The sequence below is a fragment of the Perissodus microlepis genome, chromosome 5 (genome assembly GCF_051167445.1).
Source record: "Perissodus microlepis isolate ML-2025 ecotype Zambia chromosome 5, ASM5116744v1, whole genome shotgun sequence".
Taxonomy (NCBI): domain Eukaryota; kingdom Metazoa; phylum Chordata; class Actinopteri; order Cichliformes; family Cichlidae; genus Perissodus; species Perissodus microlepis.
In genome coordinates, this window is record NC_140465.1 from 7959107 (window position 1) to 8103285 (window position 144179).

A 144179-nucleotide genomic window follows, 5' to 3' on the forward strand; every position below is an offset into this window, starting at 1 on the left:
AGCAGATTTGAACCAAAAAATTTTAAAAAATAAAAAATTGAAATTTTTTATTTAAAAAAAAAACAACATTTTCTGCATCACAATCTGAATGTGAATAAATGCAAATTCCAGTGACAAAGTGAAACACAGTTTATGCTGCAGTAGTAGTTTTTAGTTTTGTAGTTTTTAACCTCAACAGGTTGCACCTATAATACATTTCTTCAACAGAGAATCTACATTGCTCTATATTAATAAACCTGTCACTTCCAGCTGATTTAAACTCTGAGCATAGCCTGCTTAAGATCAGGTAATATCTGCAGTATGGGTTACTTTGGTGCTGAACACAGAAAAAGAGAGCTACCTTTTCGTAGTGGCCAACGCTCACAGTTAGCATTTAGCTTACATCATCATTCCACTTAAGAACAGCTTTGCAGACATCGGCATGGCTCGAGAGAGGCGTGCAGTCATTCGGCACTTTAAGTTTTAACATCAAATTCAATTTTACCAGCAAATATTTGCCGAGAATCATATAACCTAGCTTCTTTTTTATTCAAGGAAACAAGGCTAGTTTGCAACTGTTTTTTTCACTTGCTGTGATAATGACACACCATTAAAAAATATTCACTGCTGAGTATTGGATTCATTCTCTGCTTTGAGTGGTGCAAGCTGACATCTCACAGACAGCCCATTTCATGCCCGTGTGCATGCAAAGACAGCATGCATATGACTTTCAGAAATATGGAGCCCGTTTGGCGGCATAATAGTTACTGATGAAGGACTGAACATCAGCAGTGAACAGTGAGCGCACCCACTGTTTTATACTCCGACAGTTACAATTTACAAGGCAGAAGCTGAAGAAACGCAACATGTGCATAGACACGAGCTAATGTGAAATCTGTGCCATGGTATTGGTCTAATGATTTCTTTGAACTTAACACTGACACGTTCTAATTCCATGGACGTGAAGTGAACGGCTACATTTAAGGGAACATGCTTTTAGACCCTTATTAATGTAGGTACCTACCTAAACTTTTGACCTGTCTGTCAAAGAAGGCTAAATGCAAACAAATCGTCTTCAGGGAGAAATTCTTTCTTTTCTCTCCAGAGTGGAAGAGGTCCTGCTGAGAAAGTGTCCACTGGTTATTACACCCATTTAAAACACAGGGACTGACCCCGTAGCAGGCTAAGTGGAAATTGACAAAGGGTATCGATTTGATTTAGAAGAATGGAACCTCTTGAGAGATTCAGCATCTTTACAGGGATCCTGCTTGGCTGACTTCATTTGTGAAAGCTGCGCATTGATTGCAGTTCTCTTATTCCCATTTTTGCTCTGTAAAACACCGAAACACTTTTGCTACTGCGTGTTATTCTTGAGAGTGACAGGAATTTAATTATAGTAACTAAATGTGACTACAATACAGATCTGAGTTCATTATAATCATACATAAAAGTCAGATTTCACTCTTTTACCATCTTAGCAATGTATTATTTTTCCATTTCTTTTTCTGGCGTAATTATTGTTATTATTGCCTCCTGTTACCTTTGTAATCATATCTTACGTGATACTTTTGCTGGTCTGCTCAAACCAACATTGCACAGGATTCGAAAATGAAGAAGAATCATAAAGAAGTAAAATTTAAAAAAATTAATGTCAATATACTGATACAGACTGGTGCAAAAGTCTTGAGTCAACCCTTGTTTCTTTGTAGTTCCCTATCTGAAAGTCTTAAAGCTATTCTTTGGCTGCTTTTTCACTCATTTTTAGTCCAATCTTTGTACCTGAGCCAAAGTCATCTAACACTGACCTATTAATCATTCAATTATAAAAAAAAAAAAAAGACACCTTATTCAAAATTATTCAAGAAGTGTAGGATCATCTTGAAATCTCAAATGCTCTTCATGAAACCCGGGAAACTATTCTTGAAGACTACCTATAGAAACGACAAGAAAGTCCAGGCTGTGATGATGAATAAAGGCGGTCATACCAAATATTCACTCTTAAGCTGTATAAGTTATAATTCTAAAAACTCTGTTTTACCCTATTTATTTTATTTCCACGTATGTTTGCATGTTTCAATAATTCACGGCATCGGTTTCTAATCGTTCTAACAAAGTATAAAGAAATGAGGGTTGGCATGAGATTTTAGGACATTACTTTTTCACTTTTTCATTACTTTACTAGGCCGACACATCTGGGATCACTTTGACTTTTATGTGGCTTATGAACTAAAACGAGTTTGACACCACTGCCTCATTATTCAAGTATTCAGTATTTAACTTACACCAAGATTTTCTCTTATTTAATGCTGACAGTATTGAGGGTTTTAGTAAAGGCCAATTTTATTTACTTATTAACTAGTTTTAATCATTTTGGCCTGCGACATTCTTAATATAGCAGGTCTTGACTGTAATTTAGGGTGACAGGAGCATCTTGTTTGTGGGTCTTTCAGGTGCCTGCAAAAACAAAAAAGTTTTAATCAAAATCTGGAGCTCTGTCTAACTTATTGTCTTCTTGTAAACTTCTCGCTAACTTTATTCATTCTTCAAACTCGGAGTGAAGAGCTAAATATGAAGCTTGCCTCAGGAGGCTGATGAACCCCTCTGACTCCTTGCTTAATTGGTTTTGCAAAATCTTGCCATTTGAGTGAAACACATTGTAACTGCTGTTGCCTGGCAGCAGAGGAAGGCACATCGAAGTCTCGTGGGATTACAGCTAAAAGGTGCGTGAATGCGACCCGAAGTTACCTGTTTTCAACCACCCAAATCCGAAAACACAAACATGACTCTCCCAACTGCCTCTGCGACTGATCCAAACACGCCGCTTTCCCTGTTTGCTTTACTGCCTTTGATGGCCTCTGAGTAACTTGGAGGAGCAGTTGGAAGAAGCCCCTTTGAAACCTCTCGGGTCAGCTTGTCATAATCACGCCTTCTCGCGCTGACACAGACAGATGAGGAAAACCTTTGAAAATTTCTTTGTTCTCCACTGTCAGAGTCGACAACAGGGCATCCAGCAGGCCAGGCCACGGCACAGCTTTCCTCGCAATCTGGAAGAAGGATCGCGGCCAATTTGAGGCCAAGTCAATCAGCACAGTATCAGAGGGAGTGCCTCACCGTGGTTGATAATCTCTCCGGAGAACATGCTCTTTTCAAGCCTTTGGTTCATTAACTCTCGAACCAGTTGCGGTCCAGCCTCGGCTCCTTTGTGTTGGGACGCGTGTGTGTTCTCATTAAAATCAAAGGATCCCAAACAATGGCGCCCACCACGGACCCCCATCAACCTGCCTCATCTGGAACAAGTGAAGCTGTTTCACTCCTTTATAAACCAGCACAAGTACAACCACAATGCCAAGTCATATTATGTCCTCCTCTGGATGTGAGAGAGAAAAAATACCACATTCATATTTAATTATTTAAAAGCAACATTTTTTCAAATGTAAGCTTGGAGATATACAGCTTGTTGTTTAATTAGGGCGTCAGACTATGTGCCCTATATACACTGCTCAAAAAAAAATTAAAAGGGACATTTTGAGAACACAAGAAAAAAAAATCATGCTGATATCTGTACCTAACGCACTGGGTAGTGCGTTAGGAATGAATGAATGCCACAGTGTGTAAACAGAGTTGAAAACTATCAGCCTACAAAGTGAAAAAAAAAAACAAAAGTGATCACATAATTCGACCATCATTGATGCTGACAGCAGCCAAATGAAAAACTGGTGGAATACAGTCAAAAAGTTCCTCAGAGGACGAATTATGACTTTGTAATTCCCTGATTTTCACATTTAGTCAAACGTTTTTTCTTGGCCTTTGCATTATTTAAACAGCAACAAGCTAACAGTTGTGCCACTTATAATTAATTGTAAGAGCGTTTTCATCACAACCTTGAGCTTTTATTTAGAACATTGGATTAATACTGTCTGACTTTTATTATAAATCTTACTGTTGTGATTATTTTATTTTATTTTATTTTATTTTATTTTATTTTATTTTATTTTATTTTATTTTATTTTATTTAGTCTGAGTGAACTGTACAAGAATTCTAATATATGACTGTGCCTGTGCAAATGGTACCTAAGTCTCCTCAATCCCTAAATCAAAGTACCTGTAAAACTTTAACCCACCTTATACTGGCCACATCCCCTCTAACCTCCCAGCACTGCTCTGATCCACTGCACTGTGGCCTGTTCAGCATCTCTTTTAGTGTCAAACACAAAGGTGTTTGTAGCAAATCCTATAAGTCCTGTAAGTTGCGAAGTGGGGTCTTTGTGGATCAAACTTGCTTTTCTAGCATATCCAAGCAGTGGGGAATATGGAGGATAATAAACACTCTTAGAGCTCTTAGTCATGTTCTTCAGACTATCCCAGAACAGCATCTGCAGTGCAGCCTAGCAGATTATCCTGCAGCAAGACACCCCTTCCATAAGACAGTAGCATTGACATGAGAGGCATTCATGGTCTGTAAAAATGTTTATGTCAGTAGGTATCAAGGTAATATACAAAATCTCCCAGCAGAATATTGCACTGAGCCTTATTCTTGAAATACACCCTGTTGTCACTGCTTTCATGTACTCCTGTTCTGTGGGCCTTTAACAATGGAAAGAGGTCAGTGTGGACACTTGACTAGTATTTGTCTGCAGTCCCAAATGCTTCAAGCTGCTCTGTTTTTACAACCTTTCCACAGTCTTGGCTTTCCTTGGACCACATTTGGTACATCATACCAAAATAAGTGTTATATTACAGCATCTATCAGTGAGGTTTTTTTTAACCACAACCATTCATTTATACTCCACAATGTATGCTTGCCCACCACTGAAAATGCAAAAGGGCCTCTTTGGTTTGGTTTGTCTGTTCTTGGGTACTTGAGAAACACGGCAGTGCAACACAGTCAACTAAAAGAAGAGAACCTGTTCCCTCCTTAGAAAGAAAGGACTCGTTCTGAGGTAAGAGTAACACAGTGATTCTCATTCTCAGGTGATTACAAACTAATAAAAATTTAACTGAATATTAAATTAATTTTCTGCCAATATATTCTTCTAAATTCTGCACACTGGACCAAAATAGCACTTGCCATTGCATGACCTCATAGAGATCAAATGGATGAAAACTCATATATTTTGGATAATTAAGGGGACTTCTAAATCTGTTCAATAGAACTGATCAAATTGACAGATTTTACAATTTGCACAAATAAACAGATAAAAGAGATCTCGTGGTACATGTTTCAAAAGCTTTTATATTTGTCAGTCCCTCATGTTGTCCACTTAGTCACTTTGTCAATTAGTTTATTGTCAAAAGCTTGCATTTCACTTCAGTTGATTGAATATGCAGTCCCAACTCTTGATGCAGGCTTACTGACAGCACTAATTTCGCCCAAGGACAAAGATGAAGGCTGGTTCTCAAAGGAAAATCCTCGGTCACTTGTGTGCACCATGGAAATGCCAGCTGACAATGTGACCTCCCTCCATCTGCTTCTGATAACCACCACAGAATAAAGCACTGCATATCAATTACACATGCCAGTGTAACACCACAGAAAGGTTAAACATGGAATCTCTGCATGGTTGAAGAGATGGAAGATGAGGATGCAGATGAAAAGTCCCATCGCAGAAAACAGAAGGTATAGCACATTAAGCACATAAAGTTGTTCAGCACTTTAAATGCACTTTAAAATGTTTGGCTTCTGTTAAAACAAGTGCTTTCCTCTCTTGCAAATGTGTTGGAGATGAGGACTCAAAAGAGTCATACTAGTGCTTTCCTAATGAAATACTGCCATCTGCAGGCAATACTGGAAGCAACTGTAGGATGAGGTGCAAAGGAAGTTTTTTTTCTTCTTCTCAGTAATAAGATTTAAAAAAAAATAATGTCATAAAACTGATTGATTTTGTTTTTGAACTCATCATTTTCACGTGGAAAAATAAGTGTCCTTGTCCAGCTGGTCAATAATGGCCATCAGGCTTTAATTGCTGTGGTGTAATGCCACCACTAGAGGGCGAAAGTTGCTGATGAAGCCACCGGAAGTTGGTTTGTTGACATCTGTAGCAGATTCGCTGTTTCAGGCAGCTACAGGAATGAATGTGACTGACGCGCACGGCGGTGATCTGAGTCGAGGTCTGGAGGATGTTCCCGTTTTATTTCAAGAACTGGCATTTCATACTTTTCAGGTAACGATACTTTAACTCGCTTTTCTCTCTATTTGAACACGTTTGAGCATTTCAAAACACTGCACCGATATTTTAGCCGCTATGTTTAGCTAGCTTAGTGTAAGGGTGGTTAAAATAGAAGTAGTTCTTGCCTTTTTATTAATGTGGTGGCACTAAAACTTTAATTAAACGTGTTGTAAGTTAAAACTTACAAACAGCAACGATACAGGCCAATTCCTATTTTTCCTAGTGGTGTTTAGATTAATCATGGTACATCGGAATTTTTAATTAAACTTGGTGGGAACACAAAAAACATAACATAAAAAGCTTTTTAAAACATCTCTGATTAACTGTACTGTGGATATGTAACTATAAATAAGTAGTACGTAGCTGTACAATATATGGACAAAACTACTGGGCCAAAACCACCTGGGCAACTTTTATACACTATGTGCCTCAGCACTTAGTGACGTGGGCTGTCACTTAATGGCTGAGTTAGTAAGTGCCTAAACACTTGCACTTTGCAGCATCAACACTACTTACAGTTGGTCATGGAATATCTTTAAAAGAAGAAATTTCAAGAACTGACGTGTTGCAACGATGGTATCCTGTTGCAATACCACACCGGAATTTATTGAGGTCTTTACAAAGACCCATTCATTCACAAATGTTTTTACAGCAGACAGCATGGCTAGAAGCATGATTTTTATACACCTGTGGTCATGAGATTCAGATATTAAGAGGTATTGTCCAATACTTTGGTCCGTATAATGTATTTTGGATGAGACACACACAAAAATATGCAAATATAATCAAAATGTGAGCACTAATATTCCCTCCATCCCTCCATTTCTCAGAAACTCATCCTTTTAGTTTTACGTCAATGCTCGAGCCTGTGCCAGCTGTCATAAAGGCACAGGTACAACATAAACGCATAAAATAGTGTTTTTAGTTGTGCTGTGACAGGTAGCCACACACCATTATCCAAAACTAGTCATTAGCAATTTTAATCGCTAATGCTGCCATCAGCTGTTTACTGGGTGGTTAATATTTTAACACCTTGCAATTATAACACTTCATTTCAGTCTTGACACAAATGAAAAACTAATGTTACTGTCAGTGTGCCTTGTTTAAACCGAAACTGCTGGAACTACATATTTTTTAATAATAAATAAAGGGCCAGTAATTACCAGGAGTGGAAAGAAAGTGTTTTGGTCAAAATGTAATGATTAAGCCATCATTAACATTAGCTTTCAAAGTTGAGTTCAAGCTTCATATTCACCACGCATCATACAAACAGTTGTATTCAGCCAACATGAGTGTTTTTATTATGTTCTAATCATCAGAAAGTTCACAAGATGCCCGAGTGAAGTGCCAATCACCGTACGTGTAGGTTGTTACATTACATATTTATATAGTGTACATGCTTATTAGATGGAATTTGAATACATTTGTATTACACTGGAATTACTTCTACATTCTCCCCTAATATTGACTTTGTGGCCGTGGCCTCGATGACAGCACAAATTAAAACTGACGTGCAGAGAGAGTGGACTTTGAATCACAGCTCCTCTCTCTACCTTCTGTTCATGCCCTGTGCAAACATGGACATAAAGTAGATGCATGCCAAAGAGGTGTATGGTGGTGCTGCTGCAGGTCACCATTTATATGATTTTGAGCGTTGATACCAATGTTATGTTATTTTAGAGTTTCAAAAAAAGACTAATGCTGTGTAAACGGATCAACCAAACAAACAGAAACAATGCTGTAATTCATTTATGCCATTTAAAAGATGAGTATAAAAGTAACCGAGTGATCTAGAAAACCCTCAGTGTCAAAAACCTCCTAAAATCCTGGTGGTTTTTAACACTTTTAAATGCAACACATAGTTTTACCAACAGATGGCAGCAAATCATCACAGCCACATTACCAACACGCAGTACAAGAAATAACTGCCTCCTAAACTTCAACTCCTTACTCGTGATGCTCCAGAGGACATATTATGATTGTATGTGTGGATGTGGTTGTTAATGGAGGTTGACAGTTTTCAAATACTTAAAAGTCTTGTATGCTTTAACAAACTGTCCAAAAAAACAAAAGAATCTGATTACTATCTGTGGATTGTCTTCTTCATCTGTATTGTTTTACACAATTTCCACAAGTTGTTGGTTTTTTTTTTTTTTTTTTTCTTTTTAAATTGCAACGCTCATTGTATCTTTATGTTGTCGTTCAGTACTCTCCAGATAACGTTCAGGGGCCAGGATCCACTGTAGACCCCAGTGAAGTTACCCTTCCTGGATGCTCCTGCCTTTCCCACTCGTGCTGCATTGACAGCTGTTCCTGCCTGCAGACCCATGGCCAGACGTGTGACAGCACAGGCACGCTGCTCAACCTCAACAGAACAGACTCGGGTTTCTGCTCACCTGTATTTGAGTGTAATGCCCTTTGCACCTGCAGTGACGATTGCTCTAACCGGGTGGTGCAGAGAGGGCTGCAGTTTAGGTTGCAAGTGTACAAAACCCGGGACAGGGGCTGGGGAGTCCGGACACTAGAGAAAATCTCACACGGGGCATTTGTATGTGAGTATGCAGGGGAGGTGATCAGTTTTGAGGAGGCCAGGCGCCGACAGCTTGCCCAGAGGTCTGAAGAAAATAATTACATTATCGCTGTAAGGGAGCACGCGGGCACGGGCTCCGTCACTGAGACGTTTGTGGACCCAGCCCAGGTGGGAAACGTGGGGCGCTTTCTCAACCACTCCTGCATGCCTAATCTGGTCATGGTGCCAGTGCGTGTGCACTCTGTAATTCCCAGATTGGCGCTGTTTGCTGGACGGGACATTGAAGCTCAGGAGGAGCTGACGTTCGACTACTCAGGAGGATACAGTAACCAGCGTCCTGCAGAGCTGCTGCCCATGCAAAGCGATGGCGCCGCACAGGCCAGGAGGACAGATGGACTCCAGAAGAAAGTGTGTCGCTGTGGTTCCAACAACTGCACACAATTCCTCCCTCTGGATTTATCCATTCTCAGCTGAAATTATCATGAACATTGGGGAAAGATTACTGTAAAACAATAGACCTTCAGCTTTTCTTTTCTTTTGTTCTGATGCTTATTTATTCATGTCTTTGTGTTCTTAAAATCTTCATTAATTCAGCTGCTTGTTCGCACAAGACAACGCAGCATGTTGGTGGCTCCATGAACACAATGAGCTGGATGAGTCATGTCTGTGCCCATCTCTGCTTCCTTCCTGTTTGGTCCCCTGAGTGTCTGCTGACCTGCCACTGTCTTAATGCCGTCTCCCACTAACTGCGAGATGATGCAATGAAAAGAAGAACAATTAGATTCTTGCTGACATTCTTATCTGTTCTTTCACTTGTATAATCTATTTCATGTATTAGGACAGGCTTGTTCCCAGGTGATTTACAGTCTTATAGTTATTGTCCTGTCCTGGCCCATTTCTCACACCATGCATGATTCTGGAAGAAGTAGTGAAGTCATTTGCACTGGCAGGTGTGAAAGAATGATGTTTAATAGGTTTCCTTTTATAGTCACATAGGATCAAGATTGGAACCTCTGGTAGAGCTCAGTGCAAGTAAAGACGTGGGATGTTTTATTCCAAAAAGAAAAACTCACATAAAAGGTGATAATTGTCATATGTCTCCATCTGCTTGACATGTCTCTGTTGTTCATAGATATCCTCAGCTTCTCATCGCGCTCAAACCTCAAGAGAAGTGGGACCAATTAAAAAGAGCCACGGGGTATCGTTTATATAGAAACAGACCTTATTCCCCTGTCGGAGGGGGGGGCAAGGTGTCCCACTTAAGTGTGACCATTCTGAAATCAGAACCTTCTCTCAATCTGCCCCATTTCTAGTCTAGACCTGCTTTCATCTTATTAATATCCACATCTGGGTTAATTAGGATGGAGACCATGTTTCATCCCGAAATGGGACCAGTACTCCAGCCACAGTGGGGCTGAGAAAGACTAGCGGCAGTGGTGGTGGTGGTGGAGGGAGTGGCAGCCTTCTGTTAATTGGAGACCGCTGTCAAGTCGATTGGTTTTCGTGTCACCCAGTGGAGAAGCAAAGTACCGTATCAACCTATATTCCTTCCTCTCTTAGGGTTACCTGGAATTCTTTCTGTTCGTTGAGCCTAATCTGATCCACGTTCAAACTTAAAGGAGTCATTTGGATTTCTAATATTTTTCTTCCAAAGAGTTGGATGAGAAGATCCCTTGCATCGGTCTGGACATTTAAAAAACACCCCAGCTTTAAAGCATTTTTAAAATGTGCTAAATTAAACTTTGGGTATTATAAAAAAAAAAAAATACACAACATGTCTGATACCTCCCCTGTCTGACTCCAGTAACACAGTACAAATGTGCAGTGTTATACAGCAGATGCTAACATGTAGCATGTAGTCAGAAATAGCCAGGCCAAGTGTCTGGATGCTGCTGAGCCTGTGGCCTTGGACTCAACACTAACAGAGAAATGCAGAAAAGGAGTAATTGTGCATATGTAACATAAAAGAGAAGAGTGTACAAAGTTATACATCATATTATATATCATTTGTATAACTCGTGTGTGCAGCATCTGCTATGTCTTTAGTTTAAGGTCAAGTCCTTAGAATTCTTCTGGTCTTTTCTTTGTTTTGCCTTTGTGAAAAATTAGATTCCACTGTCAGTGCAAAAAAAAAAAAAAAAAAAAAAAGAACCGAGTGTAAGAAGAAAAACAGTCGGTCTTCAAAATCATGACTCATGTCTTTTTTTTTGAGTCAGATGTCCCTGGAATCCCCATGGCAACCGGCTGTGTGTACAGGCGGTGGTTTGGACAGCAGCGGTTGGTTCGGAGGTGCACGATGGATGAGCTCAAATCCTGGCTGCTACATGTATGGCTCCTTTCCAGGGTTGTCACCTAGCAACCAGCAGTTAATCACATGAGGTGAACTTCCCTACCAGACACCCTCCCAGCTCCCTCCACCAGTCGGGGGGAAAAAATAAGCCAAACATGCTTTACAATGCCATGTCACTGTGGGACTGGATTTTGACCGTAGACTGCGGTCATTGTTTCTGCATGTGTGTGGTAGCGGCTTGAATCAGTGTTCAGGACAAATCAAGAAACTGGAATGTCCAAAAAATTCCACAATAGGATGATGTGCTGTTTCATACCAGTGTGACTAAAATGTACTCTTTTGGATCTTTTCGAGAATGTTTGGTATTTATTTTATGAAATGGTACTTGGATATCTGCATAAAGAACTTCTGCTAACATAACTTCAAAGTGAGACTGTGCAACATTTGACAGTACACATTCTTTTTTGTAGGAGGTCATTCATAAATTAAATAGCTCTGAATACTAAAAACATGCACTACAGCTCTATATTGGGTTTCTGTGTGGTGTCAGAATCCTAAATTGGGAAATTTAAGAACATGTCAAAATACAGCATTCAAGTTATTGCTGTGTAACTGAAATTAGTTATCCGACTCCAAGAATTTATTGCTGCGTTAGCATGGTGCAGATAAACATGTCATGGGTTATCGCTGAAGTAAAACAAAAAGCAAACACTGTAGCTGGGTAGATGGCATGTTTGTACCTTCCTGTTTATGATCTTTGTTATCTCAGAGTGCCTCATGATGATGGATTTAGTAACGGTTAATTCATCATAGAAATAAGTTTCATGTCTTTTCTATAGAAAGTTCAGTGACAATTTTAACACTGTCTCTTTTGCAAAGGGTAAACAAGCAGTTAGTCACCATACTTATTACTTATATTTGTGTATGTTTATGTTCCGTGTCCTGTGTACTGTTTGTTTGTATATGTGTCTTTTTGGCTGCTGTTACAACCAAATTTCCCCTTGTGGGACAATTAAAGGATTATTCTATTCTATTCTATTCTATTCTATGTTATTCTATTCTACTTAGCATTAGGACAGAAAATGGCTTCCCGTAATGCACTATTTCTTCTTTACTCATCTCTTTGTCACTCTGTGCTTATACAAAACTCTGCACTTAATCAGATTCAGAAAGGGTTTTATTGCCAAATGTTGAGCAGGTTTACAACATTAGGAAATTGCTGCGGTACTTAGTGCAAACATACTGTCATATAATGCTTAAATAGACATAAAAATAAGAATTAAAAGTGCTAAGTAGATAGATATATACATGAGTGCAGGTGGTGATCAGTGCCAAACATGGAATGATGCAGTGAACACAGCGTAGGGTCATGTGTTAGTGGTGGGAACAGTCATATGGTTATTGTTCATGAGTCCAACATGGCGAGAGGTTCTGGTGCGAATGGACCGGAGCCTCCTGCCTGAGGGGAGCAGGTCAAACAGACTGTGTCCAGGGTGAGAAGGGTCAGCTGTGATCCGAGCTGCACGTCCCAGTGTCCTGGAGGTGTACAGGTCCTGCAGAGATGGGAGTCTGCAGCCAATCACCTTCTCAGCAGAGCGCACAACACGCTGCAGTCTCTGTTTGTCCCTGATAGTGGCTCCAGTGTACCACACGGTGATGGAGGAGGTGAGGATGGACTCGATGATTGCAGTGTAGAATTGCATCATCGTCCGTGTTGGCAGGTTGAATTTCTTCAGCTGCCTTCGAAGTACATCCTCTGCTGGGCTTTCTTAATGACGGAGGTGATGGTGGGCTCCCACTTCAGGTCCTGTGTGATGGTGGTACCCAGGAAGCGGAATGAGTCCAAAGTGGTGATGAGGTTGTCAGTCAGGATGATGGGGGGGAGTGGGGATGTGTGCTTCCTGAAGTCCACAATAATCTCCACTGTCTTCTGGGCATTCAGCACCAGGTTGTTGTGGCTGCACCAGGACACCAGACGTTCAACCTCCCTCCTGTAGGCAGACTCACCCCGTCCGAGATGAGTCCAATAACAGTGGTGTCATCTGCAAACTTGATTAGCTTGACAGACTGGTGGGTGGAGGTGCAGCAGTTGGTGTACAGGGAGAAGGGAGAATCCTTAGTTATGTTTAATTCTTCGCTCCCTTCTTCCACGAGTCTTTTGTCCTGTCTCTCTCCCCTCACCCCCAACCATTCCCAGCTGATGCCCCTCCCTGAGCCTGGTTCTGCTGGAGGTTTCTTCCTGTTAAAAGTGAGTTTTTCCTTCTCACTGCTGCCAAGTGCTTGCCCATAAGTTGGGGTTTTCTCTCTGTTATTGTAGGGTCTCTACCTTACAGTATAAAGCAGCTTGAGGTGACTCATGTTGCGATTTGGCGCTATATAAATAGACTAGAATTGAACTCAGAGATGAATAGAAGAGTACAGTGCTGTCAGAGCACTCAGTCTTCCTTTAAGAACAATTCTTCATTCTTCTATATAATATGTTTGTTTTCATCATGACACCACTGCTTCACTGCCCCACTTTGATTTGGCCTGATAGGCTTTACCTAAATGTTGTGCCTGGTGTAGCTCGAAAGGACAAAAGATAAGGTACACCTTGATCCTTATGTGAGCAATGCATCACATTGATAAAGGAGCGAGACACTATTTAAGGGTGAATGAACAGTGGAGAAATTACAACTGGCAGTCCATTTGTTCAGAAGTGGGGCACCTCTCTGATGAGGGAGCAGATGTCCTTGTCGTGAATCCCGCAGCCAAATCAAGGGGAAAAGAAAAAATGACAGATATCTGCGGGGCCTCATATGGCAAAGGCATTTCAAATTCCAGTTTGGGACACATTTTAAAACTCTTGACTTTGTTGTTTCAGTGTTAAGAGAAGACATATTTTAATCTGCAGTCTCTTTCAACAACACGTCATTAATTCTAATGTGTTTTAAAGAACTTGACAACACCTGACTAGCTGTGCTCTCTCAGGTTGTAGCAGAACACATAAAACATTGGCCTTTGTGCTGACATAATTGTCGAATGTGTGAAATAAGTTGTTTTTTGTTCTCATTGTAGCCATCAGAGCAAAGTATCTCAACGTTCAATAGAACTGCTGGCTGCTCTTCTAAGGAGTCACAGTAGTTTTTTTCCTTTCCTCCCCCTGTCGTGCTCTGATCTAGCGGAGTAAATTGCAATTTGCAGTTTCACTTCAGTGTTAAAGGAAGGTAGCGTTAAATAGGGTTTTCAACGTGGCTCCTCCCTTCACAGATGTGAAGTTAAATTTGGCCCAGGGCACCTGCAGCAAGCTCAGCAGGAAGTTCTGGAGCCCAAGAAGCACCCGCCTCCACAGCTGCACTCAGTACTGATCAGAACACCACATATGTGCATTTTTTCTACTCTTACATACAACAAATTGTTAACCAGACCTGTCCTTTGGAGTGTATTATTACTTTAGGAAATGCTTCAGTGAAACGTCACACCATTATTAGTGTGACTTAAATTGAAGGGAGACTCTTGAAAGGATGGATATCAGTTTTAGAGAACCTGAAAATAACAGGTTTAATCACAACCTCACTTGTGCCAAGGATTTCCACTGATATAATCACTGTCATTATTTCCCACTGCAATCACAAGCTTTGCTTAATGACCCGCTGTTTCACAGGTTTAAACGCTTGGTTGAGCAAGAGTGCATGTCGGCATAAGACGACTCATGTGCAGGCTATTACACTTAAGGATATTTAAATCATGTGCAGCAGCTCACTGAAAAATATAAGCCCCAGTTCCATTATCGGTCTTGTCACATCTTTCCACCATATAACACAGACTAAGTTTAGTAAGCTGCTACTTTATAGCATGCAGTGAAAGTGAAGCTGGAGTCCTCCCATCCTCCTGATCCTAATGGATTACCCGTCTTTAAAACAGCTTATGGAACATGCTCTCCAGGTTAAATAAGTGACTTCAGACCACTGTCTCCTCCAGATATTGTTTCCCTCAGTGGGACTGGGTCACACAGGAAACTCTGCTAACGTCCACCTGTGCACATCAGACGCCTGGGAGACATATGGATACGGTGTGTCATATTGATTATGCCGTAACCAAGGTGACGTGGTGAAGTGATCCTCTGGTCTGTGCACATTGCTTTTGAAGAGGAGACTCATCGGCCGTGAAATATCCAAAGCACACTTCTATCAGACTATCTATCAGACTCACTGTTACATTTTTTTTAGAGTGAGTGGGTTACATTTGCTATAAATTGAATATAGATCCAGCACAAAATGATTTTTCTTATATGAAAAAAAAATCACAAGGCCTAATTAGAAAATCTCTGCAGCTGGTCTAATCAGACTATTTCCATTGGGGATATGCAGGCCATTATACCAGCATAATTATCTGGTATTTTTAGTGAGGTAGATCTCTACTTTATGCCCCAGTGTCTTACTAATACATGTTGTCTTACAGGCTATAAAATAGCTAGGATCTGTATTTCTTTACAGCTTTGAGATGAAAAAAAAAACTCTTATCTTATCTCCTTCTGGTTAATTATGTTCTCCTATTTCACGTCTTTTGCTGTCATTGGTCAACCACTAAGCACGTACAGGAAGCTTCCTCCGAGCAGCTGGCTTTCATGCATCGTTGGGGCTGCCAACTACCCTGCTTACCACTTGTCTGCATGTGGTTCTGTGTGTGCAATCTGACTAAAACTGAAGTACCATGTGTGGACTCGACTCCACGGGGGTGTGATGTCATTCACAGCCTGCATACGTCACGTACTGAAAAAGGCTGGGAGACCAGGAGAGGAAAGCAGATTGTTGTCTCTTTTCAGACTTTGCAAGAAGATCCTGTGCTCAGTTAGTGTGTTTTTACACCACATTTGTTTACGGCACATTTGTTTACGCCATCTGCCGCACAGTTGTGCATGTTGCATGCTGATATTGACTAAGCTATTGGTTTAGGAAGTCCAATAATAATAATTTCCGTCGGGATTCAGAAGTAGTATTAAAAAAACACCAGGAGTCCGCCAACCTAAAACAGAAATGAGCCTTTATAAGCTGATGCAACAAACTGAGAAACACAAAGCAAGAACCTGGTACAGGAACACTAGAGAGGCTATACAAAACAGGGTAAAGAAGGGACTAGTACATGCACACACATACACACTGGGTGACTGGTGATTAGGCATAGGTGGGAAATAAATACGTGAAGCTAAGACAGTGGGACAGGCAGTCATGGAGGATGGAAAGGAAGAAATAATATCACAACAGGACACATAATAAAACATGCCATCAAAGTAAAAACAGGAAATAACTAACTTCACTTCTTAGTGTTAGAAAGTACCACTGCAAGAGAATCTCGAAACAAAACCAAACAAAGAAGTATAACAGGAACCATGACAGTGAAGTTCTACCAGTATTCTACATTTAGCTTGAAATTGCTAATAAGTCATTATCTGTGGTTCTTGCTCCCAGTGGCTTCATGCCTTGAGTGGTTTCCTGTCCCAGATCCACAACACCAATAAGAGAGTGATAGGGTTACAGAGCCCTCCTTTCCTCCTTTTTTCAACACTGTAGAGCTTATGTGGACTTGGGAACTTAACGTTATAACAGTGAACACTCTGTCACCAAGAAATAATCTAAACTGAGCTGTTGCCTTTTAATATATCTTTTCCTCAATTTCCCCTATTTTGCTTGTATACCATCATTTCTGATGAATGCGGGGCTTGGTTTCGCAAGCGTGGCCCACACAGGGCCTATCAGAGGCTCAGAAGAGAATACTACCAGCCATTGTGCCTACACATTGCTGCAAAGGGAAGGCCTGGAATCTGCATGAGAATACTCGCTGTAACACATGCACAATGATGAGTCTCACAATCTGTGCTCCCACACAGATGGTCGCTGCATTTTGTCATCCCACTGTCTCCTTTGCACTCCCAGCATGCAGATGTTGTATTTGCTAATTTGATAGTCATTTGTAAATTTAGTGCATCTCCATCAGCTACGAGATGAATCACCCGTCCTTCCAACCAATCTTGGGCTCTTGTCCACGACCCTTAAATTACACGAGAGATCAAGCTGTCTCCACACCTATCCTGCCTCATATCTATCTATACCGCTGAGTCTGTTGTGTTCATGCATCGTATGTGTGAGTGTGTGTGTGTCTTCCTGGAGCACGTGACTTCTTCACGTTAAAGGAGGCTACTAGAATTAAAACGCTGACCAAAGGAACCCAGAGAATAAAGAGGGCACTGTGTTCACCAAGCTACAAATCAAGCCATTTCTGACATCGTTTTCTGCAATTCACAAAACACAGCAGCAGTTGTGTCCAGTTTTATATTTATAAACTTCCTCCCTAGCCAGTCGTCTGTACAGTGTATCCATGACAACTGAGTACTCAGTGATTTGTGTTCAACTTCACTTAATGTCAAATTCAACCAAAGCTTCTAAATATTTTAGAGTAAAGAAAGGTTAGTGTCTGATGTCGTGAAGTCCTGACAGCGATGCTGAGAGACAAGTCACCCACCTCCCATCTGTCCCCCAATGATTAGGGCAGTCTGTTTTTACATTGTGGTTTTTAATGCTCTTTTGATCGAGATTGTTTCATAGTTGGGTAACGATGATGGATTGGACAGCCGTTAAGCTGGAAGAGCAATTCACTGTACAGAAAGTGACGTAACACGCGCAGTAATAATAAGTGGTTTTGTACAAGTAGACTGCGAGATGTGGTCAACACAAAGAATACAGAGCATCAGAGCATGAATATCAGAGGGGTTTTGGCCTTAGATAGCTCTACTACATAACAACATGCAGCCATTTACATCTGAAAGACCCCACTGTGTGTGTAAAAAGCAAATGTGGAATGTAGAAAGTGAAAAGAAGCACTTTTATGGTAATGGACACTTATCCAACCCCATTTAGTCCTCTTACAATCTCTCCACATCCGGTAGCTAAGAAACCAAATCAAGAGCTAATTGATGGGCTTGGTTAATACCACTGGGCCCATTTTTGGGATGAAAGTGCTCTTTCTCCTCGTACATCTCTTGCTTCCTCGTTGAAATTGCAATTATGACTCATTATGAGTTAATCAAGCTTTTAAGGATTTTCAGATATTCGAGTTTTGGAAGAATTGCTAGGATCACTTTAAGGACTTTCTCCTTCCTATTTTTTTTATTAATCTTTGTAAATTTGGCATCTGGCAGTGCTTACAACTATTTCAGTGCACAGAAGAGTCTGTTCCAGTTCAGTAGCCTAAAATGACACACTGTGGTTTTACTGGGTCGCTGCAAAAAAAAAAAAATAGATCACTCAAAATTGACTGAGAGAGACTGAGGTTGTGAGGTTGCCAAAGCTTACATTACAAATTTAAAAACTTGTTGGCAAGTAGGCAGGTCCATCTCTGTTTCTAGGATGCGTAGTCCATTTAATTCAATGGAAGTAAAGCAAATAAATACATTACAAACCCAGGAATCTGACTGCTTGCGACTGAATCAGTGTTCCTGACAGGAGGCTGCCCACACAATGGATGTCTTTATCTCGTGTCCTTTCACTTTGGCATGCACAGCATGACCCCCTCTTTACAAGGCAGTGTGGTTGCCTCTGTTTTTGACATCATATACGTAAAATAATGTAGACACTAAAAAAAACAAACAAAAAAACAAGTCACATGCATGTGACCCCCCCGAGATATGTTTACTAGTCCAGAACACGTGTCTATGGGTTTTATTTGTATTCAAAAGGCTGTGATATTACAGACGTTTTATCAGTGTTAGCTATGGGGTGGCTGTAGCTCAGGCGGTAGAGCAGGTCATTTGCTTATCGGAAGGTTGTAAGTTCGATGTCCTGACTGTTCAAGTCTGCATGCCAAATGAGCAAGATACTAACCCTGAGTTGCTCTCTCATGCATCTCTTGGAATATCAATGTTAAATAGAAAGAGTGCTTGTGTTAGGCAAGTTATGTAATGTACTTTGAGTGCTCAGATAGAGTACCATTTATCTACAGAGTATTTAAAAGACACCATAGTTTCTTCATTCTTATGGCTAATTATACATTTAAAAAATATATACATATTTTACTTTTTTATTACTATGCCACTGGGCATGAATACATTGTATTTATTTACAATAATTAAGGTCACGTATTTCCGCTCCAGGTTGAAAATTGTTTCTGTTTGTGAGTTAAATGCCTAAAGAACTACATTTCCCAAGAAGCACTGCCGTATTATAAATAGTAACGAAAGGGGCGTTCCTGCGGTGACATGTGGAGGAGGTAAGAAGAGGATTGTTGCCGAGGACGCATTCAGCTGTCAGAGATAACGTGGGCTCAGGCTGCTCTTACCTGGAGTTTCACTGCCATGGACTTAACCGAGGATAGGACTGTGGAAATTATCCCGTGCTGACCCACTTCTTCCCGCGGTTCTCTCTGCCTCTATCCTTTGACGCCTTCATTTTAGTTCTGTCAGGTAAAGTCCTTGCCTGTGCGCGCTAGTTGTTTTTTTCCAGGCTCGGGCTTTGTTCATTTTGTCACTGAGATGCAAGCATCCCTGTCAAGGAAGTAGCCCACGCGCTCGTTTGTTTCTGTTGTCTTGCTGCAGCTCGTGCGACCTGACATGTAATGTAGCTAGAATGCTCGTGCAACTCGGTTCAAATGTGCCACGAGACGTTTAAATTAATTTACGTGCTTTGACACAGGGCTGTAGAGAAGGGAATAGAAAGTTTATATGTGTAGCGTGGATTGAGACTTCTGATTTCATTTTTTAATTTTAATATTTTATTATTTTTGTTAAATGTCTCTGTTCCTTCACAATCACATCCAGGACTATAAATATGTTTGCCCCTTAGTGATGTTTGATGCTACAGTGTTATAGACAATGAGCTTCTCAGTCTGAAATGATGGTGACATAGGTTTTGGATGGTTCTTAGTAACTGCAAAAATCACAGATTATATAGACCACAGAAGGTATAGCTGGTGGTCTTTCATTCGAGCTGAGGTCTCCTAGCCTGAAAATAAAAAAGGTGACCTAAATGCCAGACCTATTGCTTTCACCCAGCTATAACAGCACAATGCACATGCACGCTTTTTACTGTTTCATTTCTAACAAATCTATGAACTAATATTGCATAAATATGTCAAAGCTGTACTGTTAGGCAGAACTGGCAACAAAATAAAGCCATACAAGGGGAATGGATGGCTTTGTAGATCAGTTATTTGTGGTTAATGTTTATAATAGTAGTTTTTGTTATAGCCATTGGTGATTTTGCAGTAGGTGGTGCTCTGAGAATGGCCTAAAAAATCAAGTAGACAAACTATGGGTAGCAAAATCATAAAGGTAATAATAGTTTAAATAGGTGATCATAACCACTGCAGCTTACAGTATAGGTACACCTGAATTGTATTACTGCATGAAATGATTTAATTGTCTTAAATAAGTATGGCTTGGTTGTATTTGCTGTCTGTCATGATTCTTTAAATTCTCATGTTGTCAACTTTTTGCAGGTGTTATCACCACAGAGAAACCATGTCAGACAAAATGTCAAGTTTCCTCCATATCGGGGACATTTGTTCCCTGTATGCAGAAGGCTCCACCAGTGGATTTATCAGCACTTTAGGGTAAGCCTACCTGTGTTTATCTTAATTTTCATGACTCCTCCACCATCTCCCTATTCCAACACACTGCAAAACGAACAAACTAACCCATGTAATGAATGAGTTGTTTCGAGCCAAGGCCAAAAGACCAAGTGTTGTTTTTCTTTAAGTATCCCACCCAATTTTCTTTCATAAGCTTCACTTATAATGTACAACATGAATGGCGATACCAATGTATATATTGGCCTCTAACAAATATCAGATTGGCCAGTTTTTAGTCGACATAAAAAAGGTTATAGTGAATAACTGATTTAACCAAAATTAATGAAAAAGAAAGATGAGGTTTTTTCAGGTGTTTCCAGTTCAGTTGAGGTATTGCAGAGACTGGGATAGAAAAATATTTGGACTAGGCAGGAAAACGTAACAGGATTTGGTCCTTTGGAGGCTTTATTTTGTACACTGTTTAGCCTGTCTTGCAGATGGCCAGGCATCAATTTTTTAGCTCAAATATTAGTACAGTAATGGGTAGAACTTGTTTGCTATGCTGCAGTTTTGTTGCTTGGTTTTACCAACAGTGGCTGGTAAATGCTGTCTCTTAGTAAATTATTTAAAATAGAACACAGTATCTACCAGCTCTAGCAGCTTTTACAGAAGACGCTGGTACACCTTGCTTGTAATCTTCAAATTTAAGGACATCTATGCTGTGTGTACCTGATGTGTTGCAACTTATTTCAGTCAAATGTGTAGCTTTTCTTATCTATGAAAACACAGCAACATACCATGTCACTCTGGATAACTGTGTCAGTCCAGTGTTCTATCTGAGAAGTGCTAGGTCCTGTAGTTGTAGCTTTATTTATTTATTTTGTGTTTGCTTGCTGTTCTGTGCCTGAAATTACTCTCCCGGTACATGCTGAGTACCATGTTTTCAACTAGTTGACATCTCCACTCCTTCCTAATTGTAGGCAGTGAGTTAAAAGTGCATCTCATTATGTGGAAATTGAGAAAGTCTTGACACACAACTGGCACACAGAGGAAAAACAGAAGGCTAAAAGAGGAACAGCGGGCGATCATTGATGTGAATGTTCCTGTCCAGCGTCTGGCATCTTAGGCTTCAGCACCCAGAATTAGCCTGTTTCTCTCCCTCCTGCTTCTTTCTGTTTGCTGTCCTGGGGAGTTTGTTTTTCTTCTCCTGAGGTGAAAATGGGCACAGCATCTGTATTGTCCTGTCCTCCCTCTCCCTTTTAAGAGCTGCAGTTTTTCTGCTCTTGCCTTGTCACCATTTCAGTTTGCCGTTTACCAGAGGATGAGTCGAGCCCTTCTCCTTGCCTTCAGACGCTATGCTCTTAAACAATTTTAGTGTTATGCGTCACCTACCATAGCAACAAATGTGAGCACAGCTTTGAAGGCTACCACCATGACGGAGCTTGTCAATTTTCCTATCTTGTGTTGTTATGCCAAGTAATCCCCTCTCCCAGCCCATCCGCTTCTGTGAGCGCTCTCTGTTAAAGGGAATAGCTTAGAGGACGTACCTATAAATAGATTTATTGTATTAAGTGTTGCACTCCTGAGAGACAGGTGCATTTACCTGGATCACGACTGGTGCGGGAAGGCTGACAATCAATGATAGTGTAGCCCTGAAGGCCACTTTCTGCCCTTGGATTTCACTGACTCCTGAGTTTCATGTTTCTTTTGGAGCTCGGCCCATCGGTGCATCAGTGTGATCGAGGTGATCAGCTCTTCATTTCTGCAGAGAAGTTTGTCACGATATGTGACTTCTGCATCTTCACAGGGCTCCTGCAGTGTGCAAGTGTGTACAGAATGACCTATAAAAAGATGCACCTGAATCAACCTGCTCGTGCATCCTACACAAGTGTCCTCTTTGTGCCGATATGCTGTCTTATAGTTTTCCCAGGGGCTTCCCCTGAATTGTAATTATCGTACTACTGACTTTAAATTTGTGCTTTCACTGGAGGTTGATGATTTAGAAAACTATGATTCAAAGAGGAATAATGTTCCCAAAATAGAGGCCCTGAAAGACAAGAGAATTGCTTACAGCTTATAATTTTAAGCTACAGGAATGATTTCAGCAACTTCTCAAACCCCTTTGAAATGTGGTGGTTTACACTGTTTGGATTCTAAAAAAGGCTTTCAGACACCTAATATCTGTCCAGTTCTTTGAACTCAGGTGTCACATCTGAACTTGGACAGATTTCTCTTTTGCAGCAAAGGGAGTGCTGACAGTAAGGCTGAAACTGTCAATGTACTGGTCAGTCTGTGTTCCCACCTTCACCTATGGTGATAAATTGTGGATGGTACCCCAAATGATACGATAAATAGATACAAAGCAGCAAAAATATCTGCAAAGATTACCTGGGCTCAGCCTTAGGTTGAGGAGCTTAGTTATTTGTGAGTGGGTAAGAATAGATTTGCTTCTCCTCTGCATCAGAAGAAATTTAAGGTAGCTAGGATGCCTCCAGGGACATCTTCTAGGTCATTAAGGTGAGTCCCACTGGAAGGAGACTCTGGGGCAGACCCAAGACATGCTGGAGAGATTGTGTGCCTTTGCTTGCTTGGGAACATTTTAGGGACATCATAAAAAAGATTTGTCATGACAATGAAACTTGTATTTCCTCTGACTGACAGAGCTGTGACAGAGCAGAATTAATATTGCATATACTGTTGTGTCAGATTAATTCATCTATGATTGTAGAAGCATGTAAAATACGGAGGAAAGTAGCAGTTAGTAATTAGTTTCAAGCAACCAATTTATTTATATAGCACTTTCAGACAACTCCCAGCTGAAAACAAAGTGATGTACGCTTTACACGCCAAAAAACAATACCTTGAATAAGTTAAAAAATTTGTATTAGTTACAAGCTACTAATGCTGGGATGGGGCTCCTCTGTTATATTTGAGCTGGCAAGACTGCAACCATCCACGGATGGTTGCATTAAGTGTTTACACCTTGGACGTCTGCTAGAGGTAACCTTGCTTCTCTATTCTGAACTGAGCAGTTGCTTTCACATTTCAGGTCTGCTTTCAGAACAGAATGATTGGGTGTGCATCAAAAGTCATAGTGAGAGCAACCTCTGCCTATATACACATTATTGCCAAAATTATTCTCCCCCCCCATCCAAATCATTGAATTCAGGTGTTCCAATCACATCCGTGGTCACAGGTGCATTACATCAACCTAGTACCTAGGCATCAGCTCAGTGAATTCCAGCGTGGTACCGTGATAGGACGTCACCTGCGCAACATGTCCATTCATGACATTTCCATGCTACTAAATATTCCACAGTCAGCTGTTAGTGGTAGTGGAAGTGATTGGGAACAACAACAACCCAGCCACTAACTTGTAGACCACGTAAAATCACAGACTAGGATCAGCAGATGTTGAGGAACATCATGTGTAGAGGTCACCAATTTTCTGCAGGGTGAGTTGCTATAGACCTGCAAACTTCATGTGGCCTTCAGATTACTTCAAGAACAGTGTGTAGAGAACTTTATGGAATTGGTTTCCATGGCTGAGCAGCTGCATCCAAGCCTTACATCACCATTGCAATGCAAAGTGTTGAATGCAGTGGTGTAAAGCATGTTGCCACTGGACTCTAGAGCAGCGGAGAGATGTTCTCTGGAGTAACGAATCACAATTCTTCAACTGGCAATCTGATGGCCGAGTCTGGGTTTGCTGGTACGAGAATTGGTATAAGAATATTTTCAGACTGCATTGTGCCAAGTATAAAGTTTGGTGGAGGGTGGGTTTTTCAGGAGTTAGCCTCAGCCCCTTCTGTGAAAGAAACTCTTAATCCTTTGTCATTTAGAGACATTTTGGACAATTTCATGCTCCCAACTTTGTGGGATCAGTTTGGGGATGGCCCCTTCTTTTTACCACAACACTATTCACTAGTGCACAAAGCAAGGTCCATAAAGACATGGATGGGTGAGATCGGTGTAAATAAACTTCACTGGCCTGCACAGAGTCCTGACCTCAACCTTAGAATACATTTGGGATGAATTAGAGCGGAGTCAGGCCTTCTTGTCCAACATCAGTGTCTAACCTCACAAATGTATTTCTGGAAGAGTGGTCAAGAATTCCCAGCAACCCACTCCTGAACCTTGTGGAACAGCTAAGGCTGATATAGCTGCAAAGGGTGGACTGACAACATATTAAGCCCTATGGATTAAGAATGGGATGTCACTCAAGTTCATATGGCTGTGAAGGCAGATGAGCGAATATTTTTGGCAATATAGTGTAGCTTACTGGAGCTACCATCTGGAATCTATTCTAATGGTCATCAAATAATCTTTATTGATAAATACTGAAGTGTTAAAACTCATCATTAAGGGTACAGTGGAGGTTGGCAAAACAGTCTACGGTGAACTTTGACCGGTCAGTGCAGTACCCCTAAGTTAAGTCAATTTCAGGGTTTTGTTTGTGTGTTTATTTTTCTTTTTTCTTTTTTTTCTTTTTGATGTTCTGCGCATTCGCACTGAGGTGATTAAAGTTGGTCAGCACATGCTTAAGTGTCCCACAAATCCAGGCCAGTGAGTCAACATTCATAATACCAGAACAGCACTCATAGATTCTGGATATTTGGTCAAGGGATGTACACTAGTAGTTAAGTCCATGTTTAAAAGTTGCTACCTTTGGAAGTTGGCACCAGAAATACTACAAATATAAACAAATTATTCTATAAATGCATAAATGCATAAAAGCATTAGAGCATTGGTTTTAAGATTTTATGATGCCACTGTCTCTATAAGGGGATGCAGCCCTGACTGAAGGCTATGCCCCCTACCCTTTGTGTGATGGGTTTAAACAAGCTAGGTGAAGAGTAAGTGCATGACACTTGTGTAAACCAGCACAGTTCTGCAGTACTTTAAATGAAGAAAATGAGAGCATCTATATAGGCTGTGTCAGGGTAAAGCAGCAATATGACCAGTCAACTAAAGCAATTCGTAACCACCTTTGATACAGTTATGTTGATGCTAGCATGCAAGAAAAGCGGGATACTGCTGCTAGCATTCCATACATTTGCACACTTGGGGTGTTTATTCCTGTGTGTGTGTTTGTGTGTGTGTGCGTGCCTGCACAATTCTGTGATGGCATAAACAGAAACATGTCAAAAGTGGCCTATATTCCATACATTTAAAGCATTAAATTTGATTATTAAAGTATGTCTCTTGAATACTCATGCACTGTTTGCATGGTCAGTATTTAACCTTTTCCAGTAGATTATGCTTTTCAGTATTTTGAGTGTTTTGCTGTTAGACTTCTTCTCCATTTCTGGCTTGTTTAAACGATTTTTGAATTGTTAAGACATCAGAAAGCCTTTAATTGTCATTGTACTTGGCATTACAGTGAAGTTAGGTGTTCTGCTCTAATGTGGTGCTTTAAAATAAACACGTACATAAAATATATTTAAAATACATAAAATGACATATGTTTAAGTGCACAGTATAAAACCGTTATGGAGCTATCTTTATTTGTTGGGAGCGATTACTGGATTTGGAAGCTGTGAGTGAATCTGGTACCTCTGGATTTCATGGATCAGTAACGCCTACAGAAGGCAGCAGTTCAAACAGATGGTGACCTGGGTGAGACGGTCTTTGATAATGTTTTGGGCTCTGCAGAGAATGTGGCTGTTCAAAATGTCTGTCCCAAGCAGCATCCCTAATTTTGACTATAAACTGTTAAGATACAGCCACAAGATTTGCATACCTCATTCCCATGAAACACCAACTTGTGGCCAGAAGTTATTGAGTTTGTAGCTATATGTTACTAGTTCAAGGCCACACAATAACCATTTTTGTCTCTACAGGGCTCCATAGAATATGCTACAGTGAACAAATAAAGTAAAAAGTGTTGGAAACACAATACTTTGCTTATTTAAAAAGAGGGGTTTTTTGTTTGTTTTTGTATTCAGTCATATTTTGGGTTCATAAGCTGCATGAATTAGAATAATCCAGATAGTGATGGGTTTTACCTGAATTATCGCCCTAATTTAATATGACTCTCTCATAATATCGTAATATCATTAGGAATGCTGTTATTCAAAAAGTTATTAAACCTTTCTGAGGATTAAAGCAAATTTCATTTGCATATGTCCTTATTGACTCACTCATAATGATGGCTGTCTGTGCAGGCTTGTGGATGATCGCTGTGTGGTACAACCAGATACAGGTGACCTCAACAACCCCCCTAAGAAATTCAGAGGTAAGGTCTAAAAATCACTTGCTTCTCTCTTGATGAACATTTCATGAAATGAGTCTGTGTTGCTGCCATTTTATGCTCACTGCTGCCTTACATTCAAACTCTACTGAAAGATGCCGTAGAAACGTGCAGGAGAACGCATCAGTCTCACCTGTTACTCATGAGCAAATTGTTTTGTGCTCATTTGTGCCCATGCTCAGGATGGATTATATGCATACATTTTCTGCTTGGATCTTTTATTTAAAAAACTATTTAGAAAATGCAGAGTATAATACAACCCCAATAAGTTATATAAGCCCTGTTTGTTTTCAGAACAACTAACAATATATTTTAAATGGTTTGAAATGGTCTTTACTCTTTTTTTGGATATTAACCCTCACAACTAAAGGTGACTAACTTGGAAGCTGTGTGCACAACTCTTAAAGTTTTTTTGTGCTTGTGAAATAATTTCGAGATGGAAAGGGCAATGGTTATACTAGGATGTCGAGTAGGGAACACCTAGAAGGACTGTGTTGCCATAATTACCTGAAGCAGTTGAGTACTGTTCAGATATGCTCTCTTGGCAGCAAAGGGAGTAAGAATACATTTGACATATCATTGTACAGCAAACCCTTTTTAGCTGTAATGGATTCATGAATTTTGCTGTTCATATTACAAATTCTGACCCTATTTTGAGTTGTTTTGCAACAGGTAATTCAAAGTGAAATGGCACAGTTGCCAAGGACACATCCACTGACTTGTAGCAGTGCTCCTTCCAAACAGATTAAATTGGTCTCATTAGACATGAGAAGCCTAGCAGGACTTCAAGTGTCCCTGTCATGTCTCAATTGATGATCTCTTATGTCAGGTCATCCCTGAGTGATGATATCCAGGAGGAGAATAGTGTGTGCCCAGAGCCAAAAAGCCAAAGATAAACCTGCACATTATTTGACCAAAAGAAAAATCAAGAATGAATAAAAAGAAGTGTCATTTTGATGGTTGTCTTCATATAGTGTCAGTACCAGGCAGCCAGAAATGGCTGATCCTTTATATCTACTGGCCTCGGGTAAGCAGTTTCCCGACTAGTACGCTGATGGTTTCAGATTCAAGTCTTCTAGTCTAGCAAGTGTTGTTGTGTGGACATAATAGCTTTGTCTCTATCACGTGTGGTTGTGTTATTGTTCTTATATGTAGTTTCTTTCAGGCAGAATGCCAGGCAGCTGTAAACAAAAAGCTTGTCACAGGAACTTGCCGTCCCTGCTTAATAGCAGGGTCTAAACTGACAGCGTGAACACATGCACAGATTAACTAGGAGGCATGTGTCTAAAAATACAATAAGACTGTGTTTTGCTTTTGAACACCAAGTATAGTTCTGCTTTTGATTGTATGCCAACGCTATCAAAGAGGATTTATACATCACCTTCCTCATTCATTGAGATCAGACTGGCTTTGTTAAGAGCTGCGTGAGCTCCAACAGTGTTTACAAAATATAACCAAAGCCTTTATGATGTGCATTCACGGGCCAACCTATTGTTAGGTACAACAAAAGACTTTCAGTCTTATCATATTTCTTTTTTTTTTATGCAGATGGTGTTCAGTGTACCTCTCGGATGTAGATAATTTGTGTCACATGCTCTGAATCACTGAGTTTAGCTTCTTCTAGCTTCTCTTTCAGTTTTCATACACATTCTTTAATCGCTGACTTTATTTCCGTGTCTCCTGAAATTAGTCTTAATTCATAACTAAGATTTTTTTTAAAAAGCACAGAATATTTTCACTTTAGTGCTTAGAACTCGTCCTGGTCTTCCTTCTAAAACCTGTGAATACCTGATTCAAACTAATTTAGTTCTTTAAATCATGGTATTCTTTTGAAAATGCATTATGCTTTTCATCAGTGTAGCTGTATTGTCTGTTTGGCACTGTGTAGGAAAACACCACACACCACATGCGTGAACCATTTCTTTGTTCAGTTATATTCATAGTTTAGCTATAATTGCTTTCCACATAGCATGCTAACCATAGACTGACCTGATTTACTGAAGCATCAGATTCAAAGTAGAACATTTGCAGCTGTGTGTGATGACATGGGGATCTGACTGAGTCACTGTTGGGGGAGTGGAGCATTTTAGGTTTAATAAAATGGTATAATTTTCATAACCACTTAGTGGGAGCAGTCAACCAGGAACTGCTCCAGCCACAATATAAAGTAAATTGTCCTTAGCGGGTCCTATTCATATTTTTAACACACAGGAAAACATCACATCAGAGCATGAACCTTATCTTCAGGAATCATGCAGATCTTTTGATTTCTTTACGACAACATTGCCCTCAGGCTACTGCAGTAAAAGTGGCCACAGTTCTGTAGTGGAAATGACAGCTTAGGTTTGGGAACACATTTTGTTGCTGTAAAGTTGGAAGTTAAAACTAGTACACAGAAAAAAATATCCAGAGATACTGTCTTCTTCTCACAGTCTGAATTACTTTTGTCGTCAGCACACAGTTCAGACACACTACCCTTATGAGTCTTGCACATTTAAAGCCTTACATGCTGCTTTTCTGTACCAGGGAAAATTTGGATGAATAGCAGATAGGCAGCAGTCTTTTATGAGTTTAAACAAGGCTTGCTTTTCCAGCTGAGGATGCAAAGAAATGTGTTCATGTCTGACTGACCTATTCAAATCATATTCAGAGATGTGGTTAATGAATACACTGCAGTAACTGCACAGGGGAACTGTATAAATGTACTTCTGGTATCATGCTAGGGTTCCTTTTATGACATAAACTTACATATATTATCCTAAATAAAATGGTATATTTAGATTACAGATCATTTTTATGAGTCAAGGAAGCAATAAAAAGTTTTTTTTTTTTGGGGGGGGGGGGTGGTATCGTGAAGTAATACATAATCCAGCCACAGACAGTAGTATCACCTCTTCTATTAAGGCGAGTGTTCAATAGAAACAGAGTGAAACCAGAGCTAAATCCTGACGTCTTGGTTTGGTAATAATAGAACTTGTAAGCTGTTTAAAAAGTCTTTATCTCAAGGATGTATGTAGGGAACCAGTTTTATTTTAAATCTACGTGGCTATGATTTGTGTATGTCAGTCTATGTTCACATACAGGTTAACTCCATGATTGCATGTCATTTTACCTGTGCATATAAAACTTTGTGGGTACAGGAAAGCTTGGCGCTCAGCTCTGCTCAGTCGTCCTCTCGTGCACAATATTATGACTGTTTTTGTTGTTAGAAACACAAAATCCAGAAAATTGATAAATATTATATAATTTGAGATGCCATCCAAGCTGCACTTTGCATATAATTAGTAAAAGCTGGAATGTGTTGTTGGACTCATTTGTTATTTACCTGAGAAAGAACAGGTAGCAAGATGCTCTAAGGGGAAAAAGGCAAGAACAAAAAGCCATGGTTAGCAGGGGAAACGTTTGGTTTTGGCATTTATGTGAATTCTATGCTTCAGACCGCATACTGCATGGGATGTTTTAAAAATGTAAATATACCTGCCCTGCCACACTGTAAGAAACTGTTCATGACTGCTTTGGGAATTGATGTGATGTAGCATCAGCTGTCTGTGGCATGTGCTGGACAAGCAAGTCAAATCCCTGGAGGCCTCATCTTCTTCTTAACCACCGGACACCTTCAGAGCTCGTTGAGAAGTCAACAATGCAGTGGATCAGAGCTGTTTTGGTGCCCAAAATGTACGTCATGCACCAAATGTGCAAGTAAAATATTTGAAATAAATGTCCCCATTTCTGTTCTACCTGCTGTTTTAAATACAGCCAAACATTAACTAATGTGTAAGAAAACCCACAAAGAGGTTTTGGCCTTTTAGAATTTCATTTATTACCCTGACTTCTTTCACTTTACTGCTATTTTTTTTTTTTTTTAAATTAATTTACGATCAAGTCAATTAACTTTTGAGATATTTAACGGTACAGTTAAGTAGGAGAGGGTGTTTTAATCAGTTTCAGCTGCTTTGGTGTTAATGAAATTAACAGGTGCACTAGAGGGGCAACACTGAGACAACACCCAAAATGGTTTTAGAGCTGACATTTTTCCTCCTCATCTTCTTTGACTGTTTTTGCTAGTTTGCATTTGGCTAGGGTCGCTGTCGCTGCTACATGTCTATCAAAAAATGTGGTATCTTTTAATTCCTAACACATCACTCAGTCCCTATCAGGATACGGGAGTTTTTTTCCCCCCAATGAGATGTTTTGAAAATTTTCCCTTTAATTTTTTTCAAGAATGTATTTATACCAATCTTACGTATGTTTTTTTTTTCCAGGCTCAGAGTAAACATATTATTTCTTCACAAGTATTTTCAGTAGGCCTATTAAATGTTATTGCATGTACCTCACAGTTAGCCAGCTGAATCTGCCCATATTCCTAACGCTCACATTCTTTAGGAAGTAGGTGTCCATAAAATTCAAAGCTTTTTATACCCAAAGCTTTAAACATGTTTAATGTTGTAACATTACGTCTGTAGGGATTAACTCTGTTATGGAGCCAAACTGTTTTGGCAATCGGACCAATCAGCTGACCAGCATTCATTGTGACAGTGGGGGAAATTTATGTTCATACTTGTATCTTACATCAGTTGGGTGAATGCTGTAGGAATTCAACCTATTGAGCTCCTGTTTCTTTATTCTTTGCTCCCTTTTAACCACTCAAATTTTAAACTGTTCTGTTATTTCTGCTAATGCCAGGTACATCTTTTGTTGCTCATAACTTTTAAGCTTTTTAACATTTCAACTCGTCATATCTCTTAAACTCCAGAGACATGAGCCATGTGCCAGTATATCTTCAGACACTACTGACACTGAAAGAATTTTTTTGATACAGTTTACCGTTTTTCCATGAATTACGTTTGTTTCAGGATAGGAAATCTGTCCTTCTCTCAGATTTCAAACTCTGGATTTGAAGAAGTTTTTTCTCTCGTCATATCTCTCTCTGGGATGAGTGCGGGTTTGCCTCATTGGGACGAGCAGGCACCCAGAGAGCGGGCGGTGCAGGTTCGAATCCTACCTGCATGTTTTCCCTGCTCTTGCTCTCTCTGCTTTCTTGACACTCTTCAGTGTACCCTTTCAAATAAAGCCATCTTCAGCAGGCAGTTCAGCTTCTTCAGCTGTTTTCGGGACATGATTTCTGCTACACGGCATTTTACCAGGAAATGCAACTTTTTCTAGTATCATATTGTATTAAGGTTATATCTTGTAAAACGAATGCAGGGTAAAGTACTATATAGTATTGAATATCTTGCACAAACTCTGGAGAGGAGTGTCCTGTGCCATTTGTGTTGACAAAATAACTTATATTTTTTTTTTTTTCAAACTTAAACTCAGGAGCGTACAGTGTTTGGTGCGACTCAGTAAGACTTCTCTAGTCTTTCAACATTTAAAACTATCAAACTAAATTGCACACAGGTCATCATTTTCAGTTCCACAGTGTGCCAAAACCTTGCTTTGTTCTACTGACACATTCCTCTGTTTGCTGAGGTCAAGCAGACCACTGCTGATATGAAAAGATGAAGTGTAACTTTTCACCGTCCTCTTCTTATTTCCCCCCTAGATTGCCTTTTCAAACTGTGTCCTATGAACAGATACTCGGCACAGAAACAGTTCTGGAAGGCAGCAAAACCTGGAGGCAACAGCACTACTGACACAGTCCTCCTCAATAAACTTCATGTAAGTCTGACATCACCATTCCAACATCTTGCAGTGCTGTGTAACTTTGTGCTGTTGTGTAGAAAATGTGCACAGACAAAAATGCTGCATGTTTCCATCTCTGTCCCTCTGTTCTGTGCATTAGCATGCTGCTGATCTTGAGAAGAAGCAGAATGAGTCTGAAAACCGAAAGCTGCTGGGGACAGTTATCCAGTATGGAAATGTCATTCAGGTGCGTTTAAGGCCCAGTGAGATAAGGTTCTTTGCTTAACAGAAAAGCTGCAGTATTTAAGATTGAAGATAACTCTATTTAATGAAAGAGGCGTTTTAAATAACTGCTACAGCACAAAGATGTGCTGTAAAGTTATCTGTTGCAGGCTCTCTTATCTTTACACATTACAAAGGAATGTTTTGCACTCGAGTATGAGATCATCGGTAACCAGAAATGTAGTCTATGACACCCACAAGCACTACAGTATATACAGTAGGTCATGGATAAATAGCTATACAGTGTATATGTTAGTATATCAGTGACTTGTGGGTTAACTGGTTTCAGGGGAGATCATTTTAAAAACATTAATAAATAAAAGGCTTTTGTATCAGTCAGCTTATATGATCCATGCTCTGTAATTCTTTCCACTGTCTTCATTATGATAGTAGCTGTGGGGCTTGTGACCATGTGATTCTGTTTTTTGATTTTGCCAACAGTTGCTGCACTTGAAAAGCAATAAATACCTGACAGTGAACAAGCGCTTACCTGCACTGTTGGAGAAGAATGCCATGAGAGTGACGCTGGACTCTGCAGGAAACGAGGGATCCTGGTTCTACATCCAGCCTTTCTACAAGCTCAGATCCCTGGGAGACAGTGTGGGTAGAGCAGGGTGTGGGAGTCAAGTTAATTATGCTCAGCAAGAGAAATCAAGGATATATTTTTAGACTTTTAAAGAGGTTTGAAAACAGGAGTTACGTAGACTGATGTGTAGCGCAGAAAATTGGAACACCAGAATAGGTTTACATTTAGCAATTGTACACTCACCTGCTGACTACTAAACTACTGATAAACTTTTTCAGGTCCTCCCAGTTTGTTTCTGGGTTCTTGCAGCTGTTTTCGCAGTATCCAAAAAAACAAACAAACAAACAAACATTCAGCAACCTGCTTTAGACGGCTCGGGTTTATTTATTTACTTATTTATTTATTTGTAATGCATAGCCCCAAATTATGTCAGTACTGTAAACATTTGCTTCAGTTTTACTAGTTTACAATGATACTGTTAAATACTAGAGGAATTCAGGGGAAAGCCATGTATTTATATGAAAGCCAGTTCTTATTTAATATATAACTACATAGTAATAAATTATTATATCCACTCACTGGACATTTTATTAGGTATCAGGCTGAACCCTGTTCCCCTTTGACCTACCGTAATTAATTGTGGCAGATATTCAGCCTGGTGAGGGACATTTCTTAGAGATTTTGGTCCTTATTGACATGATGGCATCACAAAGTTGCTGCAGATTTGTCTCCTTCCGCCACATCAGGTGCTTTAATGATTTAAGCCAAGATTGGTGCACTGTGCTCCTAAAGCTCATGGTCAGCAGCAATACTCAGGTTAGATGTGACAATGTTTATGCCAAATTCTGACCCCACTGTGCAAATGTTGCAGCAGATATTAAGACTCAGATCAAGCAACATTTTTCCAATATTCTGCAGTCCAATCCTGATGAGCGCGTGTTAAATGTAGCATCAGTTTCCTGTTCTAGGCTGACTAGAATGGCACCCGGAGTGGTCTTTTACTGCTGTAGCCCATCTGCGTGCTGCGTATTCAGCGATGTCCTGTTGTCTTCCTGTCAGCTCGAAGTTGAATGGTTTGAACATCAGCAGGCTGTGCTGTCCATGTCCATTGACTTGAGTTGCTAACATTTGATTGGCTGGTTAGCATTGTATTAGTGTATTACAGTTAAAGCGGTATACCTAATAAAGTGACCAGTGAGTGCATATCAGTTAATGTCTTTAAGTGGATTTAATGGAAAACTATAGATTTTATTGTTTTTGTATTTGTGTTTGGGAGTTTTAGGTGCGAGAAATCTGAAATATTAAAATAAAAAATATTCATGTAACTGCACTCAACCTCTTAAGAAGTCTGCAAGTTTAGGTGTGTGCAGTTAAATAGAAGTGGATTTACCTTACCTGGCCTTACCTGTGGTACACTTGCCTCTAGCAGCTACATTGGAGGCTACTGGTTTAACACACTTTAACTATTAGTAGTGTAGTTATGTTGTGGATATTGTTTGTGCCAGGTTTTGACCTGGAAAGTAAGATGCGGTGATATGGAAAGAGCACACACTACACTGACATAACCTCTAATCCTCGGGCTCCTTTTTCTACTCCTGGTGGATGGAAGCTAATAGAGTTAAGACGACTGATCAGCTAATTAAGTTGCATTTTATTAATCCTCTTGGACCAGTTTTTCTTCTGCATATGATTCATCCTCCCTACACAGGAACAGGGGCTGCTCCAGAGCAGAACTTATACATTCCACCAGCGCCACCAGTGGAAATGACAGGAGAGGCTAAAGGCTTTAACTATTCTGTTTGAATATGAAGGTTTTTCTTTGAGGGACGAATGTCTCATACTTGTCAGCTGGACTGGTTGCAGAAAGTAGAAGTTTGTCTATTAAAGTTGAGCTGGTTCCTTGCCTGAAAGGCAGAGATTTGAAACTTGTTGAGACTGTTTTTAAAATACTTCACCTTATTCAAATTTCTTTTAATGTTCAGATTGTGTGGAGCAAAAACGAATCAGCTGTTGATCAAAAGATGTTTGTTAGACTGAAGTTTCTTTTTATTATTTGCTAATACCTGCTCTTATTCATATGTGGTGAATATGTAATGTTAGAGACAAGAGCTACAATTTCATTATTTTCCTCAGGCTCTTTCCCACACAGTATGGTCTACAGCACCACCTAGTGGTTGACTGGAAGCTGGCCTCCTCCACTTGTTTCAGTATTGCAAAATAATATACAGTAGTTATCCCAACCATCCTCCATTTAATGCACCATTTTTCTTTGTTTCTCTTGTTGCTCCTGCAGGTGGTGATTGGAGATAAAGTAGTCCTTAACCCCGTCAATGCTGGACAACCTCTGCATGCAAGCAGCCACCAGCTAGTTGACAACCCAGGGTGCAATGAGGTACAAAAACACACAGTTTTATTAAACTTCATTTCTGTCCATCCAATTCTGGGTGAATGCACATACACTATATATGAAGTAAAATAAAATACTCCTATCTTTCAGGTTAATTCTGTGAATTGCAACACAAGTTGGAAAGTTGTTCTCTTCATGAAATGGAGCGACAACAAGGAAACGATACTCAAGGGGGTCAGTGAGCTCAGATTTCTGCATGTGGTTGTTTTTTTGTGTGGGTTTTTTTTTTTTTTTTTTTACATTAAGCAGTTTTTCCCAAATGTACATATAACATCCTTACTGGCTACAAAGCAGGCGTATTAGAACTCACGAAACACAGTTTAATACGAACAACAATAACCTAAAAACACAATTTAGGTTTGAAAATAAAACAGGCGAAAGAGAGTAAAAACCATGGTAACTGCCCACGTGTGTTTATCAATGTAACTGCAGGGCGATGTAGTCCGGTTGTTCCATGCGGAGCAGGAGAAGTTTCTCACTTGTGACGACTATAGGAAGAAGCAATATGTTTTTCTTAGGACAACCGGCCGGCAGTCTGCGACCTCTGCCACAAGCAGCAAAGCACTGTGGGAAGTTGAGGTCAGTAATTATGTAAATGCACAATGCCTTTGAAGCTCAGTTTTCTGATAATTGAGTACTTAAAACTTAATGTTCACCACTATCTTTGAGCACAATAAAAGTGATGTTGCTCAAATAAATAATGTGGGTTTATTGTAATTTGTGTTTGCGTGTTTTGCCGTTGCCAGGTGGTTCACCATGACCCATGCAGGGGAGGTGCAGGCTACTGGAACAGCCTTTTCAGGTTTAAACATTTGGCCACAGGGTGCTATTTGGCTGCTGAGATGGGTGAGGTGTGTGTCAGCATGTTTACTTTCGTATTTTTGATTTGCAGTTATCACTTTGTACCCATGCTACTTTGTCATGGGCTTCCAGAACAATACTCTGAAATGTTTGGTTCAAAGCTTTGTTACTGTATATACACATGCTGGGATGTTGAAAGCACAGCAAAGGGACAGCAATATGAAAAGTAATGATGCTGAGGAGGCTGTTTTAATGTATGTTTGCCAGGTTAATCCCGACTTTGAGGAGGAGAATGCCGAGCAGCGGCCCTCTGTAAGTAAGCCTGATCGCTTCCCCCTGAGTGCTCTGCAATGCCCTGCTGGTTGCCTCGCCGTTATTAATCTTGCTTGTTAAAATCTCTGCTGGGTCTGTGCTTCCTGCTCTAGGTGGTGGACTTTACACCCTTTAATTTCCAGGTACTGTCACACAGTCTTTACATAGTTGCAGCAACGTATCTCAAACATTTCTTGTTGTCTCAATGTTGATCATGCATGCTTGTTGTCTTTTTGTTCGCTGCAGTTTTTGTGGCACCCTGTTCATTTGTTTGTGTGTGTGTGTGTGTGTGTGTGTGTGTGTGTGTGTGTGTGTGTGTGTGTGTGTCCTCATTTTTAGTTGCACTTGATAACCACATGGTGTCACCATTCTAGCATCCTACCTGATGCATGTCTTAAGTGAAATTGCCATTAGGTGTCAGTGTTGTTATCTATGGTTTGTTCATGCTGTTGGTCCAGCAAAGTCCAGCTGTATGATCAATTGTTTGTTTGGTTTTTTTCAACTTCCATCAGATATTAAATCTAATTTGTAAAATCAGATTAGCTGGTGATTAGTAGGTTGACGTAAGAAGACAACCTGGATATGCCTTTGCCTCAGTATAGTTGAATAGTGTAGCCATATTTTTTCCATAAGCTGCAATCATTTTGTGTTTTAGTGGTTTGCACCTCCTCACTGCATGCTTTCTTCCTTTAGCTGGATGGAGATAATGAAGCTTTACGTGGTCGCCTGCGGGGTCCACAGGAGAAAATCATGTACACTTTGGTGCCTGTTCCTGATGGTATGGATATTTCCTCCATCTTTGAGCTGGACCCTACCACTCTGAGAGGCGGGGACTCCATGGTGCCCAGGTTTGGCATTTAACACAAACTTTTTTATTCACATACACATGCCACAAATACTGCTTCTGAAGCCACTGAATTTATGCAAGTTCACAGTATGCAGAAATCAAAAGTAAAATGTTCCTAGTGTACAATCATAAAAGATGTTAAGATTAGTGTTCAGACAAGTCCAATCAGACCAATAAGTGGTTTCATAGATGCCTCAATAGTGGTTTTTTTTTGTTTTGTTTTTTTTCAGTGGGGGAAAAAAAGCATCAGGAATGTTGTAAAATATGGGGGAAATATGCAGATGACAAATATCTCAACAACACCTTGGCTAATCAAAAAGACCACAATGATGTCAAGACTTCAGCAGTTCAAACAGTGACAATAGTAAACTTTTGACTCATGTGCATTGTGAGGGGGAATTTGGAACGGCAGTGGAAAGGGAGTTTCTGAGGTGATGACTGCGTTTTGCAAGGCTGGACAAGGGCCAGTTTTGTTATGAGTGGTCTGACACATCTTTCAAACCAGAGACAGACAAAGACGTAGTTGTGTTGTTTGGGTAAATTTTAGTTGGGTTTTTTTTTTTGTTTTATTTACTTTCAGAAATCATGGAGTCTGTGCATGTGTGTGTGTGTGTGTGTATGTGTTACACTGGTAATCTTGAGATTGTGTGAAACTTACCAAGGAGAGTTAGGAAAGTCCCAGTATGGCATGAAACAGGAAACCGCTGAGGTTTGGATAGTGTTCACAATAAGGGAAAAACTTTCAGTTCTCTAAGATGACATGCACTATCACTTAAAAACACACTTTAAAAAAAACCAAAAACATCTGGCAGAAATGTTTTTTGGATTTATTTTCTTAGATTAAAATTTGATGATGCAAAAGCAGTCGCACGATGCAATATATCATGTAGTCTCTGTCCTAAGGTTGGTGATAAGCCTCTGGCTTATTCGTAATGAGCCTCAGTTTGGTTTCTCAATTCCAGCTGACATCATTGTGTTACAGAGAGAATGTGACGTTCTAACATTACAATTGTGTAATCGTCATTGTCACTGCACATAAGGTGAGCTTAGATTCTCCCCACCTTCTATCAAAGCCTCTATTGTGTGGCATAGTCAGGTGTGTGTCTGCATGATGCAGGCTACTACTACGCCTCCCACTCCAACCTAAAATAACCTTGTCCCTCAAACTTCAGCCAGGGGACTAACTAATGCCTGGCAGAACTGGTACACAAAGGTAAGCCTGTTAGCCTCAGTAGGCGGTTATGTAATGCCTGCCAAGAATATGGCTGCTGTCTGCTGCCTGTGCTGAAGACCTCTCTCTCTGTCTCTCACACTCACACACACACACGCACGCACGCACGCACGCACGCACGCTTACTCACTCACACACGTGGAGCTGGCTGGATGCTTTGAGAATGAAGGACGTAGTTGGCTCAAACTTTACTATGTGTAAAGGTTGAGTGCTTAATGTAAGAGAGATAATACTGTACAGGTCACTGCTGGCTAATCTGTACAAACAACACACACTTTCCTGAGGAAGCCACTGTAAGCAGCCTTTTCCAGAACCAGGAAGCTTGTTTACAATTGTCAGCTGCACATTTGTCACATAACAGCGTACAATAATAAATCTAATCAGAGTGCTTATGGTCTTCTGTGTTTTTTCAGAGAGGAGTTGATTTATGGTCTTTTGTAGGTCTTAATTGTGAGCCATGTTGTGAGCTGAAAATGGAGGTCTTGGCCTGAGAGTGGAATAAAAGCTTGTTGAATGGAGCTGTCTGTCTTAATGAACGCTCAAAGCCTCCTTAAATCTGTCTAATATTCATAAAACACAACGGGATTTAAAACAGAAGATTTAGAAAGTTATTAAAGAAAGAAAATACAATGTGCGTTCGTATCTATTCTTGATCACAGAATGCCCACAACATTAAAACAAGGTTGCGTTTGTAGCTGTTGATAGCATCAAAGGCTTATACATGGGCTAACAATGATTTTACTCCATGATTAGTCTGATTATTGAAGCGCTATGCTAACTTGTCCCCATCACACTCCACTGTGCTCTGTAGCTGATTCGCAGCTTCTGTTTGTCTTTTGTTTTATTTCATCACATCAGCTTACTCTCTTATTTACAGGAGCTCCTATGTGAGGCTACGACATCTGTGCACCAACACATGGGTTCATAGCACCAACCTCCCCATTGACAAAGAGGAGGAGAAGCCTGTTATGCTACGGGTGAGTAGCTGCTGTGGATCAACATGCGAATGAGTCTTTATTAACAATTACAGTGATTGATTTGATGTTTTTTCCAGATTGGAACATCAGCAGTAAAGGAAGACAAAGAAGCGTTTGCCATTGTCCCAGTGCCACCAGCAGAAGTGCGTGATTTAGACTTTGCTAACGATGCAAGTAAAGTGTTGGCGTCCATTGCTGGAAAGCTGGAAAAGGGTACCATTACACAAAATGAAAGGAGGTATGTATGACACCAGACTGCTAACTTTCTTATTGGGTTTTATATTTTATTTGTAAGTTGTTTATTTGGATAGTATAAGTATAGAAGGAAATTTTTCACTGAAATTAAGACTAAACTGTTGAGTTGGAACTTGTACCCTCTCCAGGTTTGTGACAAAGCTCCTGGAAGATTTAGTTTTTTTCGTGGTAGACATCCCCAACAGTGGGCAGGATGTCTTGGAGATCATGGTCAACAAACCTAACAGGGAAAGACAGAAACTCATGAGAGAGCAGAATATTCTTAAACAGGTAGGCCTTAAACCTATGAGACCGTTTATGTATTGGTTTAAAATGTTCACTTTAGGCACTAAAACAAATCCCTGTTGCCTTTTACAGATTTTCAAACTTCTTCAAGCCCCTTTCACTGACAGCGGTGATGGTCCCATGCTGCGACTGGAAGAGCTGGGAGACCAGCGCCACGCACCGTTTAGACATATTTGCAGGCTTTGCTACAGAGTGCTCCGCCATTCCCAGCAGGATTACAGGAAGAACCAAGTAGGTTCAACACCACAGCTTCACTCAGAGCTTGGGTAATGTGACATTTTCTCTGCATTGATTACCCCCTCCTTTGTCTGATTTGCAGGAATATATAGCCAAACAGTTTCGCTTCATGCAGAAACAGATAGGATATGATGTGTTGGCAGAAGACACAATAACAGCTTTACTTCACAACAACCGGAAGCTGCTGGAAAAACACATAACTGCTGCTGAGATAGACACATTCGTCACACTAGTGAGGAAGAACCGGGAACCAAGGTAAGGCTAACAGAAAGACACGGGCCCTGGCTGCTCTCTTCAAATTGTAAAAGAAGGAGCCCCTGTGGCTAGACTGGGTCAGATTTGCTTATTTAGCAGCTCTGAAGGAATGCAAATCTATGTAAACGTATTCAAATGAGTGAAGTACGAATATGAGTGGAATTGCTTGTGCAGGACCTCGGTACTAGAGGGAATATGCTGACAGCTAGTGCGTAACTGTATTTTGTTTATGTCATGTAAATTGCTGTTAATGATGTGTGAATGAGGTGGATCCAGTGGTTCAAACAGAGAGGACTGTTTGAACTGTTAGAGTACTGAGGCAGGGGGAACGGCCAAGAACATTTTAATATGCAGTAGTTTATTTATTCTTCCTCACATAGGATAGTATGTACAGTGGAACCCCGGCTTACGAAGACCCCATTTAACGAAAAATTCAAGTTACGAAGGCACTTAACGGCAATATTTTTGTCCGTGGTACGACAAAATGCCCGTGTAACGAAATTTTGCGAAATGCGTTTTGCTGTTCCACGTGAAAGACGTATTGTTGTTTGCAGTGCGCTATTTCGTGTGCTTTTCATTTGCAATTAGCCTATCGTTCATTCATAATGGGGGCGGCATAAGGCATAAATATGAGCGAGTTTAAAAAAATGTAAAAAATTACGAAAATTTTGACTTACAAAAGACCCTCTGGAACGAATTCATTTCGTAAGTCGGGGTTCCACTGTAGTCTGAAATTTGTTTCTTTATTTTTTAATTTAATATATTGTCATCTGTCACCAGGTTTCTGGACTACCTGTCAGATCTCTGTGTGTCCATGAACAAATCCATCCCTGTGACACAGGAGCTCATCTGCAATGCTGTGCTGGACTCTAGCAATGCTGACATCCTCATTGAAACCAAGTGAGATGCTCATTTTCATCAGGTGTTTTAATGTGGTAAACTGAAATGAGAGCTTAGAAAAAATGTTGGTGTTGTGTACCAGATTGGTTCTGTCGAGGTTTGAGATTGAGGTGGCGACAAACGAGGACAATCCAGTGGAGGCGGAAGATGAAGAGGAGGTGTGGCTCTTCTGGAAAGATAACTCTAAGGAGATCCGGAGTAAGAGCATCCGGGAGTTGGCCCAGGATGCAAAGGAAGGCCAGAAAGAGGATCAGGAGGTGGTCAGCTACTACAGGTGTCGTGTCTTTATGATGATAATTTTAATAAAAAGATTACAGCTCAGATTTAGAAAAGACTAAGAATACATTTTTCTTCCCAGGTGCCAGCTGAACCTTTTTGCCCGAATGTGTCTGGACCGTCAATATCTCGCCATCAACAAGATCTCCGGTCAGCTGGACGTGGATTTGATCCTGCGCTGCATGTCCGATGAGGACCTGCCGTACGACTTGAGAGCATCTTTCTGCCGTCTGATGCTGCACATGCATGTCGACCGTGACCCTCAGGAGCAGGTCACGCCTGTCAAATATGCTCGTCTGTGGTCTGAGATTCCATCTAAAATCGCTATTGATGAGTGAGTTCATATCATAAACCCTTTAAAGGGGCGTGTATCGCCATTTCAGAAATGACTCAGTGTCTTTTAAAAGCGATTCTCCTCTAATTATCCAGCTATGACAACGATGGGACCACACGGGATGAGATCAAAGAGCGCTTCAGCCTCACCATGGATTTTGTGGAGAACTACCTGAGAGAGGTGGTGTCGCAGAATATTCCCTTCTCTGACAAGGAGAAAAACAAGCTTACTTTCGAGGTAACGCTTCTTTGTCTGTGGTATGAACAGATGAGAAGTGACATCCGTTTATTAAAGTTGTAAATCATTTGTTGGTTCTTTTCCTGCTTGTAGGTCGTGAACCTGGCAAGGAACCTCATATACTTTGGTTTTTACAACTTCAGTGACCTGCTTCGACTGACAAAGATCTTACTGAACATTTTAGACTGTGTACATGTCAACACCATCTACCCCATTAACAAGATAGAGAAGGAAGAGGAAAACAAAGGTAAAGAGTGAATATTTTCCCTTAGCCTGAATACTTTCTTGCAGCAACGTTGCTTAAACAATATTTAAGGGCAGATTTTATCAAGCTCTCACTTTTCCAGGTGTGTAGAGTTTTAAGGAGAAATAGTATCAACAAATAACATCTGACCTAAAATTAAATAGAATTTCATTTCACTATTTTTTTTTCCTTCATGCAGATTTGAATGTTTTCTTGCTCTGTCTGTATTATAGGTGGCAGTAATGTGATGAAGTCCATTCACGGAGTTGGGGAGCTGATGACCCAGGTGGTGCTGCGAGGAGGCGGTTTGCTGCCCACCACACCAACTCATCAGCCTGAGGGCGATGTGGTTAAAACTCAGACTGAACCGGAGAGAGAAGATATCATGGTCATGGACACAAAGCTCAAGATCATTGAGATTCTGCAGGCACGACATCAGGATCATCATTATTATTTTTTTTTTAAAAATCCTTAGACTATATTGTAACTTTTTATCTGTTTTATTCAGTTCATTTTGAACGTTCGGCTAGACTACAGGATCTCCTGCCTGCTCTGTATTTTCAAACGAGAATTTGATGAGAACAACCCACAAGGAGACAACACTGCTATTCAGAATGGATCCAATAATGTCACAGGTCCGATGCCAGGTGTGAAACTCTTAACCATGTTAATTACATTATTTAACATATATGTATATGATTATAAAGAACTTATTTTAAGTATTTTTTCTTTCTTTTTTTTATAAGGAAATTTTGACTTTGAAAACATTGAGGAACAAGCAGAAGGGATCTTTGGAGGAAGGTGATTCTAAAATTGGATTCTGAAGTTTTTTAATGGGCTCTAATTGCCTGTAGTAATTTTTTTTTTTTAATAAAGTAAAATTGAGGTAGTGTTTGTCATTTTTTTGTTTAGTGAAGAAAACACCCCACTAGACCTGGATGACCATGGTGGTCGCACTTTCCTGCGGGTCCTTCTGCACCTGACCATGCATGACTACCCGCCCCTCGTGTCTGGAGCGCTTCACCTGCTCTTCAGACACTTCAGCCAGAGACAAGAGGTCCTCATGGCCTTCAAACAAGTAAGTCATCCACACCTGATTTTAATAGCGAGTCATCATCTGAAATAATTCTAATAACTTGACTTTTTACAGATGAAGTTAAATTTGATGAAAACATTAAAAAAAATTTTTGTTAAACCTTAAAAGGTCCAGCTCCTGGTGACCAGTCAGGATGTTGAGAACTACAAGCAGATCAAGTCAGATCTGGACCAGCTGCGTTCTATTGTGGAGAAGTCTGAACTGTGGGTTTACAAAAGGCAAGGAGAAGATGGGATGGACGGAGATGGCCCCTCAGAATCTGACAACAAAAAGAAGGTACGCTGAAAATTTGAATGTGGAAAGGTTTTCCTGAATGTAGAGTTATTATTGAAAGGACTCATAATTGCTTCTTGATTTACAGGGAGATTCAGACAAGAAGAAGACTGAAAGTACCAGCAGTTACAACTACAGAGTTGTAAAAGAGGTATAATCGTTTGCCTTTTAAGTTATATATTCATTTTAGATTTACTGCTGATTATTAAAATGTTGCTTCTGTGTGTGTCTGTGTTTTTAGATCCTGCTGCGCCTCAGTAAGCTGTGTGTCCAGGAGGGAAGCTCAGGGAAAAAGAGCAGGAAACAGCAGCAGAGGCTGCTGAGGAACATGGGAGCTCACAGTGTGGTGCTAGAACTCCTACAGATCCCCTATGAGAAGGTCGGGCACTGAAACAGAATACAAATCCAGAATCGTTAGAAAGCTTTAAAGATCCTCATTGCTTTCCCTTGCTTGCAATTGTCCATTAATGTTACATAACTGAAAAGAAGCTCTGTATTATCTGCACCAGGGTGAGGATGTACGGATGCAGGAAATCATGAAATTGGCCCACGAGTTCCTGCAGAATTTCTGTGCAGGAAATCAGCAGAACCAGGCTCTTCTCCACAAGCATATAAACTTATTTCTCAACCCGGGGGTAAGCATCACAAGTATCTCACAGCTACTCCTTGGGCGAGTCGAAGAGTTAAATATCCCAAAATACAACATATTGGGAAAATGTATGTTCTCTTCTGTTTCATTCCCAGATCCTGGAGGCTGTCACCATGCAGCACATCTTCATGAATAACTTCCAGCTCTGCAGCGAGATTAACGAGCGTGTGGTTCAGCACTTTGTCCACTGTACTGAGTCGCATGGTCGGCATGTCCAGTATCTCAAGTTTCTGCAAACCATTGTCAAGGCCGAGAACAAGTTCATCAAGAAGTGTCAGGACATTGTCATGGCAGAGGTCTGTTGTTTGAGTAATGCTTGTGGTTTCTAATACAGGGGCGACAGTTTGGGAATAACACTGTACACTCGGCTGTGACTCTCTCCCACTCAGCTGGTAAACTCCGGCGAGGATGTCCTGGTGTTCTACAACGACCGTGCCTCATTTCAGACCCTTGTCCAGATGATGCGTTCAGAGCGGGATCGTATGGATGAAAACAGTCCCCTGATGTACCACATACACCTGGTCGAACTGCTGGCCGTTTGCACTGAGGGCAAGAACGTCTACACCGAGATCAAGTGCAACTCTCTGCTGCCCCTGGATGATATTGTGCGGGTTGTCACCCATGAAGATTGTATTCCTGAGGTATGGAAGACTTTTTCTTCACTCACTTTAAAGTTGAGTGAATACACTTTATTCTAGTTTATTCTGATCGAGAAGAGCATTGGGAATACATGTTTTAAAAACTACTGTGATTACCAGTGCACTCATTTAGTTTCCAACAATCCAACAGGTGAAGATTGCCTATATCAACTTCCTGAACCACTGCTATGTGGATACAGAGGTGGAGATGAAGGAGATTTATACATCCAACCACATGTGGAAGCTGTTTGAGAACTTCCTGGTGGACATTTGTAGGGTAAGCCACAAAATATTTGACAATAAATAGACAGAGAATCCAGTCAGCACATCGTGAAGTGAACACACAGCAAGTTACCTGTCGGCCACATGCAGGAAGTCCGATCCAGTGGCCGTGTGTCATGCTAACGTCTCTTCTATCCTTGCTTAGGTGTGCAACAACACCAGTGACAGGAAGCACGCGGACACCATGCTGGAGCGTTATGTAACCGAAACAGTCATGAGCATTGTCACATGTTTCTTCAGCTCTCCTTTTTCTGACCAGAGCACAAGCCTTCAGGTAAAATGGGCATGTCTTTTTAATGTATTTTCCAAGCAGTTTTGCTACTGCGAGTTCTTTGTGCAGTCTAGAAATCGGAGACTTTCTCAGCACTGTTTGGGGGGAAAAAAGGAACTGTACTTATACATGTACCGTACATACCATGAAATGTAACATTTTTCCCTTTACATAGCTGGCTCGTCATATATATGTAAGTAATGCTAGCACTTCCCCAAATTTGATTTCCCAACTTTTGGCTGTGAATGTGAAGAAGTATTCAGTGTGTGGGTTTTTATATGGTCATAGTTTAGTCAGCACACAGACTCTGTTCTTCCCAGATCTGTGGGTGTGTTGCACAAGGTTTTGCTGGGACTTTGCTGGTGCAGATGATGTACTGATGCAATGTGGTTACTGTGTTTCTTAGACCTTGTTCTAGCCCTGTTTCTTCTCCCCCACGACTTTCCAATAAGTCATGACCAATAACCTCCTTCAATTTCCAAATCCCTGGTACAGTAACTTTGAGGTTTTTTGTGTTAGACACTTGTTTCCTGTTATCTGTGTATGGAGCTTTTTTGTTGCTATTTGGTTCCACTAGAAAATGGCGATTATCCTTTATGTAACTGCACTTTCTGGGAACTACGCTCGCTACAGTGTACCATTACATGATAATTCCGCAACCCTTTTCCTTTTTCTCTTGCAACAGGCAGCCATTGTTGGAAAGATAACTGAGGTACTTATTGTACTTTAGGGCTGTGGCCAGGTAGAAATCTGTTGTACTCTCTGTGAAACACCGGTTTGGTTTGTTTTAAGGGGAATGCATGTGATTAGGAAGCTTGCCCAATGGATCTTAAGCTGTTAACCCGTCTGCCTTTGATGCCCTTATATGCACATGTTGTCACGTCTACCACAAACGGGGTTATGAATTCAAGCTATTCAGAGAGCACAATAGTCACTCTGTGTGTTATTAAATATTTGTTAACAGTTTCCCTCCTTTACACCACGATTCCTCCTTCCTTCTTTTGTTGAAAGGCAAGATGTAATTAGTTTTCCCCCTGTCTTACAGACCCGTCAGCCCGTTTTTGTTCAGCTTCTTCAAGGAGTGTTTAGGGTTTACCACTGTAACTGGCTTAACCCTGTCCAGAAGGCCTCAGTTGAGGCTTGCATTAAAGTACTGTCAGACGTGGGTAAGATATTAAGACTAACACAGACTATGAATTTCAGTAAAACCTCTCAGTGTTAAAAAGTGGCGCATATTATATGTACTTTCTGCTTCTGCCTAGCTAAGAGCAGAGCCATTGCTATCCCAGTGGACCTGGACAGTCAGGTGAACAACTTGTTTGTCAAGTCCAACAATGTCGTGCAGAAGAGCATCCTCAACTGGAGACTGTCTGCTAAGAACACATCCAGGCGAGACTCCGGCCTGACCACCTCAAAAGACTACAGAAACATCATTGAGAGGCTACAGGTCAGTAGACGGTCTGTTGCTGTTTCAGTGTAATAAACGTAATCAATTTTCATCCATTTTAATTTTTTGTGTGCTGTATTTAATCATAAGCCAAAAATCCTGTAAAATGAAACATAAACATCAATGAAAGCAATAAAAGCTATAAAAATAATGCAAACATAGACAGAAAAAAAACACTGACTGCATTAAACATTGCTAAAGTAAATGCATTACCTTTTTTTTAAACCAATCTTTTGAAAACGTTATTTTTAGATTGTGTACCTGTGTGTTTATAAAGAAGGCCAATATATCAGGGGGCACAGAAAGCAGTAAGTGCTTTTATGAAGCCCATTATCGACACATCAGATGGCATGGTGGTACAGGACATCCAGTTCTGTTAGTTGTGGTAATATGACCATTTGTGCCATTGTCAGTCTGGCACACAGGAGCTCTCTTAAACAGGGTGTAGATGTCCTACATTTCCAAATGCACAGCATACACATGCAGCTTTTTTGCTTTTCTCTCCAGGCTGATTACATAAATGGATCTGTACTGATTCATTGTTTATGGCAGCGGTCCTCAACCCCCGGGCCTCGGACCGGTACCGGTCCGTGAGTCGTTTGGTACCGGGCCGCGAGAGTTGAGGCTCAGGTGTGAAATGTATAGTTTTCAGGGTTTTTATCGGTTTTCAGCGTTATTTTGTTATCGTTTTTATCGTTTACTCGGTTTTCCTTGGTCTTTTCATGTGTGTTATGAATAAATTTTCTTTTTTTCTGTACCGGTACTGGTTTTATTTTGTTGTATTTATCCGCGACACCTTAAAGGCCGGTCCATGAAAATATTGTCGGGCATAAACCGGTCCGTGGCGCAAAAAAGGTTGGGGACCGCTGGTTTATGGTATTTGTGTTTTGCAGTAAAATTCAAATTTTCAAAAATGAAAGTTTTGCTCTAATATTGATGTCTTATCTTTTAGGGTATTTGGTGTTTCTCTGAAGAAGAGGTGATTAAAATCTATAAAAGTCACTTAAAGCAACATGACTGTCTGATATTTACCACAGGTTTCTACCTATCAGGCAGTAGAATGAGTGCAGTGAATCTCCACTTCCTCTTTGGGTTTTTTTGTGGAAGAAAGTTAACACTATATGAAGACAGCTCGGTCTGCCTTTTTATCATAACTGAAAACTCCAATGTGAAAGTACAATGGGTTAATTAAGCCCCCTCACCATTGCTGTTAATTGTTGCCAGTATGCACAGGGTGACATAATGTTTTTGGTAACTGTGTGGCAATCAAAAAACCATAAAAGATGTGTCCAATTACATCCTAGAAAAATATGTGGTTTTAGCAGCAGACCATGTTGCTCCACCTTATTCTCTAGTAACACATGACTCAGTATTCACTGGAAGACTGAAAAATCAAGCCAAGGATCAGTCAGCACTCTGTTGATACTACTTATGAAACCTTAGGGCTTTTTTATCCTGTAATTCCAACGATAAAGCAAAGCTGTTTTGTTATGGAAATAAATTTTCAGTGATGTTTTAGATGTTTAGTTCCTAATCCACCCATTTCTAGACGGGGTTTTATGTGGTTCCCACAACTGTGTACTTCCCAAATTCCTGTTGTCTTTGCAAAGACTGCTGGAGTTTCACAGCTTTAGTGGTTTTTCCCACCTCTTGATGTTCTCAAACTTCTTTAATCAGCACTCAACACAGAATCACTCATTTTCACAGTAATCATCACCAGGTGTGACAGGAAGTGCACTGCAAAAGGTGGCACGGTGGTGTTTATTATGGTGTGATTTGATGTGTAATGCACTGGATGTGTCCCTTCCTGTTTCTATATTAAATTAATATTAAAGCAAAATAATGTGAGGCTGACTGTAGCTGGATGTCTTTGAACGAAATGCAGGAATAGGAAGACTGTTTTAATTATACATAACAGTGTAGCTGTTTGCCATAAAACACAGTTCTGGGTTATTTCTAACCTTTGGTTCTGCTCAATAGGACATCGTGTCTGCCCTAGAGGACCGTTTGAGACCTCTGGTCCAGGCTGAGCTCTCGGTGCTGGTGGATGTCCTGCATCGTCCGGAGCTGCTCTTCCCTGAAAACACGGACGCTCGCAAGAAATGTGAAAGTGGAGGATTCATATCAAAGTGAGTCTAAAGTTGTCTGAACCACTTCCAGTGCTGTTGCTATTTTTGGAACGCTTTTGGAAGTCCCCTTGTAACCACTCGCATGTGTGCATTTGTAGTTTTGTCTTGTACCTCAAACGTGAATGGAGACAAGCATCTTTGTCAACCTGATGAGACTAGTTTTTCAGCAGAGGAGGGTCTGTAGCAGGGCCAGGAGCGCGCTTGTTGTTGTTTTATTTCCTAGATATTCATGTGGTTCTGCACAGTAAATTTGTTCCTCATAATCAGTTCTACTGTAACATTCTGAAACGTCTGAAGGTGAAAAAGCAGAGAAGACTATCTCAACTGTGGCTGCTGGCATCAGCCTGCACTGGCTTTGGGGAATCACTTAGTCTTTAAGTTTTCTGTGAACATGAAGCATCTGCTGTAGTCAGCTGAAGTCATTTTCTTAAATCACCGTTTTCAGTTATGCCCAAGGCACCTAAATAAATAACTTCCAAGTCTCTTGTTTAGAACAAGGATAATCACTGTGTCATAGAAATGATTTATGTCACCGTGAGACTTGAAGTATATAGAGTTTTGGAGGAAGGTGATGAGTTCATCAGTCTATTTCTATTGTTTGTGCTGATTCTGCCCCCCCCCCCGCCCCTGTTCTCTTTGATCAGACTGATCAAACACACCAAACAGTTGCTAGAAGAGAACGAGGAGCGCTTGTGCATCAAAGTACTGCAGACACTGAGGGAAATGATGTCAAAAGACCGGGGCTATGGGGAGAAGGTATGTTCCTCCTTCATTCCTGTTTCTCATTCTCTGGTTCTAGTGTTGCCCAAGATTCTCCCACACACGAGTTAAAATGTTACAACACTTTTCTGGCATGTCAGGATGTTCTGCGTCAAAACTTAGGAAAAGACACGACATCACAGAGCAATAAAAAAACAAAACTGAGTGTTCTCTGCTTACCTCTGGAGCCTCTGTAGAACACAAAAAAAGTACACACAGCCAACGTCATCAAGTCTTTCATTTGATGTTCCTGTTTGTGATTTTTCTTTTCTAGTTTTAGTGCTTTCAAGAGTCTGCAAAAAGTAATGATAAAAAGATTCCCACGTTGCTTTTCTCCTTAAATTAAAAAAACAAACAAACAAAAAAAACAGTGTTATGTGTATCAGCTTTATTAACTCTATTAACAATGTGCATGATCCAACATTGTCTCTCAACCATTTTACGCACCATTCATTGGCTACTAATGATCACTTATACTAATCCTAAATAAATTGTCTCAACTGTGCCAACTTGTTTTCCAGTAAAAGGATAAAGTGCTTTAATATCAGATGAAAACATTAAAACGACTTTCAAAAATCTTGTTGTTGTTTTTTAACTGCTAAAATAAAACTATTTTTATCTAGATTTGCTGCCAGGGAATTTGTTGTACGTTACCCTGTGATTTAGTCACTTTTTTTAATTAGTTTTTTTGAGTGCTTAGTAATAACTGGATTGTGTGTGTCAGTGTGTGCACAGTGTGTGTGTGTGTGTGTGTGTGTGTGGCAAGCATGACTGACGGTAACAGAAAAAGTAAGAAGCTTGTAAGGGATCAGGTCCTAATTGTTGCATGGCATTGATTCCTCAACAGATGGATAACAGATTGAACATCAACATATGGTTATTTCAAATCGGGGCTCCTCTTTGCCTTTTTTAGAGATTTAAAAAATAGTTAAATCTGATATTTAACAGGGAATGATGGCTAACCTCCCTTTGAGTTTGGTGTAAGAATCTATGAAGCTTCAAGAACATTTTAATCAGGCCAAGTAAGATTAACAGGAGAGTGTACTTTAATCACAACAGGCAATCTCTCATTTTATTGGTTTGCATACTGAACCTGTTTGGTCCATTACAGACTGAGCTCATTCTGAAAAGAAATCTGCTTGCTTGTCTTTGTGATGAAAGCACTTCAGAAAGGGTTTTATTTATTTATTTTTTTGTTAGTTAGGTTTTTTTGGGGGTTTTTTTGTGGTGTTTGAAAATAGTTAAACTTTTTTTTAATTAGATCTTCAATTTCAACTTCAAAATCTGCTGGATGGACTATTTCATGTTTTATTGTTTAACAAAACTCAACCATAACTGATAAAATAAAGACATTATTTTTGTGTTGATAAACAGGGAGGGAAAGAAAGCAACTGGTTGGGGGAAAAATACTAAATATTTCACCTTCTCAACCAAACGGTGTTTAAAAACAAAGACTTGCACTTTTATAGTCAGTTCTCTTAACATGAAAATGTTTGATGTAATGCAGTAATGATGTAAAAAAGATGTCTTTACTGCAATTAACTTGTTCTGTTTTTGAGCCTTAACAGCCCTTTTTCACTAACCTGACATGCTGCGTGTGTGTCTGTGTGTGGGTTTCAGAGGCTTTACATTTGCACACTTGTTACAGAGCTCTAACTCACTAATCTAGCTCTACTAACTCTCTGCCTCCTATACTTCTTCTCTTGCAGCTGATTGCCTTTGATGATGAAATGGATGTGGCTGAGGTTGATCACTTTACTTACTATTGCGATGTTCATTTGTCTCCCACTAACAGCATAGATGTGCTTGTGTTTCACGTAGGCTTTCTAGCGTTTCAATCCCCCATCCGTGTCAGCAGCTTAGTCCATTTCCCCGCCGTGTGCCTGTTAAGAGTTGCTCCTGAATTTCATGGAAAAAAGTAGCATAATGCTAAAATGTCTGCCTCACAAACTCTATATGGCCAATAGTACTGGGCCACCAACACAGCTGCCGGGCCATGGAAACCCACGAAGCTCCCGGTGCGCAGTTTTTGTGCTGATGTCAATGCCAGAGGTGCATTGAGCTCTGAAGTTAGTGAGTCAGGTATCTTTTATGCACGTCAGCACTTGGTGAAGTTACAGAGTGCAGCTACCACGTACTGCAGCTCAGCAACTTCATGGCTGAGTTTTTGTGGTTCCTAAACACTTTCACTTTGCAGTGATACCATGTGCAGTTAATGCTGGAATATACAGTAGGGGAAAAAATTTCACTTGTTGCAACTGCTTTTTGCAATGGTGGCTTCCTATTACAGTACCACACGTGAATTCAGTAAGCTTGTAATATATATAAATATTTGTAAAGGCAGACTGCATTTTATTCAGCTGTGGTAATGGGACTGAGGTGTGGCCCAGTGCTTTTGTCAATATACTGTATGTGCTTTTGTGCCATGCTGTACTTTGTTCTATTTTTTTTTTGAGTGAATTGTTTAGGTAAAGACGTGTTACATTTGTAGAATATATCCTACAGGATTTTACTGTTACTGTTATTTTTAAATAACATAAGTTAACATATTTTGGTTAGACCCTGGATTGGTCGTGTTAATTTTGGGGTCTCAAGACGAGACTGTGCTTATTGAATAGATCTTTTGTGCATGTGGTTTAAAGCTGGGTGTGAAGCATCCACCTGCTAGAATTTGAATCTTCTTCCTCGTTGCATTGTGCCCTTTTTAAAGCACTGTCTGCTGTCATTGCTACAAGTTTGTGGACTGTCAGAACTGCATATCCAGTAGAAGTCTGCAGAGACATGGATGTAAAGCATAACTTGGTTCAAACGTTCTTTAAGTAGTTGAGAAATTCGAGAGACATTTTATAATCAATAGTTACTAATGTTTGGATATAGCATGTATACAAAAGTTATCCATCCATCAAACAACGATTATATTTTTGTGCAGGTTAAAGTTTTTGTTTAACTCTGTACTCGTATTTTTTTAAAGATAGCTAATACAGGCTCCTCGATAAATGTATTCATTCAGTGCGTCACTGTCAGCATACAGGCGGCTTAGTAGTAATATTTGTAAGGCCATTTTGTTACACTGCATTACATCGTAGAGCTGTTTCTATTTGTGGCACGAGTCACTCTAAATGTCGCACAGCCCCCTGATGATGGATGGTGATAAGATGGCATATTTTTCCTCTAAGCCCTTTGCCACAATTACAAGAGCAGGTGTGAGTGTATATATAGCTGGGGATACTCCATCTATCAGCTTTGTAAAACAGGCCATCGGGCCGTGTGTGGTGGTCATGCCTTTTGGCCTTTAAAATAGCTGATGAAACATGTTTCTGCTCTCTGAAGATTATGGGTGCCGCCACAACCACAACATATCTGAAATGTTACTTCAGACCAGTATTGCGAAAAGATTACTATTTTACACGAATGTAGATGTTTTGTGAGGAGTTTCGTTTTATTTGATGTTTACAGCTAAACTTACAAATCTTTTAAGCTCATTTTCTAGGAGTTATTCACACTTTGCTCTCTCTCCTACTGACCTATTGCCAGATCTTTACTCATACTAGATGTCTGTTCACCAGCCTGCAGCTTTGTCAGGCTAGCTGCTATATTTTAGTCATTTTAAGTATAGAACTGTGGGTTCTAGACTCAGTTTTAGGGCTATAGTATTGCTTTAATGACTGTATTGTTGCTTTAAATTGGTACACAGACTTCTTCGGTTTCTGGCCAGGGTTATTGAGCGTTTCAACATGTGCCCCCTAGCATTGGAATTTCTTTAAATATTTAAAAGAACTGGAACCAGATTTAAAGTGTTTTATTGTAAAGCACTTTGTATTTTTTCCAATTCTGCTCTAATTGGATAAAACGACCTGAACCCATTCCTCTGCTTCACTGGGTTTTTATCGGGACTTCTGCTGGCTTTCATCAAAGCATCAAAGTTAATTCTTGACCTTGTGATTCACGGTTTGATTTAAAATGTATTGAAACCTTAATGTTCTGAATAATAGAAAGCTTATATATCTATATGTTTAGCCTAGTCAGGAGCTTGTATTGTAATCAGTAAATTGATTAAAACTGAAAGTATTGCACGGGACGAAGCGTTTCTGTGGCAGCAGGAAACACTGAAGTTAAAAGCACGCCAACATCACAATAGCCACTTAATCCAGAGTGTGGTGCAGGGCGTGCGTCTGTGTGTAAGAGAAGTGAACAAAGCTGTTAAGTAAGGAAATGGAGAAATTGTCGGAAAGGGTCTTTCCAGAGTTGCCAGGAAGCAGCATGCTCTCAGTTTCTCTGTTATGTCTCTGTCTTGCTTTCCCTCCTTCCCTCTCTCCCCGTATATACTGCTCAAGTGATGGAAATCCCCAGCTTCCACAAAAACAGGGCTGTTCTCACAGAGCACCACTTTGTTTCATCAACTCCTCCCACGTGCAGCATCCTAAGAATGTCCACACACTCGGCACATGTTCTCTGCCACTCATTCGCGTTAACAACAGCATGAAGCGGCGTGGCTGATGGCTGGCAGCACGTCTCTGGGTACTCGGATTGATGGCAGGAAGGCAGACGGGCCAAAACCCCAACTTCCCCTCATCAGCAGCAAGATAAACTGCCATTATAGCTGTTACGTAACTCAAGTGTGTAGCCTGCTGCTGCTCCCTGACCTTTTACAACACACCCCCTCTCTTTCAATATCACCCACCCAGAGACCTCTAGGAATGAGTGCAGCTGTTAGTTCACTACTGTCTGACAGACTCCATCGTGCTTCTTGTTGCTGCACGCCCAGACGCTGTACTGGATTTTGCATATCCAGTCAGGCTGATGAGGGAGCAGGATCAAGTGGAATGACTTTTCACCCATTAGGAATAGCTTATCTCATTCTTCCAGAAATAGCAACGTGATCAAATGCAAGCCAGGAGAAAACAAGACCTGACCAGCTAGGCGGACTCATTGTCAGGCCTTATCGCATCAATCGCTGCGCGTTTGTTCTCGCTTCGTGTGCACGGCTTTCGTTTGAGAGGCTGCACATAAGGGGGCGAGATGGAGATCATTTCTCCTTCTAATTCAGGTGATACAGAGAGATTAGCTGAGGCCGAGCGTGTAACCGGACACGAAGGTTATATAAGGGAACTATTTCTTTGCGGTCTCTCTGTGTGGGCGCAAATGTCTTTTTCCAGTTCGCCAAATTCTTTTTGTTCACCGTCAACCCATAACAGTCTCTTCATTATCTCAGCCAATCAGAGTTTGTTTTGGGGAGGTTTTGAATTTACTATTTCCTCTATTTTTCTTGTGCATTTTTTTTTTGTCACCACATTGTTTCCAATCCCCACACAAACGTTGTTTTGTCTCTTTGCCTTTACCTATTTCCTCTTTTAGCCTTCTCTGTATTTACCAGTTGCCACTCCCATCATTCTCTCTGCCAAGCTGCCTCAGATAGCCTGCTCCTGTCCTCATTTATCCTTCTGCCCACTACAGTGACTGAATTCTGGAGACTCCGAGCTGCTCTGCTTTTTCTTCTCAACAGGGGGAGCTGCGGACGTTTCTCAGCAACAGGCAGCGCTGTCCCAGTTTCCTTAACTTAAGTTGCACGATTCTTGGGCTCAAGCCAGCTATCAAGCAGCAGTTACATAAGAGCCAAAAGCATTTTTTTCCCCTCTGTTTTCCTGGAATTTTAAACTCTCCACTGATGTGTGATCTCCAATGGTAATTGGAAATAAAAGCACTTCAGACACGTCTTCCAGGAGACAGTAGGATTGCTGGAGCTCAAGTTAGGTTAGACGGACTGCCATGAGAAAATTGAGGCCTTAACTTGGGTAGTAATGAGCACATGGTACAGGGCCAGCTTTCTACTCCCGGTAAACTTATATAAATATAAAAAAATAGATAATATAGCTCCATCTAATCCTATGTAGGTTTAGGCTTTTAGTTCTAATATTCTTAATAGAGAGATGGTTTGAAAACTGACTCTCCAGAGAAAGTGCAACAGATTTTCCTGGTCACTGAGACCATGTGACCCTTGCTGCCACTATTTACTGCAAGTGTTCACAGTGCCATTGTGTTTATTTGCCAGGCCTCGCCTCTGTAGTCATTTTAATCACACATTCTGGAAACGTTAAAAATGCTGGCAATTATAGGGTCGGGCTGTCCTCACGGTCAGATTTCGATGCACGTGTTAGTTTTTGAAGTATATTAAGAGAAGTTAGTTTTGCTACTAACTAGCTGCTGAATATAACTTAAGTTGCATGATGTGTGATGCATCACCGTTCTTCTGTGGAAGTCAGTGTGTTGACATTAAAGGAGGCTTGATGCAGGGAAATTCCTGTCCAGTTGCACAATTAATCAGCATAAAGCAGCATGACTGGTAACCCAGTCATGACAGAGAGAGACAGAGACGTATGCCCATGTTTGGTTGTGTATTTGTTATTTAGTCTTTTTTTTCTTGCATTATCTGCAGTGAGATGTTTCGTGTGTGTGTGTGTGTGTGTATAGACTTTTATTTTTTTAAATAGCCGTTCACAGAAAATAATCATCTACTGAATAGGCTAGCATTAGCACTTTACCTTAAATGAGTTAAAACAAAATAAATGTCTACAAAGCGTCTCTGTATAATTATGCCATCAAAGTATTCATTGTTTTACTATGTGGTAGGAAATTATTAGAATTTCTGTTATTTTTTTATTTATTCTTTTTTTACTCTTTCTCTCTCTCTCTGAATTTATTATGTATCTGTTGTTTTGAGTTGGTTTCATTACTTTGAGATATGTATTGAAAATAAGTTGTACTTTTTGCATCTCTGACCATGCAATACATACATTTACTGTTCAAACAGCTAGCATGGGAAAAGTTTTGTAATTTTTTACTTTTTTAATTACTTTTTTAATTTATTAATTTATTTTTAGGCAATTTTCCAATTGTAACAATATGATTGTAGTTAAACCAAGCATATCATGACAGTGGTTTGAAAACATGCTCAGTCATAAATATCTCTTGTTATTTCTTTTTATCCTTAGAAGAATCAAAGTGTGCATATTTGCTTCTGCCATCTTTGGTTTGTAATGTTATTATCATTTTATTAAGAGGGAACCACAGAATACCAAACACACCAGTGTTGCTTTAATAACCAGCAGTCTGTGGTGAGGTGGGGGCAACTGAGCTTTTTGCTGTTTTGCTGCGATGTGGTAATGCTGCTTATCACTCATGCTCTGTCATCAAGCAAACCCTGAGAAACACTTAAAAAAAACAAAAAAACAAACATCATTTTGTGTCTGCTTTCTCTGCTCCTGGCTCTTTGCACATTGATGATGAATCGTTGACGTTACTGGTAATAGAAAGTTTTGGTTTTGGAAGCTGCTCTTGGAGGGTGGAGTGACCTAACTAATCCGACTACTTCTAACCCCAACTAACTGCGTCCTTTTATTTCCAATCAGCTGGCACCTCCACCTGAGCCCGAAATCCCGGCCGAGGTGTGTTTTACTCATATTGGCCCATTGCCCACTAACATGCGTCACTACTGATCATCACTCATACTCATGATCGGCCACCATCCTGTATTATTTGTGCTGTGCGTTTTCCAGATCCTTATTTAAACAAAGAAAAGTCACAACCTTTCCTTATGCATTTCCACTTTTATCTCCACCCCCCGCCCTTCCTGAATCACCCCTCTGCCACTGCTGCTTCTGTGGAACTTGCTACATATGTGCCCTTGTTTGCATACAGTCTTCCGCTTCTCTACTCATCCTTTCCTCTCTGCCGCCGTCATTTCTCCCATCCGCTCATCTGTCCTTCTAGCTCTTTGATAAAAGTCCAGTTCACTGACCTCCTTTCATTGGGGTTGCTGTAAGGGTGGGGTGGGGGTTGGAGTCATGGGTGAGGTGTTTTTCCATGCCAGATTGGTGCTTACAGTGTGTGTCAGTAGCTCACTGCTCTGTTATGTAACCTGAAGTGTTTCTTTTCTCATGGCTCATGGCTTGTTTCTTTCCCTCCAGCAGTCTATCATTCTTTTATGTAAATAATTTAGGCACTTTTTCCACTGTGAGCGTAAAGTAATGAGGGAGGTAGTCTGACAAATGGTTATAATTTTAGATTTTTAATATGTAAGATTTTTACTTCAAAAACTTCTTGAAGGTGTTAAAAAAAAAAGCATGTCAGTCCTCCTCTGCATGAAGCCCTGCACGCCTTTGACTCGACCTCACATCTTCCCTGACACAACCACTTCCCTCTTAACTGCATGATCAATTTTGCACCCAGTTTCCTGCATGCTTGTAAAGTAACTAATTTGCACTGTATTGACACCCTATTTTTGTTTTCCCCAACTTTCCTTTCCAACCTTTTTTTTTCTTTCTTATTTTAATGCTTTCTGCTAACTCACCTCACCTTTAAGGAGCTTGATCCCAACCAGCCGCTGAAGCAACTGGAGGATCAAAGGAGGGTAGGTAAAGAGTTTGGTTTGCTGTGGTCTGGCACAGGCCTGCATCTTACTGACTGACTGATTGCGATGCCGTCACTGTTGCACTGCTGCTACAGCATGGCACTCACTCCCCTCCCAGTTATGACACAAAACATGTGACAGAGATCAGCCAGGAAACACTAATGTGGGTTCTCAGTCTGCGCTTTGTGTTTGCTACAGACTGACACAGAGGTGACACACTACTGTGATTTACATACAAGGCCGAGGGTTAATGCATATGTTGAGACCGAGAAAGAGCACAATGTCAACTCTGAACATCACTGACTGAGGTCAGAGTGCAAGGATCAAATAAAAAATGTGTGTGTGTGTGTGTGTGTGTGTGTGTGTGTGTGTGTGTGTGCTCTATTTTTTCCCAGGTGGACATCTTGATAAGATTAATCTTTATTTAATTTTTTTTCTCTTTCTTTTTATGTTTTGTTTTACTTGCACAAAAGTTCAAGGCACGTGTATGGCCATAAAATGCCATAAAACACCAAGATGACATGAAAAACCAAAAGGAAACCTTTCAAGTGAAGCGAGGAGATTTCAGAAATTCATTTTACAAAATGAAGTTTCATTTTTGGTTTATGTGGAACCTTGTAACCCTTTATGGCTTTATGTTGTGGCTTTGTCTATGTAGGACATACTACTATGAGTGCAATTCTGTATCAGTTTGATAGTCTTGTGTCAGCATAGTAACTCTGGGTTCAAGTTCCATTTCTATAGCAGAAATAGATCTTCATCTCCTAACATTCATTTTCCTGGTAGGGAGAGGCTCTGCGGCAGATTTTGGTCAATCGATACTATGGTAATATCAAAGCTGGCCAGAGGAGAGATAGCCTTACAACCTTCAGTAACGGCCCACTCACGCCTGGAGCGCAAGGGAAATCACCTACAGGTTTGTGTAACGATGCTCTACGTGTCTGTGTGTCTACATGGTTATGCTGTAAAGATAAGATGAAATGAAATGATTTACTTGGGGAAGGTGGGACAGCGCTGCACACACAACATAAAAATTAGATCCCTAATAGTTTTTAGCCTGCCAGCTATAATATATGACCGCTAGCCAGAAACACATGAAAAATTTCAGCTTCAGTTGTGCAATTATGGAAATGTGGTTTAAAAAAAAAAGTTAAATAATTGGGTAGAGCTATTAAATAATTAGGTTTTCAGCTCCTGTAATGAAATCTTTCAACCACTGCAGTCTGCTTCAGCTATTTATCTCCATCTATCGCTGCATAGCTCCATCTAGTTCTATTAAACCGTCTGTTTTGATAGCTGCAGTCATTACAGTTTCATTAGGAAATAATTATTTATATCCAAGTCAAACCATGTGTGCAGAAGCTTCTGTAAAAGTAATTTTATTTATTTTTTATTCAGATATTTTTTTAAACAAAACAAGCAGCTTAAAAATTACTGTTTTGATGAATTACATGGGAAAATACAGTAGCAATGCTCACAGAGTTTTAACCTAATTAAAAATAAATAAGTAAATTGATCATAGACTAATCTGACCACATTTTGTTTGTCAGTATTCAAAATAACTTTACCCAGAAAGACTTTCTCTCTCCCCTTCCTTTTTTTTTTTATTATTCAGTATTTTTTAAATAGGTTAATTGCTACTTATTACAACCAGATGCTCATGTACAAAAATGAAATGTTATCAAATGTATCTTCTTAAGGAGGAAAACTTTTAACTTTGGCAATAATAAAAGAGTTTGTGTCATTTAACTCTGTCAAGAGTAACTAGTTTTTGTCAACAGTCTAAATTATTTACAAATTCGCAACAAAGTATTTACTGATTATTGTACATTCCTTATAATGCTGGAAATATTTCTGTTAGTTGCACAGATTACAAGGAAAAGTGAGTGAGTGACAGTTTCCAGTGGGTAGCAGTCAACAGAGCGTGCTCCGAGCATTGTGTTGGAACATACTTTGTAAATGTTGTATTTTAAACTCAGCGCCCACATTCACAGTCATTTACCTGATAGACGCTGTGCATTTGCTTGAAAATAGTAAAGGACAACACAGCAAATGATGAATCTGTAATGAATTTTGAAATTGACATTTACCACTGTCTTAAGTCTTCAGTGTTTAGGAACTGAAGAGACTCATTGCTGTAGTACTGGAAGTGATTTCAGGTGCTCAGGCTGTCTTGGTCCTCCGTTGTCATACTGCTTCGGATTTTTTGTGAAGCAGTGGAAACGGGTAGGCTGAACTGTGGCTCTTTAACTTTGGATACATTTTATAGGTTGAGAATGTGGGTTGGCATTGTGTTGCCAAAAAAAGCAAGCGCTTAACTGAAAAAGCCATCATCTGAATGTTAGCATATTTAAAAAAAAAAAACAAAACCGTTTTATTAGGTCAAATTAAAGCCATCAAGGTCATCTTCTGCTGCCACTCTGGACACTCTGAGCTTTGATTATTTTCCCATTGCATCTGTCTGCTTGCACTTGTACCACTGCCATGCCTGTTTCTTCTCCACGGTGGCTAAATAGTGAGCCTTAAACTTGAATTTCATTTCTGGAAAATGGACATAGTTACAGGGAGGCAAATCTGGTGAGTAAGGCAAGTGGTGAACGACATTTGGGGCAAGGAAGTTGCAGTAAAACTCTTCTTGGCTGTCTGAATTTCTGCTTCTGACCAGTGGGCCTAATTAGTAAAAATATAGTTATCCACTTCACCTTAGTTAGGCCTAAATGACAGAGAAAAAGCAGCAGTACTTCCGGAACTGTCATATGTATATACATAATTTATTTTTTTTACTTACTGTAACAATAAATAAATAAACAAATAACCTTTTTATTTTTTTTTTCTGGTCCATTTAAAAAAAAAAAAAGTACATATAATTTATTGTAATATATACTGCTGGCATCAGATTTGAAAATGCCTCAGTTTGCCTCAATGAAACGGAATAAAATGTCCCTTTATCAACATTTAATATTTTGCCATTTTAATATTTGCAAAGAAATATACAGTAGAGTATAAAGGATTTGCAAATGTGTCCTTAGTTATTTACCAAGGGTCTCACCAAATCAGGAATTTGTACAGGAAACAGTTAAAGTGGTGTTTTTTCCCCCCCTCACTCTTTTTGCTTACATGAGATTGACATTCAGAAATTTTATAGATTATTAGTAAGTGACATTTACCCATTCCAGTGAGTCACGCCGTGTCTCTCATCAGCGATGACTCATATTTGGTCTATAATGCTTTAGAAGGCATGAAAAAAAAAGAAAGATCTTATTCACAGCTGTGGCCTTACACTGCTTTAAGCCCTTGGACCTGGGGGGCTCTGCTATTGAGCGTACTGGCTCTGTCTCCCGCATAACGCAGGTCATGTTGTTGCCAGGCGACCAAAGAGCCAAGCTCCATCTAGAATGGGATGTGTTGTTGATTCAGTGACTCGCCCAGCCAGAGACGGCTCTGATGGGTGCTGTTATCTCACCAGTTCTCCTCTTACTGGCTATGGTAGGCAGCAGTAGGAGTTAAAGTACCTCAGTGGATTAGAGACACATCTAACGTGCTTTTTTTTTTTCTTTGAGTGTGTGGTGGCTGAAAAGACACCTGTGGCTTATTACATGACTCAAAATCGCCTTACTTCCTCCTTACCCAATAGCATCTTAAATAAAATAAACCGAACTGTAACAATCGCTCGTGATTGAATCAACCACATGTAGATTTTTTTAAATATAATTATTAGGACTTTCCCAAATGTCATTGTGATTTTACCTATATTTATAAGCTAAATGCACAGCACTGTCCACCGTGTCCACCTTTTAAAAACACACAAAAAAGATACAAATCCTGAAATTAAAAAAACAAATACCTGTGCAACCAACAAATATCCAAACAAGGACTCAAAGAACACAAACCTCCACCACAGTAGCTCACTGTCTCTGCAGTATTTACTTTTAAGGGAATAATTAATTAATTTCATGTGTGTATAAATTCTGTGTGTGTGTGTGTGTGTGTGTATACATACACATACAGGGAGTGCAGAATTATTAGGCAAGTTGTATTTTTGAGGAATAATTTTATTATTGAACAACAACCATGTTCTCAATGAACCCAAAAAACTCATTAATAGCAAAGCTGAATGTTTTTGGAAGTAGTTTTTACTTTGTTTTTAGTTTTAGCTATTTCAGGGGGATATCTGTGTGTGCAGGTGACTATTACTGTGCATAATTATTAGGCAACTTAACAAAAAACAAATATATACCCATTTCAATTATTTATTTTTACCAGTGAAACCAATATAACATCTCCACATTCACAAATATACATTTCTGACATTCAAAAACAAAACAAAAACAAATCAGCGACCAATATAGCCACCTTTCTTTGCAAGGACACTCAAAAGCCTGCCATCCATGGATTCTGTCAGTGTTTTGATCTGTTCACCATCAACATTGCGTGCAGCAGCAACCACAGCCTCCCAGACACTGTTCAGAGAGGTGTACTGTTTCCCCTCCTTGTAAATCTCACATTTGATGATGGACCACAGGTTCTCAATGGGGTCCAGATCAGGTGAACAAGGAGGCCATGTCATTAGTTTTTCTTCTTTTATACCCTTTCTTGCCAGCCACGCTGTGGAGTACTTGGACGCGTGTGATGGAGCATTGTCCTGCATGAAAATCATGTTTTTCTTGAAGGATGCAGACTTCTTCCTGTACCACTGCTTGAAGAAAGTGTCTTCCAGAAACTGGCAGTAGGACTGGGAGTTGAGCTTGACTTCATCCTCAACCCGAAAAGGCCCCACAAGCTCATCTTTGATGATACCAGCCCAAACCAGTACTCCACCTCCACCTTGCTGGCGTCTGAGTCGGACTGGAGCTCTCTGCCCTTTACCAATCCAGCCACGGGCCCATCCATCTGGCCCATCAAGACTCACTCTCATTTCATCAGTCCATAAAACCTTAGAAAAACCAGTCTTGAGATATTTCTTGGCCCAGTCTTGACGTTTCAGCTTGTGTGTCTTGTTCAGTGGTGGTCGTCTTTCAGCCTTTCTTACCTTGGCCATGTCTCTGAGTATTGCACACCTTGTGCTTTTGGGCACTCCAGTGATGTTGCAGCTCTGAAATATGGCCAAACTGGTGGCAAGTGGCATCTTGGCAGCTGCACGCTTGACTTTTCTCAGTTCATGGGCAGTTATTTTGCGCCTTGGTTTTTCCACACGCTTCTTGCGACCCTGTTGACTATTTTGAATGAAACGCTTGATTGTTCGATGATCACGCTTCAGAAGCTGCAATTTTGAGACTGCTGCATCCCTCTGCAAGATATCTCACTATTTTTGACTTTTCTGAGCCTGTCAAGTCCTTCTTTTGACCCATTTTGCCAAAGGAAAGGACGTTGCCTAATAATTATGCACACCTGATATAGGGTGTTGATGTCATTAGACCACACCCCTTCTCATTACAGAGATGCACATCACCTAATATGCTTAATTGGTAGTAGGCTTTCGAGCCTATACAGCTTGGAGTAAGACAACATGCATGAAGAGGATGATGTGGACAAAATACTCATTTGCCTAATAATTCTGCACTCCCTGTATATTGAGAAGAAGTAAGCTATAAGGCTTTTTTTGTTTTTGCCCAATCGGTCATTAAGTTGACCTTGAATACCTTGGTGGGCCTAAAAACTTTTATTCGATTGCTTACCTGACCCCACTCTACATCCCTACAAAGTTTTAGCAGACTTCAGTCAAAACTTTTTAAGCTGTCATGTTTACAGACATAATGTCAGAATGATTTTCACACTAAAACATAATGTCCTTGGTAGAGGTAATAAGGGTATAAACCAGTGTTTATAGTATCTCTCTGGTTATTCAGGTTGGTCTGAAGGCCAGCACTAAACTGTTTTGCGTATGCACTAAATACCTGATACTAACAGTCACAGTAATCCACCTGTATTCATGTTTGATATCCCACTCTCTTTGTTAGTTGAGCTAGTTTACAGAGTTCCTAAATAAATTCTGCACTAAATGTTCCCTTTCACTCAGTGTCTAGATAAAGCTGCTGCTCTTTGTGCTTTGATGGAAACAGTGAAGGGGAATGATCGGACTTCTGACTTCTTTGCCCTTAGTTGTCAGCTCTGGGGTCGGAGGTCGAGGGGAGCTGAGCTTAGCGGAGGTCCAGTGTCACCTGGACAAAGAAGGGGCTTCTGATCTGGTCATTGACCTCATCATGAACGCCACCAGCGATCGGATTTTCCAAGAGAGCATATTGTTAGCCATTGCACTCCTGGAGGGTGGAAACACAGTCATTCAGGTAAGTGGGGGGGAGTGGGTCACAGGGTTCACAAGTAAAAGTTCAGCACTTACAAGTCTAACCAGCAATTAAATGCACTGAAGCATTTCCCTACACAGAGGCATGAGCAGAATCTCAATAAGATGCTATCTCATGTGTTCACCCGCAATGTCAAGAATTTAAGTCGGTGCTGCTCTGCTACTGTCAACGTAAAACAACAGAGACTAAAGATGCCTTCAGGAAAAGGGCGCATATTTGTTGTCAGAGTATCCGCCTGGCTGTATTTTAAAAGCTCGACTTCACAACAATGCAGAAAGCATGTTGTTGTCACATTTTCTATGTTTAAAAAAAAAAAAAAAAGCTCAGGCCAAGAACCAGAAAGGAAGATGAACAGTAGCCTGCTGGGAGATGTCCGAGCTGTGCAGCCAAGCACGTCGTCACCTCTCTACTGTCAGGCAGGGGTTGCTACGGCAACACTAACTCTTTGCAAACCTCACAGAAAGCAGGTTGAGAGTGGAGACAACCACTGTGTACTATTGCATTATTTCAGCCTTGCGGTGTGTCTGTATGTCTGTGTGTCTGTGCGTGTGTTTGTATGTGCATGTTGCTCATAAGCTGTCTATCAGAATATTCTGGTTTTGTGGTTTATGCATGTGTGCTCTCGTATTTGTGTTGCATAAACAAGGCTGTTGCATAATAGCCTCCTATTTGCATAGTATCGTTACCTGACAAGGCCTGACTTTGTATGCAAAGGCTCTCACATGACTCCTGTTACAAAAGCTGCTGCCTCTCTCTGTGTCTAGGTGAATAATACACAGAGCCCCAGTCCTTCTAACAGACTCCTATCTGGGTCATGTTTTACTCCTTTTAAGAGGGCAATGAAAGGTGTGATCCTTAAAGGCCTCGAAAGAGAGCCGTTAAATTTCATACAGTCTTCGCTGCTACCTTTGGAAAGACCTGTAGCCTTCTTTAGGATTGCTTTTGTAACTTTTTAAAATCTGGGCATAATTAAAAAGCTTGATGTCCACTACTGAAAGCAGTCTGTAGCTTACGTTTGTTGCTTTAACTGCAGCTTTCAGTGAGTCTCTTGTGCACATTACAAGTGTAGAAGCAGTTTTGAGCCGCTAGTAAATGTATACATTTCTACCTGTGACACCTACTGTGACGAGGCCTACACTTGCTGGTACAGAAGCACCTCAAAGTGAACTTGATAAGCAAAGCAGTTCATGATCTTAAATAAGAACATCTTTATCAAGTAAGGTCCTGTTTTGAGTTAATGTGTTTTTCTGCTTCCTTGGAATGATGCTGGGACAAGTAAGCTTTGTTGAGGAGTCATGTATGATCTAAAGTTAATTTACAACATATCAGCAGATGCATCACATTTTCCTGTCTTACACAACGATTGGTTGCCTGCCCTTCTTTTAGGACAGAAGGGTTCTTGTTGTCTAAATGAAAAGCAGGACAACAACATGGCCCCAGATTTCTCCAAGAAGGCTGCTTGTTTGTTTTCTAGGTAATCCAGGTTTGTAGCCTAGCCAATGGAATTTCTAGAAAATAAATAAATGAAAGAGGGAGAGAGACACAGAGAGAGCGCACGCTTCCTTTGCTTCAGAAAGGGTTCACACAGGGCCCAGAGCTCTGTGCTAGCTGGACTTAATATCACAGCCCTGAGAGAAGGAGTCAATATGTTAGTAAAGACAGAAAGAAATGGGTCATAGCACAGTCCTACCTGTCTTTTCTCTTACCCAGGCGTGTCTGTCTGATGAAAATAGAGCTTTAGAAACTAGAGATCTGAAACATCATGCTTTCACCGAGTCATGGGAATCCAATCTAGGCCTGTCAAGATATGCCAACTTTGTTTAGTAACACCTAGGACTCACTGATGTCACCGATGCACCTCATCAAACACGCAACTATTGGTAGATGAACAAAAGATGTTTTTGATGCATTGTCAGTACATTTTTAAGCCTTTTTGTATCTACTTATCTACATATCTACCCAAAGGGCAGAGCTGTCACCAGTAAGTCAACCCCGCATGTGTTCATACTCATGTTCGGCAGTCACGTAGCAGGCGTCTCACTATGTTGGTCTAAGTGAGAATAAGATCTTCACGTTCAATTACATAAAGTAACAACATTTATTTTAAGTAAACAAAATCTGCCAACTTTACTTCTGTAAATTTTACCTGACAGTAAAATGACACACTGCCTGTCTTGTGCAGCATACATGCTGTAGGTCTAACATTACTTTTTGACCTACATAACTCTCATATTATGACCAAAACCTGCACGGCTCACCCTGGACAGGATAACATGTTGCGTGACACGTATGCTCGTGCCCTCCAGGTGGTTCAGAGATGAGCAGTAAAACACTGTGACAGCCCCTGAGTAATTTTCAGCTTGCACACAGCAAAACTAGAGTGATCATAAAACCTCACTCGTGCATACTCAAATGCACACTTCATGAACACATGCACGCAGCCATACTGCAGGTTATACTTAGAGACTATAAAGCTTATTTGATAAACAGCCTTAGAGTTTGTGGGAGTGTGTGTCTATGTGTTATGTAAGAGACGAAGTGTAAAGTCTCTGCTTCTCCGAGCCCACCATCCATCTTGTGATCGCTGTCATCAGGACCTCAGATCCCTAACTGTCACAGGCACGAACAGGTGCGACTGCTCTTACTCAATAGGCTTGTTGTGGAACACCGCTGCCCTCAGCCCCCTCCAAGTGCGATTTACTCCCTCCCGCCTCTCCTCGGTTCAGTTTCACTTCACAGCTACCTCTTGGAAAGCTTTAAAAAGATTCTGCAAAGTGAGTTTCCAGGCATCGGTGCCCTCAGCATACCAGCTCTCGTTTAACTGCGGCGTGGGCAAGGAAATTACTGTTTAGATCCCAGTTTATAGTTTATGAAGGTCCAATTATTTCAGTCCTGCCATGTGTACCTTTTTCTTTCAATCATTACTTGCTGAAGTCACTGCATACATTTTTAGACTGTGTGGATGGTTGCTCGTGCAGATTTCTGAGAAAACGCAATCACGTGTAGATTGCTTTGATTTAAACCTGCTATCTGGCAGTCTTGTTATAGCTTCAAAGAGCAGATCTCTGTGGATACCAGCTGGGCGGTGGCAGAGTACGCAACTGAAGCCCTCCAATAAGCACAGAGATGGCTTTGTCACTCACCAAGGTGTCAGGCTGCAAAGGCGGGAGATGGATAAAAAAAAAGGGAGAGCTGGTGGTATAAACAGGCCTTACATAACCGGCTCGTGTTGATGCCAGAAGCTGGGGTAGCAGCTGACGGGAAATGGAGGGAAAAGTAGAAGTGCAGAATAATCAGACAGGAGGGCCTGCTGTGCTGTCCTATTGATTCTGTAAGATAGGAGGAAGATTTCAAGTCAACCTAAAGCAGCAGGATCAAAACTGCTTCCAGGAGGCTTATTGGCTCTTTAGTGGGAGACGTTTAAACTGCCTCAGATGTCAAAGCAGAGACTCACTAGGTGATGGCAGTTTTCTCTACAGAATGACTCAGCAGTCAGCAAAGAAGCTGCAGCTAGGCACATTCTTCAAAGGGTTATAAAAGTTGTAACCGGGACTTTTTTTTAAAAGTTAAAATCTTTCAATTCTATCTCATCGTGGCACACGATAGCTAGCTCTGCTCTCTCTCTGCTAGGAAGTAAGCCACAATGTGGCAGTTAGCATGTGGTTGGACCTGTACTCTTACTCTCTGACTGCTTCCCAAGTACACAGATAAGACAAAACTTGAGTTCACACCCACCTAATTTACTGTTTGCTCCACCTCCAACAAGCTGTAGCTACTCAGCACCGATAACCAGATCTAAAGCCTTATTGTTTATGAGGTCCTACAATCCAGCAATAAAGATGCGATCCATGCCAAAGTGTTGCAGTACAAGTGTAAGAAAGGATTTTAAGTCTTTATACAAACCCATTTCATTGTCTAGGTGTATCCTTGAAGACTTATTAGTGTTGCTAATTTAGCCTGCAACATGTGTATAAATGATTATCTGAGTTAGGCTTGAGATCCTGTCATATTGAAGGAAATTGGACTCACTTATTGAGTGAATTGCCATCTAACAATGCTGATTTAATAAGTACATCTTCCTGTCAGCTACAGAGCTGTAGAGTTGCTTAGCAAAACAGCCTTCAACTTCTAAAAAATGGAAATATCTAACAAAGGAGTGTGAGTAAGCAACTTACGCTGTCTTTTGACAGTTTTTAATGTTTTTAACATGTCACAGATGTCCAACCCTGACTGTGTGCAGACAGGAAAACAGCTGCTGCTTGCTGTTCAGTAAAAATAACAAGCAAGTGTTGACAAAATAATTTTCTTCACATTAGTGGAGAAATTGAGTTTTTATGGCCGCAGTCATGAGTTCTGTTTAATATAGTTATCTTGTAAAGCTGCTGTCCTGGAGCTGTTGTTGGGAGAAGTCTGCCTGCTTGCATAAGTCTGACTTTTAATCAGATCACTATCAGTGAATGACCCTCGTCAACAACACGATGTTAACGGCTTGAAAAAGAAACTGTTGCATAAAGGAAGGGAGGGAAACAACTTAATACACTGAGTGCTCTGCTCCTCTTGGGATTTGAATCAGGTGATTTTTGCAGAAAGATGTCTCAACAGTTGTCTTGATTTCCTGCGCATATGTTGCTTATCTCATGCAGCGTAAGGCACTGCTGATGTTGTACTGTTTCTATGCTTTGCTCCTTTTTTCCTCAAACCTAACTGAGTTTAGCTAAACCTGGAGAGAGTCTTATGTAACAGACTTTGAAAGCTGCCCCAGAATCTCAGTACGTGATAACTCCTGCTTGCATCAACCCCACCTCCCACTTTCAGACCCTTTCTCCACCTCCCTCTCACACCACACGCTCACTTCGTGCCGCTCTGGCAGTGAAAAGTAGGGCAGGGTTTTCCTCTCTTCCTCTCCCGCTCCCATTTTCTTTCTCCCTCCACTGCTCGCCCTCTGCGGCTGATGTAACAGTGTTGGCGCTCTGTGCCCTCACTGTAACCACTCAGCTGATTACAGGTCTTATGTAAGGAGGGATTGTTGAGAGGAAAATGGGACAGAACATATGAGCCTGTTGCAGAAAAACAACAGCTCCATGTAACAGGGCTTTCAAGCCAGATTGGCCTTTGTGTAGCTGTAGGTCGCAGAATATTTCCTTTGCTCCAGTATGAGTAAGAGGTTTGTGAGGAAAACGTCTCGTGTTTCATATTTGAATGCTTATAAAAGCAAAAAGTAATTGCTTTTTTGCCGTTAAACAAATGCACTCAGCACGAGTGAGCCCTACTCTATGAACATGTTTATACAGCTGTGTGCATTTTCCTGCTTACATGTACGCTCGTGTGAAGTACAGGTTGCAGGACAGGTTGTGTAGTTGCTTCTTTTGGTGTGTGCATGTTTTTAAATGTGGCTGCATGCTAATCCCAGAGCTCGTCTTCGTTTCTGCCCTTGGTTATATACTTGTGCATGTTAAGACCCATCTGAGTACTCTGGGTGCCAGAAGCAAGTTCTGATAAGGGGCAGAGAGCAGATAGTGTAAAATCAGGTGAGCCTTTAGAGCATGTTCCTGGCACTGTGAGAGCAGGATTATATAACTAATTCTCACTAAACCTCTGGCTAAAAGCGCTGCAGAACAATTAGCAGAGACAATGATAAGAAATGCCTATAAGAGATTAAAATGCGTTTAAAATATTGGTGTAAATGCAGATTTTTATGTAAACACTATAAGGTAATTAAAAACCTATAAGGATATTGTCTGAGCGACTCGTATTATTTTATTTCTTTCTTTTGTGTCTCCACCCCAGAGGTCATTTTTCCATCGTTTAACGGGAGACAACAAGTCTGAGAAATTCTTTAAAGTGTTTTATGAGCGGATGAAGCTGGCCCAGCAGGAGATCAAAGCCACTGTGACTGTCAATACCAGTGACCTGGGCAGCAAGAAAAAGGACGAGGAACCACCAGACAAAGACACACCGGCACGCAAGAAAGGTCAGCGGACAAGTGTTGGCGTTACCAACATAACAATAGGCTAGAGAAGGAAGTGTTTGACTGCATTGTCAAATAAGTCACATATGACACTATGAAAAACTGGAAAAGCAAACCTCTGCTGCACTCTTCGTACGAGGCAGTAAATCCGTTTCTTCATTATTAATTATACCCGTGTACAAAATTATTATTTATCACATGTATCATTTCTACATATCTCTGTATGTGTAAATGACAGCAAGGATCAGTACATAAATTCTTAACTTGTCAAGTGAACAGTCATTGTAACCGTTGTCTTGTCCAATGGTCTGTGGTGTTTGACTGCCTCTTCTTTACCTGTGGTTAGTGAAAGATATGCCGGTAGTGGCGATGGTGACTGAGGAAGTGAAGGAGCAGCTAGTTGAGGCCTCTGCGGTCACCAAGAAGGCTTACACAACTTATCGTCGTGAGGCCGAAGCCGAAGAGCACCAAGCTGCAGCTGATGGCTCTCCTGTCCCAACTGCTGATAAGAGCCAGGAAGAGGGCGAGATGAGCGTTACCATCACTATCATGCAGCCCATCTTGCGCCTCATGCAGCTGCTGTGTGAGAACCACAACAGAGAGCTGCAGGTCAGCCATCATCAGACCAGCTTGTGATTATAAGTCCTTTATTTATATATACGACACTTACTGACACTGTCACTTTATCAATGCTGGTCATCATGCCCTTTGCTGCTAAAGTATTTATACCTACACTCTATATCCATTCTCCATACTGGTACTCAGGTTGTTTCACTCTACTTATCATATTATTTTATTACTTGTTATTCTGTTTGTTTAAAAAATATATATTTATGTATTACTTTAAAAAAAAATCTGTTTCTTCATTATTTTGGTTCTTTTCGGTGACCGTGTGTACATAATTTCGTTCCACCTCATGTTAACATGATGCAAATGACAATAAAGCTCCTTGAATCCTTGAATATATATACATATAATATATAGGCTGCCATGGGCTGATGGGAGCAGGGTTAACTTTTTCTGTCCCGTGTTCTGAATTTCAGTCATCACACCATCTTATACAGAAATGAAACTGTTGAAAATAGGCACCAGTTGCAGAACTTCCTGACACAGTCTTGTATGTGCTGGTCTGGTTTCACTATGATGAGTGTGCTCGTGTTTGGTAGTGGCTAGCTCCGGCAGCCCAGACAGAAAACTTCCTGCTTGCACTGATTCTTGCACTCCAAACTGGGACAGGCCTTCATTAAATGCTGGTTGGCTCTGTGCTGTCTCTCCCATTCTGAACCTGTGTGGGAGCCAGATATTGATTTACCGCTAGCCTCGCTGCACAGATGATCAGTTCACTGAGATGTTTGTGTTCTTTCCAAAGACGTCACTGCAGTAATTGTCTTGCTGCCGTATACAGTAGGTTTGGAAAAGCCATCACGACTTTTTATATTTAGTTCTTACGTCAGCGAGAAAGAGAAAATGGTTTAGATTACCTAAGTAGAGGAATTTCTCTTCTGCCAACCATCTCTGCAGATTCCAACACTCTCATGAATCATCTCATATTAAGTCTCTTGGTTTTACCTCATGCCACATACATTTTAATTTTGTGACTAACTGTTAACAAAGTGTTTATGTTTCCCTACAGGGGCTATTAAAGTTTTTGATGAGACGAGTCCAAGTAAAGAAAGATTCCATGTTGAGTGTTTATTTTCATGTTGTCCTTCTGTAGAATTTTCTACGCAACCAGAATAACAAGAACAACTATAATCTGGTGTGTGAGACTCTTCAGTTCTTGGACTGCATCTGTGGCAGCACCACAGGAGGACTGGGGCTTCTGGGACTTTACATCAATGAGAAGAATGTAGGACTTATCAACCAGACTGTGGAGAGCCTTACTGAATACTGCCAAGGCCCCTGCCACGAGAACCAGGTAACACACTGTACACCTGTGTGCAAGATGAGCTTTTTATATTCTGTAGCTATCAAATCGATGTCCGGCTTTGATCGTGATGTTAGTTTTGTTTGAGTTCTCTGTAGTCAGGAATGTGTCAGGCTCTTGTCTTTCCTAAGCACGCTAACACCAGCCTACTCCGGAAAGGACGCCTCTGTTTGTTCTTTGGCATAGGTTAGTAGTCTTCTCACATGATGGCGGCATCCTCTGTTCCTGCCGCTGTGAGGTCATTTTTATAACAAGTGTGAAACTGGCATGACTAAACAAGCAACTGGCTAAATACAGTCTCTGTTTGAATTGATTCCAGTTCCTTTGCACAGTGCCAGAGGGGCATTGCCAGACTAAATACAGCGTTTTGTTCACAAAGAGAGAATAAACGGGAACAAGTGCTGGAATTCTTTTTATTTGTGCTTTGCATGTTCTGTGTGTAAAATTGTATCAAGTCACTCCAAACCATTTGGCTTCCACACTTTTATTGTTCAGTTCTGAGGTGTGGTACATGTTTGACAGCTCGTGTGATTTGAGTGTGAAGCCTCCGAAACTTGGCCAGTATTTATGATATGTGACCTGCCTTGTCACTACCTTACCGTGCCAGGAATGAAAACCTGAGGGCAATCTGGCTTCAAATGAAATCTGGAACAAAGTTGTTTTGTTTTTGTTTGTTTGTTTTTTATGCCCTTTTTTTGTCATCCCACCTGTTTTCTCCAGGATGTTGATCGTACCCTCTGCCCATGACGCTCTCAGAAAAGTGATTCTTAATCTCAGTAATTTCACTACCTGGTTAAATAAAGATTAAGAAACTTAATTGAGTGTTTTATAACACTGCGTGAAATTTACAGTCCCTGAAATTAGAGTGAGAATTCCTTCAAAGATATGAGATGTAAATAATGTTGCCACTCTCGCCTTTAGAATGGTGCTGGTTGTTTTCTAGATACCACCTGATAGATGGTTCCAGATTTCTTGGATAACTTACTGTTGTTTCCTCTTCTTGTAATTCCACTTTGTTAGTGAATACATAATCTGTTGAGAGACCCGGTTAATGTTGTCTTTGAAGTCGGCACCTTATAACTGGCTGTAGGTTTGTGACAGCTGTCACATTACATGAATTTGTGATGCACTATCAAATTTGCCATTTCAGACATAAAACCCTCCAATTCGTCCATCTCGCACTTATTAAAATCTTTATTTGTAAGTGTGCATAAGTACAAATAATAGATGCAGAAAAAAGAGAAGAGCTTGACTTACAGGAAAATGGATCAGACTCTTATCTTATTACTGCTAAAGAAAAAAAAATTGGTCTGCTGTCCCGCTGGTTTTACTGATTATATCATGAAAAACACCAACAGCAGAGATTAAACATTATTTTTAACCCAGAACTACTTGTCAAGCTTGTGTTTTGCCATTTCTTTTTCTTTGCTCCTTAGAACTGCATTGCCACACATGAGTGCAATGGCATTGACATCATCATTGCTCTCATCCTGAATGACATCAACCCCCTTGGCAAGAAGAGGATGGATCTGGTGTTGGAACTCAAAGTGAGTGTTCTGAAGTGGTGTGATACTTTTAGTAATCCGTCTAAAAGGTGTTATTTGATTTGATTATGCAGGTGTTACATGTCTGTAGGAGAAGTAATGTGGTAGTTGTGTCATTAGACTGTGTCAAAAGCTTTAGATACAACATTCAAATTCATGGAATTGCAGTTTCACTGACAGTAGCTGAAAGTAGAACGCCTCAAAATCAGGGCAGGGCAGCACGGGTTTTTCCTGTGCTCCATCACAAATTGCATAAGTAAAGCGTGAAAGAACAAGAAAGAAAGATTTACTGTCTCTGGAAGTCTGGAATGCTGACAATCAGGTAAAAAAGCCAATCTGTCTCTTGTCATCTTTTGCCCAGAATAATGCCTCCAAGCTGCTTCTCGCAATTATGGAGAGTCGCCATGACAGCGAGAATGCCGAGAGGATACTGTATAACATGAGACCTAAAGAGCTGGTATGTGTGTAATGCAAACAGTTGCATAGTAACAAGCAGGTGCTGTGTATGACAGTCATCTTTTTCTGCAGGTAGAGGTGATCAAAAAGGCCTACATGCAGGGAGAGATAGAGGTTGAGGAGCCGCAGGAGGGTGAGGATGGAGAGGAGGAGCACTCCGCGTCTCCACGCAATGTTGGTCATAACATCTACATCTTGGCACATCAAGTAAGCCGCTATAAAATAGGTGTGGAAAGGGGAACACACCATGAGCAAATAAGACCAGTGGATTTCCAGTAACTCCTGAAAACACATGATACTTTTCATTTTATAATCATTTCCTCTTTGAAAGCTTTCAGGCTGTGGGCTGCTCGGTAACAGAGGGCCTGTTTATACAATCAATTAGTGGAATGACGGTAATCATGGGGCTAAACAGCCCCACCCTGCAACCTTGCTGGGGAATGAAAGATGATGCATTCAAACAAAGGAAAAGTAGCATGTAGAGTTAACCTAGCTTCTAAATACGAGCAGTGTTGCCCAACCTTTTTGACATGCTGGAAGTAACACTTGTGACGAGTGTCTGTCAATCATCTGTTTTCAGTTAGCCCGCCACAACAAGGAGCTGCAAGCTATGTTAAAGCCAGGAGGGACATATGGCGAGGGCGACGAGGCCCTGGAGTTCTATGCTAAACACACCGCTCAGATTGAGGTCAGTGTTTGGCTCCATGTCGTAAATAAACTCCGCTAATGTTCACCTGCTGCCGTCTGTCTTGTATTTTATTTTCAATTCATCATTTTCCCAGTTTTATTTCTGGATGAACTCTATCTAACATCTCTGTTGCAAGATGCCAGTGTTGGTTTAAGGGGACTGTGACATGTTTTGGCCTAACTATTGACTTGAAGCATGTGATACTTTTTTTTTTCTTGGCTTGTTTTTGTGTTTCTTTGTGTCGTGTGACAGAATGACGAGTACCTTTGGCATGTTTGGCGCACTTGATGAGTAAGAGGAATGCAGATTGCTGGCAGTATTCCAAGCTCAAGTTGTTGGTTCAGTTCATGAGCTGAAGAAAACAACCCTGTTTTTGTTTTTTTCTTCTAAAGAGCAGTTTATGCCAGGCAGTCCATTTGAATCAGAGGTGTCATGGTGGTTATATTTTTCATTTTAAAAAATATAACCACTATTTTTACTTTTTGTTTTTAGTTCAGTTCAGCTTCAGCGAGTTTCCAGAGTGGGTTTGCTTGTTCCAGTTTAGTTCATATTGTTTGAAAATGTTTAGATTTACTTTATTTTTTATTAGCTTCAGTGTTTTAGATTTTTTTTTTTGTTTTAGTCTCGATACACTCATCCATCAAAGCCTCGTCAGTCAAGTTATGATAGATTTTGCCAAACTAATAAATACTAAAAAAATTCTTCTGTTTTTTATTTATTTTGTTTAGCTCATAAAATCTTTTTTTTTCCCACAGTATTGTTTTAGTTTTCAGTTTCTTTTTACTATAACTACAATAATCTTGACTTCTTTAAGGATACAAACTGTTTTCATATAAGAAAAGAATAAGGAATTATTTACCTGCTGCAGTCACAGATGTTTTGATCGGTGACTGCTGCTCTGTTTGGTGTCCAGATTGTGCGGCTGGATCGCACAATGGAGCAGATCGTCTTCCCTGTGCCCAACATCTGCGAGTTCCTCACTCAGGAGTCCAAGCTGCGTGTATACTACACCACAGAGCGAGATGAGCAAGGTAGCAAGATCAATGACTTCTTCCTGCGCTCTGAGGATCTCTTCAATGAGATGAATTGGCAGAAGAAGCTGCGAGGTACTCAAGAGGCTACTGGTAACACAAACACCGTTCCCTGTGCGTCTTTCTCCTCAACTCTTTATGAACTAGTGCCTGGTTTACGCTCTTTCTTCTTGCATCCCTCCAGGCCCCAAGCCCCTTTCTGACACATACAGGTTATGTTTTACATATTGGCATGAGGGATAAGCAAAAAGTGAGCACAAAGTTTCCCTCCCTCTCACTCTAGTAGGATTACTCCGAATGTGTCCTCCACATATAACATTATTACAAAAACACATATCCCAATAAAGACTATAAAGGCCTCAACTACTACAGCATTTATGGGTTTTTTTAAATGTTTTATCAGCAGACAGAACCTCACAGCTATATTGTACCCTCAGACGGGTCTCACTCATAGCTTCAACTTTGAATTGTGCTAACCACTGATCTGTCAGAGATTAGCTGCAGCAGCATTACAAGATCTGTTGCATCAGAGTAAATCGGACCTACTTCGCACAAACACGAAGAAAACTCAAAAATGAGTTTGGTTCAAAGTTTTGCAAGTTTCTTGGTAGCAGAATAAAGTTGACCCATAGAGACCTGTTGTGATGAGGGTCCACGTCTGAAAGAGGCTGCCAAAATGCTGAACCCTGGAGAGATGAAAGTCGAGAGAGCATGTAAACTTTTATAAGCTGCTTATATTAAATTGCACTGTAATCACTGAGTTGGTTTGTTAATAATAAATATTAGTAGCAAAGCATACAGCATATAGCTCCCAATGTTGTGATATTATCACATCTTCTAATCTCAATAAAAACAAAAGTATACTGCTGTGATATTACAATGTTCAGGTTCCTGTATTTTGTTTTTCTGGAAACTAAAAGCCTCAACTTCCCAACATAATGGGATTAATGGTTTGATGTACTTAAGGCTGATGTACAGCTGTAAGGTTATTCTCACATTGACATCAATCAAAGCTGGGGTAAAAGAAAGCAGGAACAGGACACAAAGGCAAAGCATTAAAAACTCAACTCAATGATGTCATTTTCACTTTAATCTTTTGTTGTTCATTAATCTTAAGTTACTTTCGTTATGCACTCAAGAGCACTACTTTGACTTTCCCTTTAAGGTCAGGTCCGGTTCCTGCCGACTGCCTACCTGACTCTGCCAGTTTTTGCTTTTGTTTGTCTTTGCTGGTTAAAGAAAAGGTTGTGGTTCGTCATACGGTCAGGCCAGAAGAGACAGCGTTAGCCTATAATGTGGAAAAAAAAATATGAAGAGACCAGCCTCTTTCCTATGTGAATGAATCAGCACAGCTGGAGACTGTGCTGTTCCACTGGTGCTAACCGCTTGTCATCAATATAGTGACTTCTGTTGCCAAAAGTCCCCACCCGCAGTTCTTCTTTTCTAATGAATAGCCGACCTCAAAATAGCATTAGCCACGATACTGATCTCCTGACCAAGGTCTAATATGCTGTGTCTGTGTGAGTGTGCGGCCAAATATGTGCGTGCAAGTTGTTTTTACTCAAATAAAAGAGGAAAAGCGTTTAGTGTGAAACCCTGTTTCCAAAAAAAACTCTGTCGCTGTCTGAAATGGAAAATAAACAAAAAGAATCAACAGCAAAATAAATTGCATTATTATTTAAACTTCAACGTTTTAGCACAAACCGCATATTAAGTGTTAAGACTAAGAAGCTATTTGTTAACCTGTGCTTCGATTGAGCAAAACCCGGCCCAAAACAGGACGCTGACATCACCATGCTTCACATATAAAGTTCGGCTGCTGGGATGTCGTGCTGTCCTTTTTCCAAACATGAAGATTCTCGTTTATACCAAAGGTTCTGTGCAAGGTCTTATTTGTCAAACCAGTAGCAGTGTTGTTTTTGAAGATCAGTGGCTTTCCCCTTGATCTGTTTACGCTCACACACACACACGCACACACACACTATTGTTTTTGGTGCATTCATTAACATCAACATAAGCCGATGCGTCGCCTTTAATTGCTCGGATGTTACTTGTAGTTCAGTTGTGACCTTGCATATGACCTTTTCTTCTTTTTACACAAAGTCTGGTGCTCAGACTTTTAAGTTAGGTTTTGCAAACGCACTTCTTTTCCTTTTCGTGCTGTGAATCACTTCCCTAAATGTATGAAAGTCAGACTTTGATAAATCCCCATTCGTTGAATAAAACCGAGCCCCCACCCACACCTGACTGAAACATGTGACTCTGATTTCACCTTCAAAATAACTCCGATCCTAAACTTCAGTGAGGCTTTAGGACATATAAAGCAGAAATACGGAAAATTTAAAAGGATTCACCAACTTTGAAACAGTATGTCTATGTGTGGAAGTAGTTTGGTTGATGAGCAGATTGTCAGTAAATTACTGGGTCACTAAATGCAGCAGTGCACAGAGGTTATAATGATTTGGAAAACTGAGGAGAATTTCCAGATTTCATCATCTATGGTAAATCATAAAAATGTTGAGAATCCAGAGAAATCCCTGAAAACAAGGGACAGTGTGAAAACCTACAGGTGTAAATCACTTGGAAGCCTCGGCGATACTTCAGAAAACATTCAGCATCCAAAATGTTCCAAATGTTCATACTACCGTGCAACAACATCAAATAAAATAAACGGAGCAAAACACTAGTATCTGCTGTGTGCCTTAGGTAATTTGGGATGGTCTGAGCAGAAGTGAAAAATGTCCTGTGGTCTGATGAATCATAATTTGAAATTCTATTCAGATGCTTATTGTTTAAATGATTTGCAGATTGTTGCATTCTTTTGTTTACATTTTCCACAGAGTCCCAAGTTTGTTTGGGCTTTTTTGAGGGTATTTTTTTTCCTTTTTCAAATGTGAAATGTGTGTGATTTTTGAGTACTTAAATGGATATGAGGTGTCCCAGATTATTCTGTTTAGGTGGTTATGTTAGCAGTAAATGTACACACTTGCATTCTGACTTGTTTGACTGTGTTTCACACCAAATTTACTAACCAAATCAAATATCCAGAGTATTCACTCAGCGAGTTTTGGTTCTTCTAAACCAAAGAAGCAGAGCTGCTCGCTGTGGTTGCCACTTGTGACAAGGGAGTAGCTGGAATTGGCTTTACGAAAGAAACTATTAATGGCACCAGTTTTATAGTTGCCATGCTCAGTGTTTGTCGACAGCGACAGAGAGAGTTCAAGCAGTTCATGTAATTTAGGATTGGTGCAAAGTTGGTTAACTGTATAAATCTTTTTTTTCAGCTTTGACTCAAAGGTATTGAAAGTGAAACTTGGTTGGTCTGAAACACTGGACAGTTTTTGGAGTACAGACATGTACGCACTACATCTGAGTGCTTTAGCATAGCCATCTGTGTTAATGTGCTTCACTATGCTGTCCTCTAGCCCAGCCCATCCTGTACTGGTGCTCCAGGAACATGTCATTCTGGAGCAGCATCTCCTTCAACCTGGCTGTGCTCATGAACCTCCTCGTGGCCTTCTTCTACCCTCTGGAAGGCATCCGTGGAGGTCAGTCACTCTCAGTCTTTCTCTGTGTATGATACCCAGTCATTGCCATCGCCCTGTTAAGATGACTTCTGTCAGTTTTCTTTTGGATCAGAGTTTAAAACACACAAACAAAAAGTCATTCTGCAGCTGAGATCATGCTATATTATTCTTAAACACAGAACAAATATTGTAAATATTCTGTGTAGGTACTGCCATCTGATTCATAGTGTATGGCTACTAACAGTAGAAACGATTCATCGACTCGATCCTCGGAGCTGCTTATGGTCGAACACCCAGCAGTAGAAGTGGTGTGCTGTAGCAGAAGTGTCCAAGGTGAAATGTGAGATAAGCTTTGCTGTGTAGGTCAATTTGAAGCAGCATTATGAGAAATCTACAGCTTTATAGATAAACAGAGTTTTGTTTTATGTGAACATCCTGTTAGCATGTCTCAGTTCATGGCTGCTTATATTCTCGTGCCTGAGCTGAAGATTACACATGTGGACACCATGACAGACCCTTGGTCTTACAACTTACAACTTTAACACTTGAGAATAACAGATTGCTTATGCCCTGATTGTTATCTGCGTGTGTGTGTGTGTGTACGTGTGTGTGTGTGTGTGTGTGTGCGTGCACTGTGGTTAACACAATGAGTGTGACTACTACAACACAGGAAATGGGAGTGAGTGACACAAGCATTACTGCTGAGATCAGGGGTGGGGCGGGATGCAGAGAGTGCAACATGTGTGTTATCAGAGACCTGGTTAAAAAGAACAGGAAAGAAACTGAGTGTTTACTCTTCAATTTCTTCATTTCATGATCAGGTGTATCGCAACACCTCAGCATATTTAGACCTTCCAGCTCACAGAAAGTAGTCCTCGACCACCCGAGGCAAACTGTGATCTAAAAAGTGTAGATTAGCCTGTAAAGTTATGGCAGGAATCTTTTTGATATTTGGAGAGAAAGGCAATAGTTAATTTTTTCCTTCGCCAAGTTTCTGTTACTGGCGCAGAGCAATTAAAAAAGGCGTTGTGTGTGCTGGAGTCAAAGATGTTAGAAGTGAAAAACTAGTGTTAGCAGAAATCTGATTAATGTTAGCAACTCTTAGTTATATTAGCATCTACCAGGGAATGTGGATATCTGCAGCAACAATTAAATACCTTTAGCTGTGCAGTGTCTCAAAAACTTACATAATGTCACATTTGCTTATTTTCTGTCTTTTAATCTGAAGTTAACACAAAAAAACTCAAATCTATTTGAGATCTGGCTGCTGCTGTTGAGAGCTGTATGAGGGGTGTCTGGCTTGTTGATTTGCGTCCCAATTTTCACATCCTTTACGAAATGCTCTATGTTTAGACCTTTTTAATATTCATTTCCACAGTTGCAGCCAGTACTTGATCAGATTGCCACAGTTAAAGGAATTATGAGTGCGTAGCTTTAAAGGACCTTACAGAATGCTGTATGTTCCCGTGCTTGTGGTTTGGGTGTAGCCTCACACCTCCCTAACCAAAGTTGGGGAGGTGTGAGCATCGCTACAGCTGTGAAGAGAATGCAATCCCGGTTGAAGAGCTGGATCTTGAACTGCAGTGGTGTCATAAAATATAGATTTTGCACTTCTTTTCCTCTGAGGTCTTTTTTTTTTCTCTCTTTGCGTGACTTCTGGTAATTATGGTATGTGATCGTTTGTTCACCCAGACTATTAATACTGTGACCACCTTAAAAAGCCAGAATCACGTCAGGGACACATACAGCAAGATTTCAAATGGCAGATGTCTTGCTTTACAACTGCTAAATATTTGTCCAAGCAGTGATCTGTTTTAAATGAAGTTTTAAATGTAAAAGCAAACTCGTAATGCTTTACAGTACAAACCATTTTTTAAGGTCAATTTACAATCACAAATGAACTGAACATGAATGTCTGTAGACTGTGGGAGGCTGTACCCAGAGAGATCCCACGCAGCACAGGGAAAACATGCCACGAGGTTTCACCCAGGAGCCTTCTTGCTGCTTCTTGCGCAGAGAAAGTGCAAACTACTGCATCAATGCCAGTCATAGTGAATTTTAGTATTTAGTGTTTAGTTCAACACCAAGGGCTATTATGCTATTATTTATTGATCGAAATGACTGTATTTATAAGTGTGAACGTAGTTGAACATGAAATGCTATCAGAACACATTATGACTGAAATCATAAAGTTTCCCTATTAAAGTGGAAGACTGCACCACGGTGTCCTTCACTCACACACAACATGACTTGCTGACTGTGATAAGGCTGTTTCACATGTGCTCACATGACAAATGACACTGATGACTGATCATTGTCTTCTCACAGACATGTTTTATCTAAACGGTTATCAGTAAAGTAAGCTCTGGTGTATGATTCAGTGATATCTGCAGAGATATAAAGAAGGAAGATTTAAAGGTTGTATTCACAGCTAAAAGTTGGTCAGCAGCATTTGTCATCGCATTGGTGGCCGATTCTTCATAAAAGCCGTCATGTTAAAGCAATTCTGTGGTAACAGCTTGATGTTTATAAAGACATGCACTTGGTGTTAAAGTTTTTGTATCAGTGAGGAAACCAATCAAGTTTCACACAGCTGCGTCAGACTAAGAAAAGGGAAGACATCGCAAAGAAACTGTGTTTGTTGAAGAAAGCCTGCCAAGGAACAGGTGGATTCAGACTCCATTAATAACTGATGAGTAACCCAGAGTTTTATTTAGCTCTGTCTGAAACAAAAAACCCAGTGGATCCGTCATCTCTCAGTTTCACTAAACCCATTTTCTGAAACGGACCTCTGCATTTTGATACAGCCAGTCAGCAGTGGTCACAACTTTAAGACGAGAGTGGACTTTGTGATTGATACACACACCCCCACCCCACAAAACCAGAACTACACAACAAATGCTACAAGGCATCTAGAAGCATTTATGTTTTTACAAAACCAAATTGAGATCCAGTCTTAGCCAGAATTTAAAAACTGAGGCCATTCATTTCGATACTGAAACTACAGATGGTGTTATTCATTCCTTAACATCGGTATTTTCTGTGTGCCATCCTTCTTTTAGAGTCACCGTTTGCTGACGCTGATTGGATTTAAACGTGTTTCCAAACAGTTTTTTTTTCTTCTCTTTTGTTTTTAGCAAAAAGTGTCTTCAGAGTGATGCTCCATTCATGCCCTATCAGTTTCTGACATGGGTTATGGTTAGGTTTTGTTATGTCAACCAAAGTCCATCATCCATCATGCATTTACTTAACCCCGTGTTCACAACTATGGAAATTATGTAAGCATATAAGCACCTACAGAAATTCAGTGCTCTGCTGATTTAATTGATTTTCAGCTCTAAAGCTGTCGTGTCTCTTGTGCCTAAAGTGTAGATTTTGCCACTACAAAGTATGAAGTAATCACCCTGAAGCATATATGTCAGTTTAATGCCTACAAACAATTGAATGTATTGAGTAAAAAGGACAAAAAAGTGGGGAAAAAACCCAAAACAAACCAGCGTAATGAATATTGATCTTCATTTAAAATGCATAAAATACACTCCTTTTCTTTTAACCAACAAGGATGTGGACATATAAAGTTATTATCCCTGAGATCTCCAGATTTGACCTTCTTCCCCAAATGATTATAATCCCAGATCAGTCTGGGCTGTCACGAGGCTTTCATTTCTAAATTTAGGGGTAGGGAAAACTCTGTCTGGTGTTTGGTCACAAGTTGTAACTTCAAAGACTGAATATTCATTCAAACAGAGATTCTGAGTGATTACAGGAGATTCTTCACAAGCCAAAGGAATAAGCAGACCTGAGCATGTTTTTGTGTGAAGTTTCAGTTTTCTTTTTGATTTGCCGTCTCTTATTCCCTTCCGTTTTTTTTCTCAGTTCTGCTTCAGGGCAATATTTGTGGGGACGCGAAAAGCCTCAGCCGTTAAGGCCTCCATTGTTCCAGTGCAAAGAGAAGACGCACATTGTTTTTCGCATAAACTTTCAATTGTTCTGTCTGGGGTCAAACGGCGAGGTCCCTTTTGTTTGAACTTCCTTGCAGTGGTGTAGAGCAGACAAAAAAAGAGGTTGTTAGCTTAGCTTTAGAAACCTGATGTGGTTTTCAGTGTTAAAGGCCTTCTGAGAGCTTAGAGGTTCATTCCAGGATATACCACTCACTGCAAAATTAGGTGATTTGGGCATCTAGAGTGTTAAATGGTGAATGCTTACCGCCACACAGATGCGTGCATGAAAACATAACATGCCCTATTTTCTTACCAGCTGAGATGCTTCATTTGAATATTAAAACCAGCTGCTTGCAAAGAAATATCAAATTTTACCAGTGAAGCTAAATTTGTCGGAAATGTTGTTTATTGCAAGTTTGCCATTGATTCATAGCAACTCCACTTGCATACTGTCTTAAACTACATGGAATCCCCTTAAACACTATTGAAAACCTCACTTACAATGACCGTGGATGGTTCGCTGTAAGCGGTTTGTTTGGAGAGAAACTGTGGTTGCGAACTTCTAGTAGTAAGCAGAAGTGTGTAAGCCTTAAAAAATAAACACCCGGAATAACTACAAGTGGAGGAGCTTGATGACGAGGTCCGAGTCAGGTGGTCAAACTGCCAGAGCCTCCACCCTGTCACAGGTGGCTGCTATAATATGAGGAGAAACGGATTGTTTTTGTCTGTCAACAATGCAAGCCATGTGGATATGTGAAGTGTAGTGCAAGTAGTTCAATGTGAAGGTCAGTCTCGCTTCTCTTCTTATAATGGCAGAGTAAGCAAGTAAGAGAGATGAATGGCCTTAGACAGTAGGTGTGTGACGTCAAAGCTGCTGCGTCTGGGTTGGCTGCCAAGTCTGAGCGCCCAGGCTGCCTGTTACGATGCAGTACCTGGGATGCATCGCTGATACATTTGGCGGGAACAAAGTATATTTTTAGCCAGTGGGAGGTTATGTAACAACCTGTCATGTGATTGGTATACACGGAGAGACGAGAAGGAGGCCTCAGAAAGACGGGAATGGAGGGAGACATCGAAAGTGCTCTTCGTCCTTACTCAGAGAAAAGCAAACCTGACACAAAAGTTGTTTTTCGTTTTTTGTTTTCATGAAGAAATCAGATTATGGGGTGATGCCAGTGCACCATGAGCTCATAATACTGCTTTCCTGAACTACAATAACTGATATAGAACAAATAATACATAGGATAAATGTGAGTTAGATTTCTGTAAGGCATCAACATTCACAACTACAAATAAGTGCGCTTCAACTTTTCACCTGATGTCCACTTTGTGTCATTTACTTTTTGATGTAGTGGCACAAATGTTTTGTTCAATGTAGCAATTGTTCTGATACCACAGTTAGCACAAACAACTCTTGTGCCTTCTCTAAAAATGAAAGGCTTACTATTCTGTTTCCTGAAGCTTTTTATGAATGAATACATCTGAAAGATGGCCTTGTTGAAAAGGGCTTGTGTGTTTGCTTCACTGCAACGATCACACAGCTGCTTTCATGTTTAAACAGATAAACTGATGCATTTAAGTCATGGCGCACCGATGTTGGCGAGTGTGACTTGCCTCACTCCCGACTGACTGGATTATCATTTGACTTGATAAAAGAATTAATAACTACTTAAAATAGTTGGCTGTGATGGAAAAGATTGAGTGAAAGCTTTCTCACCTCGCCCTAATGACGTCTCCTTCATCCTCAGGCACTCTGGAGCCCCATCTGTCTGCCCTGCTGTGGATGGCTATGCTGGTTTCACTGGCTATTGTCATAGTGCTGCCTCAGCCTCACGGTATCAGGGCACTCATTGCCTCCACCATCCTGCGCCTGATCTTCTCAGTGGGCCTCGAGCCCACATTGCTCCTACTAGGAGGTTTTAATGTAAGTGTGCATGAACCTGATATTTAATTTTCATGCAGTACAGAAACACGGACTCTGTTCAAGCAAGATTTTGCCTTCAAACAGCCGCTAATACAAATGTCACTCATTGAATCTTAAATCTTGTATGTCAGGTCAGGGAGATTCCACACTACGCTGACAATGCAGCACTTGCACTATATATTTAGTAGTCTGAACAATGACTGTTTGAAATTCTTCTTGCACTGCCTTTGAACAAACCTTACCATACTGATTATACATGCTGTGTGTTTTCCATTGTTCTTCAGTTATGTAATAAGGTCATCTTCCTGATGAGCTTCGTTGGAAACCGAGGAACCTTTACACGTGGATACACAGCCATGATTATGGATGTCGAGTTCTTGTACCACCTGCTCTATCTGATTATCTGCAGCTTGGGGGTCTTTGTCCATGTCTTCTTTTACAGTCTACTAGTATGTGAGCTCACACATACTTCATCCTATACACATTTCATATATGACATTTAACCCAGTTCTAGATATTCCACACACATCTCTAAACCCTTGTTCTTTCCAGCTCTTTGACCTGGTTTACCGAGAAGAAACCCTGCTGAACGTAATAAAGAGCGTAACCCGCAATGGCCGCTCAATTGTTCTGACAGCTGTGTTGGCGCTTATCCTCGTCTACCTCTTCTCTATTGTGGGATACATCTTCTTCAAGGACGACTTTATTTTGGCTGTCGACCGGATACCCAACAAAACTCTCGGTAAGTTGAAATACAGGCTTCTTGCCATTTCCTTGCTGGAACCAAAATGCATGTCATGCCTTACCCAGATGCCAGAACACATGGAATGTTTTTCCTCATTCATTCTGAATCACTAAAAAAAAACCAAAGATGAAAAATATTAAGTGTGGAGGATCTTTGTGCATTCACTTCAAGATCATCCAACTTGCTCTTAGCATCCAGCTACGCTATCACTATTCGTCGCCACAAAAATGCACTGTATAAAAATGAGTGTTTGACTCTCAAATGTGAACCTTGTGTAGTTTGGATACTTGCATAATTTCTTCTGTTCCCAACTGAACAGAGCATGGAGCCAGCATGGTGGGAGAGTTCCTCTCTGGTGGAGTTTGTCAGAAAGAAAATGGAGAAAACTGCTCAGCAGAGGCCACGATGGATGGTAGGTTGACAAAGTGAAAGGTAAATGTGAGTGCGTGTACATGGGGTGGAGGCTTGGGTCGAAGGTTTCTTTTTAAGTGTAAATCCATGTGTTTGTTCGTGAATCTCTTGAATTTTTCCACGTGGCTGGGTGCGTGTGTTTGTGTGAAGGGCTTTATGTTCTCACACATTTCTGACTTGCCCAGAAGAGATTCGTCCCATCAAGCTACAAATCTAGGCGACTGGGTGGTCATGGGATTAAAACTGACTGGGCCAACTGGGGGCTTTCAGGGAGCTGGGTCATACACCAGGGGTTTAGACTCTTTAGACTTTGTGGTCTCACAGTACCAAGCCTAAGACTTGATGTAGGGGCCCAGAACTGAAAGGTCAGAGATTAGAGCAGGTCGATGGGTCCACCCAGGGATGGTGCGGGGACTCTCTAACTGCAAACAATGAGTTTTTGCAAACCATCCGACCTTGTTGGGATAAAGCCATCGTTCAAAGGTGAACACGTAGCACCTTTAAATTGATCGGCCAACCATGTCGAATCCTCAAACTGCTGGAGCTTGACCTTGTCTGAGCTTCCCATCCATCATCACCAGGCGGGCTAATTAGGGTAGTCTGGTGACTAGCCTTTGTGTGGGAAGTTGAAGAATGTCCTCAGTCACATTAAAACCTCCTAATTTATTTTGGTAATATAATTGAATCTTTATGTAATGTAGCCACTTATTTTATTGAAACCATATATAAAGGTATTTTTGCTGGATGATAGAAATGCAGAGTAAACTTTAAAGGATCCTACAGTAACACTTCGCTGTGTCTTTGTAGCTTCCCTTGCCATCCAGCCATCAGCAGTAGTGATTGAGGACAAGGAGCGGACGTGCGATTCCTTGCTCATGTGCATTGTCACAGTACTGAGCCACGGCCTCAGGAGTGGGGGAGGTGTCGGGGACGTCCTACGGAAACCATCCAAAGAGGTATAAAAAACAGGAACCCAACAATGAGGAGAGATCACACCTTTGAGGGTGTGAAGAAGAGTCATAAAATGACCAAATATCGGTTTTCCTGTTTTTTACTTTAAAGTCTAGCAACACAGATGAGACGTACTGGCACATCCCCCTACCATGCACAATAAGTCTAACTCGAGTTCAGCTAAATTGAGAAGCTAACAGATATTTAAAGGTGTATTTAGTCTTGTAATAAGGAATTTAATATTAAACATTATAAGTAAAAGTAGACATGCTGTCAATTTAATATGTGTTGGATGAGGTAATAAGTGTAGTAGAGGATACGAAGCACTTTGAGTGCTCCAGTAGAGTAGAAAAGCGCTATATAAGAACCAGTCCATTTATCAGGAGTCCAGTATGTCTGAAAGTCTGTGATTGAAAATTGTCCTTTACAAAGAGGATGTTTTCAAAGCTCCAAACATAGCAAAAACACACAGGATGAAGACAAGTTTGTAACGACCACGCATTAGACCTGCAACTCAACCCACAAGATGGCACAAAGAATTATGAATCATTCACACTTTTATTAACTTCATATAACTTATTGCTCATTTGCCTTGATGTCACAACTGTTTTCAGTTGTTCAGAAGCCTGCCAAACACAACATTACAGCTGGATTGTACCCATGCAAAAGGGCACTGAGTCATACCAATATGTTAACTTAGTTCTTATATATGTATATACACTCCTCTCAAAGGACATAATATTTTTATGCATTCTCTTAGAAGTTTTCAGAATCACAGGTCAGTGCTTGTACTTGTAAGACTGCTTTGAAAACTTGTTCAGCTTCATCTGTGAGTAATGATTTAGTAACATGTGTTTGTTTTTTTTACTCTCTGTTCCTCACTGACCTTCTAAACTGAAAAATGCTCTCATTGGCTGACATAACGTGCGAGCTTTCATTGCCTGTCTCAATCCCCCCCCCCAATTTCTTTGGCTTCAACAGGAACCACTTTTTGCAGCAAGGGTTATCTACGACCTGCTCTTCTTCTTCATGGTCATCATTATTGTCCTTAACCTCATCTTTGGTGTCATTATTGACACATTTGCTGACCTGAGAAGTGAGAAGCAGAAGAAAGAGGAAATTCTGAAGACAACATGTTTTATTTGCGGTGAGGAAAGAAGCAAAATAACTTTTTAAAATAGTTAAGACTGTTTAAGTGCTGCTATTTATGCTTTCAATGGCCCCATTTTAATTTGTGCTCAAGGTTACTGTCCTATTCTCATCAAAGTGAGAACTCTTTAATTTGGGAGGTATTTATACGTTTCGCTGGCGTTCTCACAGACTTCAGTGTGAACTGATTAGATTTGGGTTATGAAACATTACATGACCTCACATCAGTCCTGCTCTTGTGTTAGTTTCAAACATATGGTTACCTGGACTCAAAGCACACTTCTTTCACACAAAGTTAAACGCTTAACAACATTTTCTTTCTATTTTGGATGTGATTTTTATTCTGAAGGTTCTGCCCAAACTGTGGGTCTTTGTCTTTGTCCATCATGCTATCTTCAGTTTATAAATAAAGTTACACATCCAATAGTGCTGAAATGATGAAGGCAAGGAAATTTATGTATGTGCATCCCCAATTTAATATATCAGGAAGGCTTGGACTGAATTTCTTGACATCTGGGACCTCTTTTGAATGAAATAATTAGAAATTAGTGTCAAAGGTGAGGCTTGCCATGACAAACACTGATATCTAATGGAATGAGTCGATGAAGTTGGTGAGAATTCAAGCACATTTAAACAAAGGTGGGAAGGGAAACTTGTTTAGTTGGAGGAGGCCTACAACAGCTAGGTGATAATTCTAGTTTTACTTTTAGAGCCATTCTGCCTACTCGGCAAACGCTGTAATATGTCAGCATTATGGGAATATGACTCATGACCTTTGACACTTCTTTTCCTGTCTTTTTAACCCTCATTTCTATGTACTAGTAGCGCTCTATTCTTCAAGTTTAAAAGAAAAAGCAGAAATGCCTTTTTAGTTCCATTCGAGTCGAAGCTACAGTCAATACGCAACACGTTTCGCTACAGACTCGGTAATTTTGCGGGTGTGAACGATGCAAATGGATGATGATGATGATGATGATGAAATTAAGGGAAATCAAACGAGTGCCCTGTTCTCAGCTCTCATATGAGCATGCTCCTGCTATGATGCAACTTCACATCAGGTCTGTTTTCAAATGGGGGCTTTTTTTCTTTCTTCTTTTTTTCTTCTGGGTAAACAACCAAACGCCTCTTCTTCCCAGAATGAATGGTTAGTCATGGCAGGTGCTGATGTGGAGGAGGAGTGTTTCTTCCTGTTACCATATGGGTCTTGACCATGTTAGACAGTACACATACTCAGACACTGGCCTCATCTGTCACTGCACTGCCACTTTTTTTCTTCTTTTCTTCTTTTTTTTTTGTCGGGGGGGGGGTAATTTCAACTAAATAATCAGTAGTAAGTTGTAATTGTGCTCGCTTGTTTTGTCTGCCCATTCCCTCATACCCCCATTTCCTGTCTTTAAAAAAAAATAAGTCATGATCATCATCTGTCATTATTTAGGTCACAAGAATGATGGTGCAGTCTTGCATAAGAAAATTTATTTCTTCACTTTTCCTAAGAAGTAAAGAGGACAGATTATTTGGTGTGTGTGTGTGTGTGTGTGTGTGTGTGTGTGTGTGTGTGTGTGTGTGTGTGTGTGTGTGTGTGTGTGTGTGTGTGTGTGTGTGTGTGTGTGTGTGTGTGTGAGAAATTATGTCTTTTGTTTATTCATTTATTTATTTATTTATTTTTAGGTTTGGAAAGAGATAAGTTTGACAACAAGACGGTCACCTTTGAAGAGCACATCAAAGTTGAGCACAACATGTGGCACTACTTGTTCTTCATTGTCCTGGTGAAGGTCAAGGACTCAACAGAGTACACTGGCCCAGAGAGCTATGTGGCTGAAATGATCCGGGTAAGGATGTTGTCACTGACATGCACATGCACTAGTTTAATGAGGGTCTTATTGGAGTAAATACTAGTGTAGCTGCAAGTCTTCCGAGTCTTGATTTCAGTTGCGTTAAAAAAGCCCCAAAGAGGATGTTGAAAGACCTTTATTTTAATTAGGTACGTTGTGGATATTTTCTTTCTTTGCTTTAGACGTTAATTTAATTATTGCTAAAGCTACTTCAGTAAGGTAGTATGCGAGTCCCAGTTCCTAATAATATGAATTTACTTAAATTTGTTTTTCAACAGTGTATCTTTCCATCTATTTGCTTTGTGCATTGTTGGGGATGATACTAATTAAGAACTGAGCTACTAGGTACTTATATTACAGACTGATACATCTACCTGATCGTCAATCTTTTTTTTTTTCTTTCATCCTTTAAATTCACAGACACTCCGGAAATTCTGTAATCGACTTGTTTTTCACTTTCTTCTAGCTGCCTTCCTCTCAAAATAGAGCTCTCGCTCATCTTCTTCAGTGCTACAGGTGTGCCTCAAAGCCTACATTAGCAAAACGTATGGTGCAACACTGTATCTGCTACCGCTGTGGTCTTAACTGAGGTTAACCTTCACTCATGAAGAACACTGTAGGCGCTTCGACTAGGCGTAAAGGTTTATATGGGTTCGGACAGAAGTGATTACTGCAGTCTTTTTCGCTTCCTGCACTGTGACAGGCAGTAATATTTTTTTTTTCACCTCGTGTGCTCCAGTGTACCAGCTCTGCTTTTATGTAATTCCTACCTCTGTGACCTTGAATCCTTCCAAAGCATTATCACATCAGTCCATTTTATGAATGGACAATTAACATTCAGGCACAGTCTGCCATTGGCATAAAAGGTTTTAATCCTCTGAAGGAGGCATGCATTGTTTTAATCATTAAACACACATGCATGCACCCTTTACATCACCACATGACAGCCACTTTGGCATGCAAACACACTGAAACCTTGAGTTATTTATTTTACTTTTTTCTATCCTGACATAATGCATATTTCTATGTGTTGTATAGAAAGTATGTCATCACTGTTATTAGTTCCAACAAAGGCTTTGCTATCATAAAATACTATAAGATAGCAAATGCCAAGTGCTCGTGTTTATGCCAAACAAAGTGGCACATCAGATAAATGTACAGCCAGCGGAGAAAGTGATTCAAGTGGATATCTGTAGAATTGTGCCTTTCAGAAAAATAAAAGGGCCTGAAAAGTGATTGTTTTGATTGCTGCATCATACCTGTAGTCTGTGAGCAATTAGAAAGCATTTTAACTGCCACAGGAAAGCCCCTGTTTCTGAAGTGGTTGCTCCCCTGACGCACTTGTGCTGCTGTCAGTTTTTGACCCAGTTTCTCATTCGATGCCATTTAGCCCACTTTCCTGCTTTTTGCCTTGATCTGCTACCCTTAGTCTTGTGAGGAACCACCTGATTTGGGATTAACTCCCTGTCCTCTCGCTCATTAGCGGTGTACTCCCACTGAGCCAAAATACGTTTGTCAAGGGTTCATTCCGACTGGGTTAAGGGTCTTAGCCAAACAGAAGAAGTTGCACATTGTGTGAAAGATGCCGGCGTGCTCAGTCATCCTTAACATCAACTCTCAGCAAGTGTCCTTGTGTCTCGTTACAAAGAGTATATCATTCATAGAGCGTCTGTCATAAAACGCATTCAGTAAATCATTCACGGAGGTTAAATTGAGTCACGTTGTGTGCAAGGATATCGTTTTATCAGCTTTTAAAATGGGATGAGGTTTATTGGAGTTTTTTGGTTTTATTTTTTGGTTGGGTGGCAGACGGAAAACCATACAACACTTATTTAACTTATTTTTTAGATATTAAAAAAATCCTGCATGAAAAAATGTAAGTAAACATGTAATGTTATCTACATTAAATAAAACTTCACAATAATATTCATATTTTTTAAACCATAATAATGTAGAGTGCAGTAGTGCCAATAAATTATCGTACAGTCATACATGCATCTAATTTTTTATACAACATACAGCTAATTTCAACTGTGCTGGTTTCTGATCTTTCTCAAATTTTTGGATACTTTCTGTGTTAAACTTTATTTGAATGCACAAAAGTTGCATGACGATAATAATAATGATAATGAATATAATTTCTGACAACAGTAATAGGAGTTATTAATGAATTATTTTGTTATAGATTTTTCAGTTGCTAGCTCTTGTTTTTTCTTTTCTTTTATTACAGACATATTCCACTGTATTTACCAGTGATTTGATTAGCAGATGGTATATTTTCAGGCTCTTGTGTTTCAATCTGAGCTGCCTCTCTCCCACTGTGTTTCGATTTTTTTGATGCTGCACTAACGTGGAAGAAGCAGCGGACATAAGGGGGTGTAGAAGTCAGACTACTCTGACAATGACTGGGACTGACGTCAATGGTGGAGGGCTCTGGGTGAAATGTCATATATAAGGTGTTAAAAAGAAAACAGTAAAAAAGACGATGCTCAGTTTGCACCCATTGCCCTACTTCTAATTATGTCCGACGCTTAAAAAAAATGACACCCATGCTCTATTTGCTCTATTTCCAATCATCCGCTGCCGTAAACGTTCGAGACTGTGATAATTCTGGGAGGGGGGGCATTTATTTGCATATTTGTAAAGTGAGTGGGTTGTCAGCTCATCAGGTGGCTTGTGGCATGACTGTGACGTTTTGTGTTGCTGTTTTAACCACACAGCATCCTGTTTCTCTGTCATGGCCCGTGCGGTTTTAATAATGAAAAATGTACTTCCGTCATTTCCATTGAACCAGCACGTTGTAGACTCTTAAGTCATGCCTGCACTTCTCAGTTTACTGGAAGTGCTTTCATATGTAAACACTGGGGATGGAAAGAAGGCTAGGCCGTTAAGTGATAAAGTCGTCAAACAAACACATGTGTGGCTGCAACCTGTGGGCGACATCCAAATAGGGAAAATGACCTCTGTCGTGTTTAGGTGATTTTTTGTTTTGTTTTGTTTTGTTTTTTTAAGCGGAGTCTGGAAACAGGAAGGTGTTTTCAAATTATTATATCTGTGACAGTCAGCGAGAGATGACAATCTTTCTTAGAGAGACTGGAGCGTTCCAATAATCAAAATGGCACATTTGTATCTTTTTATTTAATTTAATTTCTTACACGTACCAAATATTGCAGTAGCTGTCCTCAGATATAGAAGTGCGTGTTAGAGTGGGAGGAGGCAGGTAAACTAGTAAACACAGCCTCTGTCTCTTTGCATTCAGGAAGTGGAACTTGCTCACAGCCATCCTCTCCTCCTTTCAGAATGACTGTTTGCTGCTCATTATTTTAGTGTTGTGTGATTCCCCCTCGGGCTACCGTCTGACCCAGGGCTGGTTTGCGGTATGCACGGCCACCTCACTTGCGTCGATGTCTCCAAATCGACCACTGAAACGCGGGGACTTTTTCAGCCCAGTTCTTTGGCACTGCACGATTTCTGGACAGTGACCTCAGTGCCTGCAGTGCAGCACACTTGCATTTCATTCATGCAGCATTAGGGCAGATAGTTGTGCTGATTTAAGGAACATGACAGTGATAATATGCAAGTGTGTTGATTAAGATTTCAACATAAATGCCTCTTTGGGAGAACACACATTAACCGTGGCATTTGGGGAAAAGGCACTAAAAACAGTTTACAACAACCTGTGAGGTGACTGCTGGCTTTTGTGTCTTTGCCCTTCTGCATGCTGCTTCATCTAAATAACATTATTAATATTTTATTATTTTTATATATATATATATATATATATATATATATATATATATATATATATATATATATATATATATATATGATGCACATCAAATGTTGCTATCTCTTGGTTGCTGCTGCAGGTGGAAGTGTCATTCCCGACAGTCTACAAAAACTTATAGCAAGCAGAGAGCATTTTGAAGTAGTGATGAGAACATTCGAGATCTCGGTGTTTATCTGTGTATATGATGCAAAGAATGTGGAGTCATATGAGAAAATTTCTGTATGCCTGCCAGTGTGATCGTCTGTTCTTTAAGATTAGGCGTGACAGAAACAGATCAAACAAGCGAGCTGCCTCGTGTGAGTGATTTCAAGAATGCCTGCATATCCCATGTGATTCTAATATGGAAAGTCCCATTCTAATTAGTTTGATTCCGCTTTTAGAGTCAGCTTCAAATCACTGCACACAAGCCAGACACTAAAACTGGGTGTTAGATGGGGGGGGGAAGTACAAATTTCATATGGCCTTTTGCCATTTAAGCTTGTTCTGGTGAGTTAAAATTAGAATGAGAAGTGAAAAACTTCCTAGAAAATTGCAAAGGTTCCAGCGCCCTGAAGGCAGTCACGGGGAACATGATAAATACATTTCATTGTGTCTTCATACCTCTCCTAACAAATCAAATTTCTGTTTACCAGGAGCACAACTTGGACTGGTTTCCACGAATGCGGGCCATGTCTTTGGTCAGCAGTGACGCAGATGGGGAGCAAAATGAGATCAGAAATCTGCAGGAGAAACTGGAGTCCACAATGAAACTGGTGTCCAACCTCTCAGGCCAGCTGACCGAGCTCAAGGAACAGGTCGGTTTGAGCTAAATTTGATCAAAAACCGAGAATCTGATTTTGATGTCTGACACTTTGTCAGGGGGAGAAAACATGAAGCATTAGAGGGTTTTTTTTTTCTTTTTTCTTTTTGAAAAGAGCAAAGCTGACGTTTTTTCAGTTTTGTTTGTTTGTTTGCTCCTCATTGCCCTTTAGATGCAGAGCTTTCTAAATGCAAAAGGTGGTGAGTCATAGTTCACAGCACCGCTCATGAGATTCTCAATCTGATTTTATTTTCATCACTGAGTTATAAGCATATTTTTTGTTTCTCTGGATTATAGACCCGTTAGCTAAGCTTTTTTCTTTGTATCTGTCTTATTTCGGTGCGTTATTAAACCAAACTTCAGTTCAGTTTGGTTATTCTGTAAAAGATTTTACTTTTTGCATTCAGCAGACACACTAGAAGTTGTGTAAGGATACAGTTCTGCTGGTATTGCATATCCAGGAAAACAAGACGATTGTTGCACAATCTGCTGTTTCTAGTAAAGAGAATTGTAAAAAGCCTTTTACCCTCAAAATGAGAACTATTTGTGAGGAAGTGAATGTTTCAGAGACATTTTGACCCAGACAGTGGGGGAAATGATTATTGTGCCTCCAAGAGCGATGACGGGCACAGGAATATCTGTCACATCGCGCTGCAACGCACAAATGCTCGCATAGCCTGCTTTGATTTCTTTTCCTTCGCTTGATGAATTTAAACTCTTTACTTTCTCAGGAACAAACCAACGTTTATTCACCGGAGAGTGAAAATTATGCCATGAGCGCTCTCCATGTTGTGTCACTCAAAAGATTGCCATAATTAGCGAATTATAGCGCAAAAAGGACAGCATGCTATTGCTGTCTGACTTTAAATGATATTTTTGTCTAACACGTTCCTCTGCGCAGAATTATTTCTGCTGGAACACTCATTACAGGACCACTTTGTCTTCTCACTTTTAATATTGTTGTGTTTCACTGCCGAGGTGCAAATCACCACTTTATGTCAATTAAAGTAAATTCTTAGCAGAAAACCCTCTCTTGTTCCTGCTCGTATAAAGGTTAGCACCTGCGTTTTGACTCATGCGCTTCTCTTGATCTCTGAAATTTCTCTTGACTGAGTTTCAGGATTAGTAGTTTGTATTCGGCTGCTTTCGTCAGAAGACACAGCAAAGTGGATGACAAGGCTGGCAGGATTTCAGAAGAATGTGTTTCAGTTGAGCTGCATGCAGAGTTTGCTGCTGCATTTTGTCAGTTTCTATAAGGTGCTGCGAAAGACTGAATCGATTAAGACTGCAGAGCAGAGAAGGTGGAATAATTTTTTCTTTTTTCTTCTTTTAACAAAACGAGCCCTCTCTGTTCCCCTCAGATGACAGAGCAGAGGAAGCAGAAGCAGCGGATCGGCCTTTTGGGACACCCTCAGCACATGAACGTCAACCCTCAGCAGCCTGCGTGAGGTCGACCGGCACACAGCCCTGAAGGAGCTCCGCGTTGGCTTTGCGCCCAGGTGGAGCGTGCACTCCTCATGCCGAGGTTGCACATAATGTATACTGCACTGAGTGTAACTTATAACGGTAGGGAAACACTGTAACATAGGTAGTCATAAGGCGATGTGTAGCTCTACCCACCACGCATGTGTTACTCTAGAACGTGACACTCACCCACCTCATTCTGTTCAGGCCTGTCAGAACTGGTGCCAAATGTTTCCTAGGTAGAAATCATTTGGATTTCTCAACACATGGCCTTCACTGGTTGAACTTGAAATGGGGGGAAAAAGCTGACTGGACAAGAGGGAATAGTCCCATTTGTTGTTCTTTTTTTTAATGTTATTGTTCTCTATTTATATTTCTAGAATAATGAGCAGTATTACACGTCTTATTTTTGTATGTTGTGCAATATATTAACTTAAATATGCAACCTCATTGGTGTGTGAGTTTAAATTCCATCATTTATGTCTTATTTAAAAGCACAGCCCGATGTTTTGTCTCTGGATAAAATAGAGAGCTGTTGGTTGTCTGTACTTACACACAGATAGGGATAATACTTAATAAGCTGGCCTTCTCAGTTTTACTTTCTTCTTTTATTTCTTGAAAATGTGTGTACTTGTTGAGGGGCAACAGCACTCAGTATAGATAGCATATTGTTTGAGAGCAATATATACGGATAGTTTACTTTCACCTGTGTAAAGCCAACAGTGTCATATCTCAGTGCTAACTAATTTTATGATATATTTGCTTTCTTATTTAACTGGGTCGTAAAGGACATTTAGTGCCACTCATGCTAATATTTGCTCAGGAGTTGTGTCATTTTTACAATAATAAATTTGTCCAGTTTTTGCAGCAGACTTCTTCCATTTGTGCCTGTTTTTGGTCCTCGAGTTAAGTCTGAGACATGTTTGCTGCTTGTGCTGAGTCACTTTTATTTCCACCAAAACTCATTAGTTGCTACTGTTAGACTTCTCTCATTTTTGGACTACCTATGTGTATATACAATTTGTTGCTTACCTTCGCTTTTGTATAGAAAAATGACAAGAGGGGGGAAAAAACGGTTACTTATGAATATTATAATTACTTAAAAAAATTTAGGCGCTATCAATTTGTATACTGGAGTAGAATTATTTATTAAAATTGATGTAATTATCCTTTACTCCCTTTGCTGTGTTTGATTGTTATTGATGTGCTTTTACAGGATTTATGTGTTTTTGTTTACAAATGCACACCTTCGTACATTACCACATGACTCATTTCTTTTAATACTGCCTTTGTATCTTTATTTCAGTAACTGCAGACCTATAAAGCAGAAAAATGTATGAATTTGTCTTCATCTGATCACACAAATGGATACTGAAATACAAATGCCGCTCACTGGCAATAAGCAAAATGTTCTATATGGGTTCACACGGAAAGTTTGGTTTAAAAATTAAACTGGGCCACGTCCCGAATTATTCTTCTGGCTTTCAGAGAATCTGTCTATGCTGACTGGAAACGGGGAACATCTGAGTAGAATATATCCTCATTGATCAGGGACTTTCCTTAAAGATTCTCTGACAGCCAAGTATATGTTCACCAAGCTCTACTTAATGTGTAACTGTCCAGGTTCAATCAGTTGGTGTCCTGATATTTAGAAGCACTTGATTTTTTTTTTAATTCATTTTTTTAATGAAAGAGCCATTCGTTTGTCAGTCATTTCCAGAAAAATGAAAACAATTTTCTACAAAATTATCCCTCCAAAACCCTTAAACGAGTACCTCGGGGCAAAATCAGCATTCTTGCTTGAGTGTTTTTCAGCAGATAAACTGTGGTCAGAGAAGCTCATGCTTCATAATGCCGATTCTTGCATAAGGAAGGTGATAGTAGGTGCAGACTTGCTGCATCTGTAAATGCAAACTTTAAGGGTGCAGCGTGGTTACAATGATTCTTAAACAACTTATATTAATTTATATCAACTAATATTTTAGGGCACGGAGAACGAGTGCAAATTTTCTACACTAATGGGAGTAGGCTATATGCACACAGTTCGGGGTAATCAGATACTGGCATCTGTTAATATTATTTTAAAACCACACAGTTTGGCACCTAATTGTGTGAAATGATAAGAAATGCGGACAGTTGCATCTCCACAGAACAAAGTGAAAACGGAAAGATGAGTTGAAAACAGTAGTTGACACCCCCTCCCCCCCCCCCCCCCCCTTATCGGAATTAAGAGCAAAATCTTATCTGCAACCCCTTCCCGTTCCCTCCTCTCCTCTCCGTTGTTTTGAAGCTGTTTCTATATTTAGTCTGTCTGCTTCGGGACGTCGGCGGGTGGAACCGACCGACCAGTCGGGCATTCTCGGTCGTCTGCTCGACTGACGTCACCGACAGGGATCCGCTCTTCGGCTCTCTCCCGGCCATGAGGAGCTCAACGTGACAGCGCGCTGGGTACAAGCAGGTCTAATAAGTACCAGCACGGTGCGGGTATGTAGAGAGAAAACGCTCCACCACAGGGACTCTGTCATCCTGCCGCAGGTGCACGTGCCGCACACCAGACCCGTACAGAATGAAATTACACGGGTGTCCACGCCACATTGAGCGCGTGACACTTGGCAGGCTCTGAAAATGCGGAGAGTTAAAATGAGTGGCCCGCTGGCCGCACTGAAACGTTGAGACCCCATAGATAATTATCGCGTGACTTATCGTGTCGCAACTGTTTGTCTCGCGCGCATTGAGCCCAGTGTAAGTATGTTAGCGTGAGAAAATAAAGCGTCTAAAATGAGCAAAGTCTTGGAAGAGTTTTTGTAAACAAGTGTTGCAACTTAATGATAAAAGCTTCTTCTGCGTTATAATTTCTACATGTTAACTAGTTTCGCTTAATGTTACCACACTTTTTTTCATCTCAAAATGTAGGCCTTTTGCTAATACCCAATAATAAAAAATAAAAAAGTTGTATTTCAACGTCGAGGCTATAATATTTTATGCTACTGTTTCTATAGTGCAGCTTACTATGAAGCTTACTATGCCAGTTAAAATGGGGAAAACGGCTCCACGCTTCCTAACTGTCCAGGGGAAATCTGTTGCTCTACTTTCTGCCTCCATAAACACGCTCTGCTCTGCAAACACGACTCAACCCCCGAGATCCGAAGCGTGGTGGTACACGGGACTCGGCTCCGGTGGAGGAGTACTACACAAATGGGTGTGCTCCAGCAGCAGAGAGAGGGGGCGGAGCGAGCGGGGAGGTGAGGAGTTGAAAGCACCGTCCAACACGTGAGGCTCATGTGACGGAGCGGAGTCTGTGTCTGTAGCTGAGAGACGTGCCTGCAGTCACAGGGTTTATTTAACACGTAGTCAGAAATCCACCCAGCTCTCACACATTGCGCCGGGCGTGGAGCCTCCCTAGACATACTACTGAGTCCCGGACCTCAGGGCGACAAAACTCCAGCTGCGCTCGACTGCAGCTCACAACAGGAAAACACACTCACACTGGATAAGAGGAAATACTTTTTTCTCCTTTATTTCTTTTATCTTGGAAAGTTTTTTTTTTTTCTCATTTTGAGTTGCGGCTGCTGGGACACATTTTGGAGCTTTTTTTTTTTTTTTTTTTTTTTTAAAAAAAAGCATTTTCTTCAGGTTTTACATTTAATCGACATGGAGAGGATTACCAGCGCGCAACCACCTCCCTGTATGCCAAAACACCCCTCTCTGGATATAGCTGACATGCAAGGGTAAACGAAGCAATTTCTATTACTTAAAAAAATGTCATTCTGCACTTTATACTGAAGCTCTGTGAAATCAACTAATTTAATCTTCTCTCCAAAGAGTGGATTTTCCAATTTATGTGTATAAACCCAGGAGGGGCATGAAGCGAGATAATGAGAGCAAGGTAAGTTCTAGTTTTTACAAGTGTAATATATTTAAACAGTTACATCTGAGCAGAATTTCACTGACCACCTTTCACAACCCTCTCCAGGAGACCTACAAGTTGCCCCACCGACTTATCGAGAAGAAGAGACGTGACAGAATAAACGAATGCATTGCCCAACTGAAAGATTTATTGCCAGAACATCTTAAGCTTACAGTGAGTATTATTTCTGCATATGGCAGGTTTGCTAACAGCCAGGGAATCTGAGACGCCACATGGTTCTGCTGAGCAGTTTGTTTGCGCCAGATTTTCAGTTCAGTTTTGAAGCCTTAAAAAAAATATTTATATACATATGTCTATATTTATTTTTTAGTAAGAGAAGAACTGAATAATAATAATTTTTAAAAAGTTTAATTTTTTAAATTTTAATTGCAATCGTACTTAAAAAAAATTCATTTAATTTATTTGATATTTTAAAATTTGTTACTAGAAGTTTTTGTACGTGTGTACATGGACTGCATGACTTCCCCGGTGTTCCAGACTTGTTCTCTGTTCAGCTGCAGAATGTGTTACATAAGAAAGATCAACATGCTTATTGAAGGTCTTCCTGTTTTAGACGCTGGGTCATTTGGAGAAAGCTGTGGTGCTGGAACTCACTCTCAAGCATGTGAAAGCCCTGAGTTCTCTCCTGGAGCAGCAGCAGCAGAAAATTATCGCTCTACAGAAGGACCTGCAGCTTGGTAAGTTTGAGTTTTCATTTTTATTTTTCTTATTTGTTTACGGCTGTGAAGTGGAAATGGTACAGAGGCATCACTGGGACTGGCACTGTGTGGTCTGTTGTGTTTTATTGAGGTAAAACTTGCTGTAAAGAGGATTTAAACTTTTTTTTTTTAATCACCTAGGTGATCATGGAGGTGACAGCGCTGAGAGCAGCGAGGAGATGTTCCGCTCTGGCTTTCACTTATGCGCCAAAGAGGTTCTGCACTATATGGCCACCCAAGAAAGCAGCAGGGACTTGACTCCTTCGCACGTAATCACTCACATCCAAAAGGTAGCAGCGGAAGTCCTGCAGCATCGAAGCAGCCTTCGGCCGGATGAGGATGTGGGCTCTTCTGAAAAAGTGAAGAAATCCGCCGGACAGCCACAGAGGGCCTCTGAAGGCCCTGCTAAGAACTGCGTCCCAGTCATTCAAAGGACTTATCCCCACGGGACAGGGGAGCTGAGCGGTAGTGACACAGACACTGACAGTGGCTATGGGGGAGAACATGACAAGCGGGACCCCAAAGCCCAGTGGTCAGAAAGCCACTCGATGGAGGGGGAGCTCAAGCATTTGGGATCTGAGCGCATGGCCAGTGCCATCAAGCAGGAGGATGATGAGCCTCGGGCCAAGAAGCTGAGATCGGACTCCCCGGAAGATGAAATTCTCTCCAGTCACACGACAGGAGTTCCTGGTAGTTACATGAGCTTCTCCCCTAACCAGAACCCGTTTTGCCTTCCCTTTTACCTCATCCCCCCCGCAGCGGCGGCAGCAGCAGCGTATCTGCCCATGCTGGAGAAATGCTGGTACCCTGGGGGCTTGCCTGTCATGTACCCAGGCATGAGCGGTTCTGCAGCAGGCCTACCCCCAGAGGCACTTCCCTCGTCTCTGATGATGTCCATGTCCCCGAGGGCAGGATCTCCAGTACACCACCAGAGTCGCATGGACTCCCCCACGTTTCACAAAGCTTTAAAGCAGGTCGCTCCCTTGAATCTGGAAACCAAAGACTGAGCAGATGTGTCACAAATCGTGTCCTCTGAATGTCGAATGGGATAAACGAACACGAAAGCACTGGTATCCCATTAAACAGCAGCTGTAGTTTGACCCATTGTGTCCCACCTCCATCTATCATGAGCTCCTGAAGTGAAATGAGACTTTCTGTGGGGATTCTGGCATGGCCACGAGAAGGCTCATGTTAGACCTTTTGCATGGCTCTGAAATACTGTGAGTTTTAATACGGTCAGTTTAGAGTGCACGAGGGAGCGCGCAAGTGTTTTTCTGCAATACCTGTCATCTCAGCACTTATTGTTGAATGTCAAAGGTTAACCTAGAATGTAAGGTGTAGACTAACCCTTCCACACACAAACACACACCCCATTTGAAAACATTTTGGAGCTATTTTCTTTGCGCGCGCACACAAACACACACGCCAGTCTGTAATGAATGTAAAGATTGAACAAAAGCTCCGTCGTAGATGCTGCTTGAATGACTTTTAAGGATGATCTACTTTCAGTGTTTGTTGCTCCTGTAACTGCAACAAACTATTGTTTTAGACCTACCACAAAAAAACAAAACAAAACAAAAATATTGCCCCTTTAACTCCTTCAGTTATGGCAAAGCTAAATGAACGCAGAGTTTAGAGTTCAAAGAATTCAGGGCGTTGTCGCCGTACGAGGTGTGTCACTCATGTCTGTCGATGAATGATGTGGCCATACACGCTTTTATGATTTAATTTGTTGCTCATGACTGTTTGTGCATTTTTTTTAGGTGGAGTTCCTGTGAAGCAGTGTCTTGTAATTATTTCTTTTGCTTATACTACTCGTACATCTCTATTTTTGATACGTGACCCACTGAGTGTATTTTGTAGGGAAAGGCTGAGGGAGCGATTGGCTGTACGCTGCGACATCGTGTACAGTATACATACGGCGTCAGCCTGATTTGCATATTGCCCACTGCTTTCCAGTCGAGTCCAGGCCTGTTTTTAGCTCATGCTGTTGCCTTTACTCGTTTTAACACAGACACAAACAGTGGCAGGTGATTCAAACGTATTTGCTTTAAATGTGTCTGTGGCAAAGAGAGTGAATGTAAAGTTCAAACAAATATAATAGTTTTGTATAGAAAGAGGTACTTGGGATTTTTATTTTGAAATGTAACGCAAAGGATGTACATATTTTGTATATAAAGTATTATTGATATATATTAAAGTATTAATAAAGCTTTTTCCCCTCCCTGTGGAATTTGTGTTGGACTGCCTGTTGGCTTAAACGTGTTGTAGCCAGCCACCCTGACAGTTTCTCATAACAAGGCATACTTACATAACACTTACATAAGCCATAAAGCAGCACAGTCTCTGTAAATCAATAGCGTGTCTTAGACTACTGTAAAGGTTGTGAACATTTTCAATTCCGAAGGATATCTACAGAAATGTGCAAAGGAATCGTTCATATTTATTTAACCGTCGGCTATTACAGATGAGTAACAGTGGAAAGGAAGAACTTGCCATTATAACCCACTAGTATGACGATCCATAGTGTGAGTCTGAATCCTGGAGATAATGTTCCTAAAAAAGAATAAAGTGGGCATGAACTTCGTGTTCACCGAATTACGAGAAGTTTACCTTTTGTGGTTTAATTCTCAAGTGGGCCATACCAGTGTCTGGAGATAAGATGTGTCTGGCAGCTTTAGAAGACCACACTGAAAATGGTATTTGAGGTTATGAGGGAAAGGACTTTTAAGCCTTTGATTTACTTTCGTGTTTAATATGGAATACGTGTCTCCGCCGACCTTCTGCCGCTCGTTTGGGGGCTGTTTCCTGCGTGGTAATGTAGCTGTAGTAATAGTGAAAATAAAAAGGCCGATATCATGAGCCGCTTACCACAGACTACGTCTCCATGAGGCGCGTGGAAATGACAGTTTTTCTTTTCTTGTAAACAGTATGTTGATTTTTTTTTTTTTTAATTTAGTCTGCAAAGACTGTTAAGGTTGCAAATGCGCCTGACTAATCCAACCATGCGACACAAGCGCCACCTTGTGGAATTAGAACTTCATTTCGTGTGATAAATTTTAATAAGAGCAAAATATTTCAGGGAACGTTTCAGTAACGATTACATTTTATAGAAGTTTGCTGAAAGCACTCATCAAAATAAAATACATTCTCACTGTTGCCTTGGTCAGCGTGTGTTTGCAGAATTTGCAGAAAACTGCACTAATCAATGAATAGTAAGTCTCTCAGATTACTTCATGGGGTGTGAAATGGGTTTCCATTAGTAATGAAATTCAAATACTTTTCTTTTACCCAACTCATTGGTGAGGTCAAGTTTTTCCACCGGTAGCTAACAGCTGTTCACCAGCACCGAACAACGAGCAAATAAAATGACAACAGCTGACCGATTTAGCCGTTACTATACTTCAGATATTTTTCTCATGATTTGGTGGAACCAGACCAGAGTCTAATAAGCCTTGGATATAATCAAAAACAACATTTAATTGTGCCACTGTGTTTTTAATTGGTTTATTTACTCAGCGCATTCTTAAATTAAAATAAGTCTGGGGATGAATACCTGACAAAACAGGCGGAAGAATGTGGAGCTCTGTGTGATTTTTGTTGGTGTGCTGTACAGAAGATCCACAAGGGACTGTGTTGTCTCTATTTCCGTTCACCTTGTACACCTCAGACTTTCAGTACAAATCCAGGTCATCCTACTTACAGAAGTACTCTGATAATTCTGTAGTGGTTGAACATATTAATGATGGACAGAGGAGGAGTGTAGAGCACTAGTGGATGATTTATGGAGTTGTCTGAAAGGAATCGTGTGCTTCTGAATGTGAATAAGACTAAAAAAAAAAGAAGATGGCGATGGACTTTAAAAGAAAGAGGACGGGTACGTGGCCCGTGTCTGTCCTGGGACAGGATGCTGACTTGGGGTGAAGAGGACAAGCCTGAAATGAAAGACTAACACAGATGCTGTGTACTCACAAGGGACGAGCAGGCTGCCCCTAAAATGATGATTTATTTTATTTTATTTTATTTTATTTTATTTTATTTTATTTTATTTTATTTTATTTTATTTTATTTTATTCTGCCTGTCCCGTTTGGTACTTTAGCAATCAGAATTATTGTCTGAAGGCCAAGAAAGATGCCCAATGAATTAATTTTACCAAGTGGATCATTATGGTAACTTGATTGACCTTTGTTATTATTATTATTATTATTATTATTATTATTATTTTATTTATTACAGACTGGACAGACATGACTGGGGGATGGGAAAGGGAGAAAGAAAGGGAGGGAAAGAAAAACAGAGGAAGAGGGACAGTGAGAGAAGAGAATGAAAAGAAAACAAGCAAAAAGAGAGCAAAACAATATGGAGACCACAGCAATAACCTAGACAAGTGTAAGTAACAATAAATACTAAATTTTGAATGTTATTTTGCAGCACGCAAGACCGACAGCGCACGATGTGCTTTGAGGTAGCAGCCAAGAAAGATATAGTTTGTGTCTGTGATCACCCGTGTGTACACCTGTGTGCACACCTGTGTAGATGAGTGCGCTTGTATTCAAAAGGTTTCTCCATGTGAATTTCTGCTAGAGGTTGTGGGGACCCATAGCCCTGCCCCCCAGGGCATGAAGCAGGCATGCAGGAGATCCAGGCCCCAGACATCCAGAAGCCCCCAGAGCGCGAGAGCCCAAGGAGGACCATCGGAGGGGCAGCCGCGCCACCCTCCCGGAAAGAGCTGAGGAGAGCCCGAGATGTGGGGTCACCCAGCAGGGACGGTGCAGAAGCCACAGGGAGCTGCAGTGACGTGTCCGTGGGCTCCGCCAGCTGCCAGAGCAGACTGAGGCCTGAGGTCCGAGAACCCCCCCACCCCCCAGAAGGGACCCAACTGAGCCACAGGCGCCAGCCCCTGCCAAGCAGGCACCGGTAGTGAACCGGTACATACCTGAGCGCCCAGTCCTGGACAGCAAGAACCACCAATGCACCGACGTCTGAGGGCACCTGAGATGTTCCCAGATCGTCTAAGACCCGACCTGACACAGACACACACATACACAAACATGCATTCCCACCCTCATGCACACATATATAAATACTCGACACTCGCCCAACATGGAGACAAACCGAAATGGACACTGTACACACACTCACACTCCCCACACATACTCTATACCCAAGAGCTGCATCTGAGACCAAAGTGGAGGTTTGGCCATAATGCACAGCAGTACCTTCAGCAAGAATCAAACACCTCAAACCAACTGTCAACTATGCTGGTTCAAGGGTGGTGATTTTTTCAAAAAGAGCTTGTTCTGCAGCCACAAGAGATAGTCATCTTGCAGCTGACAAACTCCTCTGCATGACAAAGTTTTCTAGAGTCAAATGTGAGGCCGTTTGTCCGACAGCTAAAGCTTCTCCTAAATTGGGCCATGCAACAGGATAATGACCCCAGGTACAGAAGCAAATGTACAGCATGGAAGCCCAGACCTCAACCTGACTGAAATGCTTTGTATAAAGGAATGCTTGCAATGCTTGAATTGAAGCAGCAGAGTTGTGGCTGCTAACTGCTGATTCTGTAAACTACTCAAACATAGAATGATTGCTATATTGAACTAATAAAACGCCTGAATCCTAAATTGTGGATATCCTATTATGGTGATCTGAAATGTAAAACTAAATGTGATTCAGAAAGTTTTCCTTTGTATATATTACTCTGCATCCAGTGGTTAATATATACTAAAGAGTATATATTTTCATTATAGTCAACAAAAATTTAGATACATTGAAACCTCTTGTTTATTTTGTGCCATGTACTGTCACATATGCTAAGCCTAATTCCACAATGATTGCCTGAGCCTATTCTTGTTAAATGATGAAAAACTCAAAGGCACGTTTGGGCAGTGGATCTGTGTGAAATCAGCAGCTTGCAAAACTAAATCAAAATGTGTGCTATTGATTCTAAAAATAGAAATCACAATAAAGTTCAACATTTACTAAAACCGCCATTCAGTCATCTGAGAATCTTTACTCATGAAATTATAACGGTTAGATGAATTTATATGCAGTGATTTACTGATCAATGATAAAAGGGGAGATTTATGCAATAACGAAGACTGTCATGAAAAGTATTTGGCATCTGATCTCCTGTAACCTGCGGAGCTAAGCTGTTTTACCAGCTCTGCTCTCTGATTTTTCTTTTTTCTTTTATGAAAAAACACAAGTTGTCAAAGTTATTTGTTTGCAAATGTATTTCAGAAATATCGACATACTTTTTTTAATCAGCAGAAACTTTATGTCAGTAGTGCAAAAACCTGCACTGATCTGACCTCATTTCTTCCTCATCCTGATTCCTGACCTGGGAAGGGAGAGAAATATTTGTTTTTGTTTGTCTTCTTGTTTTATTTAATTCCTTGTGGGATTTGGATCCAACACGTAAAGTATGCATATTATGCACACACACAAACACACATGCAGCTATTACCCATTTCTTGTATTCTCGAATAAAGACATTGATTTGACACATTTAATTAGCGGCCAACTGTTTTTATTGTTCAATTATTAAGAAAAAAGAAAAGGTGGGGGTGGGGGGGGGGGGGGGTGTAAAGAAGAGCGTAAAGTAAAGGGAGAGAGGAGAGAAAACCCCAACAATCCCCTCTGAGCAAGCACTAGGCGACAGTGGATAGGAAAAACTCCCTTTAAAGGAAGAAACCTATGACAGAACCAGGCTCTAGAGGGGGCAGTCAACTGTCGGGACTGGTTGGGGGGTGACTGTGAAAAGAGGGGAGGGAGATGGGGGAGATGGGAGAGGTGTTAGTAGTTAAAGGGAGGGGGGGAATTAAGCTGGAACAGAGGTGGGGGAAGAAGAGGTGACATTGGCAGTAGTGAAAGAAGGAGTGTTCTTCCTCCAGAAGAAGCAGAAGCGTTTTTTCTTTTTCTCCAGCTGCTTTTCCACAAGCACCTTTTTCTCGAGGATGAGGATTTTCAGCTCCTCGATTGTTTCGGTGTTTTCCTTCTGCAGCTTGTTGCATTTTTTCTCCACTTCTTCTATTTCGGCTTCTTTTTCTTCCAACCTTTCTTTCAGCACTTTAGATGTTGCCTCCTGTTTTTGCAGTTTTTCATTTTCTCCTTCCAGCTCAGATGCTTTGAACTTCATTTTGTTGTAAAGTTCTTGCAAATTTTGGTTTTTCTTCTCAAACTCCTGGAGAAGAAGTTTTTCTTCTCTCTGCTTTCTTTCCAGCTGCTCTTTCTCTTGAAGGATTTCTTTCTTTTGCCGCAGAGCTTCATCAAGCTTTCCTTGCAAGCTTTCATTTTGTTGCTTGATGCTGTGAAGTTTGGAATCCATTTGTTTTTGTTTGATTTCTTGTTCACTTTTCTCTTGGAGAAGCTTCTCATTTGCTTGCTCTGTGCGATCAAGCCTTTTTTTGTCTACACTGTACATTAGCTCCATGTCTCGGAGATTGGAGTGCAGCCCTCTCTTCTTCATGCTGTCTTCTTTCTTCTCTTGGAGGAGTTTTCTATTTTGTCGCAGAGCTTCATGAAGCTTTCCTTGCAAGCTTTCATTGTGTTGCTCGATGCGCTGAAGATTGGAATGCATTTGTTTTTGTTTTAACTCCTGTTGCCTTTTCTCTTGGAGAAGCTTTTCATTTTCTTGCAGTGTGCGATCAAGCTTTTTTTTGTATACACTGTACATTAGCTCCATTTCTTGGAGATTGCTGTGCAGCCCTCTCTTCTTCATGCCGTCTTGTTTCTTCTCTTGGACAAGTTTTTTATTTTGTTGCAGAGCTTCATCAAGCTTTCCTTGGAGCTCCTGGTTCTTCTTGTCCATGTCATGGAGATCTTGTTGTTTCTCCTCAATAACAGCTTCCTTTTCTTGAAGCTGGCATGACAACTTTTTTAGTTCAGCGCTCTTTCGCTCATTTTCCTCCATCAAGAACTTAATCTTCTCGGTGTTTCTGAGCGCTTCATCCTCCATTTCTTCCAAACGCTTTTCCTCTAGTTCCACTTGGTCACACCAAGGAAGAGAGGAAAGGGAAGAGTCTAGTGGCTCATCCCAGGGAAGAGCGTAGGGGTCAACTTCTTGTCCCTTTGGATTTGTTTGAGACATGTTGGGTGTGGATACAGTTACAATTGCAAAGGATCCAAATATTTCAAAAGGCTTTTCTGGCGAACGGTTCAATGCTGCACACATCAACGCTGCGAGAAACGGACTAAAAGTCGTTGCTCTTCACCCCTATTTATGCGTTTTAAGATCAAAGGATCAAAGGATCAGAATGGTGGTAAGATTCTACATGTGTGTGACGTCGTAATTCTGTAAGGCAATGAGGTTGTCACGTGATATTTTTGGAGGAGGGCATTTTTCAACTTGGACAAATTATCAATAAAGTTTCAATCTCTGTTATTTTCCCCAAAAAACGTGCTGTCGTAATAATGTTTTCTACTGTAATTGGTGCCAACAGATGGCGCAGTGTAGAGTTGGCTGTTACTCTGCCCAGGCTGCTACCATAGAAGAAGAATGTAGACCAATAGTACTTTAACGATGTTCGCTGATCGTTTTCGTGTAAATCTTAGCATTGCTTTAGCCGTCAAGCTAAAGGTTTAGCTTCATACTGCCATATTTTCAGAGTAACAAAATATTTAAACGGTCTCGGATCATGGTGAGTATTTGAAAAAATGTTTATTTAATGTGAAGCCTGTGATGTGGAAAGGTTAGCAAGCGTAATTTTGCCTATTGTGTTATACACGGGTGCTTACATCCGAGTAGCGTTGATCTTTTCTAAGGTCCATGGGTTTATCCAACGAGCAGCTAAGTCACCGTTATATCTGTAATTTTGTGCGCAACGTCTTAATGCAAAAGAAACCCCAAATCAAAGCAACGAAGCAAAGACTAAACAAAAAAAACCCCACAATGCGTTTTTAAGCTCTCTCTGCGTTCACTGCCTCTGCAAGTGTCAAACTTCCTCGCTTTAGCTGATGCTAACCAACATTAGCGCTTACGGTTCGTATATAAACACAACTGTCAGCCCTTCACTTTTGGTGCCGACAACATTTTGAGCATTTTCTACAGTTTGTGAAATGGTCGCCATTGGCATTACATGCCAGTAGTGTTCGCTAATTGACTTTACCGGGATTATATTTATTACAACGTTACTGCGTGGAAGTGATCATAGCGTATGCTTATGAACGTGAGTGGTAGGTGTTATTAGTGCGACTTTACCCTTAATTAGTTTTCCCACCGGAAGTAGAGTTGTTTATGCGACGTGATGGCTAGAGCAGTCCCAAACAATCGATCGCGTTTCTTAACAGACCAATTCTCTCCAAACTTTTAGGGTAAGCTAGACTAGAGATATGGTTGCAATAATACGAACAAGAGCGCAACAGCATATTGACAATGGCGAGAACTTTAATATTTACATTGTGTTAGTGCACCCATCGCTCCGCATCCTTAACGCTACATTGATGTCGAGAGTCTCTGACACAGCTGTGCTCTGCAGCACAGACACCCTGCTTATCTGTGATTCGGCCAGACTGGTGTTGAACTCCAAAGACATGCGCGGGGTTAGCTTAGTTGGCTGTTGGTGTGAGTGGTTGTCCGAGTCTCTCTAATAACCCTCCAACAGACTGGCGACCTGTCCAGGGTGTACTTTTGCCCTATGACAGCTGGAATACAACCTGAATAAAATAAGTAGGAGAAAATGAATGATGTTTATGAACTGTAGTTAATGTAGTCAGACAATAAGTTACCGAGCAACAGGCCACAAGTCTTGGTGCAGAATCATACTAAGATTTAAAAAATAAAATGTTGGCACTGGTGTTTGAAACCGTATACTGTCAGTAAGACTGGAGCAACTGCACACAACTGGAAACTAATAACTAGAGTAGTTAAGTAACATTTTGTTACTGCATCCATTTAGCCAGGTATAATTAGCATGTCTACATACATGTCATTTCTAATGTGGTCCTATGTGGTATGTTGTAGGACAGTGAAGTGTCTGACACTGACCATGTACCAGTGCCTGAGAACACTGGTATGGAGGGGGAGAACACACCTCTTTACTGTATTTGTCGGAAACCAGACATCAACTGCTTCATGATGTAAGTACATATCAGTTTTATATTTGCAGTACGCGCAGTAGGGGTGGGCGCTAGCTTCAGCAATGTTATCAGAGATTTTTTTTTTTAAAATGAAGATCTTCTATTTCGAGAAAACTACCAATAAGGATATATGCACAGATATAGAAAACAATACTGTAACATTTTATTGATGCTTGCAGTTTGGAGGCAGCAGTATTTGCAAGTGTAACTAAATTCCAGGCATTTTCCATCCTTCTTTTCCTATCAGCTTTTTTCTAATTGTCAGTGTGAACCAAGGTGTCAGCAGCAGCATTATAGTGCAAAAGTAGTGACCCAGCATAGATCAAATGTAAGCACAAAAGTAGCCAAGGTAGTGTTTTTCCTGGAAATTTTAAGTGAAAGGATAAAGTAACTGCTTACCACTTTAGTTTAACAATGATTAATGAAATGTAACCGTGTAACTCATCAGCAGTCTGCACAGTATGGTCACATATTAAAACTGAAGAATATGTTGTACTTGTTGTAGTGTTTCATCATGGGTCCAGTTTTTACCCAGGTGCTTAAAGCCCTTCTTTACCCTCATGTAACACCAACAGTAATTTCCAACCACTATTTCCTGTTCCTGTCAGTCAAACAAACAGACGACAAACATCTTCTATAAACAGGAATAATGTCATTTTATCGGATTAGAAAACATCCAATCTAGCGTTGATATTACACTGCTGTTTAGTGTCTGGCTAATCTCAGTGTCACCAAAATATCTGCCCTACATGTCAAACAATGAGAGAACTTGAAACGGTAACATCACCTAGCAGCTTATTTTAATTAGTGCTAACGTTTTGTTTGCTGGCTAACATTGCTATTATTATAGTCACAGTTAATTGACTTTGAATAGCTTTATTTCAAAAGTAATTTTACAATTTCACAGCCATTTAGCTGTGTTAACTGTACATGCTGTAGGTCATAAGGCGTGCATGGATCATTTTTATAATCAGCCTCTTGTCTTTTGTCCACCACAGACTTTGCCATGATAAATTGGTCAGTTGACAACCAGGAGCCGTACACCTTATCCTCAGAGGCCAGGACATCCAGGGGCAGTGTGAACACGCACTTGTTTAAATGGGACGCAAGACGGACTATAGAGGGCCACCCCCTTGCCAGACAACCAAGTGCTGTCCCTGTCCACGGCCAGTGTGAGAAGGACTCTCACTAAAGTCATCCCACACAAAGCTGCTGGACCAGACAATATACCTGGACGCGTGCTCGGAGCCCGTGCTGACCAGCTGACTGATGTCCTAGCGGGCATCTTTAACATCTCCCTGAGTCAAGCTGTTGTGCCACAGTGCTTTAAAACCACCACCATCATACCTGTCCCCAGACCTTCCCAAAGCCTAATTCCACAATGATTGCCTGAGCCTATTCTTGTTAAATGATGAAAAACTCAAAGGCACGTTTGGGCAGTGGATCTGTGTGAAATCAGCAGCTTGCAAAACTAAATCAAAATGTGTGCTATTGATTCTAAAAATAGAAATCACAATAAAGTTCAACATTTACTAAAACCGCCATTCAGTCATCTGAGAATCTTTACTCATGAAATTATAACGGTTAGATGAATTTATATGCAGTGATTTACTGATCAATGATAAAAGGGGAGATTTATGCAATAACGAAGACTGTCATGAAAAGTATTTGGCATCTGATCTCCTGTAACCTGCGGAGCTAAGCTGTTTTACCAGCTCTGCTCTCTGATTTTTCTTTTTTCTTTTATGAAAAAACACAAGTTGTCAAAGTTATTTGTTTGCAAATGTATTTCAGAAATATCGACATACTTTTTTTTAATCAGCAGAAACTTTATGTCAGTAGTGCAAAAACCTGCACTGATCTGACCTCATTTCTTCCTCATCCTGATTCCTGACCTGGGAAGGGAGAGAAATATTTGTTTTTGTTTGTCTTCTTGTTTTATTTAATTCCTTGTGGGATTTGGATCCAACACGTAAAGTATGCATATTATGCACACACACAAACACACATGCAGCTATTACCCATTTCTTGTATTCTCGAATAAAGACATTGATTTGACACATTTAATTAGCGGCCAACTGTTTTTATTGTTCAATTATTAAGAAAAAAGAAAAGGTGGGGGTGGGGGGGGGGGGGGGTGTAAAGAAGAGCGTAAAGTAAAGGGAGAGAGGAGAGAAAACCCCAACAATCCCCTCTGAGCAAGCACTAGGCGACAGTGGATAGGAAAAACTCCCTTTAAAGGAAGAAACCTATGACAGAACCAGGCTCTAGAGGGGGCAGTCAACTGTCGGGACTGGTTGGGGGGTGACTGTGAAAAGAGGGGAGGGAGATGGGGGAGATGGGAGAGGTGTTAGTAGTTAAAGGGAGGGGGGGAATTAAGCTGGAACAGAGGTGGGGGAAGAAGAGGTGACATTGGCAGTAGTGAAAGAAGGAGTGTTCTTCCTCCAGAAGAAGCAGAAGCGTTTTTTCTTTTTCTCCAGCTGCTTTTCCACAAGCACCTTTTTCTCGAGGATGAGGATTTTCAGCTCCTCGATTGTTTCGGTGTTTTCCTTCTGCAGCTTGTTGCATTTTTTCTCCACTTCTTCTATTTCGGCTTCTTTTTCTTCCAACCTTTCTTTCAGCACTTTAGATGTTGCCTCCTGTTTTTGCAGTTTTTCATTTTCTCCTTCCAGCTCAGATGCTTTGAACTTCATTTTGTTGTAAAGTTCTTGCAAATTTTGGTTTTTCTTCTCAAACTCCTGGAGAAGAAGTTTTTCTTCTCTCTGCTTTCTTTCCAGCTGCTCTTTCTCTTGAAGGATTTCTTTCTTTTGCCGCAGAGCTTCATCAAGCTTTCCTTGCAAGCTTTCATTTTGTTGCTTGATGCTGTGAAGTTTGGAATCCATTTGTTTTTGTTTGATTTCTTGTTCACTTTTCTCTTGGAGAAGCTTCTCATTTGCTTGCTCTGTGCGATCAAGCCTTTTTTTGTCTACACTGTACATTAGCTCCATGTCTCGGAGATTGGAGTGCAGCCCTCTCTTCTTCATGCTGTCTTCTTTCTTCTCTTGGAGGAGTTTTCTATTTTGTCGCAGAGCTTCATGAAGCTTTCCTTGCAAGCTTTCATTGTGTTGCTCGATGCGCTGAAGATTGGAATGCATTTGTTTTTGTTTTAACTCCTGTTGCCTTTTCTCTTGGAGAAGCTTTTCATTTTCTTGCAGTGTGCGATCAAGCTTTTTTTTGTATACACTGTACATTAGCTCCATTTCTTGGAGATTGCTGTGCAGCCCTCTCTTCTTCATGCCGTCTTGTTTCTTCACTTGGACAAGTTTTTTATTTTGTTGCAGAGCTTCATCAAGCTTTCCTTGGAGCTCCTGGTTCTTCTTGTCCATGTCATGGAGATCTTGTTGTTTCTCCTCAATAACAGCTTCCTTTTCTTGAAGCTGGTATGACAATTTTTTTAGTTCAGCGCTCTTTCGCTCATTTTCCTCCATCAAGAACTTAATCTTCTCGGTGTTTCTGAGCGCTTCATCCTCCATTTCTTCCAAACGCTTTTCCTCTAATTCCACTTGGTCACACCAAGGAAGAGAGGAAAGGGAAGAGTCTAGTGGCTCATCCCAGGGAAGAGCGTAGGGGTCAACTTCTTGTCCCTTTGGATTTGTTTGAGACATGTTGGGTGTGGATACAGTTACAATTGCAAAGGATCCAAATATTTCAAAAGGCTTTTCTGGCGAACGGTTCAATGCTGCACACATCAACGCTGCGAGAAACGGACTAAAAGTCGTTGCTCTTCACCGCTATTTATGCGTTTTAAGGATCAAAGGATCAAAGGATCAGAATGGTGGTAAGATTCTACATGTGTGTGACGTCGTAATTCTGTAAGGCAATGAGGTTGTCACGTGATATTTTTGGAGGAGGGCATTTTTCAACTTGGACAAATTATCAATAAAGTTTCAATCTCTGTTATTTTCCCCAAAAAACGTGCTGTCGCAATAATGTTTTCTACTGTAATTGGTGCCAACAGATGGCGCAGTGTAGAGTTGGCTGTTACTCTGCCCAGGCTGCTACCATAGAAGAAGAATGTAGACCAATAGTACTTTAACGATGTTCGCTGATCGTTTTCGTGTAAATCTTAGCATTGCTTTAGCCGTCAAGCTAAAGGTTTAGCTTCATACTGCCATATTTTCAGAGTAACAAAATATTTAAACGGTCTCGGATCATGGTGAGTATTTGAAAAAATGTTTATTTAATGTGAAGCCTGTGATGTGGAAAGGTTAGCAAGCGTAATTTTGCCTATTGTGTTATACACGGGTGCTTACATCCGAGTAGCGTTGATCTTTTCTAAGGTCCATGGGTTTATCCAACGAGCAGCTAAGTCACCGTTATATCTGTAATTTTGTGCGCAACGTCTTAATGCAAAAGAAATCCCAAATCAAAGCAACGAAGCAAAGACTAAACAAAAAAAACCCCACAATGCGTTTTTAAGCTCTCTCTGCGTTCACTGCCTCTGCAAGTGTCAAACTTCCTCGCTTTAGCTGATGCTAACCAACATTAGCGCTTACGGTTCGTATATAAACACAACTGTCAGCCCTTCACTTTTGGTGCCGACAACATTTTGAGCATTTTCTACAGTTTGTGAAATGGTCGCCATTGGCATTACATGCCAGTAGTGTTCGCTAATTGACTTTACCGGGATTATATTTATTACAACGTTACTGCGTGGAAGTGATCATAGCGTATGCTTATGAACGTGAGTGGTAGGTGTTATTAGTGCGACTTTACCCTTAATTAGTTTTCCCACCGGAAGTAGAGTTGTTTATGCGACGTGATGGCTAGAGCAGTCCCAAACAATCGATCGCGTTTCTTAACAGACCAATTCTCTCCAAACTTTTAGGGTAAGCTAGACTAGAGATATGGTTGCAATAATACGAACAAGAGCGCAACAGCATATTGACAATGGCGAGAACTTTAATATTTACATTGTGTTAGTGCACCCATCGCTCCGCATCCTTAACGCTACATTGATGTCGAGAGTCTCTGACACAGCTGTGCTCTGCAGCACAGACACCCTGCTTATCTGTGATTCGGCCAGACTGGTGTTGAACTCCAAAGACATGCGCGGGGTTAGCTTAGTTGGCTGTTGGTGTGAGTGGTTGTCCGAGTCTCTCTAATAACCCTCCAACAGACTGGCGACCTGTCCAGGGTGTACTTTTGCCCTATGACAGCTGGAATACAACCTGAATAAAATAAGTAGGAGAAAATGAATGATGTTTATGAACTGTAGTTAATGTAGTCAGACAATAAGTTACCGAGCAACAGGCCACAAGTCTTGGTGCAGAATCATACTAAGATTTAAAAAATAAAATGTTGGCACTGGTGTTTGAAACAGTATACTGTCAGTAAGACTGGAGCAACTGCACACAACTGGAAACTAATAACTAGAGTAGTTAAGTAACATTTTGTTACTGCATCCATTTAGCCAGGTATAATTAGCATGTCTACATACATGTCATTTCTAATGTGGTCCTATGTGGTATGTTGTAGGACAGTGAAGTGTCTGACACTGACCATGTACCAGTGCCTGAGAACACTGGTATGGAGGGGGAGAACGCACCTCTTTACTGTATTTGTCGGAAACCAGACATCAACTGCTTCATGATGTAAGTACATATCAGTTTTATATTTGCAGTACGCGCAGTAGGGGTGGGCGCTAGCTTCAGCAATGTTATCAGAGATTTTTTTTTAAAATGAAGATCTTCTATTTCGAGAAAACTACCAATAAGGATATATGCACAGATATAGAAAACAATACTGTAACATTTTATTGATGCTTGCAGTTTGGAGGCAGCAGTATTTGCAAGTGTAACTAAATTCCAGGCATTTTCCATCCTTCTTTTCCTATCAGCTTTTTTCTAATTGTCAGTGTGAACCAAGGTGTCAGCAGCAGCATTATAGTGCAAAAGTAGTGACCCAGCATAGATCAAATGTAAGCACAAAAGTAGCCAAGGTAGTGTTTTTCCTGGAAATTTTAAGTGAAAGGATAAAGTAACTGCTTACCACTTTAGTTTAACAATGATTAATGAAATGTAACCGTGTAACTCATCAGCAGTCTGCACAGTATGGTCACATATTAAAACTGAAGAATATGTTGTACTTGTTGTAGTGTTTCATCATGGGTCCAGTTTTTACCCAGGTGCTTAAAGCCCTTCTTTACCCTCATGTAACACCAACAGTAATTTCCAACCACTATTTCCTGTTCCTGTCAGTCAAACAAACAGACGACAAACATCTTCTATAAACAGGAATAATGTCATTTTATCGGATTAGAAAACATCCAATCTAGCGTTGATATTACACTGCTGTTTAGTGTCTGGCTAATCTCAGTGTCACCAAAATATCTGCCCTACATGTCAAACAATGAGAGAACTTGAAACAGTAACATCACCTAGCAGCTTATTTTAATTAGTGCTAACGTTTTGTTTGCTGGCTAACATTGCTATTATTATAGTCACAGTTAATTGACTTTGAATAGCTTTATTTCAAAAGTAATTTTACAATTTCACAGCCATTTAGCTGTGTTAACTGTACATGCTGTAGGTCATAAGGCGTGCATGGATCATTTTTATAATCAGCCTCTTGTCTTTTGTCCACCACAGGCTTTGCCATGATAAATTGGTCAGTTGACAACCAGGAGCCGTACACCTTAACCTCAGAGGCCAGGACATCCAGGGGCAGTGTGAACACGCACTTGTTTAAATGGGACGCAAGACGGACTATAGAGGGCCACCCCCTTGCCAGACAACCAAGTGCTGTCCCTGTCCACGGCCAGTGTGAGAAGGACTCTCACTAAAGTCATCCCACACAAAGCTGCTGGACCAGACAATATACCTGGACGCGTGCTCGGAGCCCGTGCTGACCAGCTGACTGATGTCCTAGCGGGCATCTTTAACATCTCCCTGAGTCAAGCTGTTGTGCCACAGTGCTTTAAAACCACCACCATCATACCTGTCCCCAGACCTTCCCAAAGCCTAATTCCACAATGATTGCCTGAGCCTATTCTTGTTAAATGATGAAAAACTCAAAGGCACGTTTGGGCAGTGGATCTGTGTGAAATCAGCAGCTTGCAAAACTAAATCAAAATGTGTGCTATTGATTCTAAAAATAGAAATCACAATAAAGTTCAACATTTACTAAAACCGCCATTCAGTCATCTGAGAATCTTTACTCATGAAATTATAACGGTTAGATGAATTTATATGCAGTGATTTACTGATCAATGATAAAAGGGGAGATTTATGCAATAACGAAGACTGTCATGAAAAGTATTTGGCATCTGATCTCCTGTAACCTGCAGAGCTAAGCTGTTTTACCAGCTCTGCTCTCTGATTTTTCTTTTTTCTTTTATGAAAAAACACAAGTTGTCAAAGTTATTTGTTTGCAAATGTATTTCAGAAATATCGACATACTTTTTTTAATCAGCAGAAACTTTATGTCAGTAGTGCAAAAACCTGCACTGATCTGACCTCATTTCTTCCTCATCCTGATTCCTGACCTGGGAAGGGAGAGAAATATTTGTTTTTGTTTGTCTTCTTGTTTTATTTAATTCCTTGTGGGATTTGGATCCAACACGTAAAGTATGCATATTATGCACACACACAAACACACATGCAGCTATTACCCATTTCTTGTATTCTCGAATAAAGACATTGATTTGACACATTTAATTAGCGGCCAACTGTTTTTATTGTTCAATTATTAAGAAAAAAGAAAAGGTGGGGGTGGGGGTGGGGGGGTGTAAAGAAGAGCGTAAAGTAAAGGGAGAGAGGAGAGAAAACCCCAACAATCCCCTCTGAGCAAGCACTAGGCGACAGTGGATAGGAAAAACTCCCTTTAAAGGAAGAAACCTATGACAGAACCAGGCTCTAGAGGGGGCAGTCAACTGTCGGGACTGGTTGGGGGGTGACTGTGAAAAGAGGGGAGGGAGATGGGGGAGATGGGAGAGGTGTTAGTAGTTAAAGGGAGGGGGGGAATTAAGCTGGAACAGAGGTGGGGGAAGAAGAGGTGACATTGGCAGTAGTGAAAGAAGGAGTGTTCTTCCTCCAGAAGAAGCAGAAGCGTTTTTTCTTTTTCTCCAGCTGCTTTTCCACAAGCACCTTTTTCTCGAGGATGAGGATTTTCAGCTCCTCGATTGTTTCGGTGTTTTCCTTCTGCAGCTTGTTGCATTTTTTCTCCACTTCTTCTATTTCGGCTTCTTTTTCTTCCAACCTTTCTTTCAGCACTTTAGATGTTGCCTCCTGTTTTTGCAGTTTTTCATTTTCTCCTTCCAGCTCAGATGCTTTGAACTTCATTTTGTTGTAAAGTTCTTGCAAATTTTGGTTTTTCTTCTCAAACTCCTGGAGAAGAAGTTTTTCTTCTCTCTGCTTTCTTTCCAGCTGCTCTTTCTCTTGAAGGATTTCTTTCTTTTGCCGCAGAGCTTCATCAAGCTTTCCTTGCAAGCTTTCATTTTGTTGCTTGATGCTGTGAAGTTTGGAATCCATTTGTTTTTGTTTGATTTCTTGTTCACTTTTCTCTTGGAGAAGCTTCTCATTTGCTTGCTCTGTGCGATCAAGCCTTTTTTTGTCTACACTGTACATTAGCTCCATGTCTCGGAGATTGGAGTGCAGCCCTCTCTTCTTCATGCTGTCTTCTTTCTTCTCTTGGAGGAGTTTTCTATTTTGTCGCAGAGCTTCATGAAGCTTTCCTTGCAAGCTTTCATTGTGTTGCTCGATGCGCTGAAGATTGGAATGCATTTGTTTTTGTTTTAACTCCTGTTGCCTTTTCTCTTGGAGAAGCTTTTCATTTTCTTGCAGTGTGCGATCAAGCTTTTTTTTGTATACACTGTACATTAGCTCCATTTCTTGGAGATTGCTGTGCAGCCCTCTCTTCTTCATGCCGTCTTGTTTCTTCTCTTGGACAAGTTTTTTATTTTGTTGCAGAGCTTCATCAAGCTTTCCTTGGAGCTCCTGGTTCTTCTTGTCCATGTCATGGAGATCTTGTTGTTTCTCCTCAATAACAGCTTCCTTTTCTTGAAGCTGGTATGACAACTTTTTTAGTTCAGCGCTCTTTCGCTCATTTTCCTCCATCAAGAACTTAATCTTCTCTGTGTTTCTGAGCGCTTCATCCTCCATTTCTTCCAAACGCTTTTCCTCTAGTTCCACTTGGTCACACCAAGGAAGAGAGGAAAGGGAAGAGTCTAGTGGCTCATCCCAGGGAAGAGCGTAGGGGTCAACTTCTTGTCCCTTTGGATTTGTTTGAGACATGTTGGGTGTGGATACAGTTACAATTGCAAAGGATCCAAATATTTCAAAAGGCTTTTCTGGCGAACGGTTCAATGCTGCACACATCAACGCTGCGAGACACGGACTAAAAGTCGTTGCTCTTCACCCCTATTTATGCGTTTTAAGATCAAAGGATCAAAGGATCAGAATGGTGGTAAGATTCTACATGTGTGTGACGTCGTAATTCTGTAAGGCAATGAGGTTGTCACGTGATATTTTTGGAGGAGGGCATTTTTCAACTTGGACAAATTATCAATAAAGTTTCAATCTCTGTTATTTTCCCCAAAAAACGTGCTGTCGTAATAATGTTTTCTACTGTAATTGGTGCCAACAGATGGCGCAGTGTAGAGTTGGCTGTTACTCTGCCCAGGCTGCTACCATAGAAGAAGAATGTAGACCAATAGTACTTTAACGATGTTCGCTGATCGTTTTCGTGTAAATCTTAGCATTGCTTTAGCCGTCAAGCTAAAGGTTTAGCTTCATACTGCCATATTTTCAGAGTAACAAAATATTTAAACGGTCTCGGATCATGGTGAGTATTTGAAAAAATGTTTATTTAATGTGAAGCCTGTGATGTGGAAAGGTTAGCAAGCGTAATTTTGCCTATTGTGTTATACACGGGTGCTTACATCCGAGTAGCGTTGATCTTTTCTAAGGTCCATGGGTTTATCCAACGAGCAGCTAAGTCACCGTTATATCTGTAATTTTGTGCGCAACGTCTTAATGCAAAAGAAACCCCAAATCAAAGCAACGAAGCAAAGACTAAACAAAAAAAACCCCACAATGCGTTTTTAAGCTCTCTCTGCGTTCACTGCCTCTGCAAGTGTCAAACTTCCTCGCTTTAGCTGATGCTAACCAACATTAGCGCTTACGGTTCGTATATAAACACAACTGTCAGCCCTTCACTTTTGGTGCCGACAACATTTTGAGCATTTTCTACAGTTTGTGAAATGGTCGCCATTGGCATTACATGCCAGTAGTGTTCGCTAATTGACTTTACCGGGATTATATTTATTACAACGTTACTGCGTGGAAGTGATCATAGCGTATGCTTATGAACGTGAGTGGTAGGTGTTATTAGTGCGACTTTACCCTTAATTAGTTTTGCCACCGGAAGTAGAGTTGTTTATGCGACGTGATGGCTAGAGCAGTCCCAAACAATCGATCGCGTTTCTTAACAGACCAATTCTCTCCAAACTTTTAGGGTAAGCTAGACTAGAGATATGGTTGCAATAATACGAACAAGAGCGCAACAGCATATTGACAATGGCGAGAACTTTAATATTTACATTGTGTTAGTGCACCCATCGCTCCGCATCCTTAACGCTACATTGATGTCGAGAGTCTCTGACACAGCTGTGCTCTGCAGCACAGACACCCTGCTTATCTGTGATTCGGCCAGACTGGTGTTGAACTCCAAAGACATGCGCGGGGTTAGCTTAGTTGGCTGTTGGTGTGAGTGGTTGTCCGAGTCTCTCTAATAACCCTCCAACAGACTGGCGACCTGTCCAGGGTGTACTTTTGCCCTATGACAGCTGGAATACAACCTGAATAAAATAAGTAGGAGAAAATGAATGATGTTTATGAACTGTAGTTAATGTAGTCAGACAATAAGTTACCGAGCAACAGGCCGCAAGTCTTGGTGCAGAATCATACTAAGATTTAAAAAATAAAATGTTGGCACTGGTGTTTGAAACAGTATACTGTCAGTAAGACTGGAGCAACTGCACACAACTGGAAACTAATAACTAGAGTAGTTAAGTAACATTTTGTTACTGCATCCATTTAGCCAGGTATAATTAGCATGTCTACATACATGTCATTTCTAATGTGGTCCTATGTGGTATGTTGTAGGACAGTGAAGTGTCTGACACTGACCATGTACCAGTGCCTGAGAACACTGGTATGGAGGGGGAGAACGCACCTCTTTACTGTATTTGTCGGAAACCAGACATCAACTGCTTCATGATGTAAGTACATATCAGTTTTATATTTGCAGTACGCGCAGTAGGGGTGGGCGCTAGCTTCAGCAATGTTATCAGAGATTTCTTTTTTAAAATGAAGATCTTCTATTTCGAGAAAACTACCAATAAGGATATATGCACAGATATAGAAAACAATACTGTAACATTTTATTGATGCTTGCAGTTTGGAGGCAGCAGTATTTGCAAGTGTAACTAAATTCCAGGCATTTTCCATCCTTCTTTTCCTATCAGCTTTTTTCTAATTGTCAGTGTGAACCAAGGTGTCAGCAGCAGCATTATAGTGCAAAAGTAGTGACCCAGCATAGATCAAATGTAAGCACAAAAGTAGCCAAGGTAGTGTTTTTCCTGGAAATTTTAAGTGAAAGGATAAAGTAACTGCTTACCACTTTAGTTTAACAATGATTAATGAAATGTAACCGTGTAACTCATCAGCAGTCTGCACAGTATGGTCACATATTAAAACTGAAGAATATGTTGTACTTGTTGTAGTGTTTCATCATGGGTCCAGTTTTTACCCAGGTGCTTAAAGCCCTTCTTTACCCTCATGTAACACCAACAGTAATTTCCAACCACTATTTCCTGTTCCTGTCAGTCAAACAAACAGACGACAAACATCTTCTATAAACAGGAATAATGTCATTTTATCGGATTAGAAAACATCTAATCTAGCGTTGATATTACACTGCTGTTTAGTGTCTGGCTAATCTCAGTGTCACCAAAATATCTGCCCTACATGTCAAACAATGAGAGAACTTGAAACAGTAACATCACCTAGCAGCTTATTTTAATTAGTGCTAACGTTTTGTTTGCTGGCTAACATTGCTATTATTATAGTCACAGTTAATTGACTTTGAATAGCTTTATTTCAAAAGTAATTTTACAATTTCACAGCCATTTAGCTGTGTTAACTGTACATGCTGTAGGTCATAAGGCGTGCATGGATCATTTTTATAATCAGCCTCTTGTCTTTTGTCCACCACAGACTTTGCCATGATAAATTGGTCAGTTGACAACCAGGAGCCGTACACCTTAACCTCAGAGGCCAGGACATCCAGGGGCAGTGTGAACACGCACTTGTTTAAATGGGACGCAAGACGGACTATAGAGGGCCACCCCCTTGCCAGACAACCAAGTGCTGTCCCTGTCCACGGCCAGTGTGAGAAGGACTCTCACTAAAGTCATCCCACACAAAGCTGCTGGACCAGACAATATACCTGGACGCGTGCTCGGAGCCCGTGCTGACCAGCTGACTGATGTCCTAGCGGGCATCTTTAACATCTCCCTGAGTCAAGCTGTTGTGCCACAGTGCTTTAAAACCACCACCATCATACCTGTCCCCAGACCTTCCCAAAGCCTAATTCCACAATGATTGCCTGAGCCTATTCTTGTTAAATGATGAAAAACTCAAAGGCACGTTTGGGCAGTGGATCTGTGTGAAATCAGCAGCTTGCAAAACTAAATCAAAATGTGTGCTATTGATTCTAAAAATAGAAATCACAATAAAGTTCAACATTTACTAAAACCGCCATTCAGTCATCTGAGAATCTTTACTCATGAAATTATAACGGTTAGATGAATTTATATGCAGTGATTTACTGATCAATGATAAAAGGGGAGATTTATGCAATAACGAAGACTGTCATGAAAAGTATTTGGCATCTGATCTCCTGTAACCTGCGGAGCTAAGCTGTTTTACCAGCTCTGCTCTCTGATTTTTCTTTTTTCTTTTATGAAAAAACACAAGTTGTCAAAGTTATTTGTTTGCAAATGTATTTCAGAAATATCGACATACTTTTTTTTAATCAGCAGAAACTTTATGTCAGTAGTGCAAAAACCTGCACTGATCTGACCTCATTTCTTCCTCATCCTGATTCCTGACCTGGGAAGGGAGAGAAATATTTGTTTTTGTTTGTCTTCTTGTTTTATTTAATTCCTTGTGGGATTTGGATCCAACACGTAAAGTATGCATATTATGCACACACACAAACACACATGCAGCTATTACCCATTTCTTGTATTCTCAAATAAAGACATTGATTTGACACATTTAATTAGCGGCCAACTGTTTTTATTGTTCAATTATTAAGAAAAAAGAAAAGGTGGGGGTGGGGGGGGGGGTGTAAAGAAGAGCGTAAAGTAAAGGGAGAGAGGAGAGAAAACCCCAACAATCCCCTCTGAGCAAGCACTAGGCGACAGTGGATAGGAAAAACTCCCTTTAAAGGAAGAAACCTATGACAGAACCAGGCTCTAGAGGGGGCAGTCAACTGTCGGGACTGGTTGGGGGGTGACTGTGAAAAGAGGGGAGGGAGATGGGGGAGATGGGAGAGGTGTTAGTAGTTAAAGGGAGGGGGGGAATTAAGCTGGAACAGAGGTGGGGGAAGAAGAGGTGACATTGGCAGTAGTGAAAGAAGGAGTGTTCTTCCTCCAGAAGAAGCAGAAGCGTTTTTTCTTTTTCTCCAGCTGCTTTTCCACAAGCACCTTTTTCTCGAGGATGAGGATTTTCAGCTCCTCGATTGTTTCGGTGTTTTCCTTCTGCAGCTTGTTGCATTTTTTCTCCACTTCTTCTATTTCGGCTTCTTTTTCTTCCAACCTTTCTTTCAGCACTTTAGATGTTGCCTCCTGTTTTTGCAGTTTTTCATTTTCTCCTTCCAGCTCAGATGCTTTGAACTTCATTTTGTTGTAAAGTTCTTGCAAATTTTGGTTTTTCTTCTCAAACTCCTGGAGAAGAAGTTTTTCTTCTCTCTGCTTTCTTTCCAGCTGCTCTTTCTCTTGAAGGATTTCTTTCTTTTGCCGCAGAGCTTCATCAAGCTTTCCTTGCAAGCTTTCATTTTGTTGCTTGATGCTGTGAAGATTGGAATCCATTTGTTTTTGTTTGATTTCTTGTTCACTTTTCTCTTGGAGAAGCTTCTCATTTGCTTGCTCTGTGCGATCAAGCCTTTTTTTGTCTACACTGTACATTAGCTCCATGTCTCGGAGATTGGAGTGCAGCCCTCTCTTCTTCATGCTGTCTTCTTTCTTCTCTTGGAGGAGTTTTCTATTTTGTCGCAGAGCTTCATGAAGCTTTCCTTGCAAGCTTTCATTGTGTTGCTCGATGCGCTGAAGATTGGAATGCATTTGTTTTTGTTTTAACTCCTGTTGCCTTTTCTCTTGGAGAAGCTTTTCATTTTCTTGCAGTGTGCGATCAAGCTTTTTTTTGTATACACTGTACATTAGCTCCATTTCTTGGAGATTGCTGTGCAGCCCTCTCTTCTTCATGCCGTCTTGTTTCTTCACTTGGACAAGTTTTTTATTTTGTTGCAGAGCTTCATCAAGCTTTCCTTGGAGCTCCTGGTTCTTCTTGTCCATGTCATGGAGATCTTGTTGTTTCTCCTCAATAACAGCTTCCTTTTCTTGAAGCTGGTATGACAACTTTTTTAGTTCAGCGCTCTTTCGCTCATTTTCCTCCATCAAGAACTTAATCTTCTCGGTGTTTCTGAGCGCTTCATCCTCCATTTCTTCCAAACGCTTTTCCTCTAGTTCCACTTGGTCACACCAAGGAAGAGAGGAAAGGGAAGAGTCTAGTGGCTCATCCCAGGGAAGAGCGTAGGGGTCAACTTCTTGTCCCTTTGGATTTGTTTGAGACATGTTGGGTGTGGATACAGTTACAATTGCAAAGGATCCAAATATTTCAAAAGGCTTTTCTGGCGAACGGTTCAATGCTGCACACATCAACGCTGCGAGAAACGGACTAAAAGTCGTTGCTCTTCACCCCTATTTATGCGTTTTAAGGATCAAAGGATCAAAGGATCAGAATGGTGGTAAGATTCTACATGTGTGTGACGTCGTAATTCTGTAAGGCAATGAGGTTGTCACGTGATATTTTTGGAGGAGGGCATTTTTCAACTTGGACAAATTATCAATAAAGTTTCAATCTCTGTTATTTTCCCCAAAAAACGTGCTGTCGTAATAATGTTTTCTACTGTAATTGGTGCCAACAGATGGCGCAGTGTAGAGTTGGCTGTTACTCTGCCCAGGCTGCTACCATAGAAGAAGAATGTAGACCAATAGTACTTTAACGATGTTCGCTGATCGTTTTCGTGTAAATCTTAGCATTGCTTTAGCCGTCAAGCTAAAGGTTTAGCTTCATACTGCCATATTTTCAGAGTAACAAAATATTTAAACGGTCTCGGATCATGGTGAGTATTTGAAAAAATGTTTATTTAATGTGAAGCCTGTGATGTGGAAAGGTTAGCAAGCGTAATTTTGCCTATTGTGTTATACACGGGTGCTTACATCCGAGTAGCGTTGATCTTTTCTAAGGTCCATGGGTTTATCCAACGAGCAGCTAAGTCACCGTTATATCTGTAATTTTGTGCGCAACGTCTTAATGCAAAAGAAATCCCAAATCAAAGCAACAAAGCAAAGACTAAACAAAAAAAAACCCACAATGCGTTTTTAAGCTCTCTCTGCGTTCACTGCCTCTGCAAGTGTCAAACTTCCTCGCTTTAGCTGATGCTAACCAACATTAGCGCTTACGGTTCGTATATAAACACAACTGTCAGCCCTTCACTTTTGGTGCCGACAACATTTTGAGCATTTTCTACAGTTTGTGAAATGGTCGCCATTGGCATTACATGCCAGTAGTGTTCGCTAATTGACTTTACCGGGATTATATTTATTACAACGTTACTGCGTGGAAGTGATCATAGCGTATGCTTATGAACGTGAGTGGTAGGTGTTATTAGTGCGACTTTACCCTTAATTAGTTTTGCCACCGGAAGTAGAGTTGTTTATGCGACGTGATGGCTAGAGCAGTCCCAAACAATCGATCGCGTTTCTTAACAGACCAATTCTCTCCAAACTTTTAGGGTAAGCTAGACTAGAGATATGGTTGCAATAATACGAACAAGAGCGCAACAGCATATTGACAATGGCGAGAACTTTAATATTTACATTGTGTTAGTGCACCCATCGCTCCGCATCCTTAACGCTACATTGATGTCGAGAGTCTCTGACACAGCTGTGCTCTGCAGCACAGACACCCTGCTTATCTGTGATTCGGCCAGACTGGTGTTGAACTCCAAAGACATGCGCGGGGTTAGCTTAGTTGGCTGTTGGTGTGAGTGGTTGTCCGAGTCTCTCTAATAACCCTCCAACAGACAGGCGACCTGTCCAGGGTGTACTTTTGCCCTATGACAGCTGGAATACAACCTGAATAAAATAAGTAGGAGAAAATGAATGATGTTTATGAACTGTAGTTAATGTAGTCAGACAATAAGTTACCGAGCAACAGGCCGCAAGTCTTGGTGCAGAATCATACTAAGATTTAAAAAATAAAATGTTGGCACTGGTGTTTGAAACAGTATACTGTCAGTAAGACTGGAGCAACTGCACACAACTGGAAACTAATAACTAGAGTAGTTAAGTAACATTTTGTTACTGCATCCATTTAGCCAGGTATAATTAGCATGTCTACATACATGTCATTTCTAATGTGGTCCTATGTGGTATGTTGTAGGACAGTGAAGTGTCTGACACTGACCATGTACCAGTGCCTGAGAACACTGGTATGGAGGGGGAGAACGCACCTCTTTACTGTATTTGTCGGAAACCAGACATCAACTGCTTCATGATGTAAGTACATATCAGGTTTATATTTGCAGTACGCGCAGTAGGGGTGGGCGCTAGCTTCAGCAATGTTATCAGAGATTTTTTTTTTAAAATGAAGATCTTCTATTTCGAGAAAACTACCAATAAGGATATATGCACAGATATAGAAAACAATACTGTAACATTTTATTGATGCTTGCAGTTTGGAGGCAGCAGTATTTGCAAGTGTAACTAAATTCCAGGCATTTTCCATCCTTCTTTTCCTATCAGCTTTTTTCTAATTGTCAGTGTGAACCAAGGTGTCAGCAGCAGCATTATAGTGCAAAAGTAGTGACCCAGCATAGATCAAATGTAAGCACAAAAGTAGCCAAGGTAGTGTTTTTCCTGGAAATTTTAAGTGAAAGGATAAAGTAACTGCTTACCACTTTAGTTTAACAATGATTAATGAAATGTAACCGTGTAACTCATCAGCAGTCTGCACAGTATGGTCACATATTAAAACTGAAGAATATGTTGTACTTGTTGTAGTGTTTCATCATGGGTCCAGTTTTTACCCAGGTGCTTAAAGCCCTTCTTTACCCTCATGTAACACCAACAGTAATTTCCAACCACTATTTCCTGTTCCTGTCAGTCAAACAAACAGACGACAAACATCTTCTATAAACAGGAATAATGTCATTTTATCGGATTAGAAAACATCTAATCTAGCGTTGATATTACACTGCTGTTTAGTGTCTGGCTAATCTCAGTGTCACCAAAATATCTGCCCTACATGTCAAACAATGAGAGAACTTGAAACAGTAACATCACCTAGCAGCTTATTTTAATTAGTGCTAACGTTTTGTTTGCTGGCTAACATTGCTATTATTATAGTCACAGTTAATTGACTTTGAATAGCTTTATTCCAAAAGTAATTTTACAATTTCACAGCCATTTAGCTGTGTTAACTGTACATGCTGTAGGTCATAAGGCGTGCATGGATCATTTTTATAATCAGCCTCTTGTCTTTTGTCCACCACAGGCTTTGCCATGATAAATTGGTCAGTTGACAACCAGGAGCCGTACACCTTATCCTCAGAGGCCAGGACATCCAGGGGCAGTGTGAACACGCACTTGTTTAAATGGGACGCAAGACGGACTATAGAGGGCCACCCCCTTGCCAGACAACCAAGTGCTGTCCCTGTCCACGGCCAGTGTGAGAAGGACTCTCACTAAAGTCATCCCACACAAAGCTGCTGGACCAGACAATATACCTGGACGCGTGCTCGGAGCCCGTGCTGACCAGCTGACTGATGTCCTAGCGGACATCTTTAACATCTCCCTGAGTCAAGCTGTTGTGCCACAGTGCTTTAAAACCACCACCATCATACCTGTCCCCAGACCTTCCCAAAGCCTAATTCCACAATGATTGCCTGAGCCTATTCTTGTTAAATGATGAAAAACTCAAAGGCACGTTTGGGCAGTGGATCTGTGTGAAATCAGCAGCTTGCAAAACTAAATCAAAATGTGTGCTATTGATTCTAAAAATAGAAATCACAATAAAGTTCAACATTTACTAAAACCGCCATTCAGTCATCTGAGAATCTTTACTCATGAAATTATAACGGTTAGATGAATTTATATGCAGTGATTTACTGATCAATGATAAAAGGGGAGATTTATGCAATAACGAAGACTGTCATGAAAAGTATTTGGCATCTGATCTCCTGTAACCTGCGGAGCTAAGCTGTTTTACCAGCTCTGCTCTCTGATTTTTCTTTTTTCTTTTATGAAAAAACACAAGTTGTCAAAGTTATTTGTTTGCAAATGTATTTCAGAAATATCGACATACTTTTTTTAATCAGCAGAAACTTTATGTCAGTAGTGCAAAAACCTGCACTGATCTGACCTCTTTTCTTCCTCATCCTGATTCCTGACCTGGGAAGGGAGAGAAATATTTGTTTTTGTTTGTCTTCTTGTTTTATTTAATTCCTTGTGGGATTTGGATCCAACACGTAAAGTATGCATATTATGCACACACACAAACACACATGCAGCTATTACCCATTTCTTGTATTCTCGAATAAAGACATTGATTTGACACATTTAATTAGCGGCCAACTGTTTTTATTGTTCAATTATTAAGAAAAAAGAAAAGGTGGGGGTGGGGGGGGGGGATGTAAAGAAGAGCGTAAAGTAAAGGGAGAGAGGAGAGAAAACCCCAACAATCCCCTCTGAGCAAGCACTAGGCGACAGTGGATAGGAAAAACTCCCTTTAAAGGAAGAAACCTATGACAGAACCAGGCTCTAGAGGGGGCAGTCAACTGTCGGGACTGGTTGGGGGGTGACTGTGAAAAGAGGGGAGGGAGATGGGGGAGATGGGAGAGGTGTTAGTAGTTAAAGGGAGGGGGGGAATTAAGCTGGAACAGAGGTGGGGGAAGAAGAGGTGACATTGGCAGTAGTGAAAGAAGGAGTGTTCTTCCTCCAGAAGAAGCAGAAGCGTTTTTTCTTTTTCTCCAGCTGCTTTTCCACAAGCACCTTTTTCTCGAGGATGAGGATTTTCAGCTCCTCGATTGTTTCGGTGTTTTCCTTCTGCAGCTTGTTGCATTTTTTCTCCACTTCTTCTATTTCGGCTTCTTTTTCTTCCAACCTTTCTTTCAGCACTTTAGATGTTGCCTCCTGTTTTTGCAGTTTTTCATTTTCTCCTTCCAGCTCAGATGCTTTGAACTTCATTTTGTTGTAAAGTTCTTGCAAATTTTGGTTTTTCTTCTCAAACTCCTGGAGAAGAAGTTTTTCTTCTCTCTGCTTTCTTTCCAGCTGCTCTTTCTCTTGAAGGATTTCTTTCTTTTGCCGCAGAGCTTCATCAAGCTTTCCTTGCAAGCTTTCATTTTGTTGCTTGATGCTGTGAAGTTTGGAATCCATTTGTTTTTGTTTGATTTCTTGTTCACTTTTCTCTTGGAGAAGCTTCTCATTTGCTTGCTCTGTGCGATCAAGCCTTTTTTTGTCTACACTGTACATTAGCTCCATGTCTCGGAGATTGGAGTGCAGCCCTCTCTTCTTCATGCTGTCTTCTTTCTTCTCTTGGAGGAGTTTTCTATTTTGTCGCAGAGCTTCATGAAGCTTTCCTTGCAAGCTTTCATTGTGTTGCTCGATGCGCTGAAGATTGGAATGCATTTGTTTTTGTTTTAACTCCTGTTGCCTTTTCTCTTGGAGAAGCTTTTCATTTTCTTGCAGTGTGCGATCAAGCTTTTTTTTGTATACACTGTACATTAGCTCCATTTCTTGGAGATTGCTGTGCAGCCCTCTCTTCTTCATGCCGTCTTGTTTCTTCACTTGGACAAGTTTTTTATTTTGTTGCAGAGCTTCATCAAGCTTTCCTTGGAGCTCCTGGTTCTTCTTGTCCATGTCATGGAGATCTTGTTGTTTCTCCTCAATAACAGCTTCCTTTTCTTGAAGCTGGTATGACAATTTTTTTAGTTCAGCGCTCTTTCGCTCATTTTCCTCCATCAAGAACTTAATCTTCTCGGTGTTTCTGAGCGCTTCATCCTCCATTTCTTCCAAACGCTTTTCCTCTAATTCCACTTGGTCACACCAAGGAAGAGAGGAAAGGGAAGAGTCTAGTGGCTCATCCCAGGGAAGAGCGTAGGGGTCAACTTCTTGTCCCTTTGGATTTGTTTGAGACATGTTGGGTGTGGATACAGTTACAATTGCAAAGGATCCAAATATTTCAAAAGGCTTTTCTGGCGAACGGTTCAATGCTGCACACATCAACGCTGCGAGAAACGGACTAAAAGTCGTTGCTCTTCACCGCTATTTATGCGTTTTAAGGATCAAAGGATCAAAGGATCAGAATGGTGGTAAGATTCTACATGTGTGTGACGTCGTAATTCTGTAAGGCAATGAGGTTGTCACGTGATATTTTTGGAGGAGGGCATTTTTCAACTTGGACAAATTATCAATAAAGTTTCAATCTCTGTTATTTTCCCCAAAAAACGTGCTGTCGCAATAATGTTTTCTACTGTAATTGGTGCCAACAGATGGCGCAGTGTAGAGTTGGCTGTTACTCTGCCCAGGCTGCTACCATAGAAGAAGAATGTAGACCAATAGTACTTTAACGATGTTCGCTGATCGTTTTCGTGTAAATCTTAGCATTGCTTTAGCCGTCAAGCTAAAGGTTTAGCTTCATACTGCCATATTTTCAGAGTAACAAAATATTTAAACGGTCTCGGATCATGGTGAGTATTTGAAAAAATGTTTATTTAATGTGAAGCCTGTGATGTGGAAAGGTTAGCAAGCGTAATTTTGCCTATTGTGTTATACACGGGTGCTTACATCCGAGTAGCGTTGATCTTTTCTAAGGTCCATGGGTTTATCCAACGAGCAGCTAAGTCACCGTTATATCTGTAATTTTGTGCGCAACGTCTTAATGCAAAAGAAATCCCAAATCAAAGCAACGAAGCAAAGACTAAACAAAAAAAAACCCACAATGCGTTTTTAAGCTCTCTCTGCGTTCACTGCCTCTGCAAGTGTCAAACTTCCTCGCTTTAGCTGATGCTAACCAACATTAGCGCTTACGGTTCGTATATAAACACAACTGTCAGCCCTTCACTTTTGGTGCCGACAACATTTTGAGCATTTTCTACAGTTTGTGAAATGGTCGCCATTGGCATTACATGCCAGTAGTGTTCGCTAATTGACTTTACCGGGATTATATTTATTACAACGTTACTGCGTGGAAGTGATCATAGCGTATGCTTATGAACGTGAGTGGTAGGTGTTATTAGTGCGACTTTACCCTTAATTAGTTTTGCCACCGGAAGTAGAGTTGTTTATGCGACGTGATGGCTAGAGCAGTCCCAAACAATCGATCGCGTTTCTTAACAGACCAATTCTCTCCAAACTTTTAGGGTAAGCTAGACTAGAGATATGGTTGCAATAATACGAACAAGAGCGCAACAGCATATTGACAATGGCGAGAACTTTAATATTTACATTGTGTTAGTGCACCCATCGCTCCGCATCCTTAACGCTACATTGATGTCGAGAGTCTCTGACACAGCTGTGCTCTGCAGCACAGACACCCTGCTTATCTGTGATTCGGCCAGACTGGTGTTGAACTCCAAAGACATGCGCGGGGTTAGCTTAGTTGGCTGTTGGTGTGAGTGGTTGTCCGAGTCTCTCTAATAACCCTCCAACAGACTGGCGACCTGTCCAGGGTGTACTTTTGCCCTATGACAGCTGGAATACAACCTGAATAAAATAAGTAGGAGAAAATGAATGATGTTTATGAACTGTAGTTAATGTAGTCAGACAATAAGTTACCGAGCAACAGGCCACAAGTCTTGGTGCAGAATCATACTAAGATTTAAAAAATAAAATGTTGGCACTGGTGTTTGAAACCGTATACTGTCAGTAAGACTGGAGCAACTGCACACAACTGGAAACTAATAACTAGAGTAGTTAAGTAACATTTTGTTACTGCATCCATTTAGCCAGGTATAATTAGCATGTCTACATACATGTCATTTCTAATGTGGTCCTATGTGGTATGTTGTAGGACAGTGAAGTGTCTGACACTGACCATGTACCAGTGCCTGAGAACACTGGTATGGAGGGGGAGAACGCACCTCTTTACTGTATTTGTCGGAAACCAGACATCAACTGCTTCATGATGTAAGTACATATCAGTTTTATATTTGCAGTACGCGCAGTAGGGGTGGGCGCTAGCTTCAGCAATGTTATCAGAGATTTTTTTTTTTAAATGAAGATCTTCTATTTCGAGAAAACTACCAATAAGGATATATGCACAGATATAGAAAACAATACTGTAACATTTTATTGATGCTTGCAGTTTGGCGGCAGCAGTATTTGCAAGTGTAACTAAATTCCAGGCATTTTCCATCCTTCTTTTCCTATCAGCTTTTTTCTAATTGTCAGTGTGAACCAAGGTGTCAGCAGCAGCATTATAGTGCAAAAGTAGTGACCCAGCATAGATCAAATGTAAGCACAAAAGTAGCCAAGGTAGTGTTTTTCCTGGAAATTTTAAGTGAAAGGATAAAGTAACTGCTTACCACTTTAGTTTAACAATGATTAATGAAATGTAACCGTGTAACTCATCAGCAGTCTGCACAGTATGGTCACATATTAAAACTGAAGAATATGTTGTACTTGTTGTAGTGTTTCATCATGGGTCCAGTTTTTACCCAGGTGCTTAAAGCCCTTCTTTACCCTCATGTAACACCAACAGTAATTTCCAACCACTATTTCCTGTTCCTGTCAGTCAAACAAACAGACGACAAACATCTTCTATAAACAGGAATAATGTCATTTTATCGGATTAGAAAACATCTAATCTAGCGTTGATATTACACTGCTGTTTAGTGTCTGGCTAATCTCAGTGTCACCAAAATATCTGCCCTACATGTCAAACAATGAGAGAACTTGAAACAGTAACATCACCTAGCAGCTTATTTTAATTAGTGCTAACGTTTTGTTTGCTGGCTAACATTGCTATTATTATAGTCACAGTTAATTGACTTTGAATAGCTTTATTTCAAAAGTAATTTTACAATTTCACAGCCATTTAGCTGTGTTAACTGTACATGCTGTAGGTCATAAGGCGTGCATGGATCATTTTTATAATCAGCCTCTTGTCTTTTGTCCACCACAGACTTTGCCATGATAAATTGGTCAGTTGACAACCAGGAGCCGTACACCTTAACCTCAGAGGCCAGGACATCCAGGGGCAGTGTGAACACGCACTTGTTTAAATGGGACGCAAGACGGACTATAGAGGGCCACCCCCTTGCCAGACAACCAAGTGCTGTCCCTGTCCACGGCCAGTGTGAGAAGGACTCTCACTAAAGTCAACCCACACAAAGCTGCTGGACCAGACAATATACCTGGACGCGTGCTCGGAGCCCGTGCTGACCAGCTGACTGATGTCCTAGCGGGCATCTTTAACATCTCCCTGAGTCAAGCTGTTGTGCCACAGTGCTTTAAAACCACCACCATCATACCTGTCCCCAGACCTTCCCAAAGCCTAATTCCACAATGATTGCCTGAGCCTATTCTTGTTAAATGATGAAAAACTCAAAGGCACGTTTGGGCAGTGGATCTGTGTGAAATCAGCAGCTTGCAAAACTAAATCAAAATGTGTGCTATTGATTCTAAAAATAGAAATCACAATAAAGTTCAACATTTACTAAAACCGCCATTCAGTCATCTGAGAATCTTTACTCATGAAATTATAACGGTTAGATGAATTTATATGCAGTGATTTACTGATCAATGATAAAAGGGGAGATTTATGCAATAACGAAGACTGTCATGAAAAGTATTTGGCATCTGATCTCCTGTAACCTGCGGAGCTAAGCTGTTTTACCAGCTCTGCTCTCTGATTTTTCTTTTTTCTTTTATGAAAAAACACAAGTTGTCAAAGTTATTTGTTTGCAAATGTATTTCAGAAATATCGACATACTTTTTTTTAATCAGCAGAAACTTTATGTCAGTAGTGCAAAAACCTGCACTGATCTGACCTCATTTCTTCCTCATCCTGATTCCTGACCTGGGAAGGGAGAGAAATATTTGTTTTTGTTTGTCTTCTTGTTTTATTTAATTCCTTGTGGGATTTGGATCCAACACGTAAAGTATGCATATTATGCACACACACAAACACACATGCAGCTATTACCCATTTCTTGTATTCTCAAATAAAGACATTGATTTGACACATTTAATTAGCGGCCAACTGTTTTTATTGTTCAATTATTAAGAAAAAAGAAAAGGTGGGGGTGGGGGGGGGGGGTGTAAAGAAGAGCGTAAAGTAAAGGGAGAGAGGAGAGAAAACCCCAACAATCCCCTCTGAGCAAGCACTAGGCGACAGTGGATAGGAAAAACTCCCTTTAAAGGAAGAAACCTATGACAGAACCAGGCTCTAGAGGGGGCAGTCAACTGTCGGGACTGGTTGGGGGGTGACTGTGAAAAGAGGGGAGGGAGATGGGGGAGATGGGAGAGGTGTTAGTAGTTAAAGGGAGGGGGGGAATTAAGCTGGAACAGAGGTGGGGGAAGAAGAGGTGACATTGGCAGTAGTGAAAGAAGGAGTGTTCTTCCTCCAGAAGAAGCAGAAGCGTTTTTTCTTTTTCTCCAGCTGCTTTTCCACAAGCACCTTTTTCTCGAGGATGAGGATTTTCAGCTCCTCGATTGTTTCGGTGTTTTCCTTCTGCAGCTTGTTGCATTTTTTCTCCACTTCTTCTATTTCGGCTTCTTTTTCTTCCAACCTTTCTTTCAGCACTTTAGATGTTGCCTCCTGTTTTTGCAGTTTTTCATTTTCTCCTTCCAGCTCAGATGCTTTGAACTTCATTTTGTTGTAAAGTTCTTGCAAATTTTGGTTTTTCTTCTCAAACTCCTGGAGAAGAAGTTTTTCTTCTCTCTGCTTTCTTTCCAGCTGCTCTTTCTCTTGAAGGATTTCTTTCTTTTGCCGCAGAGCTTCATCAAGCTTTCCTTGCAAGCTTTCATTTTGTTGCTTGATGCTGTGAAGTTTGGAATCCATTTGTTTTTGTTTGATTTCTTGTTCACTTTTCTCTTGGAGAAGCTTCTCATTTGCTTGCTCTGTGCGATCAAGCCTTTTTTTGTCTACACTGTACATTAGCTCCATGTCTCGGAGATTGGAGTGCAGCCCTCTCTTCTTCATGCTGTCTTCTTTCTTCTCTTGGAGGAGTTTTCTATTTTGTCGCAGAGCTTCATGAAGCTTTCCTTGCAAGCTTTCATTGTGTTGCTCGATGCGCTGAAGATTGGAATGCATTTGTTTTTGTTTTAACTCCTGTTGCCTTTTCTCTTGGAGAAGCTTTTCATTTTCTTGCAGTGTGCGATCAAGCTTTTTTTTGTATACACTGTACATTAGCTCCATTTCTTGGAGATTGCTGTGCAGCCCTCTCTTCTTCATGCCGTCTTGTTTCTTCTCTTGGACAAGTTTTTTATTTTGTTGCAGAGCTTCATCAAGCTTTCCTTGGAGCTCCTGGTTCTTCTTGTCCATGTCATGGAGATCTTGTTGTTTCTCCTCAATAACAGCTTCCTTTTCTTGAAGCTGGTATGACAACTTTTTTAGTTCAGCGCTCTTTCGCTCATTTTCCTCCATCAAGAACTTAATCTTCTCGGTGTTTCTGAGCGCTTCATCCTCCATTTCTTCCAAACGCTTTTCCTCTAGTTCCACTTGGTCACACCAAGGAAGAGAGGAAAGGGAAGAGTCTAGTGGCTCATCCCAGGGAAGAGCGTAGGGGTCAACTTCTTGTCCCTTTGGATTTGTTTGAGACATGTTGGGTGTGGATACAGTTACAATTGCAAAGGATCCAAATATTTCAAAAGGCTTTTCTGGCGAACGGTTCAATGCTGCACACATCAACGCTGCGAGAAACGGACTAAAAGTCGTTGCTCTTCACCCCTATTTATGCGTTTTAAGATCAAAGGATCAAAGGATCAGAATGGTGGTAAGATTCTACATGTGTGTGACGTCGTAATTCTGTAAGGCAATGAGGTTGTCACGTGATATTTTTGGAGGAGGGCATTTTTCAACTTGGACAAATTATCAATAAAGTTTCAATCTCTGTTATTTTCCCCAAAAAACGTGCTGTCGTAATAATGTTTTCTACTGTAATTGGTGCCAACAGATGGCGCAGTGTAGAGTTGGCTGTTACTCTGCCCAGGCTGCTACCATAGAAGAAGAATGTAGACCAATAGTACTTTAACGATGTTCGCTGATCGTTTTCGTGTAAATCTTAGCATTGCTTTAGCCGTCAAGCTAAAGGTTTAGCTTCATACTGCCATATTTTCAGAGTAACAAAATATTTAAACGGTCTCGGATCATGGTGAGTATTTGAAAAAATGTTTATTTAATGTGAAGCCTGTGATGTGGAAAGGTTAGCAAGCGTAATTTTGCCTATTGTGTTATACACGGGTGCTTACATCCGAGTAGCGTTGATCTTTTCTAAGGTCCATGGGTTTATCCAACGAGCAGCTAAGTCACCGTTATATCTGTAATTTTGTGCGCAACGTCTTAATGCAAAAGAAATCCCAAATCAAAGCAACGAAGCAAAGACTAAACAAAAAAAAACCCACAATGCGTTTTTAAGCTCTCTCTGCGTTCACTGCCTCTGCAAGTGTCAAACTTCCTCGCTTTAGCTGATGCTAACCAACATTAGCGCTTACGGTTCGTATATAAACACAACTGTCAGCCCTTCACTTTTGGTGCCGACAACATTTTGAGCATTTTCTACAGTTTGTGAAATGGTCGCCATTGGCATTACATGCCAGTAGTGTTCGCTAATTGACTTTACCGGGATTATATTTATTACAACGTTACTGCGTGGAAGTGATCATAGCGTATGCTTATGAACGTGAGTGGTAGGTGTTATTAGTGCGACTTTACCCTTAATTAGTTTTGCCACCGGAAGTAGAGTTGTTTATGCGACGTGATGGCTAGAGCAGTCCCAAACAATCGATCGCGTTTCTTAACAGACCAATTCTCTCCAAACTTTTAGGGTAAGCTAGACTAGAGATATGGTTGCAATAATACGAACAAGAGCGCAACAGCATATTGACAATGGCGAGAACTTTAATATTTACATTGTGTTAGTGCACCCATCGCTCCGCATCCTTAACGCTACATTGATGTCGAGAGTCTCTGACACAGCTGTGCTCTGCAGCACAGACACCCTGCTTATCTGTGATTCGGCCAGACTGGTGTTGAACTCCAAAGACATGCGCGGGGTTAGCTTAGTTGGCTGTTGGTGTGAGTGGTTGTCCGAGTCTCTCTAATAACCCTCCAACAGACTGGCGACCTGTCCAGGGTGTACTTTTGCCCTATGACAGCTGGAATACAACCTGAATAAAATAAGTAGGAGAAAATGAATGATGTTTATGAACTGTAGTTAATGTAGTCAGACAATAAGTTACCGAGCAACAGGCCACAAGTCTTGGTGCAGAATCATACTAAGATTTAAAAAATAAAATGTTGGCACTGGTGTTTGAAACCGTATACTGTCAGTAAGACTGGAGCAACTGCACACAACTGGAAACTAATAACTAGAGTAGTTAAGTAACATTTTGTTACTGCATCCATTTAGCCAGGTATAATTAGCATGTCTACATACATGTCATTTCTAATGTGGTCCTATGTGGTATGTTGTAGGACAGTGAAGTGTCTGACACTGACCATGTACCAGTGCCTGAGAACACTGGTATGGAGGGGGAGAACGCACCTCTTTACTGTATTTGTCGGAAACCAGACATCAACTGCTTCATGATGTAAGTACATATCAGTTTTATATTTGCAGTACGCGCAGTAGGGGTGGGCGCTAGCTTCAGCAATGTTATCAGAGATTTTTTTTTTTAAATGAAGATCTTCTATTTCGAGAAAACTACCAATAAGGATATATGCACAGATATAGAAAACAATACTGTAACATTTTATTGATGCTTGCAGTTTGGCGGCAGCAGTATTTGCAAGTGTAACTAAATTCCAGGCATTTTCCATCCTTCTTTTCCTATCAGCTTTTTTCTAATTGTCAGTGTGAACCAAGGTGTCAGCAGCAGCATTATAGTGCAAAAGTAGTGACCCAGCATAGATCAAATGTAAGCACAAAAGTAGCCAAGGTAGTGTTTTTCCTGGAAATTTTAAGTGAAAGGATAAAGTAACTGCTTACCACTTTAGTTTAACAATGATTAATGAAATGTAACCGTGTAACTCATCAGCAGTCTGCACAGTATGGTCACATATTAAAACTGAAGAATATGTTGTACTTGTTGTAGTGTTTCATCATGGGTCCAGTTTTTACCCAGGTGCTTAAAGCCCTTCTTTACCCTCATGTAACACCAACAGTAATTTCCAACCACTATTTCCTGTTCCTGTCAGTCAAACAAACAGACGACAAACATCTTCTATAAACAGGAATAATGTCATTTTATCGGATTAGAAAACATCTAATCTAGCGTTGATATTACACTGCTGTTTAGTGTCTGGCTAATCTCAGTGTCACCAAAATATCTGCCCTACATGTCAAACAATGAGAGAACTTGAAACAGTAACATCACCTAGCAGCTTATTTTAATTAGTGCTAACGTTTTGTTTGCTGGCTAACATTGCTATTATTATAGTCACAGTTAATTGACTTTGAATAGCTTTATTTCAAAAGTAATTTTACAATTTCACAGCCATTTAGCTGTGTTAACTGTACATGCTGTAGGTCATAAGGCGTGCATGGATCATTTTTATAATCAGCCTCTTGTCTTTTGTCCACCACAGACTTTGCCATGATAAATTGGTCAGTTGACAACCAGGAGCCGTACACCTTAACCTCAGAGGCCAGGACATCCAGGGGCAGTGTGAACACGCACTTGTTTAAATGGGACGCAAGACGGACTATAGAGGGCCACCCCCTTGCCAGACAACCAAGTGCTGTCCCTGTCCACGGCCAGTGTGAGAAGGACTCTCACTAAAGTCAACCCACACAAAGCTGCTGGACCAGACAATATACCTGGACGCGTGCTCGGAGCCCGTGCTGACCAGCTGACTGATGTCCTAGCGGGCATCTTTAACATCTCCCTGAGTCAAGCTGTTGTGCCACAGTGCTTTAAAACCACCACCATCATACCTGTCCCCAGACCTTCCCAAAGCCTAATTCCACAATGATTGCCTGAGCCTATTCTTGTTAAATGATGAAAAACTCAAAGGCACGTTTGGGCAGTGGATCTGTGTGAAATCAGCAGCTTGCAAAACTAAATCAAAATGTGTGCTATTGATTCTAAAAATAGAAATCACAATAAAGTTCAACATTTACTAAAACCGCCATTCAGTCATCTGAGAATCTTTACTCATGAAATTATAACGGTTAGATGAATTTATATGCAGTGATTTACTGATCAATGATAAAAGGGGAGATTTATGCAATAACGAAGACTGTCATGAAAAGTATTTGGCATCTGATCTCCTGTAACCTGCGGAGCTAAGCTGTTTTACCAGCTCTGCTCTCTGATTTTTCTTTTTTCTTTTATGAAAAAACACAAGTTGTCAAAGTTATTTGTTTGCAAATGTATTTCAGAAATATCGACATACTTTTTTTTAATCAGCAGAAACTTTATGTCAGTAGTGCAAAAACCTGCACTGATCTGACCTCATTTCTTCCTCATCCTGATTCCTGACCTGGGAAGGGAGAGAAATATTTGTTTTTGTTTGTCTTCTTGTTTTATTTAATTCCTTGTGGGATTTGGATCCAACACGTAAAGTATGCATATTATGCACACACACAAACACACATGCAGCTATTACCCATTTCTTGTATTCTCAAATAAAGACATTGATTTGACACATTTAATTAGCGGCCAACTGTTTTTATTGTTCAATTATTAAGAAAAAAGAAAAGGTGGGGGTGGGGGGGGGGGGTGTAAAGAAGAGCGTAAAGTAAAGGGAGAGAGGAGAGAAAACCCCAACAATCCCCTCTGAGCAAGCACTAGGCGACAGTGGATAGGAAAAACTCCCTTTAAAGGAAGAAACCTATGACAGAACCAGGCTCTAGAGGGGGCAGTCAACTGTCGGGACTGGTTGGGGGGTGACTGTGAAAAGAGGGGAGGGAGATGGGGGAGATGGGAGAGGTGTTAGTAGTTAAAGGGAGGGGGGGAATTAAGCTGGAACAGAGGTGGGGGAAGAAGAGGTGACATTGGCAGTAGTGAAAGAAGGAGTGTTCTTCCTCCAGAAGAAGCAGAAGCGTTTTTTCTTTTTCTCCAGCTGCTTTTCCACAAGCACCTTTTTCTCGAGGATGAGGATTTTCAGCTCCTCGATTGTTTCGGTGTTTTCCTTCTGCAGCTTGTTGCATTTTTTCTCCACTTCTTCTATTTCGGCTTCTTTTTCTTCCAACCTTTCTTTCAGCACTTTAGATGTTGCCTCCTGTTTTTGCAGTTTTTCATTTTCTCCTTCCAGCTCAGATGCTTTGAACTTCATTTTGTTGTAAAGTTCTTGCAAATTTTGGTTTTTCTTCTCAAACTCCTGGAGAAGAAGTTTTTCTTCTCTCTGCTTTCTTTCCAGCTGCTCTTTCTCTTGAAGGATTTCTTTCTTTTGCCGCAGAGCTTCATCAAGCTTTCCTTGCAAGCTTTCATTTTGTTGCTTGATGCTGTGAAGTTTGGAATCCATTTGTTTTTGTTTGATTTCTTGTTCACTTTTCTCTTGGAGAAGCTTCTCATTTGCTTGCTCTGTGCGATCAAGCCTTTTTTTGTCTACACTGTACATTAGCTCCATGTCTCGGAGATTGGAGTGCAGCCCTCTCTTCTTCATGCTGTCTTCTTTCTTCTCTTGGAGGAGTTTTCTATTTTGTCGCAGAGCTTCATGAAGCTTTCCTTGCAAGCTTTCATTGTGTTGCTCGATGCGCTGAAGATTGGAATGCATTTGTTTTTGTTTTAACTCCTGTTGCCTTTTCTCTTGGAGAAGCTTTTCATTTTCTTGCAGTGTGCGATCAAGCTTTTTTTTGTATACACTGTACATTAGCTCCATTTCTTGGAGATTGCTGTGCAGCCCTCTCTTCTTCATGCCGTCTTGTTTCTTCTCTTGGACAAGTTTTTTATTTTGTTGCAGAGCTTCATCAAGCTTTCCTTGGAGCTCCTGGTTCTTCTTGTCCATGTCATGGAGATCTTGTTGTTTCTCCTCAATAACAGCTTCCTTTTCTTGAAGCTGGTATGACAACTTTTTTAGTTCAGCGCTCTTTCGCTCATTTTCCTCCATCAAGAACTTAATCTTCTCGGTGTTTCTGAGCGCTTCATCCTCCATTTCTTCCAAACGCTTTTCCTCTAGTTCCACTTGGTCACACCAAGGAAGAGAGGAAAGGGAAGAGTCTAGTGGCTCATCCCAGGGAAGAGCGTAGGGGTCAACTTCTTGTCCCTTTGGATTTGTTTGAGACATGTTGGGTGTGGATACAGTTACAATTGCAAAGGATCCAAATATTTCAAAAGGCTTTTCTGGCGAACGGTTCAATGCTGCACACATCAACGCTGCGAGAAACGGACTAAAAGTCGTTGCTCTTCACCCCTATTTATGCGTTTTAAGATCAAAGGATCAAAGGATCAGAATGGTGGTAAGATTCTACATGTGTGTGACGTCGTAATTCTGTAAGGCAATGAGGTTGTCACGTGATATTTTTGGAGGAGGGCATTTTTCAACTTGGACAAATTATCAATAAAGTTTCAATCTCTGTTATTTTCCCCAAAAAACGTGCTGTCGTAATAATGTTTTCTACTGTAATTGGTGCCAACAGATGGCGCAGTGTAGAGTTGGCTGTTACTCTGCCCAGGCTGCTACCATAGAAGAAGAATGTAGACCAATAGTACTTTAACGATGTTCGCTGATCGTTTTCGTGTAAATCTTAGCATTGCTTTAGCCGTCAAGCTAAAGGTTTAGCTT

General features: G+C 40.7%; 3 protein-coding genes and 4 long non-coding RNA genes across 11 annotated transcripts; all 7 read left to right on the plus strand.

Moving 5' to 3' along the window:
• Positions 1-6010: 6010 nt before the first annotated feature.
• Positions 6011-11999, plus strand: setmar (SET domain and mariner transposase fusion gene). Its single transcript, XM_084927580.1, has 2 exons — positions 6011-6140; positions 8353-11999. Exons 1-2 carry the CDS (start codon positions 6048-6050, stop codon positions 9148-9150), a joined length of 891 nt encoding a protein of 296 aa, XP_084783706.1. The 5' UTR covers positions 6011-6047; the 3' UTR covers positions 9151-11999.
• Positions 12000-19203: 7204 nt separating this feature from the next.
• On the plus strand, positions 19204-98364 carry itpr1b (inositol 1,4,5-trisphosphate receptor, type 1b). Of its 5 annotated transcripts, none has more exons than XM_084927581.1 (62): positions 19204-19400; positions 20435-20548; positions 26674-26744; positions 32305-32420; positions 32545-32631; positions 33108-33266; positions 35486-35584; positions 35690-35773; positions 36032-36178; positions 36346-36450; positions 36668-36712; positions 36826-36855; positions 37406-37560; positions 39668-39767; positions 39845-40005; positions 40151-40292; positions 40380-40538; positions 40627-40799; positions 41580-41699; positions 41782-41973; positions 42058-42309; positions 42405-42546; positions 42640-42793; positions 43024-43217; positions 43299-43437; positions 43537-43591; positions 43703-43868; positions 43995-44162; positions 44248-44310; positions 44401-44538; positions 44669-44794; positions 44904-45104; positions 45198-45449; positions 45598-45723; positions 45874-46002; positions 47045-47165; positions 47262-47446; positions 49427-49575; positions 50220-50331; positions 52044-52079; positions 57741-57776; positions 58694-58741; positions 59528-59657; positions 64841-65025; positions 70831-71014; positions 71358-71620; positions 72729-72929; positions 74375-74485; positions 74844-74939; positions 75011-75145; positions 75519-75626; positions 76540-76771; positions 80083-80205; positions 85874-86049; positions 86334-86498; positions 86602-86791; positions 87114-87206; positions 88013-88161; positions 89138-89303; positions 90974-91134; positions 95560-95721; positions 97088-98364. In XM_084927581.1, exons 2-62 carry the CDS (start codon positions 20457-20459, stop codon positions 97172-97174), a joined length of 8346 nt encoding a protein of 2781 aa, XP_084783707.1. In that variant the 5' UTR covers positions 19204-19400; positions 20435-20456; the 3' UTR covers positions 97175-98364. The 5 variants fall into 5 exon arrangements, with proteins under 5 accessions (XP_084783707.1, XP_084783709.1, XP_084783708.1 ...); XM_084927583.1 differs by having other exon boundaries at positions 76540-76732; XM_084927582.1 differs by lacking the exon at positions 52044-52079.
• A 1165-nt stretch (positions 98365-99529) lies between these two features.
• bhlhe40 (basic helix-loop-helix family, member e40) lies at positions 99530-104049 on the plus strand. The gene is made up of 5 exons (XM_084927586.1): positions 99530-100918; positions 101013-101076; positions 101164-101271; positions 101672-101795; positions 101958-104049. Exons 1-5 carry the CDS (start codon positions 100842-100844, stop codon positions 102821-102823), a joined length of 1239 nt encoding a protein of 412 aa, XP_084783712.1. The 5' UTR covers positions 99530-100841; the 3' UTR covers positions 102824-104049.
• Positions 104050-115834: 11785 nt separating this feature from the next.
• Positions 115835-119594, plus strand: LOC146386493 (uncharacterized). The gene is made up of 3 exons (XR_014800223.1): positions 115835-116092; positions 117415-117530; positions 118527-119594. It is a non-coding gene; the product is annotated as an uncharacterized LOC146386493 (long non-coding RNA).
• Positions 119595-121556: 1962 nt separating this feature from the next.
• On the plus strand, positions 121557-125223 carry LOC146386494 (uncharacterized). Its single transcript, XR_014800224.1, has 3 exons — positions 121557-121719; positions 123042-123157; positions 124155-125223. It is a non-coding gene; the product is annotated as an uncharacterized LOC146386494 (long non-coding RNA).
• A 1943-nt stretch (positions 125224-127166) lies between these two features.
• Positions 127167-130850, plus strand: LOC146386495 (uncharacterized). Its single transcript, XR_014800225.1, has 3 exons — positions 127167-127347; positions 128670-128785; positions 129783-130850. It is a non-coding gene; the product is annotated as an uncharacterized LOC146386495 (long non-coding RNA).
• A 1937-nt stretch (positions 130851-132787) lies between these two features.
• LOC146386496 (uncharacterized) lies at positions 132788-136479 on the plus strand. The gene is made up of 3 exons (XR_014800226.1): positions 132788-132975; positions 134298-134413; positions 135411-136479. It is a non-coding gene; the product is annotated as an uncharacterized LOC146386496 (long non-coding RNA).
• The last annotated feature ends 7700 nt before the right edge of the window (positions 136480-144179 follow it).

Bases quoted from the DNA above. Each gene is read 5' to 3' on its own strand.
- setmar (XM_084927580.1), top strand. From the start codon at position 6,048: ATGAATGTGACTGACGCGCACGGCGGTGATCTGAGTCGAGGTCTGGAG. The intron at 6,141-8,352 runs GTAACGATACTT...GTTGTCGTTCAG, and splicing joins TGGCATTTCATACTTTTCAG to TACTCTCCAGATAACGTTCA.
- itpr1b (XM_084927581.1), top strand. From the start codon at position 20,457: ATGTCAGACAAAATGTCAAGTTTCCTCCATATCGGGGACATTTGTTCC. The intron at 86,499-86,601 runs GTATGTGAGCTC...TGTTCTTTCCAG, and splicing joins TCTTCTTTTACAGTCTACTA to CTCTTTGACCTGGTTTACCG. The intron at 89,304-90,973 runs GTGAGGAAAGAA...ATTTATTTTTAG, and splicing joins GACAACATGTTTTATTTGCG to GTTTGGAAAGAGATAAGTTT.
- bhlhe40 (XM_084927586.1), top strand. From the start codon at position 100,842: ATGGAGAGGATTACCAGCGCGCAACCACCTCCCTGTATGCCAAAACAC. The intron at 100,919-101,012 runs GTAAACGAAGCA...TTCTCTCCAAAG, and splicing joins GATATAGCTGACATGCAAGG to AGTGGATTTTCCAATTTATG. The intron at 101,272-101,671 runs GTGAGTATTATT...TTCCTGTTTTAG, and splicing joins CAGAACATCTTAAGCTTACA to ACGCTGGGTCATTTGGAGAA.